The 116,872-nt window shown below is 39.9% G+C and overlaps 1 protein-coding gene across 2 annotated transcripts; it reads left to right on the top strand.

Annotated features, from left to right (window-relative positions):
• Positions 1 to 16,437: 16,437 nt before the first annotated feature.
• ERBB3 (erb-b2 receptor tyrosine kinase 3) lies at positions 16,438 to 109,623 on the top strand. Of its 2 annotated transcripts, none has more exons than XM_063426480.1 (28): positions 16,438 to 16,761; positions 59,684 to 59,835; positions 65,583 to 65,769; positions 73,342 to 73,467; positions 80,930 to 80,995; positions 81,240 to 81,358; positions 81,445 to 81,586; positions 82,090 to 82,203; positions 82,445 to 82,565; positions 83,895 to 83,968; positions 84,199 to 84,289; positions 84,596 to 84,798; positions 86,171 to 86,303; positions 88,005 to 88,095; positions 88,187 to 88,341; positions 90,768 to 90,824; positions 93,503 to 93,644; positions 96,262 to 96,381; positions 96,982 to 97,080; positions 98,135 to 98,326; positions 98,523 to 98,678; positions 99,360 to 99,435; positions 99,603 to 99,749; positions 99,890 to 99,987; positions 101,092 to 101,265; positions 103,428 to 103,499; positions 105,131 to 105,398; positions 106,010 to 109,623. In XM_063426480.1, the coding sequence occupies exons 1-28, from the start codon at positions 16,677 to 16,679 to the stop codon at positions 106,597 to 106,599; spliced, it is 4,050 nt and encodes a 1,349-aa protein (XP_063282550.1). In that variant the 5' UTR covers positions 16,438 to 16,676; the 3' UTR covers positions 106,600 to 109,623. The 2 variants fall into 2 exon arrangements, with proteins under 2 accessions (XP_063282550.1, XP_063282542.1); XM_063426472.1 differs by having other exon boundaries at positions 99,357 to 99,435.
• Positions 109,624 to 116,872: the final 7,249 nt, after the last annotated feature.

The following is a 116,872-nucleotide window of genomic DNA, read 5'->3' as shown; positions in this document are numbered from 1 at the left end:
AATCGTAAGGTTAGGATCAGCAGGGGCCCAGTTGAACTGTTAAAGGGCCATAGCACCCAACTAGGCCCTGCTGATCCTAACCTTATGATTTTGCTGTTCAGTCAGTAGCATATTTGTTTTGCACCTGTTTTGCATTGGTGCTGATACAAGCCCACCGGGTGGCCCTAAGTGCATGGGGCACCCATTGGGCCTCCTTAGTGTGTACCGGTGACCATGGGGTAAAAAAAAAAATTCTTCAGGGCAGCAGGGCCAAAGGGACAGCTGCTTTGGGCCCCCAGGAGTATCTGAGCCCGGTGCAACTGCCTTGTTTGCCCCGCTTTAAAGACAGCCCTGCATACAGTACTTTGACTTAAACTTGCTATTATTTTAAAGAAAAAAAAGTTTTTTGCAGAGCAAATATGTGTATTTTGTAAGTAACACCAATAATTCTGGAACCCAAGCTGTACCTTAACTCTAAGTCCCCTCAAAATTACAGTGTGGGGTACACTGCTTTGTGTATGTATTGGATACAGTGCAGTAGTAGTCTTTTTCAACAGAATCTTTTTTTTTTGTTCAAACTTACTCTGTTTATCTGCAACATTATTCAAATGTCATCATATTGAAGGGTATTTTATATTGACTTTTTAGAGTTGTGATTTTTTTTTTATTTGTATTCTTTATTTTGGCAGGCGATTCATGACAAAGCAGTAGTTTCATTGTATAACATTGGACAAGCATATTCAAGATTTGCAAACAATGGTTTCTAATGTAATCACCCAATCTTTACTAAAAGGTAACTATTTATAGGCTAGTGATGCCCAGGAGCAGAGTTAGGTAGTCGAAGTGTCGGCCATCTCAAGCGGTTAAACAGCTAGTCGGTAAGACTATGTATCTATGGTATTAGCGTTTCTCCTAGGTGGTGTGCAGGCCACTAACCTATGAGACAACAGGGGGAGGGGGTATATGCTTATGATACCCTGCAACATTATACACATTGAAAGCTCGAAGGGGTGGGTTTAGGTTCTATTGCTGCACTAAGTCGTCCACCATAAGGCGGCTGTGTGAAACAATAACATGTAAACTTAATCACCTGTACAAAAATAACATTGGCATAAAAGTATAAAGTAGAACTGAAACATTTGGTGGCTTAGATATGCTCAGCGATATTTAGGTCAGAGAGTCTCGTTCTCGCCCTGGTACAAAGTGAGTGATCACAGAAACATCCCAGATGGCTGGTACGCGTCAAAGGAGTTGCGTCAGGTATGCTCAGTGCCTGGAGGAAGCCCAGGCCCTCTGAGGGACTCGTTGCCCGCAGGGTTTTCCCCTCTTGGACTACGGTGATGGATCTTGGGTAAGTCCAATGATAAGAAAGTCCCGCGTTTTGTAGTACCCCAGTTATGTGCTTCATAGACTTCCGCCACAGTAGTGTGGGCCTGCTGAGGTCTTGGAAAAAGGTGATGCTGTGTGATTTAAAGGAGAGTGTGGTTTTCCGTTTTACTGCTGTGAGGAGCCTTTGTTCATCCGCGATGGTTTAACAGCACAGGATTAGGTCTCTAGGAGCTGCGGTGGGGGCTTGTGAGGATTTTGTGATACGGTATGCCCTGTCAAAAGCAAATTGTTTGGCAAATTTTGTAGGTAGTATGGTTGCAGCTTCCGGTGGGAGCATGTCCGCAACCCCACGGATTTTAATGTTGCGCTGTCTTCCCCTGTCACCCAGCTGGTATACTCGGCTGGATAGATTGGTTTGTAGTGATCTTAGTTGCTGGACAGATTCACTCAGGGTAGTAAGCTCTTGTTTAAAATCTAGTAGGTCCTACTCTGTAGCGTGAACCACAGCTTGCACTTCTGTCTTGACCAGATTCAGGTCTGCTGAGAACATGTTTTGAAAGTGCATGAGCAAATTGTGGATGTCTTGTTTTGTTGATGGAGCTGTTCTGTTGGCAAAGGCTGGGGCTTTGGCTATCACTATTTTTGCTGCGGGCGGTGAGGCTGTAGCTTCAGGCTGAGTCACAGGCATGCCTCTAGTGCGCGTGGGGGTCACCAGCATCTGGCTGATATCTTGCCAATCCTTAGAGGTGGGATGAATAAGTTTCTTGCGCACCATGTCAGACCCTTCGGGAGCTTGATAGAGGGTCTGCTGGTACGTTACTGTCTGCGTCCAGGTAGCCCCAGTATCTGGCACTCGGCACCCGTGCGGCTCCCGCACGGTAAGCCCGGGTTCCCCGCTGTCGATTTTTGGCACTCATTCGCGGGAAAAATGAATCGCATCTGCCGGATCAGGACTGCTTCCCAGGTATGATGGTGGTGTTACTACTTGGATTTAACACCCGTTTTCGATGTTACAGATTGTTTTTATGGTGGCGTACTCGGAGCTATTGGAAATGGCATTGGGCTCAGTGTGCTGCTTGACTCCGCCCCCCCCCCACCCCGAATTATGATTTTCAAAGTTAATCAAGATAAGAGGTTTTGTGTAATCTGATGGACTTGTAGTACCATCTGCTAAATACTTTACATATATTTTCTTTTATTAACACATATATTTTCCTTTATTTATATATAAAGGGTGGAGCGACTTGTCAAACTTATTTTTCTTGTGGTGGTGGACAACCATATATTGGGCCTACTAGAGTTATCGTGCCTCCTACGTTCCTCGCATTCCCTTTTCATTTTTGAAGTCTCATTAAGTTGGCTCCATTTGTCTTGTTGACTATTTCCTTGTCTTTTATGTCCTTCCAGTGGTCCTTGTTTCCCTAGATTCCCTTACTTAACCCATGTGTCTCTTTAAAAGTCCTTTCCCCTGTTTTCTCCTTATGAGCCTACTGCAGCTCTCTTTTCCCAGTCTGTCCTAAATATCCCTCTTGAGCATGACATGATGTACCTAGTGGAAAGCAACACAGTTGTCTGTCTATCAAAAGATGCTTAAATCTACCATAGACTGGGTTATAGGATGAGAGGTATTAATTTATGAAGGCAGTTTGTGTGAAGTAAATGTTTTTAGGATTTAAGTTTCTGCAATTTTAGGCCTTGGTATTTTTGTTGTTTTTCTAAAAAAAAAAAAATTCTAAAAATGTTTTTTTTCTAAAATGGTCAAGCCGCAGTAAAAGTCAAATGTATCAACTTGTATAGAACTTCAATATTCTGTTTGGCTGCCAGTATTTGACCTTGGTTATTCTCTGTCTCACACTCCAAAGACTACTGCCTGCACTGACCTCAGATAGCGACCCTACTACTGGGGAAGGGGAGTGCCATTCCCACAACCTTCGTTTGACCTTGAAATATGTTTGTCCATTAGCACAATGGTTGCCAATTTAATGCGGCTTGGATGCAGGAACAGTGTAGAAATGGAATTGTAGTATAGCTTATCCCTCTGGATCTCTAGACAGGATTGTCATCTGCTACTATTCTGTAAACTTTTTACTGAATTTTTACTGATCAGAGTACATCCCTTCCTGCTTAGACCTTCCTGGACAGTAGTAATGAGCTTACATAGTCTGAAAATGTTACACAATTGCCCAATAAGAATTTTCTAAATCTGACCCAATAATGTTTTGTTAGAGATTGGTAGAATAGGCTTTTTCTTGTTTTCTGATGTAACCACCAAACACCTAAATCGCTGACTCTGTGAATTCATAGATTTGTATAAACCCACAAATATATGCTCGGTACATTACCAGCACACAGTCACATAATAGCAAACTAGTCACACATTTGCTTTGAGACCAGTCAGTTTCCTGAACAGCAACTGCATTATTCTAATATGTCCTGAGGCGCTTACATCTTCTGTGTCAGTGGCCTCTCATCTACATTTTAGTGTGGGCATTCAAGGGCTTTGCTCTAAACATCTTTTGTGCAGGTGTTACAATCTGTTGAAAATCTTCTACTCAGGGAGTTCATAGCTGTACAGTGCTCAGGAACATGTTATAAAACAATGTTTTAGTGATTGATTGGTTGATTGATTGGTTATACCCTCATTGCAAAATTCTATGGTAGACCTGAAGAATTATATTACATCTTTGTTTGTTCCATGTATATTTCAGGTCTTTGGTCCTTATAGCATTGCTAGTACGTTTTTTTTTTTTTAAAGTTTTCAATTAGGTTGATTATTTTTGTCATAGACTCTCCAAGGCACTGGGGATATTGTCCATGTTTGTAATCCCTGAACTGTGAGGTACAAACTGTAATGAAGATCCTTTTCATAGCAGTGATTTTTACTCTGGTGTTGTGTCTGCGTGTTATCAATGAAAGATTGTGTGCATGGGTGAGCCAAGGGTCAGTGACATCTGGGTGGAGGACTTTTAGTGTCATAAATGTAGCTAAATTGTTCTTCCTTTTCCACATCTCATTCCCCTCCTTTTATACATTCCCTTTCTTTTTATACATCTTTCATTATAATGTGAATCACAGGAAACGTAATCCTCAAAAATCTAGAGAATGATTGGTATGATGATTAACCATAACAACCGATCTTCATGGAATACACTTACCATTTCCAACATCCGGAACCAGCCTTCAGATGCAGATTTCTTACAAATGTGTATATGGGGCTTTTTATTTCATTTGTGTATGAGCACCTGTGTATGAGGTTTGAGGGCCTTTATATAGTGTGTGTGTGTGTGTGTGTGTGTGTGTTTGTGCATAATGTGAGAAATGGTGGTTGGGTAGATAAATATAATTAAACTGGGGCTGTAATGAATTTTTCGTATTAAACTTGAAAAATTGCACATATGGGCGGGGCTTGGCTGCAATGCTGAGTGGACAGAGGATCTTACAGCTCTGGCTGTTTTAAGCAATATTCTCAGAAAAACAACTGTGTTACTGACCCCTTATATTATAGTACCTGTGTTGGAAAATCCTGAGGAACATTTTGATACCATGCATTCATTCTCTACAGACCTGGAAGTGTTGCAGTCATTCCAGTGCAGCCTACAGCCTACTTTACCATTTTAGACAGGAGAGGCCGATAATCTCCTGCACTCTAAGTCCTCTTCGACTTCTGCCAAGAGCCCTGACTGCCCCTTACGTCTACATCAGTGGAGCTTATCCTGATCCCCACCTAAGACAAATGAGTTATTGAGCCTTACTCCTATTATCGCACATGGATGGAATATTTCCAGGCATGACAAGATGGTTTCCAATTGTAACCGAGATGGACCAGGAATGTGGAAACCCTCTTACACATATGATCAACTCAAGCTGCTGTCTTGGAGCATTATCTGTTAGCAATAGACATGGGATTCCTCATTTCAAATTAGTTTAGCCTATTGTCCTGTGGGGATTCTCCTTTAAAAAAAATGAGGTTGTTGAGCATGTAACATGTATAAACTATGTTTTATGCAATTACTTCAATAAAATGAAAAATTTACACACAAAAATTACACACAAAATACATTTTTGTGATATTCAAGCATAAGTAAAGTCAGACATGATGTTTTCATGATCTATCCTTCAGCCAGATTTTTTAATGCAAAAATAAATGTAAAAATCTAAACGCATGACAGACAGTTTGTTCTGATACAGCATATACATAACATTCTTGGAACAACGCAGCAGATCAACACGGAGCAGGAAAGTAAGTTTTCTTACCTTTTAATGGAGGCAAGGAGGGACAAGCCATCTAAATGGTGGTTTTAACACTATAGGGTCAGGAATACATGTTCCTGACCCTATAGTGTTCCTTTAACTATGTTCTAATTGACACATTTCTTACATAAGATATTATATGCATACTATAAACGTACAGGAGTTTGCGTGTGTGTGTGAGACTGTAGCTCCCATAGGATCCATACTAATGGAAGAAGATCTTCAGTTTCCCTCTACTCTTTGTTCTTTCTATCTGTCTGTTATTATAAACTAGAAATGTTCAGCCATGGTCTTCAAGCTATAATCGGACTACAATCCCCAGATATAAAATGTATTTCAAAAACAGCTTGAGGACCACCCGTGTAAGAATACTTCAGTGATGGCAGACATTTAAAAAAAAATCAAAAAGCATCATAACCAATACGGCTCGCTGGGTTGGTTATTGTACCAGGAATCCTTTTGTGCCATCCCATTGCAAACAGGCAAAGCATTTTCAAATAGTTTGATACTTGGTGAGCCCCATCCCCACCCCTGGCTCCTACTCACAAATGGTGCTAAAGTGTAAGTTTCCCTTCGACGTTAAATATATAAATTTTGCCCGTTGTAGTTTTTATGCTGTAAAGAGTGGTTATTTAACATAAATGTTAGATCAAGCAGCCTGGCACTATCACATAGAGGTTTGCAGGTGCATTCATTTAAAATGTTATTTGTAGTAAGTACATCACCGATTTTAATAACTATGTATTATTGCTCTTATAACATAATGAACTCTATGCATGAACCACTAGGGGGTGGACATGGAAACAGGTATTGCATAGCGTTCCTAACATTGCAGAACAAGAGCTGGAATGATTAACCCCTTAAGGACCAAACTTCTGGAATAAAAAGGAATCATGACATGTCACACACGTCATGTGTCCTTAAGGGGTTAAGCAGGCAAATAGTACTTAGCATTATCATTCCCTTGCAAAACAGCAAGTGAACAATAATTTACGAATGTGCATTAGGTTCGGAATTATATTAAAACTGTTGCTTTGTGAATATTCAAAATCACATATTTTGTACAGGATTCAAAATGTGAAAGCACTGACTTTAATCTGGACACTGATTACATCTGGGCTAAATATGAGAATTGCCAATGCGGTCAGAATTCGATATTTTCCCCGGATTTTGTCCATCCGTACAAAATCTGGTGTTTTTCGTGAATAACCCTTAAAGGCTTAAATGTAGACTATTTATTCAAGGAATTTCCTAGTTGCCTTCCTAAGTTCATCGGATATGTTAAAATAAAAATGGGATTTCACAGATTTCTTAGCTGTAGTGCAACAGAAATGGCATCCTCTTATGAATATACTCAAAAGGAAATGGCACAAAATATACAGTTGCTTCTGGAACAAAACCTGCTTTAACCCCTTAAGGACCAAACTTCTGGAATAAAAGGGAATCATGACATGTCACACATGTCATGTGTACTTAAGGGGTTAAAGATTTTGTAAAAATATTTACATTGAATTTGTTTTTGTCTTTAATAACTCCTCCTTCACCTATGGATTTTTAGTTATTTAGAAAAGTCACGAGTAAAAAATGTCACCAGGCAACATGCAGTGTTTTCATGAAAAAGAAGATAAGGGTGGCACTTTCTGAGACAAAATAAATGCAAATCTGAAGGGTTGCATTTTAATAAAAACATCAAATAACAAACATACAGCATCCAAGTATTATTTTACCTCTTTCTTTTGCCTGCATAGTTGTTCCTAAATGACAAGAAATATGGGAATTACGGTAAGTGACATTGCAAACAATGCAGATTTTAGTTTAGCACATAAAGCCTCACTTATCTTTCCCTTTATTCCAGAACAAGTAAGTATTCATCAGTCAGATAAATATACCCACCCCCACTATACTCCCACATTGTACAGAAGCTAAGCTGTAGGCCAAACAACAGCATTATAGTTGTCTATGGGGTAAAAGGTAGATGCTAGGGGGGCGGGGCCTGACCGCCGAACAAGCTGGTCGCACCAAACCAGAGCTCCGTGTGAGAACCGGCAAAACGAACGGCACTTACCTACACATATCCCACCGGACTTCTCAAACAAAACGGCAGTGTAGCGGTAAGACCTCGAGGCACAGACAGCCGGATCGCCGGACTCGGAGAGGCGACCTGACGCAGAGATAGGGTTGCGGCCTACCAAAGGGTGCAGGCGCGGGAGAGGCGGCCGACCTCCCCGCCCGCGGCTCAGCGGATAACGCTGCAATCCCCAGGACCCCGATCTCCCCCCCCGGCCGGTGAGGGACATCCCGGCAAACTCAATCAAGCGACTGAACCAAACACCCTAAAAAGGTGACACACGCGACTAGCAACCCCAAGAGGCGACTGAGGACCAGCCAAAATGGCCGCCCAGCGAGGACAAAGAAAGGGGAAAAAGGTCAGCCATAACCCATCCCACCCCCTGAGAGCCCTAGATCAGCTCTGCCTGAATTTCTGCACGATACTGTTGGATAGGGGGGTGACCTACCAGCGAGCAGCACGACTTGTGGCCTCGTGGATTAGGCCAACCACCCGCCGACGCCACTATGGGTACCCATATCTGGCCTTTCAGGCGGCCGCGCAGACATCAAACGCCGGCATGGCAGGCCGCGGGGCCACACAAACTAGGGGCACATACCCGCCTCCGTCCACACTAGAACGCGACACCCAGGCAGGCCGCCCTATGATCCAGCGACAGTTCCCCCAACAGCAAGACCCCACTCCTCCTCAGGGCACTACTAAGACCCACGCTTATGAATCCAAGACTGTATGCCTTCCCGGGCAGAGAGCATCCGGGCACTACACCCAAAGGTGCTGGCCACACAGGCGGAGAGCGGCAAAACGACGACACACTTTGACGACCAAGACTCACCGCACCATCCCGAAAGGGACGACCCTGGACCAGAATGGACCCCAGGCTCGTGGCAGGAGGGCACCAGCTCTCACAAAGATCCGGGGCAAGAGAGGAGACCCGACACCTAGACACCACGCACCCTCGCTGCTGGGTTGGAAATCCGACACACACCCCAAGCTTGACGCCCACCATGTCTACGGCAGGGTAACAGCAACTCCAGTACACACCAAGATTTGGGGATCGGCACAGCCTCACACCACCAAATCTGTTCGGCTCCAATGCCCCCCGCGACAACCCATCGAGACCGTTTGGCCACGGCATGATGCCGAGAGGCTTCCTACTACCGTGCGACGGGCCTCAAGGACTGGCGTAGGCTGAGGGCCTAAGGCGGACTAGCTACATGTGTCCCATACCTAACTGACACTTCGCAGGGATACTTGTGGCTCCTACCTACAAGGTGGCCAGGTGCACCACTGGACTGCCGAGGACTCAGTTTCCCCTTCTTTTTGTTTTTGTTTTTGCCACCTGCATCGCTCATTGAGATGCTACTTACCTCGGCATAGTGAAGCAGGTACCAGCGGACTGTAAACTCATATAAGGGAGACTACTATAAGCACTAATCTGTGCTCCTCAGGACTTTTGTGACTACATTTGTTCCCAGCGGTTTTACCTTAAATAATGAGTTTCAGCATGTCGTTTATTACACAAGTTATTATTATTATACATTAGCAAGTTTCAGCAATGTCGTTTATTACACAATGTCTCATGACCTGCAACCTCACAGTACACCATACCTAAGCGATATTTTGCACCTAGCACTGTAATAACTGGTCTTGTCCACTAACCGTGCAAGCCTAGCCTACACACCTCACTCTAGGAATGCCTATTTTGTATGTTATACACTTTTATTTTCCCTTTTTTTTTTTTTTTTTTTTTTTTTTTTTTTTTATGATAAACAGCCTGACTTAACTCTTAAAGTCCTAAAATGTTAAAAATGTGCAACTAACGACAGGCTAAAGTTAATGTATAGTAGACATACGTAATATGACTGGTAACATTTTATTTTAAACATAACATTTGTTGACACTTGTTGATTTATACACTGCAGTGAACTGTTGAACTAACATATTTAATTGTGATTTACTTGAGAGAAGCTATAAATAATCATTTACAATCGCTATTGAATTTAGATAGATTTAGAATCTATGTTATAATCTCACTTTATAATAGCGATAACAAGCATGTAACTACTCTTGTCTTTGCGACTTTTAAAAAAAGCGACGACATCCAACATATATATTACCTTTAAGCTACTGAACCTAATCGATTGAAATACTCGCTATTGCTGACCAGCTTGCACCCAACTTGATTTTGCTGATATTATTTTATGTTTTGTTTACTTGTCGACGTTAAACCATAATGTATAACAAACAAAAAAAGAGGCACGAATACTATGGAATAGTTAGTTACCATTGTTATCGAACCCTGTACTGTATGCTAAATGCACATCTCCCTCTTCTTATTCTGTATCCCAACTATTATGCCTCAATAAAAATACAGATTGACAAAAAAAAAAAAAAAAAAAAAAAAAAAAAAGGTAGATGCTAGAGGGAGGATTTAGAGTACTATGTACACTACATGTCTTCTTTGCAGACTGCAATAAGCCTGTATAACATAGATGTTCATGTAGGGATTGTAAATATATATGAGTATTATAGCCACATAAAGCATTATTTTTACATTCCGATTGGTTTTTTGGCATTTGACTGTCTTATTTATCTATATAATTTAATCACACATTAATCTCACACGTGATATATATCACATTTACGAGACAAAATTATATATGCTTAGGAATGTAGATTTGTACTGATCAGAGGTGAAACCAGAGACCACTGGGCCCTGTCGTGCAAATATCTCTGGGGCTCCCCTCATGTGACTCACCCCCCCCCCCCACCCCCTATGTGTCTCATGCCCCCAGCCCCTTCATGTGTCTCATTTCCCCCCAGAGATCCTCCATATGTCTCATGTCCCCCAAAAGCACGTCCATGTGTCTAAATCCCCCCAAAACCCTTCCATGTGTCTCATTTCCCCCCAGTCCCTCCATGTGCCTCATTTCCCCCCAGCCTCTCCAGGTGTCTTATTTTCCTCCAAAGCCCCTCCATGTGCTTCATTCCCCCCTGCCCCTCATGTATCTCATTTCCCCCAAGCCCCTCCATATGTCTAATTTCTCCCCAAATTCCCTCCATGTGTCTCATTCCTTTCTCACCATCCAGCCCCCATGTGTCCCATTGTCTCCTCCCAGCCCCACCATGTGTCTCTCCCCCACTCCCCTCTGGTACCTGCTCTCTGCGGTACCTGTCTAACTGGAAGTGCTCTCTCAGTGAGCACTTCCTGTCAGACCGTTTGGTCACGCTACAGCAGCAGGAGAGGAGCAGCACAGCTGGGGCGTACGTTTCCACGCCTGGCCTCATCACTAAGGTGCCGCCGTGCTGTGAGGAATACAGGGAGCAGGGATGTGAGGTGACCTCATTTTCACGCCACTTCCACACAGGCTACGGCATGCTCCAAAGCCGATGTACGGCCAGAAGTGCTAGTGAAGCTTGGCAACACTATATGAATTGACCGGTAGAAGAGGAGTGCTGTGCGCTCCTCTACTGCCAGTCACTTGGACATTGCGTCCCTCGGGTGCTAATAAGGGCTGGGAAAAGTGTTATTGCTGGGTTGTTGCAACTGTTTTTGTATGGAGGATGTGTGTGAATGTAATGGTTTATTTGTGTGTAGTGTTTGCCTTTGAATGTGTCTGTATGTAGTGTCAACATTTGAATGCAGGGGTGTATTTATGTGTACAGTTGGTGTTAGTATGTGCATGCATTTCAGCATTCAAAGACATACAGATACACAGAATGACACTCATTCAAACACTGACACACACAGATACACAGAATGACACTCATTCAAACAATGACACACACAGATACACAGGCGCACACACCGACACACATACAGAGACACACAGACAGTGGTGTATTTTGGTTTTGTGCTGCCCTAGGCATGACAAAACTCGGTAGCCCCCAGCCCCAATCTAAATGTATCTTCCTTTTTAAAACCAACACGCTCTTTGCCTGACAGACACACGCCCTCACTGATGCATACACTGATATACACTCACACTGACAGACAGACATACACACTCACTAGTTCACAGCTACACTCACTGACACACACACACACTCACATTCACTGATGAACACACACATTTACAGACAGACACACATACACACTCACAGACACACAAGCATACACTTACTCAGTGTCAGAAACACACCAAATCAGAATCAGACACACACTGAGACACACATATACTCACTGACAGACACAAGAAAGTTAGTAGGGAGGAGTCGGGCAACTATAGGCCAGTAAGCCTTACTTCAGTAGTGGGGAAAGTAATGGAAACCATGTTAAAGAATAGGATTGTTGAACATCTAAAATCACATGGATTTCAAGATCAGAGACAACATGGGTTTACTTCAGGGAGATCATGCCAAACTAATCTTATTGATTTTTTTGATTGGGTAACTTAAATTATAGATCAGGGTGGTGCAGTAGACATTGCTTACCTAGATTTCAGTACGGCTTTTGACACTGTTGCACATAGAAGGCTTATCAATAAACTGCAATATTTAAGTTTGGATTCCAATATTGTTGAATGGGTTGTAGTCAATAGAGTATAAAGGGTTGTAGTCAATGTAGTATATTCGAAGCATGGGCTTGTCACCAGTGGGTTACCTCAGGGATCTGTACTTGGACCCATTCTCTTTAATATTTTTATTAGTGATATTGCAGAAGGTCTTGAATTTAATTTAAATTTAATAGAGCAGCAGGAAATGCTAGCAGAATGCTTGGTTGTATAGGGAGAGGCATTAGCAGCAGAAAGAGGGAAGTGCTCATGCCATTGTACAGAACACTGGTGAGACCTCACTTGGAGTATTGTACGCAGTACTGGAGACCGTATCTTCAGAAGGATATTGATACCTTAGAGAGAGTTCAGAGAAGGGCTACTAAACTGGTTCATGGATTGCAGGATAAAACTTACCAGGAAAGGTTAAAGGATCTTAACATGTATAGCTTGGAGGAAAGACGAGACAGGGGGGATATGATAGAAACATTTAAATACATAAAGGGAATCAACACAGTAAAGGAGGAGACTATTTTGAAAAGAAGAAAAACTACAACAACAAGAGGACATAGTCTTAAATTAGAGGGACAAAGGTTTAAAAATAATATCAGGAAGTATTACTTTACTGAGAGGGTAGTGGATGCATGGAATAGCCTTCCAGCTGAAGTGGTAGAGGTTAACACAGTGAGGGAGTTTAAGCATGCGTGGGATAGGCATAAGGCTATCCTAACTATAAGATAAGGCCAGGGACTAATGAAAGTATTTAGAAAATTGGGCAGACTAGATGGGCCGAATGGTTCTTATCTGCCGTCACATTCATGCTCCAATCTGTTACTTACATAGAAAGCCTCTCTAACCCTTCCACACCATATATATGTCAAATTTGCGTGCCGATTCCCAAATATCAAATCACACCTTCCCATCCAGCAAGTAACTTTTCAGCAGCTAACATTGTATCACTCTTATTTATCAATTTAGTGGTGACCCACCATGGGGAAACACAACACCCTCCCCAATTTATACATATATTAATAAACAAAAAAACTCTTTATTAAACCACAGTGGCACGTTGGTCACAGTAGTTTAGGATCTAAGAAATGGGGGGGATTAATATATTGGATGTGTCAGTAACAAAACAAGATACAAATGGTCTTTATTACACATAGACCAATCCGATTTGTGCTTTTGATAATACATACACTCCTAGCAAGGTAGACTAAACAGCTTTATTTGATGAGTTCTCCAAGGCAATCTTCATGTCTAATGAATAGCATGCAAACAGCATTGCATATTATTGTTATTAATTATTAATTTATTAGCTGACCCACCATGGTTCCCCTTTATAGGACTAGCAACTGAGCAGCATTAGTCTTTTACGACAGCGAGCAGCCACCTGCGCTAAGCCCTGCATTGGCTGAGATTAATCAGCTGATGCTCTTAGCCAATGAGCAAGGAGAGGCAATGAGAGGGCCCTTCTACGAATTTTGCACTGGAGCCCAGTGGTCCCTAGTTACAAAACTAGCCATAAGTATACCAAATACATGAATATTATCTACTAAACATCTCACTTATTTGGTACCTAATTCAAGGACTTATCTGCTAAACAGCTGAAAGATGCAGCTGTGGCTAAGATCGCAGAATTTAATTTGTCCAAATGAAATTTCAAAATGAAAATAATGGCTGAACTTCATCAGAAAACTAGTGAACTAATCTCTGATTTTGAAGACATATGAGTGTCTGTGTTATCATTTTTACCTGCCACTTGTTTATCATTATCTCATTATCTTTTTGCACTTACCGTCTGCATCTCTGTGTAACAGGCTACTACAGTAATTACATAGTGGTCACTGGCCGCCATTTCGACTATTTGCAATTGTAACAGACAATAATCGAGTCGTCCTTCATAGGAAACATATTATTCACCTTTAAAGGACCACTATAGTCACCCAGACCACTTCAGCTCAATGAAGTGATCTGGATGCCAGGTCCCCCTAGTTCTAACCCTGCAGTTGAAAACATAGCAGTTTCAGTTTCAGAGAAACTGCTATGTTTACACTGCAGGTTTAATCCAGCCTCTAATGGCTGTCTCCCTGACAGCCACAAGAGGCGCTTTCGCGCCTTTCCTATGGGTGGGTTTGAATGCGCGCGCGCCTCTGGCCGTACATGCGCATTTGGCTCCACAAGGGAGCAGACGACGGTGAGGGAGGAGAGATCACCAGCGTTGAGGGAGTCCGGCGCTGGATTAAGGTAAGTGGCTGAAGAGGTTTTTATCCCCTTCAGCGCTGAGTAAGGGGAGCCCCGAGGGAGGGGGGCACTCAAAGATCCTATAGTGCCAGGAAAACTGTTTTTTTTTTCCTGGCACTATAGGATCCCTTTAACGCTTTATCCTCAACTGATCTGGCACAGTGTTTCTCAGCTTGTTCGAATTTTCTTAACTACATTTTGAACTCTAGAAAGGTACTTTTCCATCACCCTGCGGGACATGTATGGCAAATGATTCAGGCATACCTTTTGCAATCAGCAATCCACCCACATTTCTTAATGCTGTAATATCTGTTCTGCACATATAACATAGTCCTTCCCGCTTTAATATGCACCTTATCGAAGGGACGTTAGCTCAGTCTACAAACTATTTGGGGCTTTCCCTTACCTGCAAAATCTCCCAGTATTTGTAGCTCTTTTCTTGCACCATCAGCTGCATCCCTAATGAATAAAGGAAGACTTTTATTACTTAAGAATTGAAGTAACTCAACAAATGCTTTTTCATTCTTATGTTTATCTTCATTCTCACCATCAGTATAATCCAGTTCATTCAGGAGGGTTTCCTTGAGATCAGCGATAAATGGCCCAAGAACGTTGTCTTCCATAATTCATAGTTCTTCACATATCATCAAAGAAAAGCCCACTCTGCATGCAATAATGGAGGAACACCACTATACATATGTTTAGCTCTTCACAGCTCCACACTGAAAAAGAAAAGGCAAGCCAACAACGTTATTGTACTATGGACATGAAGACTATGGAGAGCACCTTAGGAGTATATCTTAAAAGATGCAATTTACTAAATCATTAAAGGGTTACAGGAACCCTTTTTAACATAACTTCTTTTTTTAAGTCAGTATGCCCTATCAGGCATTCCTACCTACTAAAGAACCTGAATAAGAAAATGTTAAACTTACCTGTAGGCCAGCATCAGGTGAAGCTCCAGGCGCGAACTCCACATCCAATCTGCCATTATCAATGGTCTTGTGTGGTTCAATCAAATATTTCCGATAAAGAAGCAATTCATTGTACCATTATTACCAACTCAGAGCACATGTGCCCACTCTAAACAACGAAGACACAGAGCGAGCTGGGAAACAAGAAGGGAATGAAGGGAGGCAGGGACAATAAAAAAAAAGGTGGGTATAGGGAGGAAGGAAAGGCTGTGCTTCCTGGCAACATATGATAAATATTCACAGATTGATATTAGGCCTAAGTCATATGTGCCAGGGGTGTAACTAGCCCTGGCACAACAGGTATTATATCTCTAAATGTGCACATCCAGACTCCTACCACCGTGACTACTTTAAATCATTGAAGTGGTCATGGTCTTTGGAGTAAACCTTTAATACAAATTTAAAGAAAACAAAGTATTACATAAAATGTTAACACAAGGTTATTTTCTGTTTTCATATATTTATTTAAGACCACAAAACACTAAAGTAACACTCCAAGCAGGGGAGGGAGATCTCTGATCTTCCTCCCCGGTCCGCAGGCACATTGCAGGGCTGGCCCTCGGACAATGCCAGCCCTGCATTAGTGGATCCGCCACTGCCAAGCACCCCTGCACCATCCCGTGGTAAGCTGTCATCACGTCAAACCATTTTAGTACGGTGTGTTTATGAGTTTACAGACTTGAGTCATTCATACACTGGGTGTGTTGTTGTTTTGGTGAATAATTCTGCATTGTATTGTTATTATCTGGCAACAAGTTATTGCATTGCTTATTAGCATTTTACTGCTACTAGTTCTTCCAGATTATTTTTATTAGATTATTTTTTGTGTAACCTCCATGGTTTGGATTTTGACACCATTCTTACATTTTTATGATCTGGTTCAGTTTTTTATTGTATATTAATTACATTGTTGCATTCCTGTTCCCCTGTCACTGTTTTTGAAGAACGTTGTTTCTTTAAATGTAAGCTGGGATAAGACATGGGACGTTGAACGAAATCCATATTCCTGAGTTCGAACTCTGCGAAACGTGCGCTCTCCTGGCTCCGTGTAGACGTCACACACTGCCCTAGCAGGTATTGTAACAGTGGATCGGTGTGCAAGCCATTGATTCGATTTTGTCCAATCACAGAGGCCGTGGGCGGGTCCTGGGATGACTTTCTCTTGGCTGTGGAATGTTGAAGAGACAAGTGCTGTCAGACTGGGAAAGTGCCGGGCTGCGCTCAGTGCCAGCTCACTGGAATCTAGAACTCAGGACATCACGGCAAAGCTCTGCCCAGCTGGCAATGCCAGAGCTGCAGGTCTGACTCCCCAAACTCTGGCCTGTCCTCACCCTCAGGATGCTTTCCTACTACTGGGATGGGAGATGGACTGCTGTCATACTGCTCTCCTGCCTCGCCGTGTGTACTGCTACCAATTACAATGGTAAGTGTCACCTGTCACTTCATAGGCAATGCAGTGTGTGACAATCACTGCCAGCCCTTGTGTCGGGAGCTTTTATTGATGGACTTATCGTTGCAGTCATTGACGCAAACCTATATGAGGTCGAAAGGCGAGATCAAAAAGCGTACATTTCACGTGCGCGACGAAACTATTGAATGTCACATTGCATAGATTGACACAGTGTGCTGAGTGACTGATAAAACAGTTCCAAATGAATGTGTGTACACTGCATCCACCTGTGTGACAGTCTGGTGTACCTGTGTGACAGTCTGGTGTACCTGTGTGGAAGTTTGGTATACCTGTGTGAAAGTCTGGTATACCTGTGTGGAAGTTTGGTGTACTTGTGTGGATGTATGGTATACCTGTGTGGAAGTTTGGTGTACTTGTGTGGATGTATGGTATACCTGTGTGGATGTTAGGTATACCTGTGTGGAATGTTGGTGTACCTGTGTGGAAGTTTGGTATACCTGTGTGGAATGTTGGTGTACCTGTGTGGAAGTCTGGTGTACCTGTGTGGAATGTTGGTGTACCTGTGTGGATGTTTGGTGTACCTGTGTGGAATGTTGGTGTACCTGTGGATCACCTTTGGCACTTGATCTGTGTATCCCCATTGCATGGCTAACAGAACACCTCCCCCCCCCCCCCCCCCCCCCCCCTCCCCAATGCAGAGGACCAGGGTCGGGCTGGTTACAGGTTGTTCCTGTTGCTGTAGTTCAGCCATTTCCCAGGGTGATTCTGTTTTGGTGGGAGTGTGGGATCCAGGCCTTGCCAAGCAGAGGTCATTCTGCGGACCCTGTGACTGTCCTGTCTGGGCTTTGCATCACTGAGCGCCAGCTCTGATCCCTGGCTTTTCATGTGGCGTCAGATGCCTTTGAACTTGCTCTGGGGAGCAGTGGAACCTGTTTCTTCCCCCTGTTTCCTTTGATGCGATTGTTTTCGCAATTTGCTTTTTCTTACTGACCCAGTAAGGCATTGTGTAAATGAGTTTCGGAAGGTGTGTCTTAAAGGTACAGGCGGGGTATAGTTTTAATCATAGGGATCATCTACCTGTTACAATCAATCCAATAAACAACACTGCATTCACCAGTGAAACATACCACAGAACCTGTTTATTTGATTTCGTCATTATTATTAAAGACATTTTATTTGATCGTTCGTTACTAAGTGACAGATAGGGAACATATTTTAGAATTACCTAAGGCAAAATTTAGACAGTTCTTTTTATTTTAGTTTCGTTTCTGCATTTACTACTATCCAGCCTGGCTCAGGAAAATTACTGGAAGCTTTACTTGTGATTTCATGTGCTATGCCTTCACTTCAGAAGTTTGGTGATACATAAGGTGGAGATATATATGTGCCCATTGTTCTAAAACTACAGCTTCCATTATTCTTTGTCATTCTAAAGAAATCTAAAATCATAAAAAGCATCATGGGAGTTGTAGTTCTAAAACATCTGGGGATCTACCAGTGTATGTTTAGCTTTATAAGTGTCTGTTAGAGGTATTTATAAGGATGGTATTTTGATTATAGGGATGCTTAATTGGAATAAACTGTTAATAGTAGTACTCAGTTGGCAAAAGAGGGATAGTAGGTGTTACTGAACTGTAGAATATATAGTAATTGTTTTGTGTAATTCACTATTAAGAGTTGTACCTGACTGGCAAATGAAAACAACTTTAGATATTATCAAACCTCAAATGTAAATAGGGAGGTGTATACTAAAACATGCCAGCACACAAAGGATTTTGCAACTCAATAGAACTTTTTTTTTTTTTTTTTTACTGTAATAACAAAACGCTTACAATTTCATATATTAAAAAAAAGTATGAATATGCAAAACTAATTGGGCATGTCACAATACATAGACTAGTCTATACTGAAAATTTGTTACAGTGAATGGAAACTGACCTAAGTGACACAATGAAATCTATTCACTAAACAGTGAGATACTCTGTGAAATCCAGTTCAGGATAGAAAAAAAAATATTTTTTTTATTTGCATATTATTATTACTTTAAGTTATATAACACAAACTGACTGTGGGGAATTCCCTTTAAACCTGTATTTTTAAGGATGCATAACATCACAAATGTACTCCCCTTTTTGCAGTAAAAAAAAAAACAAAAGTCATTTTAACATTGTACATGAATAAGACAACAATAACAAGACAACAACAATGACTCTTGTAATAAAAGCCCTGACTCAAAAACAACCTCTGAGCTTTCCTAATCTTTGTGTTTACAGTGCTAATTGATAATACATGCTTAGTATTACTTTAAATTTAGTAGTTCTCTTATTATCTGTTTAGATATATTAAACGTGTGCATATTTATACATTGGGGATGAAATCAGGTTTCAGCAGATATTGTATTAGATAGGGCAATGCAATCACTGCCATGTAAACAAATATCATCTTTTGTTTACAAAGCAACAAAATGGCCGTCTTGTGAGGTTCTGACTAGGCATCATTGGAACGATTATGTTAAATAGCTAAAGTGCCAAATGTCAGAATTCACTGAGTGCTTTATTAATAATAATAATAATTAAAGAAACACATAATTGTAATAAACGGAAAACAACTACCATAATTCTAAAATGTAAGCAGAAATAACCAAGCTGTGACTATAACTAATGTGCAGATATTTTACAAATCGTCTATTGTCACTGACATTTGCAATTTGGATAACCATTCACTAAATTTGCTGTTCCATGAACAAGTCCCGTAGGGCTATTCACTAAACTGAGAATTGTCATGAATTTACCAGGGAATTTCACATTGTACGCTATAAGAGCTGAACTGGACAGCAATTTATACTTCATTGAATACATTTGTGACCATTGTAGAAGAATAGAGGTTCAGCGTGGCGTATTTGAGAACCTAAAGTGAAAGGAGAATGATATTTAACATGGAGACCCTCCAGTAAGTGGATTTAAACATCCGCCATATGATAAGTAGGATCTGTGATACATAAGTAGTTGGTAATTATTAACTAAGCTACAGTCACAAAGAAACAAGTGGCCTTTATATCTTGTCATTGCCAGAGGGCAAGCAATCAATGTATGAGACACTACATTATAGGCTTCAAATGCCTGAAACAGCATTGAATTTAGTATTTAGCATTTTCTAAATTCATAAATTCAGGTTGCTAAATGAGACTTTGGCCTATCTGCAATTACTTAGCTACCTACAATCATATTATTTTTCCTAAATATTTTACATAAGAAGAGCCGTTTGCTTAATATAATCTGCAGGATGAACCAGACAGACTCTTTGCACACAAACCCTAAGGTAGCACTAGCAAGCTTTACAACCAAGGGAGCAGAGTCCAATCACTTCTCACTTAGCAAGTAACTTAAGGTAACATTGTCAACCGCCCTCTCCCTGAAAAACAAGTATTTCATAAAGATAGAATCTTTGTGAAATACTCGTGCTGACTGTGATGGAATGTGACGGAAAAATCACCCCAGGTTCAGAAATGGCAATTTATTGAAGCCCAATGTAACCTAACATTACGACTAATCTTGACAAAGACTGCGTAGCTCAAAACGTTGTGTTACATTGGACTTCAATAAATTGCCATTTCTGAACCTTGGAGTTCCTAAACCTTCTTTACTTTATGCATACTGTTATTGGGACCTGGTGTTTGGTCCTAGTTTGGTTGCACCCTGACTCAGAGTAATGGGATAGAGTGCAGTTCCTTATTGTTTTTTGAAAATGAAATTTCAACCCAGTCAAGAGAGATACTGAGACAAAAACTATTTTGCCTCTCTATATTTGCTATGCCTGCCACTTCTAGACACGGATGGAGCTACCACTATCTAGAAGTGTATATCCCCTCAACCAGTTCAGGGATTGGCTTTATCTATGGAGTATCATGTGGTCTTGCATGATCCTCCATAGACCTCAATGCTGTACTTTTGCGCATGTGCAAGAGTTCAACCGTGACATTGGCTCCTGGTGCTGATGCGACATGAGCTGAAGATGATCCGCCAGGAGAAGAAGGCAGCCTCCAAAAGGGACAAGTTCAGACAGATAGTACTCACCTTTGGCTGAATCCCCCCACCCACCCTTGGCCACTGGACCCCCAGTGTCAGTTTCACTGTCAAGGGTCTTTGAAAATTTTGCAAAGTCCCCACATGATGACAGAGCTGCTTTAAGTGTTCACATTTTTTGCACAGCCATTTGATTATTCAGTGTTCATTTTCCTACAGCAGAAGATATTTGCTTGGACTGTAATGTTTTGTGACCCTGAAGACCTTTCTGAATGTCTGTGTAAGGATATAATGTCTAATGAGATTCATACCTGCATCAGGATGGAGGGGTATAGACTCAGGGAATGTTTTATAGCTGTACATGTTCTAAACCTGTGGGGGTTTATTCGTTAAACATCAAACTGTTGCGAATTAAGAACTGTATTGGACAATTCATAAAAAAAAATGTCTGTGACCATAGTTGAATTGGAGAATTTTTCAGTTTTGCAATTTGGGTTTCAATTTGCTACAGTGTTATTTTTAGTGAATTGACCTCCAGAATACAATGAATATAAAATGTAACCAGCGAGTTATGGTGAGTTATCTGTGTGTATGTGTGTGTGTATATATATATATATATATACTGTATATATATATATATACCGTAGATAGATATACTTTGGAGATGTTTTCAACTGAGCTGATTTATTGCTAAATGTTCAAGACTCATAACAAATGAACACTACTTGCTGTTAATTGAATACACCCCTTACACTGTAAAAAAAAAAAAAAAAAAAAAAAAAGCAGCACCCTTCTCATCGTTATTTCTTTCAGTATATTTAAACCGGTTGTTACGTGTATGTGATTCATTTTAGTTTTTTTTAGCTTTACTAACATTCAGGGATCTGTTCAAGGGTTATTTACTAGACTCAATGGTTGGTTACTAAACTCCAAATTGTAGCAAATTGAAATCTGATTGTTAAAATTGAGCCTAAAATAGTCATGGTGACACTATAGCTGAGTTAGACAATTTCACTAATCACCTATTTTATCGTAATTGTTGCAATTGGAATTTCAATTTGCTACAATTCAGAGTCTTAGAATAACCCTGTCAGCAATTTGACAACTAACTCACATCTAGACCAAAATAGCAAGGCGGAAAGAATAAGAAGTCTCATTTGCATTGTAAAACTTTACACATTATGACTATGAGAAACATAAATTTTTTTATGTAAGTTTGTTGTCGACTCACCACAGCTCAGTTTTTAGTGAGTAAACGCCTAGATTGTCATTCCTTTTGGTCTGCTGCTCTTGATTCTCGAAAATGGCAGAGCTACAACTCAAAATCAGCTTTGTTTTCAAAATGTACCCACAAAGGTACTTAATGGATTTCTTATGTACGCTGAATAATAAATGTGGATATGATAGCAGGATATGCCAACAAGCTGACAAACTTTAATCCACAAAACGAGGGTTCACTGTCCTATTTGTTACATCCTTGCTGCGCTGACAAATGCAATCTTATATAACGTACAATGAATGGTGGAGTAACCCTGTGGTGGTCTAGTGTGAGGGAGTAAGAAGATTGTTTCCCTCTGCTCGCTAGTTGGCTGTGCTGACTTCATAAATGTGATATGGGATCGACCATCTTCATTCATCTTTCTATGAAATGTAGCAGTGGACCAGTAAAAGGGGTTCTGTTCCTCACACTAGACTAGATCAACAAATATTGTGGCACCTGGGTTCAGAGAAGTAGCCTGAAAAAGTCTCAGCAAGGGAATTCCGCTGATACTAAATTGTGCTACTGACATTGCACACACTACCATTTTTAGAATATGCTGCACATACGATCTATTGATAGTGTAGCTAGAGACTGGCCTTTTAATTTAGATGCATTCTTCACAGTAACAATGTTGTGATATACCTTTTGCAGAAATACCATTAATAAAAGTGATATAGGGCCACTCTGCGTAGCTTAGAACTGAAACAGGTTGAAAGAAATATGATAATGCTGTCAAACAAGATTTTTCTCAAACCAGACTTCAAGGACCACCAAAAACTCACTGTGAGGTTTTATAACTGTTTCTTTTATTGTGGTCACCTGGCTTTTGGACTACAACTCTTCTGTCTTCCAGTTAAACTCACCTCTGTACTGTACCATGGGAAAGAACCTATTTCAAAAACAGTCCTAGTGAAGTGACCAGCAGTTCTGATCAGAGGCGGAGAAGGGGCAACAAGAACAATGTGTCTTTGCGATGCCCATGATTATGGATGGCAGCTCAACTTATGGGTTTTTAATTGCAAGAGGGGTGGCATGGCAACGACATGTTTCCAAACAGGCTGCATGAATAGTATTTCATTACGTATATAAATGAATAACAAATAGCTTCACTCCGCTACGGAAAGATTAAGGACAAGTGTTGCAAGCCAGCAGAGCAGCATGCAAATAATGATACGAGGAAATAATAAACAAACTATCTGCTGATTGGGAGCATTGGGTTTAGTATGTGCACGGAACTGTCTGCTTGGTAAAATACAACCTCCTCGACCACAGCAGTAACTAGGTCAATGATTGTTAACTTTTGGCAAACCAGGTATAGCTGTACACAGTCGAAAGGTTAATCATGATGGAAATGTAGGCCACAAAATTAACCAACACTGGACCATGCTTTAACTGGATAAGCATCATCGGATTTGAAATCTGACGACAACATATGTTGGGTTTGGAAGCCTGTGAACGTCCATTTATTAGCTTACAACAACCAGCCATAACTATTGGCCATATACAATTATTAATATACCTGAGTACTTTGTTTGCACATCATTTCATAAAACATTTTCTCAAAAAAAGCAAGGTTTTTTATTAATACATAGTGACATTTTGCAGATGCATTCATTAACAAAGCTGGCTGCAGCACACTTCAAATCGTTTACTGTGCTATTATATTCTGGAGTATATTTGCTAGGCTGTTAAAAGAGTTTCAAAGAGCAGATGAAACCTGTGTCACTTTAGTAGTCTGATTGAATATGAAAATATACTATTTTCTGTGTTTTCATTAACGATTTTATTTAGGTTATATTGTTGCATAGTTAATTAAGCGACAGGGGAAAAAAAGCCTTTTGTTGATCCAAAAAAAGGCAAAAAATCTAGTTTGAAGAGCTTTCCAATTTATCCCAGCTGGGAAAAATTCCTTATCGTCTGTTGAATGGCAGGCAGATCTCTCCTTGGATCAAGAAGCTGTTACCCTACATACCGTCTTTCCCCGAAAATTCCCCGAACATAGGTTAGCGAACGACTGGGGTTTATTTTCGGGGTAGGGCTTATATTGGGCGCATTCCCCGAAAATAAGCTTGGGCTTATTTACGGGGTATGTCTTATTTACGGGGAAACATGGTATTAAATATCATATCCATGAATATTATATTTTTTCAAAAAAATCATCCTGTCACTGTTTAAAGTGTGTATAGACTCTGATAAAACCACCTCTTAAGGCAGTGCATTCTGCCACATTCCACATCTTTGTTGGAAAAAACCCTTTCCTTTGCCTTAAACTAAATCTCTAATCTTACAGTCTAAATGAATACATTTCCAGACAGTGGTTTGTATTGGCCCTATATCCAGGCAAATATGGTGACCAAACCTGTCATTTAATTCCAGATTTTGATGAAAGTGGCATTGATGCTGATATATGGTTTAGCACAGCATGCTCTCTGGTGAAGCTATGAATCCAGATATACATCTCTTGCTGTGGCAGGATTAAAGAGTTTATAATTTGGTCTAGTGATCAGCCATCTCTTGCTTTGGGAAGTCACAACTGGGATAATTCTTCTTCCATAACAGGTGCACTGAGCTGTGAGAGTTGCAATATGATTCTTCCTTTGCGAAATACTTCTGTCATTGAGACATCAGTATGTGCAGGGGTGTTTGATGGGTGCATTAAGAGTTGTAAAATAGTTCCTTAATGGAATCTTAAACAGCAACTGGGTTTGCACATTGTAAGAGTAACTGTACCTCCTAAAACCTCATTTAACCTCTAGGAAAGCATTACAGGCTTCTGGCAAGCAATGGTAGTTATTTCAATTTTAACACATGGCTCGCATTAAGTTCATGAAAGCTATTTAATGCATGTTAGTAAATCACCTATACAATCTAAAGTTCATAGTTGCCTAGTGTCTCTTACTAACAGATTGTTAGATGAGAAAAATGTTGATTGGTGCTGTACCGTTTATTTGTGTTCAATGATAGAATTCACAGTCTCATTTCCAAAAAGATAAATACAATTATAACCTGACATTTTTTTTGCATAAGTTGATTCAAAACAATATGCCCAATTTTCAATATTATTTTCAGCAAAGTATAGGAAATTTAGCTGTAAGTGGTCTTTTAGGAGCTGGAAATTTTCTGTGTGGAGGTGGCCATCTTGGAATTGCATTTCTCACCAAAGACAGTTACTGTGTAATAAAAGGTATGCCAGTAGCCAATCATTGCCAGGGGTTTCCATAATGAAAGCTAGTGAGGTCCCAGCATTCCATTGTGTTTAGAAGAAGAAATGTTTGTTGAATGATATGTATTACCCAGGTCAAAAAGTTTATGGTTGGAGTATTTAAGAAGCGTAATAAGCGTTCAAAACCACATGTGACATTTATTCCATTTATTCTAATAATGTGATATTGGTTGTTCTGTTGCTCAGTGTCTGTATGTGATTGAGGCTGGTTTTATGATGAATATTGGCATGTTTTGAGTTTAAACTTTCAAACACAGGATTGCTAGTTCTGCAGTAACATAGAAACATACAAATGTGACGGCAGATAAGAACCATTCGGCCCATCTAGTCTGCCCAATTTTCACAATACTTCATTAGTCCCTGGGCTTATCTTATAGTTAGGATAGTCTTATGCCTATCCCACACATGCTTAAACTCCCTCACTTCAGCAGGAAGGCTATTCCATGCATCCACTGCCCTCTCAGTAAAGTAATACTTCCTAATATTATTTTTAAACCTTTGCACCTCTTATTTAAGACTATGTCCTCTTGTTGCGGTAGTTTTTCTTCTTTTAAATATAGTCTCCTCCTTTACCGTGTTGATTCCCTTTATGTATTTAAATGTTTCTATCATATCCCCCCCTGTCTCGTCTTTCCTCCAAGCTATACATGTTAAGATCCTTTAACCTTTCCTGGTAAGTTTTATCCTGCAATCCATGAACCAGTTTAGTAGTCCTTCTCTGAACTCTCTCCAAAGTATCAATATCCGGTACTGCGTACAATACTCCAAGTGAGGTCTCAACACTGTTCTGTACAATGGCATGAGCACTTCTCTCTTTCTACTGCTAATACCTCTCTCCCTATACAACCAAGCATTCTGCTAGCATTTCCTGCTGCTCTATTATAGTGGCTGCCTACCTTTAAGTTATCTGAAATAATTACCCCTAAATCCCTTTCCTCATATATTGAGGTTAGCAGGGTATCAAATATTCTATACTCTGCCTTTGGGTTTTTACGCCCCAGATGCATCCACATAAGTACAAGTATCCACAGTACAGCTCTATCTCTCTTAAACAGATTCTAATCCTCAAAATGCTACTAACTAACCACTTTTTGGCATATTGCACCTTTAGCTAGTTGTTAGCACATTTCTTTTATTGATTTTTTCTTTCTCCCAGTAACTGGTATTCATGTTAAATCTGGAATGTAGGCCACCCTGGGTGTGTCTGTGTGCCAGTATATTTTTTAGATCATTCCATATTGTTTACCTATATTTTCTGACCACCATTAGAGAAGGAGGTATGACTTTACATAGAAAGCAGATCTTGCTCTGGTTCTATGCTGTTTCTCTTCTTTCTACTTTCTTACCGAGTGCCCTTCAATATTCACTGACCGGTCGATGCATAGACACACAAAGGGCCATCTCAACAGACCAAGTGCTCACTTGACTAAAGATTTCTCGCTATCCGTTTCCTATTATCTGGTATGCAAGCAGTCACATATGGAGCTCTTCAAAGAGAACGTGACATGCTCTCTTGGGAACTTGCTTGATATCTCCAATTAAAGAATAATATATCACCAATTGTTATCTTCCAAATACAACTCCCTTTTCTCTTACACAAGACAGTTTGATCTCTGCTCTTTACATACACTTCTAAATCTCTGCAACTTTCCTCATTTATTCAAAAAAATTGTTGTGTATGTGAGTTCCAACATCACCAATATCACCAAAGAAGGTTGGTTAAAACATATTTATAAAACCACATAAACTAACAGATTGTACTGTCATCAACGAGAAACACATATAAATTAATCTCAGGGTGAATATTTGCCACATATTCGCCTATTTTAAAATTGTTGACCTCATATCTCATGGTGTAGACAGTTTGCCATTTTAAGTAACTCACTAGGTTATATTACTGTATTTTCTGACTGTCTCTACATAATGTTAGCTCCCGATTCCCTCTGCTTAGTTCTAACTATCTCTTCAATCTGTAACTCTGCTAAATTGTTGTAGCCAAGCAATGGAGAGCAGCTATCCCCTTGATGTACCAAATAGCATCTAAAATAGAAACATAGAAACATAGAAACATAGAATGTGACGGCAGATAAGAACCATTCGGCCCATCTAGTCTGCCCAGTTTTCATTAGTCCCTGGGCTTATCTTATAGTTAGGATAGCCTTATGCCTATTCCACGCATGCTTAAACTCCTTTACTGTGTTAACCTCTACCACTTCAGCTGGAAGGCTATTCCATGCATCCACTACCCTCTCAGTAAAGTAATACTTCCTGATATTATTTTTAATATTGTGTATTTAAAGTATGGAAAGCCACTCTGCTTATCTACAGGACACAAACCCACAATTGTTATGTACGTGGCAGCAGTGGATTTTACACATGGAAAAACCTTGATACACTCACGCTCATTCTATTGCTGCAGCTACACTACTTGCCTTCCTAATGTCAATGTCTTAACTGGCCACATACCTCTTCTCCCCTATTTTCTGCGCTGTGCACTGCCCTGGAAATTTATTTTCTTTACATGTGCTATTTTACTTTATTATTTATGTTTTTTTTGTACAAAAAAACTGAGCAGTGTACATTTTCACCATATTTTGGGCTGGTACATACTTTGTGCTACTTAAATAAAAACTACCTAAAAAAAGTTACAAAAACAAAATGTAAAAAAAAAACTTTTCTGACAATTTGCCATATGATAGGTACTCTCCTCTTTCTTTGTTCTTTCCATTTCTTTATCATTTTGTAACATTCTTACCGCGGTAAGTTTTCCTCCATTTTCCTCCACCATAGCTTTATGAAAGTGTGATTGGAGAACAAATCCAATTTATTATGTTAATGTACATGATGAATGATGATGAAAAACAGGTGAGGTAAAGAGATAATTGTTAACCAGCCATCATCATCCTTTTAATTTGTGTCCCTTTTTACATTGTTGTGGTTTATGGTAGTGTATGGTAGAATAATAAATTACATTTCCACTTTTGTTAACCAACTTTATATAAAGTTATATTACTAAAAGTTAGTTTTGTCATTAGTCTCTCTCTTTATAAGACAAGATGAAAATCTAACGTGCATCTTTGTTCTGCAGACGTTAGGCATTACTATGGAGGCAGGGAGGCTTTGGGGGCTGAGGCACTTGACATGGGGCTCTTTAGCTAGACTTGGATCTCTACCAGTGGTGGAGAGGGCTGGAGAATATTTTTAATATTTTTTTACATTCGGCAACTGCTTCTGAAAGCATCTACCTTTAATGAAATGAAATGGCCAGTGGTATAGTGCTCAGTCAAATTTCTTAGGGAGAAGAGGTGGTGCCCTCCAGGTGACTTTTGGGAGGGGAACACTGGCAAACTGAACTTTGCCGCACATACTATATTAGTTAGGTAACATGGTGGTATTCTGCTGCTTATGCTTTTGTGAAGATTCCAGAGAGAATCGGCAGTATGCTGTTAATGGTTAGAAAAGTAAGGGTATATCATGACATTTCCCTACCTCTCTGTTAGTGTAGAGGTCATCACATTTTCCTTTGGGCTAAAGGCACAGGTGTTTTTTAGAACTTGTCTGAGTTCCTGCTCTAGACACATGATCATCTGCCTGTATATCTGTAAGGCTGCAACTCCATCTTCCACATGTTTTTATATTGTCATTGTAACCTTTTACGGTATGTAGCCAACCTTCAGAATGATACAGTTCTACTGTCCAACAACACTACGTTTCATTTGTTTGTTTAGTCTGAGTGCTAAGAACAAATGACCTGATATGAAACCTCCCAGTAGTACCACATTGTCCGTGCTAATTATATTTCCCACTGATGACCCTATTTTACTACCTATGTACCAACAAAATGTGGCATAGGCGCTAGGCCATCTATTAACCAACAGTCTGTGGGGAGAGCTGCCGACTGCTAAAATCCACAATTTCTTTCCCAAATTTTGTTTTATCCAAGTTCATCCACCGAGAAAGGCTCTTTTGTCATGACAATGTTAAAATAAAACGAAAAGACCAAACTCGTCCAGTGGGAGGAACTTTGGGGGGAAAGTGACATTGACTTTAACAAATGAATCATTCGGCTTGTTCACTCACTGGAAAGTAATGTCATTGTTGGTACATATGTGATCTTAGTAATGGGAGTCTAATTATATGTGGGGGGGATAGAGGGATAGAGGGGGAGAGGGGGGGGGGGGGGGGGGGAGCTGTGCATTGCTTCTTGTTCTTGTTTCCAGTCCTTTCTTCTCTTGTGATACTTTTGACATCTTCACCTCCAGGTGTTGTGATAGATAGAGAATACTCTGGGAAATTAAGAGCATAAAGAATGTGGGACCAGGATAAAATGTGAATCTTTATGTTTGTGTGTTTTATTGCTTTCAAAAATGTAGCATTATTGACATGTGCTAATATAGATTTGTTTCTGTTTTGTAGTATTTTAAACAATGAAAGAGAAACACACTTTCCCCTGCTGCATTTCTATGTAATCGGCTCAGCTATCTTCCCCAGATGTATATGCCATTTGGGGATATTTTTTTCTATTATGTCATGTGAATTCAAACATCCCATTGTACAGCACTGCGGAATTTGTTGGTGCTTTATAAATAATTATATTAATCAGGTACACAGAATCTTGGGACTTAATTTGTTTGCACTAAATTGCCGTTAATACCTTAAGTTACATATGTTAATGTTAAGATTTTTCTAAGTACAATTAACCTTTTAGGTTGCTTTTAGAATTTATCCTTGCCTATTAAGGGCCAGTTTATTTATAAATGTTTGCATTTCAGAACGTGCATGTTTGTATTGTTATACATTGTGTCCAACCACACCTCACACCTGCAGTCGCTATTTTGAAAGCACTTTGTCAAATTCACAGCACAACTGGTAATGTGATTGGAGAAGAGTGGTGAAAAAAAGTTGGGCATCTAGGGTGGCTAAGCTGACTGTGTTTTAGGGTCTTATTAACTGTCAATTAATTATGATTGTGGATCTCTGAGCAATATGGCAAACACTTTTTGTTTAAACCCCTGGCCTAGAGGCCAAATTCATTACAAATTATGTGTTAATTTTTTATTATCTCCATGTTGCAAACAGCTAAGGAGTTATTTGGTGTTAACAGGGAATCAGATGAATGAACAATAGCGAGAAGAATTTGGGGTCCTCAAGCTGCCATAATGTCTTACCCCTATCTATAGTAATTTAAAGTCACACCAAGCTGGGACTCTTTCACTCAAAAGACACTTTGTAGAACAGACGCATTCTGCTGTCCTCATGTCTATTTTTACCATCCAAGTGACAAAGGATCCGAGCTCAGTCTGTGTGCTCTCTCCCCCTGAGCGCATCTGAATCATTGGCCTTTTATGAAGTCGGAACACAGACTCAGTTTAAGAAGCTGCTTACGCCCAGCAAGGCTCAGAATGTAAAAAAACATGTTTATTAGGCTCTGCATCAGCTACAAGGAAGCAATTGATTTCAAGTAACTTCTTGGACAAAAAAAAATGCAGACCTCCTGGAAGTCTATTGAAACAGCAGGTGTTCTGTGTACTGAAATAGCTTAACTCTTTGTCACCAGTGACTGAGTATCTCATATATACTGCATGGTGACAATCACATGATTTTCTTGAAATTGTTTTTTTTTTTTTTGTTTTTTTTTTTTTTTAAAAACCCACATGAAAACACAAAGGTGTATGCAACGTATTGCTAGCAATGTAATGGATATGTATATAGTAATCAGGACACGTTATTACATTTTTTTAACCCTGCCATTTATTTTGGAAATATCTTGCTATCTCATAAATTCGCCAAATATTATTTATTTCCTTCACATCCTTTCCAGATCTAGCTCTCTCAGAAAAAAAAAATACAACCTCGTTTTTTGGGATATTACTTGTTTGCCACTACACCGTCAGGGAAAATGTATCCATACTTACTGTAATTTTCTTTTCCTGGTCACAGGCCATGGCAGCACAACAATGGGTTGCTCCTCCCTATCCCTAATTAGACAGGAACTAATTAAAAGAAATTTATATATACCACCTACTTTCCCCTCCTCCCTCAGTCTTGTTACTAGCAATATCCCTTGTGCTGCCATGGCCTATGATCAGGAAAATAAAATTATGTTAAGTATGGATACATTTTCCCTTTTCCTGGCCATATCCATGGCAGCACAACAATGGGTAATACCCAAGCAATAACCAAGGGAGGGAAGAAGAAATAAAGAAACCACAGACTCTGGAATATGGAATGCAAAGTGTATTGGTACCACAAACCAAGTGACAAACACCCAAACTTCAGGAATCAAGGGTTTCATACATAAAGGCCACTTTTAGCAAATTGGTCCAAATGACCGTCTCTGACATCTATTCGGTAATGTCTGATTAAAGTATTAGCTGAGGACCAAGTGGCAGCTATACAAATCAGCTCAGGAGAGATATTGGCAGAGGAGGCCCAAGAGGAGGAAAGGGATCTTGTGGAATGGGCTTTGAGTCCGTCAGGGACTGGTGCCTTGGATGATAGCTGATACAATCCATCTGCTAAAAGTAGATTTGAGAGCCTGACTGCCGTTCCTACATCAATTATTAAGGACAAAGAGACCTGGAGATGAACGCCAAGAAGCAGTCCTGTCAACATAGATTCTGATGCATCTCACCAGATCTAATGAGGAAAGATCTCTGTCTTCTCCATTTACTTGTGAATCCGAATGCAGAGCTGGGAGAATAATTTCCTTGTTAATATGAACTGTGGAGGTGACCTTCGGTCTAAATTCTGTGATAGTACAAAGAACGACCCTGTCTTTATGGAAAACTGTGAAGGACTCCTTAGCCGCCAGAGCATGAAGTTCCGAGACCCTTCTGCCTGAGGCCAAGGCCAAGGCAGTTTTAATGGAGAGAAAATGGAAAGACACCGAATCCAAAGGTTCAAAGGGGTGAGACTTCAGTGCTTTGAGAACCAGAGGCAAGTTCCAAGGTGGAGCGAACGGCTTAATCGGTGGCTTGATCTTTAGCACAGCTTTAAGAAACCTAGCCACATCTGAATCAAAGGCCCATTTGTGGTTAGTTAAAGCTGACAAGGCTTATATATGAACCTTCAAGGTGTTGTAACTCAGGCCTTTATCGAGAACTTCCAAGATATCCCCTGTGGAAAGACTCTGGATTGAGACATCCTTCGAGGTAGCCCAGGAAGAGAAAATGTCCCAGATTCTATAGTACACGTTCGAAGTGGAACATTTTCTTGCCTTGAGCAGAGTGTCTACAACCGCTTGAGAGAAGCCTTTATTCAATAGCCTTTCCCTTTCAACCTTCATGCCATCAGGTTGAGGGAGGATGGATCCAGGTGGAGAACAGGCCCTTGACCTTCGGAAGCCTCCAAAGCAGTTCTACATAAAGGCTCTGTAGGAGCGGAAACCAGGGTCTGCGAGGCCAAAAGGAGGTTATAAGTATGAGGGCGACATTTCATTCTCATTGTCCTCAGGATGGGAAAAATCAGGGGAAAAGGAGGAAACGCATACCCCTTGAGGAATTGGCAGTTGCTGGAAAGGGCGTCCCTCCCCATGGCTAGAGGATCTACTTTCCTGTTCTTTTGTTCTTTTGTGAAAACTGTGAAGGACTCCTTAGCCGCCAGAGCATGAAGTTCCGAGACCCTTCTGCCTGAGGCCAAGGCTGGCATCCGTTGTTATCACTATCCATGAATGTTCTCCCAGAGGGAAGCCCTTGGCTAAGGAGGCTCCGTCCAGCCACCAAATCAGAGAATTGTGAACTGATAACAGAGTCTTGATGGGTTGGAGCAGACTCTTCGAAGAGAATTAGAGGAGGAAATGTGCTTAAAAGCTCCTCATTCTCCACTGCGCCCACCTTGTTAGACCTATCGTGGAGGACATGGAATCCACTAGACTCATAGCCTTCTTTGCCGAAGTCACCTTGGACGCTAACATTTCCAAAACCTGTTTCCGTATTCTCAGGATCCTCTCTTGGGAGAGTTGAACCGTTCCTGCGGATGTGTCGAACAGAGCACCCAGGTATGTCATGGACTAACTAGGGCAAAGATGGTCCTTTTTGACATTGATCCTCCAGCCGTGATGTTGCAAGAACTGAAGGCAAATGATAGCGTGGGAGGACAAAGTGTCCTTGTCGTCTGCCACAATCAGGATGTCGTCCAGATAATGGAAGATGGATATGCCCTGTTTTATCAGCTCTGCAATGAGAACAACAAGTATTTTTATGAAGGTCCTTGGAGTCGTCCTGAGACCAAATGGCAGGGCTCTGAATTAGAAATGACCCTCTCCCACTGCGAACCTGAGGTATTTCTGATGCGTCAGGGCAATAGGGATGTGGAAATAGGCATCCAATAAGTCTATTGACAGCATCCACTGATTAGGAAAGACAGCCTTCATGCTAGATTGTAGGGACTCCATTTTGAACCTGCGGATGTGTAAGTGTCGATTCAGGCTGTGTAAATCTACAATGGGTCTCCACCCTCCTGAGGATTTCTTGGTTAGAAACAGGTGAGAATAGAAGCCGTGAGTCCTTTCTGACTCCAGGACATTCACTAGGACCCCTTCTTTTTGTATTGATTAAATTAAGTCTTTTCACCTCGTCTCCCGGCCACTTCCTGATTTGGAAGGATCTGAAAGGGGGTTTTCTGCAAAATTCTAGAAAATATCCTCTCCGGATGATATCTAGAACCCAATTGTCGTTTACGGATTCCACACATGCCATGCGGAATTGGAGCAAGCGGTCTCCAACACCACCAGACAGGGAGATGAACCCGTCACAAATTCCTGGAGTTCTTGGCGGATGCGGACCCTCGAGACTTGCCTCCCCTAGTGCAAGGCTGACCACTCCTCCAGGATTGATTTCTTCCATATTCCCTACCTGGTCTGTAGGAGCTACTATCTTGAAATGGGTAATAGTCCCTTTTGGCACAAAAGGGTCTTTTGGGCATGTGGTCTTGAGGCAGAAAGGCCTTTTTACCTTTGGCGGCTTGTTTAATACAGCCATCCAGGTTCTTGCCAAATAACATGTCGCCATGAAATGGAAGGGAGCACAAGCTGCCTTTGGAGGAAGCATCAGCAGACCACGATCTGTTGGTGTCATTTTGTGTAGCGAGGAAGAATCAAGAGTTTGAGGAATTCGAATCTTCCCTAACCATCTGCAGAACCGAAAGTCAAGGAAAGATGCCAAAGGAAAAACACATGTGCGTTCAAAAATACGAACGCTAAACCATCGACCGGATGGATGCAACCTCTAGCACGGTAAGAGAAAATAAAATAGGGACTTACCCCCCAAGGAGGACAGAGGAAACGGCAGAGGGAGGATGGTAGCAGGGAGACCTCCAGGCCATCAGGGCAAGTCCAAAAACCAAAGCATGTTTCACACGTCCAGATCCATATCCACCTGTCCACAGCTACCCCTAGGGTCACCACAGCATAAGGGAACCAGGCACAACGTCTTGCTGCCTCTCAGGTTACTGCAAGTTCAAGACCCCCAGTCACTAAAGGGGTTTTTCCAGGGGCTCACCTTTGCGCAGTGCTATGTAACTGGAGACTTCCCAAGGGAGAGAGGCTGAACTCCCAAGGGGCCAGAGGAACAAATCCCCAGGTAAGCCATAAAAGAAAAATAATATTTCCAAAAAAACACATGTCCTATAGAAATAGGACAGGAACAAAAAGACTGAGGACGGATGGGATAGGAGGTGGTATTTATAAGTTTATTTTAATTAGTTCCTGTCTCATTAGGGATAGAGAGGAGCTACCCGTTGTTGTGCTGCCATGTATATGACCAGGAAATATACATATATAGTCTCAATATCTTACATTATGAAATGCGTTTATTTGCATCCTGAAGTCCCCTTTACGGAGATTTAATAATCTACAAAGCAGTGTCTTGATTGAATGTTGCTCTCTTACTATGTGATTAGAATTGTTCCTAAAAGAGGTGCCAGCTGCTTTAGAAGAGAGCACCAGCCAGAGAGCAGCCCTGCTGTGTACGTCAGCAATGGTTTCCTGACACACAGTGTCCCATGTGATTGTCTTATCATATATTGCTTGTAATGTTAGACTATCAAGCTTGAAAGTATTTATGGGTCTCTAAGTACACAAGACCAGGGTGTGCAGAACACTGTGCAGTGGTACTTAAAGGGTAAAGCTGGCAACAGACTCTAAAGCTTTTATTCAGAGTAACCTGCTGTATTAAGGTGTGCCTGCATACAAATATAGCTGTCAGTCCTCATGTTGTGTGATATGAACACACCTCACCCCCACCCTAATCTCTAGTAGAAATATCCAGAGAATAAACACAATGGATGAGGTCATGTTACTCAACGGTATGATTATAAAAAATAAAAACAGAAAAAATTAATTATTGTCGGTTATGGTTACCCTTTTTACATATCCTGGCAACCTGTTTCTCTTTGCTGTCCAAGTTTCATTGTTTGTCACTTAAAATACAAAAGGATCTAAGTTATACGCTGAAGTTACAGGACAAGATGAATACATTGTGGTTTGTTCACTAAATCATGATTTGTGCAGCCTAGACAAGGGAATTGCAAATTGTAGTCCAAAGTAGTCAAACTTAAAACATTCGCACATACCTCCTAACATTGGGAGGTGTGCAACCGGGACAGGTGAGGAGGCCCATTGAAGGGGGCATGTCAGGCTGGCATCCAGTACATTGGCCTGAGGAACAGTCTCCCGCCTGGTCCCCTACTTGCAGGACATACTTGTAGGATCCTAGTGCCACTGCATAGAGCGCATCTAATGATGCACTCGCATTGTGCTTTCCAAGGACATTTTCTTGGTGTCTCCAGAAGTAGAACGGAATTAGGACAAGAGGACAGGACACCAAAATTGGGACTGCTAAGAGCCCTGTTCTCCTGTTTAACATCACTGTTTGGCCTAAAATGTTTCTGATTCTTGTCAATTCTCCAAATTTCTCTGTTAATATATGAACCTGAATTATCTATAAAAAGAAGAGAAACCAGGCACTCGTACATTCATTTTTCCAAATTGCATGCTTTTCATCAACTCCATGCTTCTTTCAGACATCATGTTTTAATACTTACTACTGCATTTCAGGAGATGGGGTGGATGCTACAAGCTTCTTGCTCAAAATGAGGTTTATTCTTGAAAGGGACACTATCATCACCAGAACAACTACAGCTTATGGTATTTGTTCTGGTGATTACAAATAATATAAGCTGTAGTTGTTCTGGTGACAGTGTCCTTTTCATTAAGTGTTCTTGCATAGCAAGACCACTTAATGTTATCTCACATATATATTATTATAGCCAAATTTGCCACCCTAACTCCTCCCACAGTTTTTACACTACATAGACAAAAATCTACCAAAACATGCAGATTGTTCCCGATCGGATTGTTATTACTTTGTGGAACGTTTCGCCAAATGGTTCACGGAATATCGTCGTTCTTCTGGCGAAATTTGTCCCATAGAAATGAATGGCAAAGCTAGAGTGGGAGCTGGCAAAAGTTGAAAAATCAGGACATGATTTCTAAACTGCCACCGCTCCCTCATTTTCAGGCCTACCTACTCAAATCTTATATCAAAACGTTCAGCTATCCCTGCTGCCACTAAAAATGTCCTTATAGTTTTCACAATATGACCATTTGTTTGCAACTTACGCAGTCCATTGACATTCATTGAAACTCCACTCTGCAAAGCTCACATTTGAAGGGCAATTTCTAAACTGCGATTGTGCCTTCATTGTTAATATCTCAGAGACCTACTATACATCAAAATGTAGGTTTGGGTCTTGTGATTCTCACAATATAAAGCTCTTCACTGTAGGATTTATAGTTTTTAAAATACGACCGTTTGAAGATGGCAACCGCCAAAATATTCTGACCTGTGCCAGGCTGCTGCAGCAGCAAGTGATGTCATAGACAGGGCCTTTTGCACCTGCTAATGTTTTTATAACTGTATGTTTTAATGTAACTGTGAAGCACTTTGGGCAACAACGTTGCAATTAAATGTGCTATATAAATAAATAATAGTTACTCCACTCACTCCAGTTGTAGACTACTGGTGGAGGCAAGAACACTTCACACAATTTCCCCAGAAATTGTAGCTTTTCTAGTTACCTTTACTGCAGTAAGCACTGTCTTTTCAGAAAATGCAGTGTTTACATTCAAGCCTAGGGATACCTCCACTGGCCACTCCTCAGATGGCTGCTAGAGGTGCTTCTTGGGGCAGTGCGGCACACTATGCAGCACTGCCATTCAGTGTCTCCACCCTCTGCATGAATAAACTGAACTTTCCTTAAAGAGATCCATTGATTCAATGCATCTCTATGAGGAGATGCTGATTGGCCACAGTTGTGTTTGCCTTGTGCTGGCCCTGCCCATGATCTGCCTCCTTGACAGTCTCAGCCAATACTATGGGAAAGCATTGTGATTGGTTCATAGAATCACTTCTGATGATGTCAACCAGCCTTGCAGATCAGGGGCAGAAGCAGCAGCAGCTATTTTACTATATTTAGGGAGGTGGGGGGAGCAGTCAGTGCTAGATGGTGTTTTAACACCATTGGGCCAATAATACATGTTTGTGTTCCTGACTCTATAGTGTTCCTTTAAATCAGGAATTGTAGTGACTTGAAATCTGAATTGTGAAATGCATGCTAAAATAGCCAAGCTGTGATGATACAGTAGTTGAATTGGAAAATTTTGCCAAACTAGCTCATGTCTTGCATTTTGCAATTTGGTTAACGAATAACACTAATTTCTGCAGTGATTTCATCCTTTCACATAGTAGCCACCTAGCTTAATCTGTGTCTGGAGAAAGTGTGATCTCTTGGTGTGAGCCTAGAACAATTCATTCATTCTATCTGTGGACAATTTCCGTGAGCCATTAATGCAGCAGTGCCATGTCATTTTTACTTACTACATACAGGCATTTTTAGTAATGTTTTTTAGAGGTGCTGCAAAGGATTCTTTTCCAGAAGCATGCTTTATTGAATTACTGCGCTCATTCTTGTTTCTCTACGTTACTATCATCTATTGCTGTTTGTTTTTGAGGACACAGAGATTTATATACACAGGAAATTGGTGCACACACTTGCTGGGAGTTTGAGTAAAGGAAATGCCGCAGGCCTTTGAAAACGTGGGTTCTGTGTGAGATAAACAAGTTCCTGCCTGCCTTTCTCACCTGTCAATGGGAGCATAGTGTGATGGGTTAATGGCCATTCTGCATGAAGCCACACGGCGATAGTTAATAAAACGCGACATCTACTGTACAGTTTATCATTATTGTTTTTTGTGCAATATCGCTTATTACCCCAGGGAATTCACGTAGAGTAGCTAATCATAAGCAGTCCATCTTGCTTTTATAAATGCTATATCATTTTGTATTTTAAAGGACAGATAGAAGGGTAGGAAGACAGACAAACAGACCGACAGAATTTGTCCATCATAAACAAAGTAAAACATAAGATGATTTATTTTTTATTTTTAGTTACAATTAAAAAAGACATTGTGACATAAATGTTTGTTTCTTCTTAAGATTGACCTTTAAGGTGCTTCATGTTTCTGTTACAGGGAATGAATGCCTGTAGGTCATTGTATTCCAGGGGATAGGGCTTGACACAATAAATAAAAGCTTTCAGTTGGGACTAATAGCCTATTGTCTTCTGTTAACTCTATGAGATTAACGCAGGGTAGGTATTTTGCAAGTCAGTCAAACCTATACAAAATTCAAGTACCAGACTCGATTGGAGGCCAAGCTGTACAAGGCAAACACTAGTGCAGGCTCAATTCTCCAAAAGTAAATCAAGAAAGATACTTAAGTTGGACACTTCAGTCAATGGCCTTCTATATACAAATACCCCTTCTTCCAAGCAAAATATGTGGCAGACCAGAATATTCTTCATGATTCATAAGCATGGGATATTTCATATTAACCACGGAACCTTCACAACATGTACTAGTTCTGAGGGCACAGTGCTAACCATTCCTTTTATATGTGTGTGCTGTAAGCTCCAAAACCAGATGGACATATGTGTCCTCTTGGAAAAGAGTCCCCTAAACAGGGATAGGCAACCTTCGGCTCTCCAGATGTTTTGGACTACACCTCCCATGATGCTTTGCCAGCATTATGTGTGTAAGAGCATTATGGGGGATGTAGTCCACAACATCTGGAGAGCCGAAGGTTGCCTATCCCTGCCCTAAGAGAAACCTAACCTAACAGTATACAAAATGCCAGAGCTAAACATGCTTATTCTAATTGTGTCCTCATTGCTAGTGTTCATGTATATGCAGCACTTTGCAGCTTTTCAAAGTCCATGCTTTTAATATGGGTCCCATTAACGTTAATGGGAAGTCTGCCTTTACGTGAATGTTTTCTCAGCTGACATTGAATGGAATCATAAATATCTTGATACATGTTGAGCTGAAATTTGCAGGAATTATACAAAATTCAAAGGTACAATCAAGGGGGCATTTGACATTTTTTTTCTCCTTTATGCATTATAGAAATAAGGTGTAAAATACCAAAGTATTTAACCACTACAGCTCCCCAATGTGGTTATGGTGTTTGCATGCTCCTGGCATTGTCCCCATGGTTTTGTTTCAAACAGTTTTCAAGCAGCCCAGTCAATCAATGCCACTCATCTTAGCGTGTTTTGAGATTTTCTCTGTGTTTAATAAAAACCCAAAGATTCCTCATATATTCTCAAGTTTGCAAATATCCAATGTTGATTAAATCTAAAACTAAGAGCCTTTGCTGTTAATGGTATTACTATTCATTAATGTATAGTCATCCTCATTTATGTATGCTTTATTTGTGTTGAGACAATAAACAATGAGGAAATTGCGACCTACATATTATGAATCACTGTCTAATGTTCTCTAAAGACGATTGTAACACCTTGCTGTTCACAAGATGAGTTATATGTGTATGAACAGTTTACACATTACAATAAATATATCAAAGCAAGGAAACACCTAGAAAAAAGATTGACACAACGTAATTAGCCTGGAAAGATGGATCCCCCAGTCTCATTAAAGTTTGTTAACCACAACAATGGCCATTAAAGTGCAAACTCATTTGTCAACATCTAAACAAACCTTTTAGGTGAGGTCTATGCTAACAATTTAACTTGTTGCTTTCATCTAAAAGGCAAAAGGGTACTTTTTTTTAACAAACATACAAAGTAATTAACCATAAACAGGGCATAAATAGGATGAGTGGCAGCACACAAGAACGTATAATAGGTATGGCTGATAAATACTATAGTCATTGATGTCACCTCGGAGCAGGGACCTATTAGCCGCGAGGCAAACAAGGCATTTGCCTTGGGCGGCATTTTCCAGGGGGCTGCAAAAAAAGCTGCCCCCCAAATGCCCAGGCAAATGTCTTGTTAGCCTGGCGGCTAACGAAAAATCTGGTCGGGCGGGCGGCGCTGGCGAGGGAGCACTGATTAGTGAGGTCTCTGCTCAGCTCCCTCGCGCTCCGAAGTGATGCCGGGAGCCGGAATGTGACGTCATATTCCGGCTCCCGGCATCACTGTGCGCCGCCCAGCAGCCCCACTGGACCCCAGGGAAAGGGACAACCCCCCCCCCCCCCAGCATTCCCAAAGGTAAGGAGGCTTGAATGGCGATTGAATTAAAAAAAAAAAAAGTGAGTGTGTTAATGTGAGTGAGTGTGTGTGTCTGTTAGTGTGTGTTTGTTAGTGTGTGTCTGTTAGTGAGTGTGTGTCTGTTAGTGTGAGTGTGTGTGTCTGTTAGTGTGTGTGTGTGTCTGTTAGTGAGTGTGTGTATGTCAGGGAGTGTGTCTGTTAGGGAGTATGTTACTATGTGTGTGTCTGTTAGTGAGAGTGTATGCGTGTCTGTTAGTGAATGTGTGTGTCTGTTAGTGAGTGTGTATGTCTGTTAGCTAGTGTATGCATGTCTGTGTGTGTGTATGTGTGTGTATTTAGAAGGTGGGGCAGGGGTGAAGGGTGGGGTGGCATGGGGGTGGGTGGATGCCTGAGTTTTGTCATGCTTAGGGCAGCACAAAACCAGGATACACCACTGCCTCGGAGTAGTGGGAGTTAGAGAGTGGGGTTTTATTTTTGTGGTTTCTTTTGAAATGCTGATTGGAAATATATTGTGCTGTTCCCTCTGCTACCAAGCTAAAAAATTGATGTCAAAGAAAATCTGCTTCACTGCATGTCCACACACTTGTGCATGCTAAAGGCGAATTTATGAAAGCACGACCAGTGACAAGTTGATTTCAGAGTGAAGCCATGCATATGGTAAAAAAAATTACAAATAAAATCAGCCTTTAATAAATAAACCTTAAGTGTTTCTAAAGCATATCTCCCACTAATTTCACCATCCATTTACCACGTCTGTCAAAACAGTGCATTATAATACTGAGTATTGAGCTATGGTGATGATGTGGTCATATGAATGCTTGAAATTTAACCTTTAGAATGAATGGGAAGATACAGGTAAGGCCGATTTAGGGTAAAGGTTAGAGGTATAAGAGTTGGGGTCCAGGTTAGGCTCCCATATATGACCTGCATTATTGTAAGAGGGTTTATAAATTTAAGTATATGCTATAGAATATGCAGTCAACAAGTATATAAATATATAAAGCAAAGTGATATCAAGCAAAGGTTGCAAAAATAAACAAAAACAAAAAAGACTTTTCAAAGGACAGTGTATTGAAATGTTTTCAAAGAATCCCAGTACAGTGCACATCCCCTCCCAGCTGCATAATAGTGCACTTTAGCATGTACACAAACTCGCCCAGCAATCTATAGAGCAAAGTACAACAAGGAAAAGAATGAGGGTAGTGTGGGATTAATGAATAACAAGTGAATCTTCAATCAATGTAGAAAAATGACTATGTTTTTGCAGTTCTTGTTTCTTTACCTGTCTAAGTGTCTATACTATTTTTGTTCCCTTTTGTTGGTCTCCCTTTCAGCCCATAGCCCCTTTATATAACCGTTGAAAGTGGCCCTGTCAATGTTATGTATTTTTGGGGGGGATTTCTTTCTATAAGCCTCTGGTATATTAAGGATGATTATACTCACTGCCTAGCCAGTTGTTCTTATTAATATGTATTATCTTTTCTTCCTTGTGCTTGATCTCAATACCTGGGAGCAGCAATTTAGGTTTTCTCTGCCCATGATATCTGTAATTTTCCCTTCTGTGGGATTGATTTACTGATGGATTATGGGTAGAGTTTATTGGTGTTTGGTGGTCTGAATGTTCTCACACCTTGGCCTGTTGGTGGGGGCTTGGGGCAATCTTAAAAAACACATTTCTAACTAAGACACTTATGAAGTAAAGAGGGGTGGGTCTTTTAACAAAACAGCAACTGCTGAGTTTGCATACAACTTGCAAATTAATAACGTTGTTATGGTGCCAGGATGCCCCTTACTTTAAGGAGGTAAACTGTTCACGTACGGTTTAACCCCAACGGCTGCCTCCAGTGCCAATCTTCAGCTCCCACAGGCGAGAACGGTTTAACCCCTTAGGGTAAAAAAGCACCCAGGGTGCCTCCAGGATGCACCATAACAACTTAATTTAGATCAAGTTGTTATTGTGACTTTGATATTATGGTCCACTGTTTGCCAACTAACCCTACGTGATTGTTAGTAAACAGCTGGATTTTTCTCTCCAGATATGCTATGTTTGAGGTCTTTCATTAAGCAATCACTTTTGATTTTCTTTTGTATGCCAGTGATTCAAGATACCTGTTCAGTTTTTTTGATCCCACTGTTTTCCCCCTTCTATTTCTTTCTTCTATTTCCTTGACCCCTGAGTCCAATGACAATTTTTCTTTATATATACTGATAAGGTGATGAGTGTGTTTTGGGGATAGGACTGTTGAGTCCTACAAAGCTATCCATTGTAATGTGTCCGCTTCTGTGACTATCTTCAAATAGCCTCAGAGCGGAAATTGCAGCACATCTGTGGCATATCTACCCTTCATGTTCGCTCACTTATCTAACTTGCGTGACAAGTCAATTGCCACGTTTTATTCAAAGAAATAACAATCTTTTTTTTCCCATGCTTCAAAAAAAAGCCTTGTCTTCTATTTCTAGATCTTGATATTTTATAAAAATAAATATTTAATACTAAGAGAAACATGCCTGATGTTAGTGTTATCTTATTTAATACTTCTAATGCAATCAATGTACAAATGAAGAGTGATATGTTATTTTGCCCTTGGTCAGTGGATGCTTGTCTATATGTTCACTTAGGGCAGTGCTCCATCAGTTTTTATGTGAGTAAAAAGTTATTTGAAGTAGTTTAGAAACGCTAAGATATGCTTTCTGGAGGAGAGGGTGCTAAGTAAAAAAAATATGGGGAAAAAAGTGTATAGATTTTATTCTGCAATAGGCTCAGTTCTGCAGGGCCTCTCCCCACTCATTGTAACATTGATTTTAGAATGTACAGGTGTATTTGTTTATAGTGTGAGGAGATTCTGAGATGTATGCACAAATACACATACACACACTAACATACATGCAGATACATAGACACACAGATACACACTGACAGAAAGATACACAGACACACAGCTACACAACTGACACACACATTGACTCACATGCAGATACACAGACACACAGGTACACACATGCAGATACATAAATACACAGTCACACACTGACATACAGATACACAGATACACAAGCACACATACAGATACACAGACTAACACACAATGACACACATGCAGGTCAAACGTACACATCTTCAGCCACAATCCAGTTTCCTACCTTTTGGGTGCAGGGGGTGAATGCTGCTGACTGAGCCTGTTAGGAGCTAGGTACTGGCTCTCCCAAACTGTGCTCCTCTACTCTGTGTATTGTCCTCCCTTCTGCGCGACTTGGTGTTAGCTGGAGGGAGGTCATTGGCTTTCACTCCCTCACCGCTGCCAGTACATTATTACAGGAGACCAGTCGCACTGTTAAAAGGCTGCAGAGCAAGACCAGGCCCCTTAAGATACATGCTCATTGGGTCACTCACGGGGCCCCCTTTGTGTGTTTTGCCCAGTGCAGCCTGGTACAATTCAGTTCTTGCTTTTATCATTGTTTATACAATTGCAGTGAGACTATCTATACACTAAAACGGCTTTATTAAGCAAAAGTTGTTTTAGTGCCTATAGTGCCCCTTTAATCTATTTTGTTTTTATAGGAAAAGGAATCAAAAAGTGCAAAAAATAATGACAATTACAAAAAATGTGCAACAATTCATCAATCATTAGAGCACTTCAGCAAAAATATAATATCCAATCTACAACACTGTTTGTTTCAGTTATAGGGAGTAATGTTTCTTACAGTCTTATCTGTGTCTGCTCCTGAGACATGTGTATGTGTTATGTAAAGCCTCTTGGCAAATGGGTATGGATGGTATGTAAAATGAATCTAAACTGATCCTCTCAGCAGCTTCATGCATTAGTCAGTAGATATGGGATGTTGTCCCCCCTTGAGCAAGTGGCATTGTTGTCTATACTCATAGTATGGTTTAATTTATTGTACAAACAATCTTATTAAAATAGATTTGTAAATATATTGTATATTGATCCCTAGCATGTATTCCAAACCTGTGAGCATCTAAACTCATGAGTAAAAAAAAAAAAGTTTTCTGAAAGGGTGTAGTAGGGTTGGGGGGCTACCACAATATATTCTATAGAGGCTACTATAAGAAACCAACCTTAATCAAAAGGGGCTTGGAGATGATTTATGTGTTTTGACATGTGTAAACAATAAATGAAAGAAGATAGATGAAAGTGATAGTGTCATCACAAATGCAGGTGTCTGAAAATAACATTTTCAAGGTGATAGAATTGCCTGAGTGTTTTAATCCTGTGGGTTATATGATGCAGATGTCTTTTGCTGAAGAATTTTAGAGTAAATATTTCACTTTAAATTGCTAAGGAAATGTGTCTTAAACTTTGTACCTCTTTCTAATACTTGGTGTATTCTCCTTTGCCCCTAAAACAGCCTGAATTATTCATGGCATTATTTCAGCAAGGTTCTTTAACGGGACATCATAGGCACCCAGACCACTTCATCTCATTGTCCCCTTTGACAAATTATATCCTAACCATCTATATATCTATACAGAAACTGAAATTCAGCAGACCAGGTGTAGCATATCCTATCTTCTAACTGTACTCGCCCCAATAAAAGTAGAAGAACCTGGTGTAGTTTCCAGCTGATGTAGCCCATCCACCTAAAAGTTGAAGTGTTGTTCTTTCAGAGATGTTCCTCTGCATAGTACTTTTGTACAATGTGGTTGTTTCAGTTACTGACGCCTTTCTGTCAGCCTGGTCTTTCTTCTTTGAGCCTCTCATTGACAAGACTTATTCACTTTCCACCAATTAGATGTTTTGTTGTAACTCACACCATTCTCTGTAAACTCTAGAGATTGGTGTGTTTGAAAATCCCTGGGAATTTGCAGTTTCTGAAATACTCAAACCACCACATTTACTACTAACAGTCATTCCACAGTTAAAATGACTTATACCAAATTTCTCGTAGATTCTTTTGGTTTGAAAAAACAACTGGAGCTCTTGCATGTCTCCATGATTTTTTGTATTATGTTGATGCAACATGATTGGTGGATTATATGTTTGCATTAATGAGCAATATTACCTTGTACTGGGGTCACAGAGTGTATAAACACAGGCTTTCCTGTCCCTTGGATAGTGGCACAGCAGCATAATTCTCAATAGGCTGACGAGGCCTAAAATGGCATTTTTAAAGTGAGGCTGCATACCTGTAATTTATACATATAAATATTGGTTTTATTTAGTTTTGTTATTTGCTTTTAACTCTACTGCCCAAATACAAATACAAATCTCTTGTCTGCAGCTTTGCAATCCCTTCCCTTTTAACCCAGCCCAGACTTTCTGTGGGTGTCCAATCACAGACTTTCCATTGCAGCTCCATAAGACGTCTTGTCAAGGCAGGTGCTCTGAGCAATTGCTGCCTCTTGGGTTTAGCTCCACTGAGCTAACCAAACCAGGAAGTAACAGAACAGGTTATCTGCTTTTACAGCCAGGGTGTGTAACCAGGTTAATTTATAAAAGTGCCAAATTCTCTCGAAATCTGCTCTTTTTGTAAAATGAAAGAAAAAGAACACACTCTTAATACGTAAAGCCCTTTAGCAAGCTGGAGTTCTTTAGGGGTCCGGAGTGTCACTTTAACTCCACCAAACATTTGTCAGCTGCTTCTGAAGCAGCCACCCTGTTTCAAATAAGGATGTTCTCTTTCCTTCTCCCTGGAAACTCCCCTCTTATAGCTCGCCTTCCTCAAAATAATACTCAGGGGGTGCAAGGTTTTATAACTTATAAGCTCATTTTAAAGTCATTAATAAAAATATGATGTCTGAGAACAGACTATAAACAGCTGGACTTCGTGGAAATAAATGCATTGCTGTGTCTTTCAGAGTAATAATACAGGGAAACAGGTATCTTAAATACCAATCACACTGTAGTAAATATCTATAAAAAGCACCAACTGGGTAAAGATTCTGCACATAGATCTCTTTCCTGCAGTAAAAGAAAATAAACTGGCACAGTCTCTCTTAGACCACCGTCCATTCCCCATCAAGGTGCAGGAAATATCCCCCCAATGAACAATCACTATTTTTACATTGCTTACCAGACTTGACCTAGTTTAGCTTGTTTCAGGCCTACGCTGTAAGGCTGCATGTTGTCACCTGGGCAAGAGGCCATGGTGGTGGTAAGGGTGGGGGGGAGAGGGGGGGGGTCATTCTGCTGTATAGTGTTTATAAAAGTTCACATGCTTAGCATTAGCTTGCTTATTAGGTTTATAGATTTAAAGGACATGCCATACACCGTAAGCACTACAGCTTATTGTAGTAGTTATGATTATAGGAAGCAGTCTCTGCAAATTTAAGTTGTCCTTTCTTTATTTTCTTCACCCCTAAACTCTGAGTCATTTTGTACCTTTGCACCACCAATTTTGATGCTGGAGAGATATAGGTATTTATTTACCAATACTTGGGACTCCCTTCTGCCAGTTTGGGACAAAGTTACCAGCCCTCAATGACAGATTAAATTGCGCAGTCATCTGATTGCTGTTATATAGATATTATATTATCTATTATTATTGTTTGCTTTGTGTGTTTTTATTTTAATTTAGTTCTGTGAATTCAGCACTGTTCAGCCTTAGCACACAAAAAAGGATCACATAATTTGTTTGGTTGGTGCTGGATCTTTGGGTTTTTCTACATTAAATGCTGTTAATATGCAGGATACCTTGCCTAAAGTAAAAGGTTTGGCAGATTCAGTCAATAACTTCCAAACTCATGAATATCTTTCTAGCAAAAAGCAAGCAATTTACATTTAGCTTCTGTAATGAAAAAATACAACTGATTCCAGAGTTAAAAGGAATTTGGTACATATTTACCACATAATTCATAAAACAAAATAAACATTGTTCTATTGCTTTTTTCTTTTGAATTAACAAACAAATGACTATGTTACAGTATAAAAAAATCTGCAACAATACTGTTGCAAATATTCTCATAAAAAGGCACTCCAGGTCGGAAAAGACCCTTCATTTTTCAAAGCGTTGTGCAGGTAAATAGCAGAATGGGGATTTGTCAAAACAAGAGTTAGCACACCCAGTGGGTTCATCTAGATTTTGCACTTAGAGTGCCTTTTAAAGCAACACTATAATGTTAGGAATACAAGTGTGTGCTCCTAACACTATGGTGTCCTAGTCACCAATGCTGGCAGGTTTAAAAGATGAGCTTACTTACTTTTTCTCCTCGCAGCATTGAGATCGATTATCTCAGACAATTCAATGCTCTCCCATAGGAAAGCATTGGGAGGCTTGTGCGCATGCGCCACAAAACACTGCCCTGAGCCAATCAAACAGTCTCTCTTTCTCTCAGTTTTACTTTACTATTTCACAGGCTTCTATTGTTTCTCGGAGTTAACCCATCAAAGAAAGCATTGCCTACAGAACATTTTCAGCTGCCGGATTAATACTGGGGGCACACGGCACCCAGACCACTTCATTGGTAGGCAACCTTCGGCACCTCAGATGTTTTGGACTACATCCCCCCTAATGCTCTTACAACCATAATGCTGGCAAACCATCATGGGAAGTGTAGTCCGCAACATCTGGAGTGCCGAAGGTTGCCTACCCCTGTCCTATAATATTCCTTTAACTCACCAAATTATATATTGTCTTTCTTACTTAGTTATTTTAAATAAATTTATTTGACACAGGCTCCTGACTGCCAGCATCGACGGATTGCAATGCAGAGTGCCAGACAATACAAGCAATGAAGTTTGTCCTGCATGCACGATATCTAAAATAACATCAATGTTTATTTCAGGAGGGTGAAAAACTGGTGAAAATACTCTTTTTGCAAGAACCAAACAATGATATAAACACGTTATTCATGACGGGCAATGTAGGCCAAATACTCCTACAACTCTTAGACAACCAATTTTTAAGGGATCAAAGTAGTATTCCAGACATAGAAGGCCAGTGATAGGCTTGTGGAAAGAAGAAATATGATATTTTCTGTTAGTGCATCTCCTGAGTTGTATGCTAGTTTCCTTTCTATCTCACTGTAGAGATGGGCTAACAAACAAGGGAGACTGAACACAGACTACTCTTTGTAATCTGGAGCTACGCTGCCGAAGTGTGTATGTTTGGCTCCCAAGCAATGAAATTAATGAGATTGTAAACCACATCCTACATTTCAAATGAGTAATACACAGATGAAGGGTTTAATCTCTTGTGCTTCTTTTTGCCAGAGTTGAAGGTCTGGAGAGGACACAAGGTCTGCTCTGTTTTCTTGTCACCTCCAGTGCAGGACAGGCAGGGACACTATACAGAAATCCTGTTTCTTATCTGTTGACCCAGGAATGCCACCAAGCTCTTAAAGTGACAGCATTCAATAAAAGATTTTCCCTCAGGCTTCAAAAATGTTTCTTTTAATTGTAGTGAAGCCTGAGTTGGATTGTTCTGTTATGGGTACAAACACCATTGCAGATAAGTACATATAAACTGACTCAATAGCACATAATTCCTCGCACTTACTGAACACTGTCAAGGTTATTCATTAAATACCGAATTTCAGCTAATTGAATCTGAATGCCAAAAATTAAGGTAAAATAACTGATTTAAAATATTTTTCCAGCGTGACTATAGACTCACCTCGGTTATTCTAGTCTCAATCCTGCCATTCGCATGCAATTTGCTAAATTCTGAGTTTAGTGAATAACCCTGTGTATGACATTATTATTCAGGGGCTAATTTAAAAAAAACACATTTCAATGGATTTGGTGATTTTCCCCCCAATACAATTACAATATCGGATGTATTTACTCAGATAAGAATTGCTGGCAATCCAAAGTGAATTCAAAATAAATTTCAAATTTAAGACTATAACAGCTAAAATTGAAAAATTCTCTAAGTCTTCCAGTTTGGCTATTTTGGTCTAAACTTTGAAGTTCACTTTGAATTGATTTCTGGACAATTCTCACCTCAGTGAGTAGCCCTTGAACAAGACATTCTTCATTGTATTTAGATGCAGTATTTAGTTTGCAAACTGTTTGGAACAAGGGCCATTGATTAATGCATTTGCATGACATATTTTATTATATGTAAAGCAGCATGTCCACCTTCTTAATTTTATTAACACTACACAAATCCCCTGCACTATCAGCATGTTTTTGCTGCCCTAGGATGAATTAATATAGATGATACAGTGGAAGGGAATCTCACTGCAGAGGGAGAGGGCTGTTTACCAAATTAAACAAAATGGTTTAAGGGGAAAAGGGAGATGTCATTAAAACAACTCCTTAAGCAGAGTAAATGGTGAGAACCGCACTCAATCCCAACGGCCAAGGGTGCTCCAGAGCAGGACCAGCAATCCCAGGACAATAATCCAAGAAGAAAAACTCACAGGCACTCCAATTTCAAGCCATAGGCAGTTTTATTGTGGCAGAACTCCTTAAACCATAACAACTACAGTAAGCCATAGTGTTTACGGCCCTTTGAATGTCTCTTTAGTAGGTGATCCAGGCCTTTCTCATCTGCTACACATCAAAAGAGGGAAAAGGCAGTGAAATAGCTCTCTAGAACCCATTGTGCTGGTTCCGTCAAAGTTTTAGAAGTTCAGTGTTGAATTCACTCCTGCTGTGTTTTTGTAATGCCAGATTATATGGGTTAATTATTCCTTCATCCAGAAACTCTATCTAGTGCATCAGCTATGTGGACATTAAATTCCCAAATCTGACCCCAAAACTGAAAGATTCTTATACAACTTGAAATAATAAATCATTTTACAATTCTATTAATTGTAATTTAATTCATATGCTTTAAAAAAAAAAAATAGACACAAACTTTGGCAAATTGGGAAAACCATTTGAATTATAGCTAATTTGGGCAATTCATGAATGTCAATTCTGGGCTTTAATTACACCCTGTGCAGTGATAATACTGATTAGAAAATATAAAATTAATGTGGGCTCATTCAGATCTGAAACTCTAGTTTAAAGTATCAAGAAAAAAAAGAGAAGTTTTAGCTTGTTAGAAAAACTAGTGCATATATCCACTGGTATTTTTACAGATTGTTTCTTGATGCAGGGATGAGTGGGTTAATCCATATCTCCAGCGGACTAGGCAGGCATACCAAACTACATCTGTCAGCTGGCTCCCAGGACTAGCTGTGCTCAGGAAGGCTACAGTATAGCCAGGGAGTAGACATGCTGCTTATCAACTTCATGACCTCTCCTCCTCCCTTCATAGTGGCACCTATAGCTGACACATACCATGTTTTTAAGAACTAGACTATGCAACGGGCCTGTGGAAAACAGGGCATTAATTGTTTCTCTAGATTGATGCAACCAACCTTTGTCAGGCATGTTTAATATTGTTTGGAAAGACGTTCAAAGACCTGGCATTCAAAAGATGCCCAACGCCCAGGCAGCCAAAGTGTTGCTTTTTATGTTTAACTGACCCCAGACTTTGATAGGTTAACCCCTTAAGGACGGAGGGAATTGTCCAAATTCTGAACCAAAAGGGTTCTCTTTAAATGCCCTAATACATATTATATATTGTTTTTAAAAGGACAGAAAGGGGTTTCTTTCGTATCCTATAAGTATACCTAACACAACATTAATTATCAATAAAATGTTAAAAATGGGTAAAAGTGGGAAAAAAAAAACAATTTTTTCACCATTTTGCTTAAAAAATGTTTTGCTCATCAAGTGCAACTAAATAAAAAGAACTCAAAACTGATTCACACATCAGTTCTGTTTGTTAAGTGTCTCACATAAGATCTAAATATTTTTTTTGGTTGTTAACGCTAACCCTACCCCTAACCCCTGCACTTACTCTAACTCTAAACATACACCTACCCTAATCTTACAACTAAACTTAGCCCTACACTATCACTAGCCCTAAAATAGCATTAACCCCTAATTTACTCTAACCCTACCCTAGCCACAATGCTAACCCTCAGCAGAGCAATTTCCCAGCTCACACAATACGGAGTACTCTGTGAGCGCTCTCTGCTGGGTGATTGCAGCATGAGAGGAAGATCTCCCTCTCATGCTGCATCTCTAGCATGCTATCCCTGCTGATCACACTGTGATTGGTTAAGGACAACTTTCAAAGCCCAGCACTAATCACAGCAGCGGAAGTTTATCATTGCCCTGAAAATATGGATAGATTTGTATGGATAATGAAAAGGTGAAATTCCAAATAGCTTATTGACACCTAGTAGACAGGCTTTGGGTTATTAGGTTTATGTCAATTAACTTAATTAAAAAGGTGTGATAAAAAAAACTAGTGACTAGTCTCAAGTACTCCTTGTACCATAGCCACCACAGTAAACTGTAGTGCTTATGGTGCCTAGAGTGTATATCCCAGTGGCTACATGTCCAGTGCTGCTCATATATTTTCTTGGTTGGTGATAGAGCTCTTAGATTGTTTGTTAGGGGTGCAGAGTAAGAACCGCTTGGTAGGTTACAATTGACACTATGGGAAACAGCAATGTTTTGGGCTGTAGGAAACTCATTCTGCCCATAAGTTAATTTTGTTGACAAACATAGAAACTTATAGTATTGTTTGACTGTATAATATAGATGTACAGCAAAGAGTTGCTCAGTTATCTTTCTTCTGACCTGCATGAATGTATTTAGAAATAAAACACGCTGGCTTTGTTCTCTTGGACTGTGTCACATCGGTAAATGGCTGTGTGTAGGTCACAGGGTCAGCTAAAATGTCTCGTAGTAGCTCCATCCAATGACCACAATTCAATCCATAACCATTATTAAAAGGTGCTCTCTTTGGCCATTTAAATTGCTGGGAGATAATGGTATTGAACTGGCAGAATGTGAAACAGCATAGTATAATCATTGTTACTGTACCACCTTCAAATGTCTTCTTGCTTTACTGCCAGCCAATTCCTGTCATTGGTACCATGGGACACAGCTCCTTCAGCAGCAGTTAATAAACACAACTTTTAAGCTCTAATTTACAAAATCAGATAATATTGTCAGAATAATATAGAACGTGAAAGATGGCTGATACACCAGCAAGGTTACACATAGGTCGACAAAAAAAAAGAACTTGTTGGTGTGTCCACATCAAGGTGAATGATTCATTATTTTGTAATTATTTTTAGAGCTGCATGCGTGTCCAAGATAGGTAATGATTTATGCCAAGATTTAACAAAATTTTGGTGGCAGAACTATAATCGTATTAATTGTCTTCATCTTATTGCATATTTTACACACTGTATCCTAATAAACATCTAACCAGGAAAAATAAGATATTTCCCAGCATCTGGAAGTTTAAGCATTACTGTCCACAAATCTAACACTAAATCCCCAATCTAATGTTTTTTTTTCTTTACATATTTTGTTATGTTTTATTGTCTAATTAAATACAGTTGACATTGATTATTGACATTGACTGAAGAGCCTGAAGTGTGAATAGCTGTATTTTGTGTGAGCACATATGTTTTTATATATATTTATAACAGGAAAAAGCCAGGTGACTTTTCAGACTGTTTAATTTATCTAGAAAGGAACTATTGCTTTTCCAGAAGTTATACAATTGAAAAGTTTCTGAAAATCACCTATACCTTGTTTACACGTGATGCTGTGTTTTTTTTTATATACATTTATTATAAAAAATTTAGCAGATGCCATCAAAGTCCAGTTTAGTCCAGGCGCAGCCAAGGTACACTTCTTCTCTGTGTTGTTTGTCTATGCTGACTGTCAGGTGGATGGACAGAGCCTATAGCAATGATTGTCAGGCAGCTGGTGGAGGCACCCAGTTTATTTTCTATGAGAAGCATTTGATTGGACCAAGATCACCCACACTGGCGATCTCAGAAGAGGTGGAGTGTCCTGGTACAGGATTACAAATGAGTTTAAAGTCATTTTGTACTTTTTTTTTTTATTATTTAAAAGAAATGTGAGCAGTAACCTAAAAGGTGAAAGGAACATATCTAACATTAAAAAATATATAATTTTAAACCTAGAACGTTCCTTTAATTTTCACACCTCACAAACAGATGTAGAGCAGTGGTTTCCAGCCCAGCCCTCAAGTACCCCCTACCAGTCCAAGATTTATGGATTACCCAGTTGTGTCTTTCTTTTAAAAAAAGAAAAAAACACCTTTAGACACAACAGGGTAATCCATAAATCCTGGACTGGTAGGGTGTACTTGAGGACTGGGTTGGGAACCCACCCCTGATGTAGAGGATAAGGAAACATAATGTAAAAAACCCTTGAATATGATAGTTTGAAAAACTATTTATAATACATGTTCCCATTATTTTACCAGCATAGTGTTTACAATAAATTTCAGTGGTAGGATTTTTATATAGGACTGCTTAAACTACTTTAGAATATATTCGAGTTAAGGCAAAAAAAACCCCCAAAAAACTGTGCTTAGGGTTTTTTTTTTATATTTACCCTCATTGTGAATAAAAATTATAATTGAGCAGCACCTAATATTCAAAGATGAAATTATACCTTGCCATCAGAACCTTCTTTTTCTTCCATTTTTAACATTTCACTATATCTATAATCACAAGAGTTTAGAATAGATGATGTTCTAGAGTACTGAATTGTATCAGTCCTACTTCTGAACTATAATAGCAATGGGATAATGTATGCAGTGATCAATCAATGTGTAATTACATTTGTTCATGTTCGTGTTTACTACAAGAGTTTCAAAGCTTGTGCATGCTCTTTAAGTTAAGAAATAAGTTAATGTATGTCCCATCCTCTCCAGATCCATCCCCTAGAGTCCCCCATCAGATTCCTGCATTCCTGCATCCTGCCCTGGGCACAATGAGAGGCTGTGTCCAGGCTCAGAGAAGGACACATTGTGTCATGCACAGAGAGGAGCAATTCTTCCTGGGGACAAGCAGAGGCGGGGTAGCATTGCTTGGAGACTTGTCAATGTTCTGGAGTTTCTTTAGATTCGTTTTTAACGTCTGACCTTTCCCAGTTCTGCGTCTGGAGGGGGGGAAATCACCCTTGTCTGTCATTTTGCCCAAGCTTCTATTTGATTTGAATTATTAAGAAAAGAAAGGAAAAATTGGAGAAGGGGGTTGGGGGTGGAATTTAAGAGAACCATTTCCATAATTAGATTGTGCTGCTGTTTTATTGAGAAGGAGGGAAGGGGGAAAATATTTAGACAGAAAAATAGGAGATTTGTTTTGCTCTTTTTTTCAGTAGAAAAGATACCCCATTTCATAGTACAGTGGTCAATTATGCTGCTTTGCAAACTGTATGAGACCAGTTATAATGGGACAATCCTGGGGCATTTAACCAAGACTGAATTGTATATGATGTAAAGGGTAATAAATTGTAATTTTGCACTTACTTAAAAATTGAGAATTTATCACTTGGCATGATCCTACATTGTCTCCAGTCCAGGCACATAACCATTCTCCAAGACCCAAAGCCAAGCTTGTCAAATAATAGCCCATTTAGCAAATTCGACCACATAACACCCTTCATTATGCCGGTTATTGGATATTAACAATGGGTTAACAATGGTGATATGAATGGTCTTTTTCCTTTGGCACAAAGGAGTGTGTTATGATCCTGAGATCACCTAGTCTCATGAAACATTCAATAACTAAGGAACGAGGACTTTTCCATGTAACAATTGTGTAATGTCATGGAAGGAATAAGAAAGTTAATTTTTAAATTAGTGTTATTTTATATTAATGTTTAGTTTGGTTATAGTTGCTATTTAGAACAGGGTTGGCTATGGTTAGAACCCCATATCTTGCAGAAATACACATCCCATGAAACTTTGCCACGCATAAGACTGTGAGTCTCCAATTGACTGCTCTTGATTTGTCAAATGCCTGATTTAAAAAGGATCACCTCCCCCTTCTTTTTCATTCTGTAATCCATATTGTTCGTTACACCTAATATCATAAAAAAATTTCTAAATAAAGAATATATAAAAAAATTTAAAGGATCAGTCACCACAATTCGCATGACACCTGTTTTTCTAAACATGAGTCAACAAAATATTCTACAAAGCTTTTTCAGACTGTCTCTCTTACAAAAGAAAACAACCCAAACACTTGAACAATATACTGTATATGGATATTAAGACTTATAGTAAAATACCTTCTCACATTCACAAAATGTGTCTCACAGAGTGAACTTTGAGTAAGTATATCTGTATTCTATTCTGTGTGTACTTTCATGAAGAGTGTGTTTACATCCTCAAAATGACGCCTTAGAAATGGATACAAATACAACAAAACTGGTGCACTGTGTACAATACTCCCAAATAAGCATGACATAGTTCAGAAATTATTTAAGATATTAACATGAAATTGTTTTTTTTAGTGCTGGCCATAGCAAATAAAGAGAGAAAACAAAAAAGGCAGTATACAATATGTTAGAACACCAGCCTAAATCTTTAGACCATAAATATGGAATTGCATTAAAGATAAAAGAAAAGAATCAATGTTCATCTCATGATGATTTTTACAAATCACCAGTTAAGACTTTACATGCATAAAAAGAACATTTGTTAAAACACACATAAAAAGGTTCACATTTAAAGGGACAGTCTACTACCCAAATACTAAATAAATACAAGTAATTGTTTAGTGGATACACCCCAATGAAAACTTGCGTGCATTTAATTATGCAATTTGTCATTCGGGCTATATCTAAAAAACCGAATACAAAAACTGCAGTTCCCTTGTCTGTTGTCTATTGCATGTCCTCCTCTACTAACCCCGCCTACACTTTCTGTGGCTTTCCAATCACAGACTTCCAAAAGCAGGAAGTCTTTGAAAAGCATGTCCTTTGGGGAATTGATGACTACTGAGTCTAGCTCCACTGAGCTAAACAAACCAGGAAGTAACAGGATCTGTTGTCTGCTTAAAAGCCAGGGGTGTGTAACCAGGTTAATGTATAAACTTTTTACAAACTGAAACAAAATATGAATTACTCTTTCACACATAATGCTTTTCAGCATGCTGAAGTTCTTTAGGGGTCTGAAGTGTCCCTTTGAGTTTAAAAGTCAATTTAATAAGTTTAAAAGTCACCACTCATGTTCAGATTGATGGGTAGTGTCACAGTTAAGTCATTCTTTTTGGTCTCACATTTTTTAATACATTTTTCGGGCATATAGCCTGCCTCTGTAGGCAGAGCATTATAAACACTACCTTTTCTGAAGAAAGCAGTCTTTCTACTGCTGCTTTATCCACCTTTTAGTGTCTATCCCTCGGAAAGACGCTATATGGACTTCCTGGATGAGTTCCTGCAATCTTTGCAGAACCTAGAAACATAGAATGTGACGGCAGATAAGAACCATTCGGCCCATCTAGTCTGCCCAGTTTTCTAAATACTTTCATTAGTCCCTGGCATTATCTTATAGTTAGGATAGCCTTATGCCTATCCCACGCATGCTTAAACTCCTTTACTGTGTTAACCTCTACCACTTCAGCTGGAAGGCTATTCCATGCATCCACTACCCTCTCAGTAAAGTATTATTTTTAAACCTTTGTCCTTCTAATTTTAGAAGGCTCCTCATAGTGATACACTGATTCAATGCATCTTTATTAGGAGATTCTGATTGGCGCAGCACAGCAATTTGCTGTGCATGTGAACTAGCCTCCCCAAGCTGCTCTATGATGAAGCATATGATTGGTTCAGATAATCAGGATGAGTGGGGATGGCCACACAGAGACCAGAGTGCCGTGGGATAGAAGGTAAGCTAAAATACTTTTTGAACCCTTGAGGGAAAAGGGGTCTCACTGATCTTAGTGGAGAGGAGAACACTATAGCATTTGGAGTTCATGTTTGATTTCCTATTACTATAGTGTTCATTTAATCATGAAGATATGCTTGTAAATAATGCTTTCTTGTAGCAATGTATTATGCAATAATAGAATCAGGAAATAACATTTGAAGTGACAATCAGTTCTATTTTTCCATGATTACATGAATTTAAAATTGCATTTGATTTGACCTTGACTGTAGAGGTCTAAAAATAATTACTGGTAGAGATGCCATAGAGGGGCTAGCTTCATCACTTTCAGCTACATGTCCTACTCTAATTGACTACCATACATCTGTACCGATGTGCTGTCAAGGGTTCATTGTTCAATTTAGCTACCATTTATATTGCATTCAGAATGCATTAATATACACTCCCAATACATGTACATTGACAATCATTTATGTGCATTGAGAATCATGCATGGGGCCTGATGGGGGCTTTAGATATGGAGGGAAAAAGCAGGCTGAATAAATTAGTAGTGTTTCTACATTGGGCAATGAACTCAGAATTCCACGGCAGGAAACAAATGAGCTTCACTGATCTCAGGGATAATCATTTCTGCTTGATTACCCCTTTATTTGTAGATTATACAAATTCAAAGTTGGAGATTTATATTAAACGCTGAGTTTAATGTACCATGTTTGGTATCTTCAATTCCTGTCTGAACAGTCAACAGATTCTCTATTCAATAAGCAGCTTCAGTTTCACCTTATTTGACCCTCGTTGACCTCAGTGAAGAGTAAGAAGCAGTGAAAAATAAAATAAAATATTCTACTTTGTGAAGAGACATACAATGCCCCATGTATTACTCTAATTTAATCTACTTGTGCTGCTGTTTTTTCAGCTGTAGACCTGCAGTTTGGGGCAACTGATATATAATGCATTTTTTATGCTTTATTTCTGTATTTTAAAACTACATTGAGAAAACAATAAATATACATGAACAATTAGCTCAGAAAAGCTATAGAGTAACAATGGTAATAGATGAAAGGGATGAGGGATGGGTCGTGAAAATACTGCCTGGCATAGCCACTATATTGACTTCCAAACTAGGGTCTCTAGTGGCCGCAGTGTGAATTTCAGCTTTCTGGTCAAAATTTTATAATTGAATATATCGAAAGAAGTCAGATGGGGTCAGCACAGCTCTTGAGCTTAGGGTATCAAAAGCCAACTCCTCCTCAAATAGATCCCTAAGCCCTTGTAGACCCACATTCTCCAAACGGAGATGGGACCATCCCGGGTGGGAAGTCTCTAGTCCTCCAAAATAGTGTCATCATGGATAGGACTAATGTCAATTTACATTTTATAGTGTACTTGTTCCAAAGCACCAGGGAATTGATCATTGCTAAACATAGTGTACACAGTAAAGGATGGCTTAGGGAGCCAAATAAAAAATTGGGGAAGGTCGGAAGAAAACAAGTCAGACTCTAGGTAGAAATAGATTTTAAACACTATGTGCATTAATACTTTTTTTTTAAAAAAACATTTGTTATTTTTGTAGTGCAAGATGATAGTTACAAGCTGTTTAAGGACATTTCAAGAAGAAAATATATTTTGATAACAAGCGCAAATGAGATGTCGAGTATACTGCACTTTTTTTTTGTAAATTAATATAGAGGAAGAAAAAGGACGATAGGATGCAATGCATATAGCTCACATTAGCAAGGTTTGTAAGACAGTGTTAGAGCATAGGTAGCTATATACCTGATATTATGGAGCACAGGAAACAGGCTAAACTTTAATATAAAACAAATGAGCTGTGAAACCACTGGGTATTCATGCTAATAGCAGTGTAACATCACTTAGCAGAAAATTCTGCACTAGAAAGCAGGATGGTAGCAAAGGTTGATTTCTGCCTGCATGGATTTCTGCCTGAAGTGGGCTCCAGGCACATTGATTCTGAACCCGTCCTAGGAAATCTCTTTTTTTGTTACCAAACACTAGTGCCTCTCTATATGCAAGGAGGTCCATATAGAAATGGACAAATAGTCCTTTTGAAGAGGACAGGTTTAAACTTGTTCAAGGTTTCTATATTCTGATCTGTACAAGTTAAGTTGCCCTAACTGTTGTTCCAACAAGTGCCAAGTGTAAGTACGTTAATGTCTATAACATTCAACCAATGTTGAAAATCTCTCTCTGTGTTTCTAACAGTGTGTTCTGGGACGATGAATGGTCTCAGCGTGACTGGGGACAGTAGCTACCAGCAACTTACCTTGAAGAACATGTACAACAACTGTCAGATTGTGATGGGGAACCTGGAGATCGTACTTATTGATAACAGTCAAGATTTGTCTTTTTTGAAGGTGAGATATAAAGATAACTGATGATTATTATGCTTTCTTAGTTCATTTAGAAGATATTCAAGTACTAATACACATAAGCAAAATGTGTTGGGCACATCTCCCTGATATCAGCACTTTGGCTTTGTTGATGTGTATGGTTGATAATTTACGGGTTTTCTCATTAAATTCTAATTTATTAGACAAATTATGAAGAACAGTTAGTGGAAAAGTTATCTTAGGATGGTTCAACTTGAACCATATACCGTAAGTTAAAATCATAAAATGCAGGCGACCTGAAATTAACCCTGATTGTCTCTTGATGCCAATTGGCTATTAAGCAATGTTTCTTGAGAGGAAGCTTGAAAAAAGTCTGCTGTCAGGTAGCAGTCAATCAGCATTAAGGATGAGGAAAACTGGGGGGGAGAGGGTGAATTCCCGCTGTCATCATTAATCAAACAAAAATAATAATGTCATATAACAGGGAACTCCAAGCACCATAACAAAATACAGCTTGTTGTAGTGGCTATGGTTTTAATTTTCAGGTGCTGTTACATTTTGGAGAAAATCTGATATTTCATAAGATTAAATTCTTCTATCCAATGTTCTCCAATCTTAGATGATACAATACAGAAATGGTTTCGACATAGCATCAGACCAAATATTGCTTGGAGTTTTCCATGAAAAGTGATGATACATGGCAGTGAATCAGATTAAACAGCAAAAAAAACATTGCACTTCTACTACCAACTACTCGTCAGTACTTAACTCACTTATTTTTTATGTATTTTGTATTTTTGGCAGTTTTTCTTAGTACGGTCAAAACCACTGCTCTATTGTATTGCCCAAATGTGAAACAGGAAGATCCTTTACCTCATAATAACTACAGCCTGTAGTGGCTATGGTGCTATAGTGCCCATTTAATTAGGAAGGTTACCTATAGTATGAATGCTAAAAGTATCAGTGTGTAAGTATTGGCGTTGAAGCAGTCCCTGATATTATTTTCCACTCCCAAAGCCCTTCAAATGGTGGGGGTGTACAAATTGTTATGTTTCTCCCCAATGCAATGATATTTTGGAAGGTGCTTTATTCTGATTAGTTAGGAGACAAAATAGGAGATGATTATTCCCCATCCCTCTCTATCACTAGCAAAAATCCCTCATATTGGAATTCTGAATGAAAGTCCCAGCAGTGGGGTATTTAAAGCTGTGATCGTTTTACTTAAAGGAACACTATAGTTACCTAAAGAAATGAAGTAGTTTTTGTGTGTAGATTATGCCTCTCAGGTTTTACTGCTCACTTCACTGCCATTTAGGAGTTAAATCACTTTGTTTCTGTTTATGTAGCCCTAGCCACACCTCCCCTGGCTCTGATTGACAGAGCCTGCATGAAAATAAAACTGGTTTCACTTTCAATCAGATGTAATTTACTTAAACAATTGTATCTTTTTCTCTGTAAATTGAACTTTAATCACATACAGGAGGCTCTTGCAGGGTCTAGCAAGCTATTAATAGCAGAATATAAGAACATCTAAATTAAACAGAACAATAAATAATAAAGAAAGGATAAATTGTAGATGGCTTTACAGGAAGTGTTTAGGGAGACTGTGCAAGTCACATGCAGGGAGGTGTGACTAGGGTTCATAAACAAAGTTATTCCACTCCTAAGTGGCAGAGAATTGAGCAGTGATACTGCAGGGGCATGATATATAGTCCAAAACTGCTTCATTAAGCTAAAGTTATTTTGGTGACTATAGTATCCCTTTAAAGCACGGTCATGTTTTTCTTTTCCTTTCCTTGTGTTCCTTGTATCATGTACACTCTCCACCTTGCCTTTTGCCATTTATTTTTATTTACCGGTAATTATTATCTTTTCTTTCTTCTGTCGGATATCAGTACCTGGGTGCCTCTATTTTGTTCAGCTCTGTCTATGATGCCTGAAGTTTGCCCTCCTGTGGGTTCTGGTGTGTTTTGGGTAAATTAGCTTAGCAAGATCATGCTCCCCATAAGAAAAACATATCCCTACTGTATCTTATGTAAAACTAAAAACACTGAGTTTCAAAATTATAAAAAGAAAAAACACAACGGAAAACAGAGGAACAAAAAAGTCTAATTTAAAACAAAACATGGAAGGTAACAGCACTGCTTTAAAAATTTCCTGCAAAAAGATTTGAGCAGTTGCATGATTGCAATGTAAAATAACTGAGACAAACGTTTTAGACCTAGTTAATAAATAAACTGTCTCATACTATGAATAACACCAGATCAAATACTAACATGCCTTTTAAATTTAAATATAAGCAATTGACCAAAAATTCGGCATGGCAAACCTGGTGTACCATAATACATATCACTAAGCAACTAATCCTGAGAAACCGAATCAGGAACAATGTCTATAGCAAAATACAGGCATAAACTGCTAACACATGGCCGTCATCAAACAACTTCATTCTCAAGCTCTGCTCATGCATGTGACAAGCCATTGCTAACATATAAGTAGATAAATCTCACCTGCATCTATATATAGCTGAAATAGCTAAACACCACTAGCATACAGAACAGCTGGTTGAATGTATGAGTGGTAATTCACATTGATGTTAACAAACTAGGCTAATGCTCATCAGTCAATCTGGGGGCTCTGAAGTCTTACGTTTGGTTTTCTGCCTGGGCAGCAGTTACAAATTGTGTTTTATGGTTGATAGCCCTTTCGGAAAGCATGCTGTAGGTACATCGTGTATTAGTTTATAAATGGTGCCACACAACCTACTCTTGAAGAGTGTACGTATCATTTGACAATGTGTGCTCTCTTGCTAAAATAAAATGTGTGTGACCTGTTTTTCAGGTTCATTCTGTTATCTCATAAGTAATCTGGAGGTGTAAAATGTTAGTGAGTGTTTGTCTTTCCAGTGAAAGAATGTGGCCGAGGCCAGTCCTGTTTAACCAGCCACCATGCCTATATATTTCATAACTCCTTCCTCCTCCCTTCTCCACCCATTAGATTAAGAACTACAAAGCAACTGAGCTTGCGTCAGTGGGAAAGGTTTAATGCTGGAGCATCAAATATTTTAAATGAGTCAGTTTGGTTACTATGAACTAAAAATTATCATATAGCTGATTGATCATGATGGGAGTTGTCATCTAACCATACCTGTAATAGTATGAGGGCATAGCACAATGATAATAATGATAGCACAGTGGAGTGAAATACTTTGATTAAGGCAAGAATTAAAGGGAAACTCCAGGCACCCAGACTACTTCTGCCCATTGGAATGGTCTGGGTGCCAACTCCCACTACCCTTAACCCTGCAACTGTAATTATTGCAGTTTTCCTAAACTGCAATAATTACCTTGCAGGGTTAAGTCCTCCCCTAGTGGCTGTCTGTTAGACAGCCACTAGATGGCACTTCCTGCTTCATAGCACAGGCTTTCTGTGATAGAGCGTCGCTGGACGTCCTCACGCTGTGTGAGGACCTCCAGCGTCGCTCAATTCCAATGCTTTCCTATGGAGAGCTCTAATGCGCAGGCGCGGCATTGCCGCACATGCGCATTAGGTCTCCACAGCCGGTGGGCGGGATCAGTCTCCCCCGCCAGCTGACGTAATGAAGGGGAGGAGCGGCGGCGACCCGAAACCTATCGCCGAGAGACATCGGCAAGGTCTCAGGTAAGTCACTGAAGGAGTTTTCACCCCTTCAGCAACTAGGGATGGGTGGTGGGAGGGAGAGGGGACCTGCAGTGCCAGGAAAACGGATTGTTTTCCTGGCACTGGAGAGTCCCTTTAAGTTCAAGGACTAAACATGATGGGAGTTATTGTGTCCAACAGAAATTAATCTATATATGTGTGTGTGAATTGGTAGGGAGCTGCTTCAAGAGCTCTGTATCCATACTGAGATAAATGTTATATATAAGATGGCTTAGGACATACCGTATCAAATGCTGAATTTAATAATAACAAATATCAACAACAACCACAAACCAACTTACTCTGGGAAACAAAACGATAATATTTTATGTCTACGATTAAATCTTTCATATACTACTGCATATACTAGAAAATGTGTCCAAAAGTGACATTACTGGCATACTATACATGATCGTGAAGCTTGGAGCAAAGTCCAGGGAAAAGGACTGAATCCAGTAAAACTTGAATAGCTACTGTATGAAGCAGTACAGACAATGGAGGTGGGGAGCATGCTAAAATACACTTTAACTCAATATGAAAAACAACAGAACATAGTATTGAACACCTGCCTATATACAAGTAGAATGATAGTGCTAAAATGGATGGCACAATCAAAATGGTGGATTTACAATGTCAAGCAGGTGTCACAAGTAGTGTTTTCAAACTACTCACTTACAAAGTGTGAGCGATTAGGAAATTAAAATTAAAAGGACACAATAGTCACCGTAACAACTTTAGCTTAATGAAGCAGTTTTAGTGTATAGATTATGCCTGTGCAGTCTCACTGCTCAATTCTCTGCCATTTAGGAGTTAAATTACTTTGTTTATGCCAGCATAGGCACACCTCCCTGCATGTGACTCACACAGCCTAATCAAAACATTTCTTGTAAAGAGTCATCTAATGTTTACACTTCCTTATCTTGCAAAGTCTGTTTAATTTAGAATTTCTTATCTCCTCCTCTGTTAATAGCTTACTAGACCCTGCAGGTTCTAGTAAGTTCAATTTACAGAGCAGGAGATAACAACTTTTAAAGTAAGTTACACCTGATTGAAAATGAAACCAATTTTGTTTTTCAGCAGGCTGTGTCAGTCACAGCCAGGGGAGGTGTGGCTAGGGCTGCATAAACAAAAACAGAAGTGATTTAACTCCAAAATGGCAGATAATTAAGCAGTGAGACTGCAGAGACATTATCTATACACCTAAACTGCTTTATTAAGATAAAGTTGTTTTGGTGACTATAGTGTCACATTAATGGTAACTTGGTAACTTTAATGTTAAATTTGAATTAACTACGAATTTCCAACAATTTATACTCTAGTGAATAACCCTTTTAGAGACTAAACTAAAGCAAGCACATTCTCTATTTAAGTTTTCTCAGGTGACCTTTGGTCTGTAGTGTATTATATTATGCACATCTTTTTAAAAAGCCTTTCTTGCCAATCTTACAACACCAAGCTTGCTTAACAATTCAGATGGAATGAGCAAGGAGATAGCAGGAGGGAAAATGGGGGTCTCTCTTCTTTACTTCAGTGTACTATAAAATACATTCACTATAGAAGCTGAGGTCTAACTGATATTAGTAAACTCCAGATTTTACATTTAAAAGAACACTGTAGCATTAGGAATACATACAAGATCTGTATTCCTAATGCTACAGCTGTGATGACCCATGTCATTTAGGCCAGTTCCCCTGTATAAAGCAAAAAATAAATAAATACAAATAAAACAAATTACTTATCTTTTCTCTAGAGTCTCCCTCGGTGCTGCCGTGACCTCTTCCAAGGGTTCCTGCACCCTCTCTTGATTTTTTTTAATGCTTTATAAAACATAAAAAGACCTGAGACTTAGATACATATTCTCCATTTGTCAAAATCTGGCCATTAAAAGGATCTACCTATTTGAATAATCCATTATTTTTTTTCTTACAATGCAGTTTTAATGAGATGTTATTGTTATATTGTATTAAGATCATTTTTTAAATTCACTTCATAAATTAATATTTTAATAACCTTTTTTTAATAATTTGTATTGCTGTTGAATCCCAAATAACAGTATATTCAGAATGATCTGATTTTGCTGGTTCCATTTTCAGTCCATTCGAGAAGTGACTGGGTACGTGTTGATCGCAGTGAATATTTTTACATACCTGCCTCTAGAAAACCTGCGTGTCATTCGAGGGAAAAACCTTTACGATGAAAAATATGCTCTCTACCTGGTGCTCAACAATCAGGTTAATGGCACACAGGGGCTTCAGAAATTGGGCTTCCACCAGCTTACAGGTGAGATTACTTATGTCTTTCTTTAATTGCTGATTCATTAAGCTATGTCTGGTTGGTTATATGTATGCTTACCTAGGTTCTGTTTGGATGCCTTGTTTACAGGTGTGTTATACTTAAATAGAATATTAAGAACAACGTCAATATCTATATAAAATATATAGAACTACTTTAGTTATTGCCACTTATATATTATGACTTTTCTGTCACACAAATGCACATTTCAAGACGTCATTATTATTATTATTACTGGTATTTATATAGCACCAGCATATTCTGTAGCGCTTTACAATATAATTAGAGCGGGAGATTTAACAATAAATAGGACGATTACAAAAACTTATAGGAACAATAGGTTGAAAAGGACCCTGTTCAAATAAGCTTACAGTCCAGAGGAGGTGGGGTATAACAGTAGGAAAGGAGATGGCAATCAAGCAAGGTGGGAGTGAGACAGGAGATAGCATTCAAGCAAGGTGGGAGTGAGGCAGAAGGAGAGAGTAGAATGCTGCCCTTTAGGAGAGAGCAAGGGACAGGTATGTGAGGTAGAGGTTACTTTGGGAGGCCATAAGCTTTCCTAAAGAGATAGGTTTTGATGCACTTTTTAAATGATTGAAGAGTAGGGAAGAGTCTGATGGTGGTAGGCTATACCAAAGGAAAGGAGCAGGGCCGGCCTTAGGCATTTAGACGCCCTGTGCGAAAAATCTTCACAGCGCCCCCCCCCCCCCCCCGTCATCCATGTATGCTGTAATGTTTGTGTTGTCTGTGTATGTGATAGTAGGTGTGATGACGGTGTGTGATATGTATGCTATGTGTGATATTTGTAATGGGTGTATTAACAGTGTGTGATATGCGTGTATTGGTTGTATGTGACACACACACACACACACACAGAGTCAGACGGCCATACACACACACAGGAAGACAGTCATACACACACACACAGACACACAAAGGCAGACAGTCTCACACACACAGGCAGACAGTCAGTAATACACACACACAGAGGCAGACAGTCATACACACACACGCAGACAGTCATACACACAGACAAACACGCAGACAGTCATACACACAGACACACACAGGCAGACAGTCATACACACAGACACACACACAGAGGCAGACAGTAATACACACACACAGAGGCAGACAGTAATACACACAGACACACAGTGGCAGTCATACACACACACAGACACACACAGGCAGACAGTCAGTCATACACACAGACACAGACAGTAATACACACAGACACAGACAGTAATACACACAGACACACACAGAGGCAGACAGTAATACACACAGACACACACAGTCATACACACAGACACACACTGAGGCAGACAGTCATACACACACACACAGACACACACAGGCAGACAGTCATACACACACACACAGACACACACAGGCAGACAGTCATACACACACACACACACACAGGCAGACAGTGATACACACAGACACACAGAGGCAGACAGTCATACACACACAGACAGTAATACGCACAGGCAGAGAGTCACACTCACCTGACAATCCCACAGTTACCTGTGGAGTTCATTGTGGAGGCAGTGCAGCTCCTGGTGACTGTTTGGTGGGGAAGCAGGGACTCCTTCCTGCTTCCCCTGCAGCAGTTTTCCGGCGCTTTTAGCTCCGCCCCCGCCGCACGGTAAGCTCCGCCCCCGCTGCAAATTTTAAAAAAAATAAAAAATTTTTTTTTTAAATCCCGGCCGGCTGTGCGGCCGCACGGCGCCCCCTGCTACATGGCGCCCTGTGCGGCCGCACAGCTCACACACCCCTAAGGCCGGCCCTGGAAAGGAGCCACGAGAAGTCTGGCAAGCATGAGTTGGCCGTATGGGTGCGAGCAGCGGACATGAGAAGGTCATGGGCAGAGGAGAGAGACTGAGAAGGGGCATACCTACGGATCAGTGAAGAGATATACGAGGGACTACAATTGTTCAGTGCTTTATAGGTGTGGATTAGTACCTTGAATTGACTTCTATAGGATACAGATAGCCAATGTAAGGACTAGTTATACAATTGTGGTTTGACTTGGGAACCTGGGTATCAACATTCACATCTCAGAGTTACATGTAAACCACCTATCAGTCCATTGCTTTGATTTGTGGCATTTAAACAGATATCTGGCATCTGTTGCATGAAATCAAAACTATTTTACCGATATGTTCAGGTCAATGACCATTTGAGTTATAGTCTATATTAGTCATTCATGCAGTGACTAACATTACAAACAATCGTGAGCCTGTAGGGGGCCTGCGATTTAAAGTTGACCCTGAAGACAAATTACTCAGTGCTTTAGTTGAGGGGTGTGGGCGGATAGCTATGAAAACAGAACAGTATGTAGTATTTCTGGTTTTAAGAGTGAGGCTAACGTAGGTGCACCTTACAAATAGTTCTAGCAAAAATGTTTTGTAGAACACATTGACAGAAGTCTTTATTTTATTAATCTGCTATGTTATTTGGGGATTACTGCTCTCTGGTATGTGTTTAAAAAACTGTTTAGTAAGGTTTAAGGTTAGGGGATCTTTAGCATTAAGGGTACTAAAGGTTGAGGGGACATAGAATGTAGATGGCTTAGGAATAGGGGTAAGTGTTGACAGAACATTTTATAGTTCAGATTTTAAAAGTGAATCTTTATTTAGGTAAGTTTCCTGCTCCTTTACGATGCAGTAGTGTTATTACTGGAACATTATTTTTAAACCTACTGTGTTTGTAAAAATGCGTAAAGCTCTCAAAAGTCACAGTTTCTTCAAATTAAAGCTGGTGACATGACTGATAACCTCCCCAATTAACCCCTGTCACTACCCATCACCTCCTACAGCCCTTATTATTGAAGAGTGTGACGCACAGAAGCTCAGTACTATAGGTCAGAGTGATCAAATATAGCCATACACTTGTTGAGCGAATGGCTGGATAAGGTGTATGGGAAATGCAATCCACTAACAATCCGAGGTCTCTATTTGACCAACCCTTGTACAAGTTATTTGAGCTCAGCACCCTTTGGAACTTCATTTACCACGATTGTAATTTCCATGATGCTCAGATAGCAAGTCATCTTAGTATTGTCTTTAACTTGGCTGTTATTATGCTAGAAAATGTCTATCACTGGCCCCAGTGGCTCCAGCATCCTTTCACACAGTCCCAGACACATAACAACTATCCTGGATTTAAGACTTTTGCTTTATCCTCTTTTAGTAGTGACTTTATTGTTTTACAGCTGATAAAGTTCTGCCACTTCTATGGTGTTTTCGAACACAGGACACAAACAGATAGGTATGCGATCCTGTCTATATCTCAGGATTAGCACACTGGTTATACAGGTTCCAGCAAACTAAACCCTGGCTAATGTACAACACATTCATGATTGCAAATAGTCGTTTATTCCCATGAGAAGAAAGGAAAACAGATTTTTTTTTTTTAAAGAAAGAAAAAAAAAGAAAGGCAACAGTTTCAAGATTGTATCACAGTCTGGATTATCTCGTTTGCACCTGATGTTTCTAATGAGCTAATTTCTCATATAACGAGAGAACAAAGCACTCTGGAAGTCTAATGGCATTTGGCACGTACTTAGCTTCTTTTCTGTGAAAACAGTTCAGTAGAATAAAATAGAAAAGAGTACACAATAGAGTACCGTACTACTGTTTAACGTGTCTTGCTCTGGCCTGAGCAACACCAGCTATCTAAAGACCCCACATTTTTCAGGTAAACCAGAGCCTTTTCTCCAGAAAATGTGTCAGTCATCTGTAATAACTTCTGAAAAGTTTTACATCACAAGAGTACCCCAGCCACCAGACAGTAAATTGACCTTTTTTATTATTATTATTATTATTATTATTATTATTATTATATTTATATAGCGCCATCAAATTCCACAGCGCTTTACAATGGGTGGACAAACAGACATGTAGTTGTAACCAGACAAGTTGGACACACAGGAACAGAGGGGTTGAGGGCCCTGCTCAATGAGCTTACATGCTAGAGGGAGTGGGGTAAAATGACACAAAAGGTAAGGAAATATTAGACTAGTGACTTTTTTTATTTTAAGAACAATAGTTAAACTAATTTCTCTCACATGGTATTTTATATGATTTCACTATGTAAACCCCAAATTAGGCATATAAACATGCGTTTTCCCAGCTGCCCATAGTATATGAACAAGACGCTTGGCTTTTCTGATTAGCCTTCTTCATATTTCACAGACCAACAAGTAAGTCTAAACTTGTGCTTTGTGAGATCCACTGAGGGACACCTCATCATTTCATCATGGAGGGGCTAATACTGGTTGAAAAATAAAAGCTACTATCTAAAAATGAGCTCTGCTTGATTCCAAGATAAGTAAATGGCCTATAATGGGAGTTTGTATTGGCTGTGGTGCCATCTTAAAGTGACCTTGGCCAGGAGATAATGAAGCCCAGTTACTGCTGGGATATTTGAAACAAAATAAAAAATGATAAGGACCACAAGTGAACAATAAATTGAACAAAGAATTTCTGGAGTGCAATGCTCAGACACTGAAACACCACAAACACAGAAGTCTTCACTTTTAAACTTATCCTTAAACAATGGGAACATACATATAAACACCAAATAAAGAATGTAATATAAAAATTGTTACTTTTAAAGTCTAACAAATCCCCGTCCACATGTAGATTGTGAGTCTGTCCTCCAAACCAATTACATTTAGTGAGGGAAAAGATAGCACTGTACAGAAACTCTACCTCAAGGGCACTAAAACCACAACAAGAAAATAAAGCTACTATCAAGACTGCTACTATCAAGTTTTCAGTGTTTACAGTATATAGATTAGTAAGGTGCAGGGTCTACTCTAACTTCATATTTGACAACATAGGCAGAGTAACTGAAGTGCCAACACAACCTTTACCCTGGGAGAAGGAAGAGGGCAAACTAAGTACAAATATTGGTAGTGCATTGCAAGTACATATTTCTGCAATAGAAGGAAGAGATCCTAAAATGAATTGTTGCAAGTAGCCTTCAATTGGAGGCAGTTGCCTTGGCTTGCCTTGTTATTAAAGAGGGCTCACATTTAACAAATGAGTAAAGTGTTGTTGGTCAAGATAGTGTGAAGATTTGGATGGGATCTCTGAATGCTGGGCATTGGGAGGATCAAGGAGAGATCAGTATAAATTTTAGATTATGCTAACTTTGTGTACCTATAATCTTAATTTTAGTAATGACAGGAGACAAATATTTTGCATAACTCTTTTTACTATAAAATCCAGCAGCACAGATGAAACAGAAAACAACCAATCAGAAACAAGTATCCCACTCTATAAAGGACCCTGTCAGCCTGATCACTTCCTCTTTCTTTGTAAAACAGTATATCACAGTCTAGAACAAAACCAAGTCCTTAAGAACAACAGAACAATCGATAACATCCAGAATTCGAAAATAGGTGACTGGAAACTCAACGGAAATAGATCCATTTCTGTGCAGAAGTCGATCACACTGAAAGGAAACAAAAAGAAGTTAAAGGCATCTGAAGTGACAAGATGTCCTCATTTAACCAACCATCGAAATCCAGACAGATGACCAAAATAAATATGACATAATTAATTAGTTACTTAATTTAACTCAATATATAACCGGATCTATATGCTCAATTAAACTGGTAGTACTAACGACACTAAATCTTAAATATAAGCTACACTAGTAAAAACAATTCGAATAATGTGAGAAACAAAGACCCAGGGTGGGAAGCAGAATAGGGTTGGAAAATATTTGCCTCCTGTCATTACAAAAATCAAGATTATAGGTACACTACGTTAGCATAATCTACAATTTTATCACATGACAGGAGGCTTCATAGTTTGCATTTTTAACACTGAGAATGTAGAAAAGTGAAAGAAGCGTGAGAAGATTGCCGCGCGGCGGACCGAGTGGACGCCGAAACAAGGTGCTACCCCAGCCATGGACAACAACCATTGAATCTACCTAGCTAAAGTCGTGGTCGTTACTAGTTTGTGGGGTTTGACATTGGAAATCAGGAGTTGTCCTGAAGGAGAAGTACGTAGCGAATAAGTATTCTCTACATATTTCAAAAGAGCATCCACAACACAAAGTCGCGGAGCCTCCCGGAAAAACGGATAGGAGACAACGGTAGAGTCCGACTTAGTACGTCACGAAATAGAAAACGTGACACCATCTGATAAAAAGGAAAAAATGTTGACGTCGAAAGCCCGTATGTCCAAGATCCAATGGAAATAAATTGGACACAACAGAAGTGTCAGCTTAGCCGACAGTTGTCGTAGAGATAAGTTGGTATTGTCTGGCCATTCCCGTAGGAAACGTAGAACCAAGTCCACATCACAGAGTCGACATTATTTAGTTGCCGGAGGTCTGGACAACTTAATGTCTCTCAGAAGGTGGCACACTAGGGGTCTTGCCCTACTGGGACACCTTGGAAGGGAATGTGAGCCACCGAGATAGCCGAGCACCACGTTGATAGATCGCTACGAGCATCCCACGGAGAACAGATGATAGGTAGTTCAGAATGACCGGTACAGGTGTTGTAAAGGGATTCCAAAGGATTCCAAAGGATTCCAAACACCAACTACACCAAGCCTCCCAGGCGGAGATGTAACATCTCCTAGTGCCAGGGGCCCATGAATGCCATAGAAGATCTTTAGTCTCTCGCGATAATCCGTGGACCGAACAGAATCCCCGGAAACCGTCCAAGCCACTAGTTCCATCCTTTCTTCCACCATCAGTGGGTGCGGTTTCCCGCGGGGCCCTGAGAGAAAAAGGGGCGACTAGGGCAGTAGAAGTGGATTGTCATACTAGAGTTCCAGAAGATCCGGGAACCACGGCTGGCTCTGCCACAGGGGTGTGATGAGTAATAGGTACACATTGCCGTGTGTAATTGAACACTCTTGCTAGCATGGAGAAAGGTGGGAAGGCGTAGGATCCCTGACTTGGCCAGGTTTGAAGGAATGCATCCACTGCTTCGCATTTCGGATCCGGGAGCCAACTGAAGTACATCTGGAGTTGACGGTTGGTCCTGGAGGCAAATAAGTCCAACATTAGCAGACCTTTGAGGGTTTGCAGGTCGAGGAAAATTGAGCCATCTAATTGCCAATCGCCAATGGCAAGAGAACCAATCTGCCGTGAGATTTGAGGTCCCTGGCAGGTATTCCGCCTGAAATGTGATGTTGCGATTGAGACAGAACTCGTGTATGTCCTTCGTCTCCTCCATCAGGGCTCGGGATCGGGCTCCATGGAGGCGATTGACATATTGCACTGCCAAGATATTGTCCATGCGAAGCAGTATGCATCAGTCGGAAAGACCCTTGGCAAGACTGCGTAAAACAGTATTATTAACATTATTATTATTATTATTATCATTAAAAAGTTTGCATGAAAACGTGATTGAATTTCGCTTGCACATAAAAAGAGACAAGTTATACGCCATGTTGTCTATGCGAATTCTGGATGCATCCAATGATGGAGTTTACTTTCCCTGCTATTTTTGTAATTAACAATATTGTAAATGTACCACATTACTATTTTTAAAACTTATTTATGCTCTTTACCCAGAAATCGTTAAAGGAACAGTTCACATAACCAAGAACGAGCACCTATGTTTCACAGACACCATTGACTGGAAAGATATTCTACGAGATCCTACAGCAGAAGTAGAGATTAAAGAAAATGCTAAAAACTGTAAGTCCATGCATAGATAATCCGGATTCTGCTGCCTATCATAAGAAATATCTTGTTGGCAAATTTCTCTGGAAAGTAACTAAGTCAAGACCAGAGGTACTGACCAAAAGTTGTTTGTTGATCTTACAAGGACATGACAGCACCTAGACCACTTTATCTCATTGAAGTGTTCTGTTTAAAGTACCCCTGTCCCCTTAACCCTGCAATGTAAACATTGCAGTTTCAGAGAATATTGGTTTGCATCCCTAACGGTATAGTGTTCCTTTAATACAGAAAGCAAAGGCGGGTATCAGCAGTGTCTTGCAGACATGTATATGTCAAAAAACACAGATATCTCCAGGAACTTTAAAAAAAAAAAGCTATATATCACGATTTTTAAGTCAGCATTGATTCAAACTAGTTTTAGCTCAACAACTTAAAATTATTTCCTTAAAATTATCAAAGCATAAGAAGTTATTTCCCCTAAAGTATCTGAGCGTCAGCAAGATAAAATTTATTATTGGCAAATATTGGACCATGGATTAATATCTGTTGAGGTTTTATATGCTGCATACTTTCTTCTTTGGACAAGTAAATGTCTAGAAAATGCTAAATCTTAAACTTTACATACTGTTGAAGCTGTGTTAACTTAAGAAGGTTAAAGGACCACTATAGTGCCAGGAAAACAAACTTGTTTTCCTGTCACTATATAGTCCTTAGGTCCCTCCCCACCCCCCACCCTCAGGGCCCACCCTACCGCTGGGCTGAAGGGATTAAAACCCCTTCAACCCCTTACCCTAATCCAGCGCCGGGTGACCTCTCCTCCCCCTCCGACATCAGCTCCCGAGTGGAACCAAATGTGCATGCGCAGCCAGAGTCGCGCGCGCATTCAAACCGCCTATAGGAAAGCATTACTCAATGCTTTCCTATGGACGTTCTGCGTGCTCAATGCGATTTTCGCATTGAGCGTTGCGGAAGTGCCTCTAGCAGCTGTCAGAAAGACAGCCACTAGAGGCTGGATCAATCCTGCAATGTAAATATAGAAGTTTCTCTGATGTTTACAGCTGCAGGGTTAAAACCTTGGGGACCTGGCACCCAGACCACTTCATTGAGCTGAAGTGGTCTGGGTGACTATAGTGGTCATTTAACAGCAGCTAAGTGGTTGCTCATTCTGTTCAGTGAAAAAGATTTTTCATTTACTCAAAGTTAGTTAATATTATCTACACTTTTACAGCCCCATGCAAATCATCTCAGCCTTGACTATTAACATTTTATTACTTGTTCCAGAGTGGCTAACTTTTTTACCACAAGGCTGTACTTGAGACATTGCTTTTGTATTAGTGCTTTATTGGTAAGGACATTTTATGATATGTAAGCTTTTACACTGACTGAAAACAACAATGCAGCATCATAAGCACACACGCAGACTTACAGGCATCCATTTTCTAATGCATTATATATATAAAATTTGTATTTTTATTTTTTTTAAATCTTTAAAATAAATGTGCGCAGTGACAGTTCGGCTTCCATCAGAACACACACAAAATGTGTATTTACCATTTTAACCCCTTAAGGACCAAACTTCTGGAATAAAAGGGAATCATGACATGTTACACGTCATGTGTCCTTAAATTTTGCAAGTTATCCTTCCCTTTAGGGAAACAACGTCAGTAGTTTACTCATTTACCACTGGCAATAGATTTTTCATTTTTTTCTCATTCCAACAATTATCTGGTGGAGCACTGCTCTAAGTATCGTTTTTGAACAAGAAAATGCTAGAGTAATTTGCTTTACTGTACCGTCCCCTTACGACCTTTATGGTCAAATGTCACATAAGCACAATTTGGTCACTTAAACCCTTCAATTAAATGGCATACCTTGCTAAATTAACATTTAAGCTTGATATAGCACTGCTGGTGCTTATTCATCGGGTTATAACAGATTGTTATAATGGAATAGATTGTCATTGGTTCTGGCCAAACACAATGTTAATGCATTTGGTAAGTTATACCCTCATATTAATGCTGTATTTTCTCCCTGTTCAAATCACTTTAATTTTGTTTAAAAAAAAATACAAAAAAATATTTGAAGCTTTCTGCAGCATGATCTCATTTCCCACTACACGCCCTATAGCCATTCCCCCTCTTTTCACAAAGCTACTTCCTTATTAGTAGTACTAGCTACGTGTGATTGACCAGTGTCTGAGCTAAGTTGCTGACATGACTCCACTCACTGCCAATCACTGTTATCTGTCCCCTTTCCCCTCACAATTTTGAAATACTATACAGATAATAAGATGGCTGTTGAGTGGAGGCAAGTCAGCACCTCAGCTCATACTGACATCACATTGGCTGAGGTACACTGTATACCTTCCAACCAGAACTAGAGATTTGAGAATATAAGGCCAAAACTTATCAACTGCACTTAAACGATTACTCCAGACATCATGACTGCTTAAATGCTTTGGAGCTCATAGTGCCAGAGTCTGTATGTGCAGAGTTTAACTGTATGTGCATCATCATGGGGTGTCATCAAGCAACCTGGAACTAGAGTTCCAGAACAGCTAATGTCAACTCTGTGCAAATTTCAATGCACTGGAACTCATTAATTGTTTGAAAGTGGTAAGCTGTTACTCTCAGGCAATAAATGAATAGCAGGATCGCCTTCCAACTTCTGCAGCTCTGCAGAGGGCGTATGTTGTAAACCCTGCTTCACAGCAGACCAGGTGCCCAGCAGGACCAGGTAAGAGGCCAAACATTTGTAAAACGGTTTGCCACATTACTGGGGAGCGGCACCCTACAATCATAAACACTGTAGTGGTTGGAGCAACCCTTTAAGTTGTGTTGGTGCTGGAGTGTTCCTTCAAGAAATTCAATTTCCTTAAGCCAAAACAGAATCTGAGCTGTTTTATTATACATATAATAAACAGACTACAATAATGTTTTTATTCTATGTAGAGCATTGAAGTTCTCTCCAAAACAATACTGTTGCTGTTTTTCTTAACGACTCTGATTTAGGCATATTTAATCATTGGCAAGCTTAACCGGAGTCTCTGCCATAATGTCTTATCTATATTGTTAAGATTATGTAGGTCAAGGTTTCTCTATTGAGATCCTGTAGTTTCTGAGACAACAAGTAGGTCTCTCTGACTACTACCGCCTCCTTTTTCGTTCATTTAAACAAAAGCTGTATTTGATTTTGATCTCAAGAACTTCAATAGTAAATGTGTGTGAAATGTTATAGCTACATACATCTCCAGTCTTGTGTGTTTGCTGTGTATGGAGAGGGTGTGTGCTCTTAAGAGTATATGCAATCTCAGTTATGTGAGATAGGTAGGTACCTATGTTTTATTAAGTTTTTGTTCCCTATTGAAGTGGATTTTAACACGTTTTTTATATTAAAACTCACATATGTAAATTAGTTTTTAATTTGTAGAATGTTGAGCAGAATAATTAAAATACTTGGAGATTAGGTGCAGTCCGAATTGACATTTGGACAAATTTAGTCTGATTCGGTGCATTTTCGTTTTTCCTAAATTCTTACTGTAATTTATTCAAATTCCAAATAAACAAAATAGAACAGCTATTTGGTTCATTCATAATTAGTTTTTGTAATGGCTACTGTAAGTTCCAGCTATGAATCCCTTTTTTTTTTTTCTTTTTTTTTCATTGAAGAGACATTATAGACACATTTTCTTTCCCTTCATTGTAGGGCTTCCCTGGCAATTTTTAGTTCAGACTAAAATTATTTAATCCAAAACAGACTTGCTCCCCATAACAAAGTACCCTACTCTTTATGTTGGCTTAAATAAAACTTATCTGTTCTCTCTCTGTTCTCAGATTGCCTGTCCAAAGCTGCTGCAATATATCATTCAGGCTGTTTCTCTCCTCTCTCCATGCTGCAACTCTCACACAGAGCGTGCCCTCCTCCCTACTTCCCCTTGCAGGCATTGCTTTCTCTTAAGCTAAATTACAGCAGGAGATAAACCCAGGGGATAGGTGTCAATCGATATCTGCCAAGTGACCCTATGTAGGGGGAACAGTCCCTATTCTGCTCTGTGTCAGTGTGTATCAGGGATCCTTAGGATAGGTGTCAATCCATATCTGCCAAGTGACCCTATGTAGGGGGAACAGTCCCTATTCTGCTCTGTGTCAGTGTCTGGGGGGAGTATCTGCAGTAATACAGGGTGTCTGGAGGGAGTATCTGCAGTAACACAGGGTGTCTGGAGGGAGTATCTGCAGTAACACAGGGTGTCTGGAGGGAGTATCTGCAGTAACACAGAGTGTCTGGAGGGAGTATCTGCAGTAACACAGGGTGTCTGGAGGGAGTATCTGCAGTAACAGAGTGTCTGGAGGGAGTATCTGCAGTAACACAGGGTGTCTGGGGGGAGTATCTGCAGTAACACAGGGTGTCTGGAGGGAGTATCTGCAGTAACACAGAGTGTCTGGAGGGAGTGTCTGCAGTAATACAGAGTGTCTGGAGGGAGTATCTGCAGTAATACAGAGTGTCTGGAGGTAGTATCTGCAGTAACACAGGGTGTCTGGAGGGAGTATCTGCAGTAACACAGAGTGTCTGGAGGGAGTATCTGCAGTAACACAGAGTGTCTGGGGGGAGTATCTGCTTGTAACATTTATATGCACTGAAAAAAAAATTATTATAAATTGAAAAAATAAAATAAAATGGTTGCAGCTTCCGAATGAATCTAAAATGGATGCTGTCCAGTAGGTGGGAGGGTCTGCTAGGGAGGGTGTGCTGCTGATTGGCTGGAATGTGTCTGCTGACTGTGAGGTACAGGGTCAAAGTTTACTCAATGATAAAGAATAGGGGGCGGACCGAACATCGCATGTGTTCGCCCGCGGTGGCGAACGCGAACATGCTATGTTCGCCGGTAACTATTAGCTGGCGAACCGTTAGGGACATCACTAGTCATCGTCACTATGGCTGAACTTAATGGACGCAAGTCTCTTTTCAGCTATGTAACTATGTAACTAATTATGTAACTATGTCAATTGTCTATGTAATTTGTACGATTTATTATTTGAATAAAATATGGGATTTCTCTCAAATATCAGGCAGATATGGTTATGATTGTATTATTGGAAACAGCACAATAAAAAAAAATGTAAGAAAAAAAATACACATGTCTATGGTTACTGTCGCGGGCTTATTTTAGGTGCTATAAAGTTCAACCCCACAAGCCCTTTTAATAAATATTAGCTCATGCCAACAGAGTGCCAAGACAAACCCAACCTTGGCAAATCTTGCTATCGCTTATCCTATTTCACGAGGCCAGCAATCGTTCCATTTCTGTTCAAATACTTTACAAAACACAGACTAGCTTTTCTAGTTTCAAACAATAATAAAAAAAAAATTGTAAAATAAAGAAAAAAAATACTAAAGATCATGGCTCAGGGCAGTTTGATTAATTTAATGGTGAGCTTCAATTGTGTATTAAAATAGAATATGACTAATTTTCTTACATTGAACATCATAATTTCAAAGGTGTAAAGAGTAAAACACATTAAATAAATTTTTAGTTTACTGGAATAAAGACCCCTAGCATACATTCACTTACATAGACTATAACCATGCACATGATAGAAAACCGCTAGAAAAAATATTATACTCTGATAAGGGCTTATAAAGAGTCCGCTCTGCAGTGTTAAAAAATATTCATAGTTTTTTAACTGCTAAATGACCAGTGGTGGAATAATTCCATCAAAAGAAACCAGACTTTAAAGATCCTGTATCCAAATTAAAATCATCCAACTCACGTAGCCACTGCAGGGGTGTGCAGAGATCCAAATTCATAATAAGCAGAACATTCCGTACTGGATTAGGGTCTTTAGGGACCAGACCGTGGTGATGCCATTAAATATAATTGGCACTTAAGGTGTTAAATTATATGGGTTTGTTTTCTATTTTAACATCTTGGCAAAATTACTAGACAAATTTTGTTTCTAGGCATTTATTTTGTTTTATATTGTTAGTGAAGTGTTCCTCTAAGAGACCTCCCCTCTTATGTACTCAGAACTGTATTTTTGTTTTCTGTAACCTTCATTGGTACCTATCCATCAAATTTAGTTTAACAGCAATTATCTCTGGAATGTAAACAACACTCTTATAAACAGAGCTCCACTATAGCATGGTCAAATGAATCTCAATTATTCATAGAGAATTGATTGAGATACTTTGATTATACCCCCCTTATCAGAGGGAAGGTGTGCTTTTTTGCTTGCTTTTATTTCTTTATGGCTTATTCTTCCGAAATTAGCACTGCCAAAATCATGTAAGCAAGGAGATAAGTGCCTGGGATGGAGAGAGGCCTTAATAATAATCTTCACTGATCCGCAGGTATGCCCCTTCTCCTGTCTGCTGCTCGCACCTGTATAGCCAACTCACACTTGCAGGACGTCTTGCGGGCGGCTCCCTTCCTATAGAATAGCCTACCTACTGCCAATAGACTCTCCTCTAGTCTTCAATTATTTAAAAAGTGCCTCAAAACCCATCTCTTTAGGAAAGTTTATGGCCTCCCATAGTAACCTCCTCTACCTCACATACCTGTCTCTTGCTCTCTCCTAAAGGGCAGCACTCTATTCTCTCCTCCAGCTCTGCTTCACTCCACCTTGTTTGATTGCTACCTTCTGTCCTGTTGGGATTTACACCCCAGCTCCTATAAACTGTAAGCTCGTTTGAGCAGGGCCTCCTTCAATCTATTGTTTCTGTAAGTTTTTTAATTGTCTCATTAGTTGTTAAATCTCCCCCTTTGATAATATTGTAAAGCGCTACGGAATATGCTGGTGCTATAAAAATACCAGTAGTAATAATAATGCTGCTGGTGCAGACTTGGGTCAGGCTTACAGTTCCCCTCAGTTTAATTATGGCATTAACAGCATTCACACATGAAGAAGAGAAATTGTGCAGAAAGACAAAACTTGCATAGTTCCTGATTGCTCAATCTGTTTCTTGCACAAAATCCAGACTGAGAGAGTTGTAGTCCAAAGTACACTGGACAAACAGGAAGTGGGTTCAGGAAATACATCCTGTGAGCAAACACAAGACACTGATATCTGTATAATCCATCAGGGTTATTTACTTTACTAAAATGAGAATTGTTGGGAATGCAAAGTGAATTTCAGATTTAAGGCCAAAATAGACAGACTTAAAAAAAATATCAGTTATATGTTCAATTTAGCTACATTGGCCTTAAATTGGAAATTCGCTTTGTATTTCTGACAATTCTCACTTGTGAATAATAGTGAATAATCCTGTATGTCTCCAAATCATGCGTGGCAGAAATGCCTGTTTTGTTTCTTTAATTAAGCAATTATTTGATTTTATGTATGATGATATCCATGTCTCTACTGCCTACTACTACTGCATCACAGGTTTATGGGTCTTGTAAAGCATATGTTATATATTTAGGAAAGTTATTAGGCAGATAATGAGAAGATGGTAATTAATTAATCACTGTTCTCTACAGGTCAATCATGCCACTCCACCTGCGATGGAAAATGTTGGGGTCCTGGAGAAGAAGACTGCCAGAAATGTAAGTCTCTCTAAAGACACTCTGACTTATGACACAGATGGCTGTAGATGAACATGTGTTTATATGAACATTCTCAATTTTCTTGAAAAAAAATCATTATGCTAGGGAATGCCTCACCAAGTAGTCCGTTTTATTGTAATCTGGTTAAGGTTCAGCTATGGAGTTCAGCTTTTTCAAATAAATGTCAATACTGAAAATGTAAATATGTACATACTGCTAACAGAATAATTATAATTTTTTTAAGTGACTAAGACGATTTGTGCGCAGCAATGCAATGGTCGCTGCTATGGCAGGAAGCCCACAGAGTGCTGCCATGATGAATGTGCAGGGGGCTGCACGGGATCCTCAAACCTTCAGTGTGTTGTAAGTATCTGTCCCAGAATGTAAAACATTGGATGCCCTTCATGCAAACACTTGGCTATAACATAAATGCATTGTATGTCACGCAGGCATGTCAGCACTTTAATAATGACGGAGCCTGTGTCCCACATTGTCCACCGCTACTGATTTACAACCAATTCTCCAATCGTCTGGAACCCAACCCAGATGCCAAGTATCAGTATGGAGGAACTTGTGTCAAGAGCTGCCCACGTACGTACAGTCAATGAAAATACATGATCTATATGTAGACAGTGGTGCGGGCAGTTGTGGGAATTATTTTATGTAAATCTTAAAAAACAGTTGTTCCCCAGCACAGTCCTTAATGTCCCTATTTGAACAGAATTGGGGGGAGAAAGAACCCTGAATCCTGAGAAAGGAGGTTATGGGAACCACTATTCTAGAACATGCAGGTTCATTCTTGTGTATATATCAATAAACAGACAGTGATTTAGACATGTTGAAAACAACCAGGAGCTGGAAGAGATTGTGTCCACTAAACATGACAGCACATTATAATGCTACTCTCTGAGTACACAATATGTCCATACCTAATGCCTCTTTTTATTTAAACTTGTAAGATTATCGAACTTGGTGAAATCATTTTTTCATAAAGTCATATGATTACAACAATATTGTTTAAAATAATTACAAAATAAAAATCCTGGCAAATGTATGCTTTTGCTGCTGTCTGATGGGCGCTCTCTGTTTTCCAGGTAACTTTGTGGTGGATCAGGGTTCCTGTGTCCGTGCTTGTCCAAACACTAAGATGGAAGTGGAGAAGAATGGGGTGAAGATGTGTGAACCATGTTCCGGGCTGTGTCCTAAAGGTAACTTGCATCAGAACAACAACGCTAGCCATCAAAAGTAATAAAGATCAAGATGTTTAATTGTTATTGAATTGCAATTATTAAAATACTTAGCAAAGAGCCTGTTTTAGCTCAAAGATAGCTGTAGATCCAGAGGCAAACAATTCCTTGTTGTAAGCACATGGAACTCATATTGGGCATAGTATGTTCATTCTGCATAATTTTCATTATCTGATGATATTTCTTCTTCCACTTTCTATAGCATGCGAGGGGACAGGACTCGGGAGCAAATATCAGACAGTGGACGCAAGCAATATTGATAAATTTGTCAACTGTACCAAAATTCTGGGAAACTTGGATTTCCTCATCATTGGTTTAGAGGGGTAAGGTGGTACATGTCCTAAATGTTTGCAGTAGAATATAGCTACTCAAAGGGAAGTTTTTGCTGCAGGTGGTAGTTGCATCGACTTAACACAAGCAATTGGTGGTGCTGGCTGAATGCTAGGAAATTTAATTTTAAGCAATTTAATGACTTACACAATGTCTTGGAATAGGAATAAGAAACAGATATGTTATGTAATTTGGGATACAATGCAGATAAAATGTGAGATCCCTCTAACATATCCCCAACCTGTTCTGCCTTTCTATGAGCACAGATCAAGTCCACACATTACTGCTGCTCTTTAATACAATCATAGCTGCCATTAATGGCAATACTTTAATGCCAGAGGTTTTGTGAAACCAGTAATGCCAAAGTGTCACAAGTTGAGTTTTTCTATTGTTGGTGTTGTAATTGTTATAATCGTGCCTATACATTGCCTATATTTATGGCATTGAAATGCAAAGTTTGGATTGAACACGTTAAATTGTTTGAATGGAATTCATTTCCTTAATGTCCGGTTCTCATTTTCTATTTATACTATGCTTACTATAATTCCTACACCTGAACTTGAAGGTTCCATAAGTGTCCTGGCCCAACGCAAACTAACAAACAAAAGGAATGGTGCAGTCAGAAGCACTGTGGTAACACACACGTCCCTAGCATATGCCCAGCTTCTGTTGGTTACTGCTGTGTCTCATCTCCTACTGATGTTAATAGTCCATTCATTTTGAACTATATATAGATGTCATAAATATTACGTGCATGTTAACTCCCTATGGACCAAATGAACATTCATTCTGGGCTATCATCACGATCTGGGTGGTGCAGAAGAAGATCCCATGTCCTGATTTGTTTTTCAGTTTGGCATTACTTTTTTAATGTTTATTAATTTAATGTTTAGAACATGCCATGTCAGCTTTGGAATCGATTTCATGATGACAGAGTGAAGAGTTTCACAACTCAATTATCTTTAATTTGGTCATAATTTATCAACCATGCTGGCATTTTAAATTAGTTCTCTTACTCATATTTATTATTTCAAGGAGTTGTATTTGTACTTTTGTCTCTCATACTCTCAGGTGTCCTTTGCAGATAAATTAATTGTCACTCAAGATACGTGACTTTTTCCTGTAATAGGAGCATAGGGTTGATTACAGCATGTGCCAGTTTAAAGAATTAGCTGCTTTTAAGCAGATGCATTTCACTAGCCAAGTGGCCATTTCATTTTGCAATTGTGGAGGTGTTAGTGGCAGGTTACTTTATGGATGCTCTAAGTAATTTATAATACATAATGCATTTATACAGAACAATCTGTATGTTTAACCCATAGCGATGTATGGAGGGAAGTGCCACCACTGGACCCCAGCAAGCTAAAAGTATTTCAAGCAGTGCGAGAAATCACAGGTAAGCAAGACTATGGAAATATAAAAGAACCTTGGGTTTTTATTCACATTATTTCATATTGAAAATAAAACTTCCAAGAAAGAATATTAAAACAGAACCTTTGGAATTGTGGGAGCTATAAGGTTTACACTAAATGATGCAGCTGAATAGGTATTGGACAAATAAAAAAAAAGCATCTTCCTGCTGTTTATTGCCCTACCTCATCGAAGGTTTCTTTCATTTGTTCTTAGGGTACTTAAACATCCAGTACTGGCCAAAACATATGAATGACTTCAGCGTGTTCGCTAATCTTACAACCATTGGAGGTCGAACTCTCTACAAGTGAGTGGAATTTACTTCTCCTTCCTTTTTGCAGAATGATATTTATTAAATGCATCATTTACTTATATATAAATATGCCTGTCTGTTTCAGATAAAAATTGGACTGTTTAGTAATAGTAAATATAGACCAGTCTCTGTGTCTCTCTGTTTGTGCTCTTCTCTCCTGCTATAATTTTATGTCCCAGTCTGATCCTGCACAGTGAGATTGGATGTGTATTGCATAGTGACTATATATGTCTGCTGTCAATCCAGCTCTGTGCCCTCTGCCCTCAGACCTAATAATCAAGCTTCTCTTGTACATTGCAGCCGGGGTTTCTCACTGCTGGTGATGAAGAACGATAACGTGACGTCTCTCGGGTTCCGTTCACTGAGGGAGATCAGTGCTGGGAAAGTCTATATCACAGAGAACCAGAAACTCTGCTACTACCATACCATTAACTGGACATCTTTGTTTCTAACTCCCAAGCAGAGACAGGAAATTAAGAACAACACACCTGCATCCAAGTGTAGTAAGTCTCCTGCATGGTGTATGCATTGTGGTGGCGCATTGTAGTCTACAGCAGCTCTAAAACCAAAATGTGTCTTTGTCAGTTTGTTTTCTTTTTATTCCATCTTATTTTTCCAAATTCAGAAAAAGCATTCTGATAGAAGGTCCTAGTTATAGTGGAGTTAATGTTTCACCACAATGCTGGAGCCAAGAGAGGCCCACATGCCTTTTACAGTGAGTTAAACATAAAGTAGTAGAGAAGTCAAATTAGAAATGCCATGCTTTGTTCCAGCTCCCCCACACATCCATTGCGATAAATGTGTCACACACTCGTGGCCACTGGAATGTAAGGGGGGGGGGGGAACTAAGAGTTCAGGCATGACAATTCTGCACTGACTTGCATTGTACTAATCACAGTATGGTGCTATACTAGTCACAATGTTAAGTTCTCTATGAATACTTTAGAACTATGTCATTGATGTGATTTGACTTAATATTTGTGTGCCCTTTAAGGTATGAACAGTTAAAATTAGCATATGCCAAAATATAATTCACTGGCTTTTCATTAGTTGGCATATTGTCATTTTAACCAAGAAGTTGTTTATTCCTTAAACCAGGATTGAGTAACAGTCCATAGTCTTAGCGGACAGTTGGGTAGTTAGACGGTTGGACAGTTGTAAACATATATTACATACTGTTGCTCTCAGTCTACTTCAGTTTTTTATGTCTTGTCATGGTCCTCAGTGTTTACACTGCATCCCTTCTCTGATTTAATTTTAAAGAATTAATAAAATTAAAACAAATAACTCACCTTTTCTCAGAGTCTCCTTCTGTGCTTCCGCGACTTCCTCCTCGGGTTGCGTCATCCTATGTTACGATTTGAGAACCAGGAAATAAGATTCCCTGCTTTTGTACCCAGAGGGCTTGGAGGTTTGGCTTGAGGCCCTCTTCCAAGCCCTCAAATTAGTGAATTAAAGGGTTTTGGGGGGTAGGAGAATGGGACAGGACTATAGGTACTATGACAACTTCAATAAAATTAAGTTGTTAAAGTGCTTACGGTAAGTGTCCCCTTTAAGCAGAACACCAGATTTTTCTCTTGGTCCATCCTGACACACAGGGCCAGACTTATTTTAAAGCACGCAAGAGCGTTTAACTGGGTGATTGAATAGCATCTAGTTAATTTGATATAACACCTTTTATTATCAGTTCTCTGACAGGTGATATTTGTATTTATTATTGCATGACCTATTGTGGTATTTGAATGTGCCTGTACCTAGAACATATATGATAGTTTGCATAGGTAGTATTTACTGAACCTATCTGGTGTCCAGTGGCCAAACCCTCTACATTACCTTTGTAAATAGGTTGACGTAACTTTCCTTGTTTAATTGTAGTACAAGAAGGAAAGGTTTGTGACCCACTCTGCTCGTCTGCTGGATGCTGGGGACCTGGACCTGACCAATGCCTGACTTGCAAGAATTACAGCCGAGATGGCATCTGTGTGCCATCCTGCAACTTCTCACATGGGTGAGATCTACAGCCCAGAAAGAAATAAGCAGCTTATTATATTATGTGCTATTCTAATTGTAAACATTAGCATTATTACCATTGATATAGTGTTCTGCATTATGTTACACTTTTACTGTGGGTCTACAAAACAGGACACAACTGACAAGTTAATATGAACAGAACTGAGTAAATTTAGTAGATAAGCTTTTGGACTTTACACTGAAAGGATCACTATAGGGCCAGGAACACAAACATGTATTCCTGACCCAATAGAGTTAAAACCACCATCTAGCCCCCCTGGGTCCCTCATGCCTTCATAAATATAGTAAAAATCTTACTGTATTCAAGCCAGAAGCTGTAACTCTGCATGCTGTCTGCCTAAAAAAAAAAACCAAGTAGTCTGCTGACATCATCAGAAGTGGTAGCCTGATCCAATTACAATGCTTCCCCATAGGATTGGCTGAGACTGACAAAAAGGCAGATCAGGGGCAGAGCCAGCATGATTCAAACACAGCCCTGGCCAATCAGCGTCTCCTCATAGAGATGAATTGAATCAATTAATCTCTATGAGGAAAGACCCAGGAAGGATCTCTAACAGCCATCTGAGGAGTGGCCAGTGAAGTTATCACTAGGCTGTAATGTAAACACTGCATTTTCTCTGAAAAGACCGTGTTTACAGCAAAAAGCCTGAAGGGAATGATTCTACTCACCAGAACAAATTAAATAAGCTGTAGTTGTGCTGGTGACTATAGTGTCCCTTTAATTCAATTGATGGATTTATGTATATTTACATTTCCAACTATAGATATTTACTGACATAGGAGAAGGGGAAATTATTTGATTACCTTAGATGAGATTTGATTACCTTATTTGATTACCTTAGATGAGGTAAGACTAGTTTTGTATCCCTGTACTTCTTCTTAGAGGTATTAATCCAATATGTGTTTGATTATGCTGGAACAGCTTTTAGCAATACAATCTGGATTTTAACTTTGCCACTGTAAAAATAAAATTAAACATAATGATAACATAATAGTAATGTGAAACCTCTTTTGATCTTAAAGCATGTCCTTTGTTATCTGTAAAGACTTGCAGAGGACTTCACATTGACCTTAATAAGTGGTTTATAATCTTTTATTAACAGGAATTCAAATTATATACATCCCATTAGCTTGAAGACCCAATTTAAATTTAATAAAGTACATTTTATAAAATAAAATACTCCATTAGAATCTTCCTATTGTGAAAGGATTTTCCATTTTACTGAGAAAAGCATTGATACCACAATAAACAACTTATTGAGAGAACTTACCTGGAACCTGGATGAAATTGTATGTTCCAAAGAGGAACAACTAAATTAGCACGGTACCTAGTGTTGGGCCATAACCCAGAATTTAGACGGTCTGCCTTAAATAAACATACATATGATAAATATTTAATGTGTAAAGTATAAACATGTTTGCAATATAATGTGCTGAGCATATGCAACTAAATATGGTTTCAAGCTTATGTACACATATTATTTTTATTGAAATAAGAACATGTATTTAGAGAAAAAGTGGAGCCTTTTATCTATCTGTAGTTAGGATTAGGATCAACATACCAATAGAAACCAATATAATATATTGCTATTTGACTTTTCATAGCATGGCACTGCACCTTGTTTAATGAAAAGTAATTTTGGTTTATGAAATCCTTTCCTCATTCTTCTCTTTGCAGTGATAACAGAGAGTTTGCCAGTGTTGGGCTTTGCCAACCCTGTCATGCAGAGTGTTACATGATGGAGGGAGGTTTGGCCTGCAATGGAACAGTAAGTCCTGCACATGACAATGTAATAACTTGATTACTCATTAGATTTATGTGTCTCTCTACATTGCTTGTATTCTATACAATTCCTGCAGGGTCCAGATGCTTGCTTCAAATGTGCAAACTATCGTGATGGGCTGAACTGTGTGAACAAATGTCCAAATGGGATATTTGGAGACAAGGGTCCCATTTTCAAGTATCCTGATGATATGAATGACTGTCAGCCATGTCACGAAAACTGCACACAAGGGTGAGTGTCAAGTCTGGACAATGGTCTTCTTACAAATCAAATAAGAATTATTCACCACTCCTAAAAATGAAAGGTGCAGGAAGTGTAGATCTGCAACATGTTTGGGCCACACTGTGTGTGGTTTTTTGTTGAATTACAATGCCAGCCTATATAGTAAGTCAAGAAGGCTAGGTAGCTAATGGCTGTCTGAGCATTGTGGGAATTTTATTTCAATATCAGGTTGGATGATCTTTGTTGGCCAGGGCTCTCAAAGGTTTTTAAGCTTTTTTCAGTGATAAAACTGCTCTAGTACCTTTATTATTTTATAGAGTTCAGACTTAGTGAGTTTTATTACACAGGGCCTATGGAGTACCATAAAAAATGAGATGCAAGTATCTTGCTTATCAAGCAACATCAGTCAGAGATACACTTAATACCTTTATACGAACATCTTACCCTATTAGATAGATGCCATTATTTTTTGCTCCGGTGGCGAAACTGAAGCGGCGCAAAGCAGGGGCCTGCTTATCTCCACACTTCATTAGCTATGGGAACCATGTAGCAAACTCCATCTACAGCAGAGACCTTCCATGTACATCAGCATTTATATGGCACTGACTTGCCGGACTCTGCACATGGGAAACAGATCCCAGAAGCCAGTAAGGGCTCCTGCAGGAACCAGGGATATTGGCTCTATATTACAGAGACAGGTGCACAACAAGATGGCTGACTCTGAAGGCCATGAGGCCACTAGCAGATCAGATTATTTACATTCAGCCCAGGTCTCGGAGACTGTCACAGCTTCCCCAGGCGTTGATGAGGGTTCTGCCCTAACTATTAAACAGGGGACTTGTTCCAAGGCATTCAGAAAGTAAATGCTGTAGATATAGCAGTTGTTAAAAAAGAGATCCAAGCAGTTATAGATCGAGACTCAAAGGAGGACATCTTGTTTTATACAATGGTATGTCATCTTTGAAGGACTCCCTTCATAACCTCCACACCTCACAAAATAATCGCAACATACATGTAGCAGTATTTGAAGATAGAAGTAGGTGTTGCAATACAAAATTTCAGAATATCCCTGACACTACAACAACTATATCACTACTACAATATCACCACTTATGCTGTCTGGTGTCCTCTATCCTACCTCCAAGCCAATCCAAAAAGGTTACCATTCAAAGGATATACAGAATTAGTAAGTCCCCGCAGGCACCAGGATCGGTCTTCTGTGATGTGTTTACCCAGTGCTCAGACTACCAAAATAAAAGGCACATTATGATGGCTTTACAAGACGAGAGGCCATACACATTTGAATCGTCTCAGCTCACAGTTTACCAAGATCTCACCTGAGCTACTCTCCAATGAATGACATCCAATTGCACAATTACAAGCCGACTAAAAGAGGCCAGTATAACTTACCATTGGTCAGTGTCGAGGTTTCTGTCTATAAGCCACATCGGAACTGTACTTAGGATTTCATCTGTACAGTAGGCTCCAACATTTCTTGAGACACTGAGACTGATCACACCACCACCGGATTCCTCAGGACTTACAGGCAGTCGGACATGGGACCTATCAATACTAGTCCCTTTTGTATCTGGAGAAGGTTGGGATATGATATTGGAATATGGGGACTTGACTTCTAGGAACCAAATTTGCGATCTCCACTCAGGAAATATAATGTTATGATACATTCAGTTTTATTTTATATTATTCGTTCCTAGTTGCTTGACATCATGCTCTTGGGTTGGTCAAGGGTTCATGTCATGACCCAGTAGCCTTATGCTACATACAGCTCTAACTGCCATTACCCCTTCCCCCCTGCTGCCCTATGGTAAGGGGTATTCAACTCCCTTGAGCCTATATCTCCCAACCCATACTGTAGCTGAAATCACAGATTTCTACTTGTAACCCTTGTACTCTTGTATACGGGGGGCTCATGGGCAATTCAACGTGTCTGATTACACCAGAGAGAAATTCAGAAGGTTTAAACACAATTATTTTGATATAGCAATCTCAAATGTATCCTGACTCTTCCCTTCAAGATTCTAGTGACCCACAATATCGTGTTGTACTTTATTTCTATGTTATACATGGTTTAATAAGTTGTTCTTGTAGCTGTGAAACTTTATTTTAAATTTATCTTCTACTTAAACAAAAAAAAGTGACATTTATACTATTTGTGAATTGTTATCATACAACCTTATTGCGCAACATTACTAAAGCTTGCATTGAATCATATATCTCAATGAAAATTAAAATTTTGAAAAAAACAAAGAACTGAGCTGTGGTTTTCAGTGTAACCATATTATAAATAATATTATAATAATAATATGTTCTGCTGTATGACAGGGAAGCATACATGTGCCTCCTTCTTATGGGAGAGCAGTTTCTCACTGATGAGGCATTTTGTGCACTAACCAATCTCGTTTCTTGTCTAACAGGTGTACAGGACCGGGAATCAAGAATTGCAATGGCATGGCAGTACATGCTCATGAAAGGTAACCATTCCGAGCATATCTTCATGTAAAATATATTCATTGCAGGATCACTATTTACGTCAGCTTTTTACAAAGTAAAAGGGCACAATGCCCAGTGCAAGCAAGTGCCAATATCCTCCTTACTTTAAATAGTTAGTATTGAAGGTGAGAAATAGGCGCATTGAATATCGATCTGCAAAAAAAACTATTGCTAAGACTGCAAGCTCTACTCATAGACTAGAGAAGTTAAACATAGATGGTACTATGTTTTAAATAACCATTTTTTAAATAAAAGAATAATTTCAGTAGGTAATGGAAAAAATGTTAACGCAGGCTTACAAGTATTTACATGTTTATTTATTTATTTATTTTAAACATTTACATGAACATTTCTCATTTTATCATTTAAAGGAAGTAAATAAAACATATTTCCCAACCATATACCACAGCAAAGTTAGGTGAATACAAACAACTTAACATAACTAAGAGTCCATTTTTAATCCCATAGGCTGACCCAGAGAGCTTGCAGTTAAACCCAGCACCAGATTGCTTGTTTAATACAAGATACCCACATGTATTGCAGTTTGCCCAATGCCAGAATATGCCCATGCAATCCAATATACGCATTGCCTTAGGCACAACAGCAAATACAAACAATTCAATGTATAAATTATACTGTATAGTATTTAAAACATGCAACTAAATCAAAACATATTTAAAAATTACAAACACACTGGGCTTCACTAACCCCACTATCTACTCTATCAGCGGACATAATTGTGAGATGAAAGGCAAGTGAAAAGAGAACAGTTTAACATTTCCCAGCTTTGTTATTAATACAAAGGCTTTCTCTGTATCCCGAATAGCATTAACTTCCCTTGATATTTGAAAAAGAAAATAAAGAATGCATTACTATCCTTTTGTATGTGGCATGGAATCTCCCTAATCTACCTGGGTATTTAGTGTTAGATTGTGTTATTTATCTTTTTACCATCCGTAGAAGCTACTATAATACAGACAGGTTCATCACTTATATGTAATAAATGGTATTGCAAAATGGGTGAAGTATGGGTTTGTTGTCTATTTTGTTTTTCTTATTCAGACAGAAGGTCTGTAAATTGAGGTGTATAACGTTCTAATTTATAGAATGTTCTGTAGAATCAATATGGTCCTGGCTTCCGGGCACAAAATGGTGTGTGACATCACGCATGTGTGTTTTTATGTAGATATATCTATACAGCCCAGTCTGGAAGCGAATATACAAACAGCAATATTCTACAGTAGTGTTGTGCTAGTAATTGGACTCATCACACTCGCTCTGTCATACTAAATTTGGTTTGCAATATTTTTAAAAGTACAGCTGACCCTTTTTAAGTTGTAAAATAACTTTATGCACATGGATACCAGTTTACGTACAAAAACTCTCACAGTAAGACAATTATATGTGAAGACATCAGTAATGAGCTTCATTATATTAGTCATCAAGTGACTCAGATGTGAATAAAGAAAGTTATATTTTGTAGGTGTCTCCCAGTTAAACACAGTGCTAAAGGGATTGAACACATAATTTTTATGTGCATTGTATCTATATATGTATATATATATATATATATATATATATGTGTGTGTGTGTGTGTGTGTGTGTGTATATATATATATATATATATATATATATATATATTTATTTACATTTATTATTATTATCTAGCACTAACAAGCGACTGACAGACCTTCCGAACTGAGGCATGTTCATGTAAAACTTGGAGGAGGCAATTTATGCACTCTTTGGAAATTGCAATACACATTACAAACTCATCCGGATTAGTTTATTAATATAATGCATTGTTTATCTAAATGTATAGGTAAATACAACTCCCCGGTTTTGCACCCTTTCTTGTCAGAGGTGCCTCATTCCAGGGCCTTAGTTGATCTTGTACTGCTGAGAGCCCCAGAAGGAAGGATTTCCCAAGAAAGTGGGATAATCCTCAGCAGGCATTCGGTTGCTAGGATAGGACCTGCCAAAAATGGGGTACATTGGCGTAGTGGCATGCTTATGCAATGTACAGTCATATACTGTAACTAACCCTCAATTAGGTGTTTATAAAAAAAAAAATAATATCTATAAAATTATGTGAGCTTTAAATTTGCTGTCTGGTGAATAAGTGATTTCTTATATGATATATATGTGTGTGCATGCATGTGTGCGTGTATGTGTAAAATCACAAATGAATAAGAATCTTGTAACCTCCCTTTCTCAAGTATAAAGCATTTCTAAACAAATACGACACATAGAATTCAAAGTTGAATTATGATACTGGGGTTAAAGGGGCATGAGTGCAGATAAGACACAGGTCTGATAACATTTTCTATCACTTTGAAAGTTTTTAATTTTGAAATAATTCCGGTCTCTGTGCTTGACTGCCATCTAGGGGCTTCAAAGCCCAAATGCACAAATATTTATAGTATGTAAATTCAAATAGTAGCCGTATTAATCTAGCGATTTAGATGTAACATATCAGCTTATAGTATGTTGTAATACTTTTTATTGTACTAAACTGTTAAAAAAGGATAACTGTTTTGTTTTTTTGTTTTGTTTTTTTTTGCGGTAAAGGTGCATGTTATAGTATGGTAGTTGTAGGCCATTTTTATGTGTCAGTCATCTTGTCATTTGACTAACCCAGTCTTTGTTTTCCTTGCAGCAAGACTCAAACAGTGGTTGCAGTGGCAGTAGTGGCATCTATATTTGTTGTGTGCTCCTGCGTCATCCTTATACTACTTTACTGGAGAGGGATAAAAATCCGTAAGAAGCGAGCAATGAGGCGATACTTGGAGAGAGGAGAGGTGAGTGTAGTATATCATTGGAGTGATGTGGGGCAATCTGGGAATAATGAGAAAAAATTTAAACTAGGTGAAATTCACTCTAAGTAAACCTTTGTTGACAATCACAGAGGTCAGATTTTTCTTGTAGTTGGCCACCAGGTTTGCACACATCTCAGGAGGGATTTTGTCCCACTCCTCTTTGCATGTCCTCTCCAAATCAGTAAGGTTTCGAGGCTGACGTTTGGCAACTCGAACCTTCAGCTCCCTCCACAGATTTTCTATGGGATTAAGGCCTGGAGGCTGGCTACGTGACTCCAGGACCTTAATGGACCACTATAGGCACCCAGACCACGTCAGCTCAATGAAGTGGTCTGGGTGCCAGGTCCCCCTAGTTTTAACCCTGCAGCTGAAAACATAGTAGTTTCAAAGAAACTGCTATGTTTACACTGCAGGGTTAATCCAGCCTTCAGTGGCTGTCTCCCTGACAGCCACTAATGACCGCTTCCACGATTTACACTGAGTAAATCACACTTATTTGACGCTGGACGCCCTCACGGAGTCCAGCGTCAAATAAGATCCCCATAGGAAAGCATTGAGTAATGCCTTCCTATGGGTGGGTTTGAATGAGCGCGCGCCTCTGGCCGGCCATGCGCATTCGGCTCCACTCGGGAGCTTCTGCCGACGGGAAGGAGAGGTCACCAGCACCGAGAGAGCCCGGCGCTGGATTATGGTAAGTGGCTGAAGGGGTTTTAACTCTGAATCATTCAGATGTTCATTGGCAAACTTCAGACAGGCCTGTACATGTGCTTTCTTGAGCAGGGGGACTTTTGGGGCGCTGCAGGATTTTAGTCCTTCACGGCGTAGTGTGTTACCAGTTGTTTTCTTGGTGACTATGGTCCCAGCTGCCTTGAGATCATTAACAAGATCAACCCGTGTAGTTCTGGGCTGATTCATCACCGTTCTTATGATCTTTGAAACTCCACGAGGTGAGATCTTGCATGGAGCACCCGACCGAGGGAGACTGACAGTTATTTTGTGTTTCTTCCATTTGCGAATAATCACACCAACTGTTGTCACCTTCTCACAAAGGTGCTTGGTGATGGTCTTGTAGCCCATTCCAGCCTTGTGTAGGTCTACAATCTTGTCCCTGACATCCTTGGACAGCTCTTTGGTCTTGGCCATGAAGGAGAGTTTGGAATCTTATTGATTGATTGCTTCTGTGGACAGGTGTCTTTTATACAGGTAACGAGATGAGATTAGGAGCACTCCCTTTAAGAGATTGCTCCTAATCTCAGCTTGTTACCTGTATAAAAGACACCTGGAAGCCAGAAATCTTGCTGATTGATAAGGGATCAAATACTTATTTCACTCATTGACATGCAAATAAATTTATATATATTTTTTACGTGTTTTTCTGGATTTTTTTATTTTTATTTATATTTTTGTTATTCTGTTTCTCGCTGTGAAAATACACCTACCATTAAAATTATAAACTGATCATTTCTTTGTCGGTGGGAAAACGTTCAAAATCAGCAGGGGATCAAATACTTTTTTCCTTCACTGTACATCTTAAACCACTCTCATTATTATATACATATTACACTATATTTTGTCATTTTATTGTTTCAGCTGTATTTCTCCAGCATTCAATTTTTCCCTTTAATAAAAGTCGATAGGTGTGTATTTTACTATAATAGCGCCACACTGGGTTTACTTAGCGTGAATTTTACCTAATTTGCTTTTTTCTCTGCATGTTTGTGTGTCAAGCTAGAGGTCTTCACATGTGTGTTGTAGCTGCTATTTGATTATTATTGTTTTTACATATATCTAAGTGCCTTTAATTGCACAGTGCACCTTGTTTTAATCTGGGAATAAAGACTGACTGAGGAGAAGAAGAAAAAAAACAGTTTTCATGAGATACTTATGTATGAAACAGCAAAATAAATACAAAAAACAAGGACATGTTTCATATTTTTCTCCTATTTCCTGACGTAAAGTAATGCATACAGTCATCCACGTCTGTCAAAATATTTTTTTAGATTTTATTTTTATCATAATGGACCATATAAGTGCATGGAGGGTCACAGCAGTGACCTATGCCTCATTACTGAAGACAGATGTCAATTCTGTAGTCTTATATTGCCTTATGTCTACAGAATGTGGGCAGTGACTGAAATATTTTAGCACACAGATGGTACAATCATGGGCCCTGCCGTATAACTTAATACCCAAACAGATATGTTCATCTTTAAAAATAAGCATCTACAATACTTAGCCACCAGTGTGTCCAAGCTGAGACAACAGTGGGAAATAAATGTATTTTGCTTCCTTATTATATTTCAAATGACGCTCCTTGTTGATCGCAGTCTGCCCAATTCTAAAACGAGCTGTCACTGGAAATTTAATTTTGCAGATTTATATATGGTCCTTTAATATATTTAATTTAGGCCATCATACAGCTATTGTAAAACACAGACTGTAAAAAGCTACTGTTTCCTATAAATTTACCAATTTATAATACAAGCAAACATAAATACGGTAACTACAAGGAAGTGCACATCGGAACAGGTCCACTTTCTGGTCAATTTAGATAGATATAACCATTTGGTGTAAAGTGCAACTCTTATCCTCATTACAGTGTATGGACATGATGGATACATCTGAGAAAACTAACACAGTGCAAGCACGAATATTCAAAGACACAGAGCTAAAGAAACTCAAGATTCTGGGAACTGGGGTGTTTGGGACCGTACACAAGGTAAAACACCATGGCTTGGGGCTTTCACAGAAGACACATGCTTTTTCTTTTAACAATAAAACCATGATAGAAAATACTATAGTGTTAACCACTCAGTTCTTCCCGTAGAAAAGGCATGTTGCTTACACGATTTGTCCTTTGAAATATCGTGTGCATGCAGGTTCACGGGTTATTTTAGAGGGAAGAGATTCTATGATTAATTGTGACTCATCTATGTATCACTGAAAGAATCGGGATGACAAGCCAAGTTCTATATAATGAGAGTAGATGACTGGATGGGGTTGAGAAATGGTTAGTGAGGACAATTGGCATCGCAAAAATGTAAAACAGATCAATTCTGTTTTACTCAACTTGCCAGCATGCTGCGTACACTGGTTCTTATCACATTCCAGCTGTGAAAAAGTATCAGATAGTTATGATTGTGCTCATCATGAGCCATTAACATGTCAATAATTATCTAATGAAAGATTGTGTTTGACTACATTTTTAGTTAAATCTCCCAGACCAGTTGCTACAATGAAGTTAGATCCAGCCTCAGCATGTAATTGCAGTGAATACATTGAACACACCGCCTGACTCTAACCATATTTTAATTTACAGGGTGTATGGATCCCTGACGGAGACTCTGTTAAGATCCCTGTCAGTATCAAAGTCATTCAAGATCGCAATGGTCGCCAGACTTTTCATGCTGTTACAGATGTGAGTCACTGTTTAACGCTATTGGAGTTCAAAGCAGTATCACAAACTGTCCACAAGAATAAGAAAAAAACACGCTGATGCTTCTCATGTGTAATGTGTACATTAGCAGAAATGTGTGCCTACCAACCCAGAGAGGGGGTACTATAAAAAAATAAAAAAACACTGTGCCAATGCATTGGATAGAAGCGATTTGAACAGTCTTGACATATTATAGCTACAGTTTATCTGTAGTGGAATTAGTACCAGAAATATAGTCCAATCAGGTTGTACTCCCTCACAGAGTTTTATTCCCTATACATCGTGTTGTCGTGGGTTGGCAGCTGCGTTGCACAATTTAGACCAAAGCTTAGACATTTGGACATTCATTTTGCTCCTGGGTTGACAAACCACCAAAACTCCCTGTTTAGTAAATAAGCCCACAGTCTTTTTCAGTAGCAATATGAATGTTCAGGCTTTTCAGCTGTCACCAAATTGTCAGTTAAAAAAAAAAAAAAGTAAGCCGAAGGCAGCCAGAGTTAAATGTATTGAGTGTAGGTGGCAGGTGTGGATAACATTTTTTCTTTAATAAACACCAGTTTCAGTTTATCAGAGCCACATTCTCAAGGCAGGCTTGGTTACCTGTTATCCCACATATTTACATTATATATCCAAGACAAAAAACAATATCTAAAAAATGTCTAGGCTCTTCTCATTTAACTCTTGGATCATTCACATTTATTTGTTTTGATGATTAGCGTTTGTGCTAACTATGTTGGGAAAACAGATTTGTAACTTTTTTTTTTTTTTTTTTTACTACTTCATCAGAATTAATCTCTCTGGAATAATTTCCAATAATTGTGTCAGGATTTATATATTCATTCTTATGTACATGGTTATTGTCAATCATTCTATACTATTTGTCTAGTTATTACTTGTCAAAACTACCTGTTTCCGACCAATGCTGTTTAGTTTAGTTTTGTCTAGACATTCAGTAATTCATCTGTACTGATTTATAACTATAATAATTTGCATACTGATATATTTTAATAATACTAACTCTTTGGTGTCCCTGCAGCACATGTTGGCAATGGGGAGCCTTGATCATGCCTACATAGTACGTTTGTTGGGGATCTGCCCAGGCACACAGCTACAGCTAGTTACCCAACTCCTGCCAATGGGCTCATTACTACAACACGTGCGCAAAAATAAGGAGACAGGCACCATAGGACCTCAGCTGTTGCTTAACTGGTGTGTGCAAATCGCCAAGGTAAGACTGAAAAACTGACTGGAGTATCATGATGTTTGCAAAAAAAATGCATTTGTGATGCTTAATAGTTGCAACAAATATATTGAATGTCTCATGTTTTTCACCAATTCCTTTTAAAACCTTCTAAAATGACTGATTTGTGTAATTGATTTGACTATTTGCCCTAATTCTGCTGTCCTTATTTTATCCACCTTAGGGTATGTATTACCTAGAGGAGCATCGAATGGTCCACAGGAACCTTGCCGCAAGGAACATCCTCATGAAGACTGCCAATCATGTTCAGGTAGCTGATTTTGGTATAGCAGATCTGCTTTATCCAGATGACAAGAAGTATTGCTCCAGTGAGGTCAAGGTACATTTGTCATTATTATTTTTTTTTACCTTACATTAATTTGGTGTTCTATTCGAAAAATCATTTCTTTCTTTTTATGACTTGTGTAATATAAGAATATGTTTTTATTAGCAAACTCATGCTTTAGGTATACATTAACTATTCCACAATAACCTTCAAATATGGGAATTCTTATACAAAAGATATAATGATTAACAGATCACAAGGGCAGGTCGGTGCAGTAGGATATATTGGGAGGTCAGAAGTCTAAAAAATATCATATATTGGCTGTTAGGTCTTAATCATATTTAAAGGCAGAATTGTCATATTTTTGAGATATCCTATGGACTGCCAGGGGGCTTGCGGTACCCATGCAATAGAGCGCTGCTGGTTTGCACATGGCTACAGAATCCTCTGAGTGAGGTGTGTACACAGTGTGTTTAGCAGGTTATGTTGGGAAACTGCCTAGTTACAGTATGCTTTATGATCCTGTAAAGCAGAGTTGTCAAATTGTGCCTCCCCATTGCTGTTGACGGACAATAATCCCTATAATACTACTTTTTTGTTGAAGATGTGGGGGGGGGGGGGGGGGTGGTATCCTTTCAAGTGTGTCCAGAATAGGGTTTCTTAAACTTTCACCCGTGTGTTTTCTTTCTTTTTAATATTGTGCTGATGTTTCTTTTGTTTTTGCTCCACAAGCAGACACCAGTTAAATGGATGGCTCTGGAGAGCATTCACTTTGGAAAATACACTCATCAAAGTGATGTTTGGAGCTATGGTAAGTAAAAATCAAGCTTGAAGATCTGTAAAAAGCTATGCAGTTATTGAAGACTTTAGCATTAAAAGTGTATTAAAAGCCGCTTAAATGGGTTATTTGAATGTATTGCTCTTTATATGTCATTATTCAAACCTGGCCAATAACTGTTCTTGACTGTTATTTTTCAGGGGTGACTCTGTGGGAGATGATGACTTTTGGGGCAGAACCATATGCAGGTATTCGCCCAACAGAGGTCCCAGACCTTCTTGAGAAAGGAGAACGACTCTCCCAGCCACATATCTGCACCATTGATGTGTACATGGTAATGGTGAAATGTAAGTTTCTAAAGTATCTTTATGATTCAAGCCGCCCAGCCACATATTCTTAATTCTTGATCCAGCATCAAGAGAAATAAGTTGAACTCTATCTTGAGCAAACTCTTTTTATTTTTATTTCCCTTTATTAAACCTACAAGGTTGGATGATTGATGAAAATATTCGCCCTACTTTCAAGGAGCTGGGCAATGAGTTTACCCGCATGGCCAGAGATCCTCCTCGATACCTGGTTATAAAGGTGAGATTTATCTGTTTAAACTTAAAATGTATCTGTTAATATTACATGGTTAAACTCCTTTTAGGTTGCACATACAAAGGTGAAGCTAATAGCAGTATGAGTTCATTTTCAATACTTTCACATTCCATATAGCTTTTCTATAAGTAAGAATTTTCCACCAATCTTTTCATGGGTGCTCAATGAATAAACTCTAGACAGCAGATAGAGGTGGAAGGACTAGTTAAACTGCCCACATGAAATTATAATGCTTTCTTCTTGAGATTACAGTTGTAAAAGCAGGCTAAGGTTTCTCGGGTCGAGGTAACAGAAGGTTTACGTTGATTCCACTTTGCTCAGTCACCCAGAGTTTTACATGAAAGAAGCATATAGCAATATGCAGTAAATTGCTAAGAAACATTTGCTTTTATTCTAGGATTCCTGTCATTATTGGTCATCTTAAATTGTATTTATTTGGATAAGTGAGACACCGCAACATTTCGACCCCTGAAAGGATCTTTGTCAAGCTTGGCAAAGACCCTTTCAGGAATCGAAACGTTGCGGTGTCTCAATTATCCCAAAAAATACAATTGAAGATACTTGGAGTGTCTGGATCTTCTTTCTACCACTGATATCTACTCCCTGGGGCTGGGGCTGGCCCTTAGTCCAGATTAGTTCCCGGATATTCATGTGATTGGAGTGCGGTTTGTTTTTTTTTCTCTTGTTTTTCTCTTTTTGCAATTATTGGTCATCTTGGCATTAAAGCCGGCATAAATTATAATTACATCTTCCTGTGTGTATGACTGGTATCAAAGCATCTCTCTAATAATTTCTGTCTTGGTGTTCTTCTTCAGAAGAGAAGGTTAAATATTTTCAATATGGGAATGCAGTCATTAAGGCTTTTCAGGATATCAATGTTTTATTAGATACAAATCATATGGATACTAAAATATCTACATACAACATACAAGTAATAAATAAAATGTAAGCAGGTCATCCTGGCAAAACTGTGTGAGCTGGGTCAGTGAGTTCATTAGAATAAATGCTACACAATGTCATGAAGTTTATTGATATAGTTTCACAATTGAGATTGTTCTACCTAAGCAGTTCTTTTTTTCTCTCCCATAGAAAGACAGTGATGCCCTACAGTCTCCTCTTCTTGGAGAGCAACCACCACTTAATGAAAAAGAAGGAGAGTTTGACATAGACACAGACACAGATCTCGAGTCTGAAGAGATGGGCCCTCAGCCGAAAACACCCAGCACACTCAGTACATCCCGCCAGAGGATTGACTACGCTCGGGTGAGGAATTTAGAAACCGTAGATTCTATAGCATTTTTATTACACATTAAATGAGTGTATCCACAGTCAGGGGCGTATTAGCCGCGAGGCAAACAAGGCATTTGCCTTGGGCGGCATTTTCCAGGGGGCGGCAAAAAAAGCCGCCCCCAAATGCCCAAGGCAAATGTCTTGTTAGCCTTGCGGCTAACAGACATGCCGGCGGGCTGCTGGGCGATCGGGCGGCACTGCCTGGCGGGCGGGCGGGCGGGCGGCCGGCGAGGGAGCACTTCCCCTGAGCTGTCTGCTCAGCTCCCTCGCCAGCCGCAGAGTGAGGCTGGGAGGCGGAGCCGGAATATGACGTCATATTCCGGCTCCCAGCCTCACTCTGAGGCCGGCGAGGGAGCTGAGCAGACAGCTCAGGGGAAGTGCTCCCTCGCCCGCCCGCCCGCCAGGCAGTGCCGCCCGATCGCCCAGCAGCCACTGGACCACCAGGGAGGAAGAGACACCCCCCTCCCCAGCATTCCCAAAGGTAAGGAGGGGGGGGGTTAAATTAAAAAAAAAATGTGTTAAATATTAATTTAAAAAAAAAGTGTTAGAAATAAATTTAAAAAAAACGTGTTAAAAAAAAATAAAAAAAAAATGTGTTAAAAAAAAAAAAAAAAGGGTTAATATGGGTGGGTGAGTGTGTGTCTGTGTCTGTTAGTGTGTGTGTGTCAGTGTTTGTCTGTTAGTGTGTGTGTCTGTTAGTGTGTGTCTGTGTCTGTTAGTGTGTGTGTGTGTGTGTGTCAGTGTTTGTGTCTGTTAGTGTGTGTGTCTGTTAGTGTGTGTCTGTGTCTGTTAGTGTGTGTGTGTGTGTGTGTCAGTGTTTGTGTCTGTTAGTGTGTGTGTGTGTGTCTGTTAGTGTGTCTGTTAGTGTTTGTGTCTGTTAGTGTGTGTGTCTGTGTCTGTTAGTGTGTGTGTCTGTTAGTGTGTGTTTGCCTGTGAGTGTGTGTGTATGTTAGTTTGTGTCTGCTAGTGAGTGAGTGTGTTTGTCTGTTAGTGAGTGTGAGTGTGTCTGTTAGTGTGTGTGTGTTTCTGTTAGCGAGTGTGTGTGTGTGTGTATTTAGAATGCGGGGCGGGGGGAAAGGTTGGGTGGGGGTGGCGCGGGGGGAGGGGGGGCGCCTGAGTTTTGTCCTGCCTAGGGCAGCACAAAACCAGGATACACCACTGTCCACAGTGTATATATTTTAGTACAAACATATATTTTACTTTGCTTAGTGTGCTATCTAGAGCCCGTTCTTCTGCTTGCCTCATTATTATAAAATGGATTGTTTTACTTATAGCTTATGTATAACTCATGCAAACCTTACTGGGATTTAGATCTATTTTACGGTGAAAGGAGATTTGAAACTGGGATGTCCAACTTGCATCTCACAAATCTTTTTGAACTACATTTTTCGTAGCTATTTTATCTTCATAATTATTTGCAAATATTAGGCAGAGAATTGTGGAAAGTTTAGCACAACAGCAGGAGGGCCGAGTGTGGATACACCTGAAGTATAATAATTGCACCAAACAGAAACATTTGCCTGTACAAAGAGCAGACATGACATACAGCTGATAGGCAACACACTACTTTGCATGTCAATACTTGTTGTTTTATATCACCAATGCATTTTTAAAGCTCTGCTGAATATGTTGATGCTACATAAATGCTAATAATAATAATAATAATAATAACAATAATGCATTAACTGGAAGAAGTGAGGATTGGCCAGTTGTAAGACTTACAAATCTAACATTTGGTGCATTATCTAAGGTTACCTCCTGCTACACAAAATTCATTTGAACAAAAGCCACTTTGATAAACTTTTCTACTATCTGGTAATTATAAAAAAAAAAAAAAGGAATATGTCAGCTTCAAATTAAACATCCCAATTAACACATTTCCCCTATTGTTTTATTTACATTGAGGATTTCAACTTTGTTTTATTGAACAGTGTTTTAAGTACCTGGTATATGTAGCGCATAATTCTTAGTGATGTCTGACAGGCCCCTGTGTTGGTATGAGTTTGTACAACCAATGTTTTATATTGTAACAACGGATAAGACAATCTTAGATTTAGCATTATGAATGCAGGTATTGTTTGGAAATTCACTTATTTTGGTTTTTTTACTAGTTTGGTTGGATTTGTGTTTTTCAGAGTCAGAGTGCATTGAGCACCATTGCAGGATACTTGCCCATGAATCAGAGCCTCACTAGTGTGAATAGAAAGGTAAGTACTCACTTTTAGTCCAATATAATGGCGTTTGTAACCATGACAATATATTGGGCAAATGCAATTGACATGATTTGAAAAGGCAAAAGCCTATCTATATAAGGTCTCACAGCTGTAAATGCATACCAAAGGGAAAAAAACACGCCATGAGGTCAAAGAAACTGCATGCAGGGCTTAGAGACAGGGTTGTGTTGACGTACTGCTCTGGGGAAGGCTCCTAAAAAATGTGGCTGCATTGAAGCTTCCCAAGATAAAAGTGGCCTCCATAGTTCTTAAATGTAAGAAGTTGTAACATCCAGGAGTATTCTTGTTGTTGTCTGCCTGTCCAAATTTAGCAATCAGGTGAGAGGGGCCTTGGTAAGAGAGGTGACCAAAAATCCAATGATCACTGTGGGTGAGCCACAAAGATCATTTGTGGATATAAGAGAAACTTGCGGGAGGACAACTATCACTCCACCAATTGTCTTTAAAACCCTTTAAATACACACTTTTTTCCAGCACGAGATCCCACTATGCTGGCTCTATCTTCGCCTCTCCTACATCAGAACTGAGGGGTCACCTAATGCACATGTGTGGCGTGCGTTGCACAAGCATTATGCCTACCCCATAGGAAAGCATTCCATCAATGAATTTCTATGGGGGATTTGTAGACGCTTGATGTCCTCATGCAGAGCATGCTCTAGTGGCTGTCTGGAGGCATTCTTAACCCTGCAGTATATTTCTTCGAAACTGCAGTGTTTTACATTGCAGGATTAAGGGGACAGAGACAGTGTACCAACACCACTTCAATGAGATGAAGCGGTCTGTGTACCTATAGTGTCCCTTTAATGAAAACCTGTCCAGAGTGCTCAGGACCTCAGACTGGCCCTAAGGCTCACCTTCAAACAGGACAATGACCCTAAGCATAATACAAGACAATGCAAGAGTGAATTATGGAAAACATTTTGAATGTCATTTAGTGACTTTGCTGGAGCCCAGACTTGATTCTAATTGAACATCTCTGGAGAGACCTGAAAATGTCTAACCACCGACAGTCCCCATACAACCAGACAGTGCTTGATATGAAGAGATGAGTGGCAGAAACTACCTAACTCCAGTTGTGCAAAGCTCGTCAAATCATACTCAAAATGAATTGATGATTCAAACGCTGCCAAAGGTGCTTCAAATAAGGAACAGTTACTTATGTCAATGTCATATTGAATTTATCCTGTTAAGTATATTTGCAATGCTGTCAAAAATCTGTTTATGACATGAAATAAAATAATTTAAACAATTGCAGCATACAGCTGCAACATAAAACATTGTGAAATAATGAATATTTTCTGAATGCACTGTGTGTAGTACATTTTTAGTAGGTTCTGCTATATACCAACCTTATAATGATTGCTCTGAGATTAACTGATTTAGGACATCCAAAAACGAGTAATAAATTGAATGTATCAACATATGCTGTGAATAAATCCCTATTGTTTTCACCTTCGTAAGGTTTTTTTAAAACGTTTTGGGCTTTAAAGTTAGTATGAAGTGGAGTGACCTGAATTTTGTATATTGTAACTATTGGTCATCAGTGATATATACGTTTATCTAAATCTGTTCTGTTGTTCTTTCTTTAATTGTTGTTTCTGCAGAGTACTTTGCATCGTGTCGACCCAGGCCATAGATGGGGTTCCCGTAGAAGGGAAGATTCTCTTGGTCGTACAGTGTCAGAGTCATCAGAGGGCTGCTGTACTTCCTCCGACATGGAAACCGCTGAAGAAATGTCATTCGGTGGAGGTAGCCTTAGCCGTAGTCCCCGTTCCCGTCTGGACAGTGCATATCGTTCCCAACGGGAGAGCCTTCTTGCTGGCACCCCTGATGAGGATAGTGAATATATAATGCCAGAACTCAGCCAAGGAGGTATGTGCACATGGTCTCAAATTACATTTGCAATTCACTGTGACCTGATTTTCATAATCAATACTTTTAGTGTTCTTCATTGATGTATTTCAATGAATGAGAATTTTAAGTTTAATTTACACTATTTGCTAATGCTTGACCATAATATGTATTTAGAGTGAGGATTCTGTGCAGGTTATTGTAGAATAGGGACATGTAATCAGCTAGTGTCTCCATCTTCCACTTGCTGATATGAAACTGAAGAGTAGAGTTTGGGACATCTGGGCAATTTTGAGCAGACATATAAAGTTTTAAATTGTTTTGCCATGTCCTTTAATATATGTTAGGATTGCCCAGGTCAAACTGGAGCTTTACTTTTTGGTTTGTTCTGAAAGCGCTTACTTGACGTCTAAACAGTCTTCTTTTTCTTCTGGCATGAAAGCTACTTCACATGCTTTCATCTGAGAACTTAAATGCATTGTAATGGATGCATGAATAAGCCAAATAGTGCCTGGTAATGTTTGTACCAGCACCTTTTATATACTGCCCTAATCACAGTTTTTCTAGGACAATGGCTGTAAGTCCTAAAATAAAAAAATGTCTGTTTCAGAGCTATTCCTTTTTTCATACAGATATTTCACAAGATGGAACCTTGATATCTGAAGCATCTGGATCTGTTACACCATGCCAGCCTCATGGAACAGATGATGATGAAGAGTATGAATACATGAACAAAAAGACACAGCCCACCACAGCTCCAGCAGAGAGGCTTGAGTATGAGTACATGGACATCAGAGGTGCGGGAGATACTAAGAGTGAGAACATTTCCTCCCCCAGACTAGAGGAAGACAAAGATGAAGATTATGAGTATGGTAATAAGGAGGATTATGAGTACATGAATGATCAGGGAAAAACCAAACAGAGCCAAAGTCATGAAGAGGATGAAGTAGAGGAGTACACATATATGAACAAAGGGGGCACAGTAAAAGAAGACAGCAACAGCTCTGAGGACAAGCAGGGCTATGAAGAAATGAACTTGTTGGCTAGCCGTCCTCAGTCATTGGACAGATCTATTGCAATCCCACAAACCTGTCACCGAGAGGCACTTCAGAGGGGATACCTCCAACCTTTGCGGGAACTAGAAGTAAAAGACTGTGCATTTGATAATCCAGACTACTGGAACAGTCGCCTGTTTTCTAAGAATGATGTTCAAAGGACATAGGTTTTGGAAAATAGCTTACTTTTTCACCACTTGACCTTTTTGTCAAGAATTCAGGTCCATGCACAGTCAAGTTGTTATGTTCAATCCTGCTTTAATCTCTTCAATTTTAGGAAGAGCTGCAGAAAAATGTGTAATTGCTTCCAGAGAACTGTAGTTGTAGGATACTCTTAAGGAACTGTATATGATTTTAAAAGTTTTTGGATAGTCAACTGAATGTTAGTCCCTTACAATTTCTGGAAATAGATTTCTTATGATATTGTGGTAGACCCAGGTTTCTTGTGTTTCTGGGTCTCCATATCATGTGGTCGAATTACTCAGACATCTAACATGTCTGTTAAAACACTAGGCCTTTTTTGAAGTGCAGTGGAATATTCCAATAGTGGAGTTCAAACAGCAAATTAGTTGGTTTACATTTCCTTCTTTTGTTAGTAACTCGGATGTACATGTTTTGTAACGATGCAGCAATAACCCTCTGATATCAGCCAAGTCCAAGCAATAACAAATGAGTGGTTTAATTATATATTTTTTAAATGATGCGAACATCAGTGGCTACGCAGGTAGGTGAGGGCCATAATAGTGTCAGGTTTACATCTCTCTTACCTCAAAATATATTCTTCAGAAAATATATCAAATATTTATACACTGGTTATGGTAGATAAGACATTTTAAACAGCCCAGATTTACTTTATTACAGTCATACAAATGATTACTTGCAGGGTTTGGTATTGAATATGTAACACTTTTGTACTATTTGATATCTGTCAGGCCTCTGATTTACATTGAATGACAGTGGTAAAGAAATTCTCCTTTTCGTGATGCCATGCTACAATAAGATGTGTATAAGAGGGGAGAGCAAGAGACTTAGACACAAAGGGGGTAGGACTTAGGGGGGAAAGGCACAGTAGGTGTATGAAACACTAAAGGGGTTTAGCCATTCAAAAGGGGATAAGAAACACAAGAGCTGGTAAGAGACCACAAAAGGGGATAAAAATGCAAAAGTGTGAAAAAGAACGACAAAAGGAGGATACGATACACAAAAGGAGGCAAATAGCACAAAAAGGTGGCAAAATACACAAAAGGGGAAAAAAGATAGATAAGAGAGGCAAAATGGGGGTTAATAGACAGACAAGCCTACACCAACAAAGACGCATTTTGGTGTACGCCATAATGCGTCTTTTCCTATTAAGCCGAAAAATCCTTGCACCAATGCTGAGTAAAGTACTATTTACAAAATTTACTTATTAACAACTTATACAGCTAACAGTAGATTTAGCTAGTCATATGAATATAGCAAATCCACTGTTTTGCAATTTGACTTCAGAGGTTACTGAGAACCCCCACCCAACTTATTCACGGCAATTCCAATTTAGTTAGACTTTTTGGTACAAATCACCATATACTTACTTTGAACCATGTAAGATTCCAGATCCTAAGGGTTCCCATCAGGTTCAGCGGGTAACTTAGACAAAGTTGGACCTCACTAATAGGTAGGTTTGGTATAGCATGATCACTTCCCTTCTTTCGTGCACACTCCAGCTTTAATCCTAATGAATTTGTTAACATAAAAACTCTATCCTCATGTATTTTCCATATATATAATAATTCTAGATTTGGAAAGCAAAAAGCAGATCAGCAATCTTCCCTAAACTACATTTTCTATTTGTTACACTGCCATACATTGACCTGCATTTCTCCTCCACTAACCGATTACTGTAACTTTTTTCAATATGTTATTTGTATGGAATGGATAGAAGGTTAATAAATGCACAAAGGTATTACAGTACTTGAACAAAGGGAAAGCAGTGAACGTTTTTACTGTCCATCAAAAAGATGCATGCATATATATTGAAGACGTTATTCTAATGTTATAACAGCATTTTTTTTTTTTAAATTAATGTGGGATTTGCATATTGTTAAAGGGACATTATAGGCACCCAGAAATGGTCTGGGTTCAGTGTCCCTTTTGCACTTATTGCTGCAATGAAACTGCAATGCTTACATTGCAGCTTTAAGTGTGCCTCCGGTGGCTGTCTACCAGACAGCTGTCAACCTGTCTACCAGACAGTCACTGGGGGGCGCTTCCTGGGTCGAAATGGACCTTTGGTCTGGTATTTGTCGCTGGACATCCTCACGCTCTGCATGAGGACATCCAGCGTCAGATTTTCCCCCATATGAAAGCATTGACTTCTCACGGGACGGAGGGCCGAGGGACACCAGCACTGGGATAATGTAAGTAGATAAAGGGTTTTTAACCTTTTATTTACCGGTGGTGGAAGGGGTGGTGGATGGCAGGGGGAGCGATAGTATCCCTTTAATAGAAGAATGGTATACTCTTATCACTGAATGCAATGTTTTCATAGACTTCAGTGGAGTAATTGCTATTCAGTAGCTTTTCAAGAGAATCCTGCTGTTGTCTGAAATTGTCCAATAATTAAAATAACAAACCCAAAACCTAGAATATACTGTGCATGTACATATCACTTTCATATGAATATACTTATCTTCCTTGAGGCCAGAGGAAGAATACTGACCATGTTCATAAAATAGCTTTAAATCCTGCCGTGTGAAATTATAAACAAATAGAAGTCCTGAATACATAGGTTTTAGAGGCCAGATACAATGGGCCAACTATAAAGACACCAATTTGTTATTATCAGCAACACAATTAGACACTGTGGCCGCAAGACATAACAATGAATGCTGTGTTTGTCTGAAGACAATGTGGGCTTTCCACAGAAGTTGTTTTGTAATTTGTACACTAAATGAATTGTCTTTTATAACTAAAGTTAAACATGTTTATAAAACTATGAAATATTTTTATTTGTATGTCTGTATGTTGGAGATTATTGTAAAAAAATATATTTTTTAAAAAACATAAAACAGAGGTGGTGTGAGTGACCAGGTGACAATTTGGAAATCGAGCCAAGACCACCATATGTACTGTATTGAATTTGCATTGGGTACTTGTTTGGGTATGACATTTTATGTGAATAAAAACATTACAAAAAAATAAAAACAAAAACAGGCACTAATCCATTGTGCTTGGGTAAGAAATGTAATGCATGCTGCATCCTGTACATGTAATAGGTTATATAATATGTATTGTAAGCAATTCAAGTACATTTTACATTTTAGACCATAATAGCCAAACTCAAAACACAGCTTAACACACAGAGAATTCTTCAATTTTTCATTAAAAAAAAGTAACTTTGAATTTATTATAATTCCTCCTTTACTAAATAACTCAAAAAGGCATGTTCTATACTTGCTCGTTCAGTTGTTAGCACCCAGCATGTCTAGCATAATATACAGTTAAATACAACATATAAACCTATGTGAGTATAAATTAATTTACACAAACACTTATCAGACTACATACCAAGAACATACTGTACATTTCTCTCAAAAAACAAGTCCCTGGCAACTGAGTTTCCAGTACTTACTATTTTTTTTGTTTTGTTTTTTACATCATTTTTTGTAATATAATTGCTATTCAGAGTCTATTTTTGTACATTATTTTTGTACTGCACAGACAATAAAGTGTGTGACAGTTACTTATCATATTTGTGTAAAACTGGAGAGCAGAACAAATTTGTTTTTAATAAAAATGCTGTATATAAAATAAAAAACTATACTAATTTTGCAATATGCTTCCATTATTGTAGCTATTTGTATGTGAAATAAAATGTATTTTGTATTTGCTTTTCATTCACGGTTGGATAACTGCGGCACTACTTTGTTTACCTGAAGAAAGATTAGTGGTGAGTTTTAGAGACACTCACGATATAAGAAGAGAATATATTCAGACCTAAAGGAACACTTCCACACCCCAAAACAACTTGAAGCTGCCATATAAAGCCTCCTAGTATTGTGGAGGCAGAAAGGAAAGGCGCTGTGCTGTCTGGCGCTGGCCTGGAGCCCCAGCAAAGCAGTTTAACCTCTGAAATTAAGATGCGCCCAGATGCTCCTGCCGCTACAATAATATAATAATAGATGAGCTTACAATGTTATGGGGTGGGAGTGTTCCTCTAATCTGTCATAAACACAATATATAGTCTTTGAGGAACTGGTGCCAGGCAGCGCAATAACAAAGTAAAAATGTTTTATGGGCAAAGAAGGCAGTGTGAAAAGTTGCAACGGACATGACTGTTTCTTTTGCTCACTTTTCCTGAGCCTGACACAAGTGCGGAAATAGCGGCAGTGCAGCCAGTACAACTGCTCCAGGGCCTTTGTGGATCAGGGAGCCCGCTCCAGGGCCTTTGTGGATCAGGGAGCTACAAACACGTCCCTGCATCCAAACATCAACACTACACCTGCTTTTTAACATCAACTATATGCGCAAACATTCACACACATACTCCTTACAAAACATACCTAAATTCACACACATAAAACTCTGAAAGGATGGGTACAGCTGACAAAGCATCATCGGAGTTGTACAACAGTTGAGATCTACCATTTGGCAACCTCTGCTCTGTAGAAGAAGGCCCATAAAATGTTTTTGCACCATGGCCTTAACTGCATTAGTTCTGCCACTGGCCTTGCATTCTGCACTTTACCCACTTTTCTGCCACACATTTTCTCTCACTTTATTCGTTCATCTCCTCCCTCGCCACTCCTAACTTACATTATATTATGTGTGTCCCCCCCTTACACAAAACCATTGTATTCTCTGCCTTCAAGCAGAATATCACAAACACATCTCATATATTTCGCATGCACTATGCCCTTCAACTTTTTTTTTTTTATAATTAGCTTTTGTTTTTCTTCTCCATTGACTTATTCTTCCTTATACTTCCCCCTTCCTCATCTCCAGCCTTAACCCTTCCTCTTTGTATTTTCATAGCCTAGAACTCACTTGTTTGTGATACCTCATTGTCCATCTTTCCCCTAAAATGTAGACCTATTTTTTTTAGCCATTCAGCCCTAGACTTATCTTCTATTTTAACACAAATTTCCTAATAAATATTTCACTCCCACTCCATTTTTTGTCACACAGTTGCCCTTACACTCTCAATCATAGATAGGTTTAAAAAATGTGTTAGTCGGATAGCGTCTGCCTGCGTGCTCTCTATCCTCATCTTCAGGTTTGTGGGACAATTAAAGTTTGATCTGACCAATGGCCACTCATGCCTCTCACTTATGTTCCATGGATGAGGGGTTTAACAGACATATGGCAAACTGCCAGGAGTGCCCAACATCTGACAATGTAAATCACAAGACTCCACTCCTCAATGAAAAATGACCACTGGTAATACAATACTTTCAATATCTTAATTTTCCTGACTGACAGACCGTTAGAAATGCTTTTCTGCACCTTCCATGACCACCCAGCAATATTTTACTGACCTTTTTGTGTTCAGTGGGAGTCTGCAAACATAGCCAACTCCTCTGTTTGGCTCCGGACTTCCCACTGCAGTTTGCTGCTACACCTCTAAGTGGCGCAAGACTTTAGCTCCCCTGGTTAACCTACAGTACCTCCACGGACCTCAGTCCAAGCTTCCACCTGTGGCTTTTACAGTATTTACAAGCCTTTTGTTCTGCTTTTTTTTTTATTAATCACGTTTTTATTGAATTATACATTTATATATATCAGTAGACAAATTTGGGCCCGCAGGCCCGCAGAAAAGGCATAATATATAAAGAACAGGGTTAATATATCAAGAACATAACACTACACAATACATATTGTAGAGTATAAACATTGACTGCTGCAGGCTCAGGTAGCAGTAGAGCGCCAGTGTCAGGTGATGCCTCGTACCCTCTCGGGAGGCGCAACATCATAGCTCTTGTTAGGTACGTTAGTTACCAGGTTCAATCAACTGTGGGCTAGGGCTGTGCGGGTAGATCTATAGGCAACTGAGCCTTGGGTTCATGTGTGCTTTAGTGGGGTGTATGAGAGTGTGGTGTGGTGCAGTGTGTCAGTGTGTGGTATAACCCGAATGGGTTCGATGTTGTTGATGGTGTTGAAAGGGAGTGGTACTGTACGGTCGAAGAATATACAGGGGGCAGAGCAGGATTAACGGGGTTGCATAGTAGTGTAAAGGGACCCCACCAATAGTCGAGTCAGTTCCGATCCCATATGGTCCGGTGTGGATTCTATTAAGGTAGCCAGATAGTGCGAGGTTGTATAAGTCCCGTAGGCGGTCATCAGTGGGTCTCGTGTCGCCCCGAGGATCAAGATGTGAGGTGTGTCTGATTCGGTCTCAACTGGTCGCTACTATCCTACCTATCGTGGGTTGACTATCTGTAGTTGCTGGGTCAGTGCGTTAGGTGTCTTGTATTTGATAGACTCATGGTCATGTGGTTGTCACATAGTACAAGTGTGGGCAGTTCATGGGTGTGGGTCCGTTGGATAGTCCTATGCGCGTGGATGTGGTCCTTAAGAGCGTTCCTGTTGTTATGAGTTAGTCGTGGTTGTGTGTACGTCTTGTCAGAGAGATGCGGGCGGTCCGTGGGGTGTGGTGGCGACCGCTGCCAGCTGATTAGGGCCGCTGTAGGTCATATGAGTGTAAGGCTGGTGGTACTCGAGGGCTGCGCCGCCCCCCGAGCCCGATCCCCCCCCGGCGGACCCCCCCTACGGTCGCGTCCGAAAGACGAGCCATGGTGCCCAGACAGCCGCGTATTTTGCCTCCCTGCCCGTCAGTTCCGCCTGAAGCGATTCCGCTGCTCTGATGTCGTCGACTCTGTGGATCCACTCATCCCTGGTGGGGGTATCTGTTGTCCTCCAGTGTACCGGGATAAGTGACTTGGCCGCATTCAGAAGATGGTGTAAGACTGACCACTTGTAGGCAGATATTGATTGTGCGGATATGTGCAATAGAGCCAGTTCCGCCGACCATTTGGTGTCCTCTCCAAGGATCAGGTGAATATCTGATTCAATTTGTTCCCAGAATGGTGCGATGAGTCTACAGTCCCACCAGATGTGCAGTAGGGTCCCGTTGTCTTCCAGGCACCTCCAGCACGTCGGTGGTGTGGCAGGGAAGATCCTATGTAGTAGTACTGGTGTTCTATACCACATTGATATCAGCTTGTAATTTACTTCCTGATAGCGAGAGCTAGAGGAGCTCTTATGTTGCCATATTAGAGCTGTCTCCCATTGTGTCTGGGTGAAAGTCTTGTTCATGGCCCATTCCCATCGTCGTTGGAAGGTATTGGTGTCTGTTGTGGGCTCGGTCAGCAGGTATTGATAAAGATTCGAGATGGTCCTTTCAAGCGGTGCACCTCGGGTGCAGAGATTCTCATATCGTGTCAGTTCCCTCCGTAGTTTGTCTTTGTGAGGTAGAGAGGCTAAGTAGTGCTTCAGTTGGATATACCGGAGAGTGACCATCGGGGATCGTTGGCGGCCTTCTAGCAGTGGGTCCAGTGTCTTTAGGGCGCCGTCCTGGGTGACCTTCCGTATCGGGATGTAATCCTCGTCCCCCAGAAATTTCCAGGCCTCTGTGGGTAGTCCCCCCCCTATGTTGGGGTTGTGGGCAATCGGCATCAGGGGGCTCGGGGTCGGGGATATCCCGGGTGTCTCCCTGAGGCTCTCCCATGTGAGTAGTGTGTGCGCCACTGGGCCCTCGTCCTGTCTCCTGCTGCTCCTTGTCGCCCGTCTCTGACACACCGACGCCTTCAGCTTTGCTGTGTCGCCCTCCCTGTCCAGGTCCACCCATTGTTTGTCCGTGGTTGTCTCGTGCCACTCGAGGATACGCTGTAGCGTTGCCGCCTGGTGGTATTTTTTAAAGTCCGGCAACGCCAAGCCCCCCCTGTGTCTGGGTAGGCACAGTAGGTCATGGCGCAGCCTGGATCTTTCCCCTCCCCATATGTAGTGGATGACCGCCGATTTGAGTCTCGAGAAGAATGTCGATGGTAAGGCTATGGGTGTGGTTTGGAACAAGTAGAGGACCCTCGGGAGTATGTTCATTTTGAGGACCGCTACGCGGCCGTGCCATGTTATGTGCGAGTGTGCCCACCTCTTCAGGTCCAGTTCAATCTTCTCTAGGAGCGGTGTGAAGTTAAGATTATAGATGTCTTGTGGGTCCGAGGGGATCCAGACTCCTAGGTATTTCATCGCCTTTGTACACCAGCGGAAGGGGAATAGAGGGCCCAGGGCCTCGTAATCTGCCGGCTGGGTTGTAATGTTGAGTGCCTCGCATTTTGCTAGGTTCAGCTTGAATCCCGAGATCTGGCCGAATTTGTCTATTTCGGAGAGTATGCAGGGCAGTGTGATCCGTGGCTGGGAGACAAAGAATAGGAGGTCATCCGCATATGCGGCCACTTTATGTTCCGTGCCTTGCCATGAGTATCCATGTATGTCCGGGTGGTTTCGGACCGCTTGTAGGAGTGGCTCCAGGGAGAGGGCGAACAGGAGAGGCGACAAGGGGCAACCCTGTCTGGTGCCGTTCGCAATGCTAAAGTTAGTAGTTAGCGCTCCATTGACCCGTACTGACGCCCTTGGAGAGCTGTATAGGGCCGCGATCCAAGCCATAGTCCGCTGTCCAACGCCCATATGCCGGAGAGTTCGGGACATATATGACCAATCCACTCGATCAAACGCCTTTTCCGCGTCTGTGGATAATAATAGGAGAGGTTTCCGGTATTTCCGTGCGTGGTGTTGTATGGAAAACAGGCGTAACGTACTGTCCCGTGCCTCTCGGCCTGGGATAAATCCCGTCTGGTCTACATGGACAAGGTTCGGTAGGACCCTTTGGAGTCTGGTAGCTAGGACCTTCGTTAGGAGCTTCGTATCTACGTTCAGCAAGGAAATTGGGCGATAGCTGCTGCATTGTTCTGGGTCCTTCCCAGGCTTAAGTATCACCGTAATAGTAGCCATTAAGGATTCCATGCCAAACTGTGCCCCCTCCGCCACCTTGTTAATAGCTTTAGTTAGCCACGGTAGTAATAGTGGGGCGAAGTGTTTGTAATAGCCCGTAGAGAATCCGTCCGGTCCTGGGGCCTTTCCCGTCTTCGTACCTTTAAGCGCCGCGGCTAGGTCATCGGTCGTAATTAGTTCGTCCAGTATGAGTGCCGCTTCTGGGTTTATTCTCGTTCGGATATTGTCCTGTAGGTATGTCCGCTCTCGTTGTTCCAAGTCTCGTCGATGTGGTGGGTCCCGGGGTCGGTGTAGGTTATATAGCGAGGCATAGTATTCCCGAAACTCCCGTGCTATGTCCTCGGGGAATTGTGATGTGGCTCCCGAGGCCAGGCGAATCTTGCGTACCTGTGTGCGTGTTGTTTCTCCTCGTAGTAGCCGTGCTAGGAATTTTCCCCCTTTGTTCGCGTGTGTATAGAATAAGTTTTTCGATCTTTGAAGCGAACGTAGGTGTCGTTGTGTGAGGAGGGTTGTCAGGTTGCGTCGGGCTTCTGTCAGTTCGGCATATGTTTCGACTAGTTGGGAGCGTTTGTGTTGGAGCTCGAGACGTGAGATGGTGCCGTACAGGGCGGACATCGCCTGTGTTGTTTCCTTTCTTTTGCGGGTCGCGATACCGATAAGGGTGCCACGTATGACACTCTTATGTGCTTCCCATACGGACACCGGGGATGTTTCGTCGGTCCCGTTTTCCTCAAAGTAGTGTTCTAAGGTCCTAGAGATCTCAGTCCGCACCGCTAGGTCTTGGAGTAGGGACTCGTTCAGGCGCCAGGATCGGATCGCCGGCTTGAATAACGGGGATTCCAGTTCTATCTGGACCGAGCCGTGGTCAGACCATGTTGCCGGCTCAATGGATGCCTTTCTCAATCGCGATAGGCCTTCCTGTTTAATGAGAATATAGTCAATCCGGGAGTAGCGGTTATGTATTATCGAGTAGTGCGTATAATCTCTGCTAGTGGGGTGTAACGTTCTCCAGCAGTCAACCAAGGACAGTTCTCCCAGAGACTTCCGTATGGATCTAATGTGGGTCTGAGGTAGGCTGCTGTGTCCCGTAGAGGAGTCCGTAAGTGGGTCTAGGGGGGCATTAAAATCACCTCCTACAATCAGGGCGCCCTCCGAGAAGTCGTGTAGTTTACGCAATGTTGTCCGTAGAAATCGTGCTTGCTTCGAATTGGGAGCATAAATAGATGCGAATGTGAATATTCTGTCGGCTATCATTCCTTTGAGGAAAAGGAAACGGCCCTGGTCGTCTGTCATCCTGTCTAGTTCTTGAAATCCTAAGTCGGCAGCTATAAGTATCGCTACTCCTGCCCGTCGAGCCAGCGGGTGATTGTTACAGTAGCTGATCGGATAGTAAGCATTACGGAGCTTGGGCGCCGTGCCGTCTCGAAAGTGGGTTTCTTGGAGCATTGCGATCGA

Source organism: Pelobates fuscus, chromosome 1 (genome assembly GCF_036172605.1).
Source record: "Pelobates fuscus isolate aPelFus1 chromosome 1, aPelFus1.pri, whole genome shotgun sequence".
In the NCBI taxonomy this organism is placed as follows: Eukaryota; Metazoa; Chordata; class Amphibia; order Anura; family Pelobatidae; genus Pelobates; species Pelobates fuscus.
This window is presented reverse-complemented; position numbering and strand designations above follow the sequence as displayed.

Excerpts from the sequence above, each read along its gene's own strand:
- ERBB3 (XM_063426472.1), top strand. The coding sequence starts at position 16,677 with ATGCTTTCCTACTACTGGGATGGGAGATGGACTGCTGTCATACTGCTC. Across the intron at positions 16,762-59,683 it reads TACTGCTACCAATTACAATG|TGTGTTCTGGGACGATGAAT; the intron begins GTAAGTGTCACC and ends TGTTTCTAACAG. Across the intron at positions 103,500-105,130 it reads TCACTAGTGTGAATAGAAAG|AGTACTTTGCATCGTGTCGA; the intron begins GTAAGTACTCAC and ends TTGTTTCTGCAG.